The sequence below is a fragment of the Cheilinus undulatus genome, linkage group 14 (genome assembly GCF_018320785.1).
Source record: "Cheilinus undulatus linkage group 14, ASM1832078v1, whole genome shotgun sequence".
In the NCBI taxonomy this organism is placed as follows: Eukaryota; Metazoa; Chordata; class Actinopteri; order Labriformes; family Labridae; genus Cheilinus; species Cheilinus undulatus.
This window is the reverse complement of record NC_054878.1, coordinates 37069410-37212847: the sequence shown is the minus strand read 5'-3', so window position 1 is coordinate 37212847 and position 143438 is coordinate 37069410. Positions and strand designations below refer to the sequence as shown.

General features: G+C 39.1%; 8 protein-coding genes across 14 annotated transcripts in view; 3 read left to right on the top strand and 5 right to left on the bottom strand.

The window, feature by feature from the left end:
• The window catches only part of knl1 (kinetochore scaffold 1), a 19823-nt gene extending 15751 nt beyond the window's left edge, over positions 1 to 4072 (bottom strand). For 2 of the 3 annotated variants that reach the window (XM_041804470.1, XM_041804471.1), the window contains exons 1-9: positions 3944 to 4072; positions 3411 to 3445; positions 2209 to 2242; positions 2046 to 2105; positions 1740 to 1822; positions 1603 to 1658; positions 1494 to 1515; positions 1331 to 1374; positions 1182 to 1234 (exon numbers count right to left, since the gene is read on the bottom strand). In XM_041804470.1, the coding sequence (XP_041660404.1) occupies positions 1182 to 1234; positions 1331 to 1374; positions 1494 to 1515; positions 1603 to 1658; positions 1740 to 1822; positions 2046 to 2105; positions 2209 to 2242; positions 3411 to 3439 (381 nt within the window). In that variant the 5' untranslated portion in view covers positions 3440 to 3445; positions 3944 to 4072. The remainder of the gene's footprint in view (positions 1 to 1181; positions 1235 to 1330; positions 1375 to 1493; positions 1516 to 1602; positions 1659 to 1739; positions 1823 to 2045; positions 2106 to 2208; positions 2243 to 3410; positions 3446 to 3943) is intronic. The other variant, XM_041804472.1, reaches the window with a different exon arrangement.
• A 1548-nt stretch (positions 4073 to 5620) lies between these two features.
• Positions 5621 to 10184, top strand: knstrn (kinetochore localized astrin (SPAG5) binding protein). The gene is made up of 9 exons (XM_041805805.1): positions 5621 to 5701; positions 6351 to 6414; positions 6498 to 6618; positions 8560 to 8589; positions 8673 to 8772; positions 8921 to 9035; positions 9133 to 9194; positions 9394 to 9468; positions 9585 to 10184. The coding sequence occupies exons 2-9, from the start codon at positions 6393 to 6395 to the stop codon at positions 9711 to 9713; spliced, it is 654 nt and encodes a 217-aa protein (XP_041661739.1). The 5' UTR covers positions 5621 to 5701; positions 6351 to 6392; the 3' UTR covers positions 9714 to 10184.
• Positions 10185 to 10637: 453 nt separating this feature from the next.
• On the bottom strand, positions 10638 to 50391 carry LOC121521032 (adhesion G-protein coupled receptor G5-like). The gene is made up of 18 exons (XM_041804739.1): positions 50332 to 50391; positions 50175 to 50223; positions 47558 to 47692; positions 35025 to 35069; positions 34805 to 34948; positions 27001 to 27033; positions 26839 to 26919; positions 24225 to 24399; positions 22023 to 22182; positions 21530 to 21664; positions 21324 to 21434; positions 21183 to 21219; positions 18483 to 18583; positions 18172 to 18293; positions 14710 to 14978; positions 14533 to 14626; positions 12887 to 13170; positions 10638 to 10869 (listed from the first exon to the last, which is right to left on the bottom strand). Exons 2-18 carry the CDS (start codon positions 50218 to 50220, stop codon positions 10679 to 10681), a joined length of 2163 nt encoding a protein of 720 aa, XP_041660673.1. The 5' UTR covers positions 50221 to 50223; positions 50332 to 50391; the 3' UTR covers positions 10638 to 10678.
• Positions 50392 to 55557: 5166 nt separating this feature from the next.
• mtif3 (mitochondrial translational initiation factor 3) lies at positions 55558 to 60476 on the top strand. Of its 2 annotated transcripts, none has more exons than XM_041805503.1 (4): positions 55558 to 55665; positions 57425 to 57888; positions 59187 to 59338; positions 60195 to 60476. In XM_041805503.1, exons 2-4 carry the CDS (start codon positions 57432 to 57434, stop codon positions 60441 to 60443), a joined length of 858 nt encoding a protein of 285 aa, XP_041661437.1. In that variant the 5' UTR covers positions 55558 to 55665; positions 57425 to 57431; the 3' UTR covers positions 60444 to 60476. The 2 variants fall into 2 exon arrangements, with proteins under 2 accessions (XP_041661437.1, XP_041661438.1); XM_041805504.1 differs by having other exon boundaries at positions 55591 to 55665; positions 57404 to 57888.
• Positions 60477 to 60584: 108 nt separating this feature from the next.
• heca (hdc homolog, cell cycle regulator) lies at positions 60585 to 75395 on the bottom strand. 3 transcript variants are annotated; one of them, XM_041805501.1, is made up of 5 exons: positions 75005 to 75395; positions 67888 to 68926; positions 64165 to 64331; positions 62448 to 62602; positions 60585 to 62032 (listed from the first exon to the last, which is right to left on the bottom strand). In XM_041805501.1, exons 1-5 carry the CDS (start codon positions 75141 to 75143, stop codon positions 61868 to 61870), a joined length of 1665 nt encoding a protein of 554 aa, XP_041661435.1. In that variant the 5' UTR covers positions 75144 to 75395; the 3' UTR covers positions 60585 to 61867. The 3 variants fall into 3 exon arrangements, 2 of the variants coding, with proteins under 2 accessions (XP_041661435.1, XP_041661436.1); XM_041805502.1 differs by lacking the exon at positions 75005 to 75395 and adding an exon at positions 72859 to 74998; XR_005992855.1 differs by lacking the exon at positions 60585 to 62032 and having other exon boundaries at positions 62481 to 62602; positions 63674 to 64331.
• A 1604-nt stretch (positions 75396 to 76999) lies between these two features.
• On the bottom strand, positions 77000 to 84635 carry abracl (ABRA C-terminal like). The gene is made up of 3 exons (XM_041805956.1): positions 84546 to 84635; positions 82406 to 82471; positions 77000 to 80199 (listed from the first exon to the last, which is right to left on the bottom strand). Exons 2-3 carry the CDS (start codon positions 82464 to 82466, stop codon positions 80009 to 80011), a joined length of 252 nt encoding a protein of 83 aa, XP_041661890.1. The 5' UTR covers positions 82467 to 82471; positions 84546 to 84635; the 3' UTR covers positions 77000 to 80008.
• A 2661-nt stretch (positions 84636 to 87296) lies between these two features.
• On the top strand, positions 87297 to 120661 carry reps1 (RALBP1 associated Eps domain containing 1). 2 transcript variants are annotated; one of them, XM_041805073.1, is made up of 19 exons: positions 87297 to 88055; positions 93508 to 93631; positions 97590 to 97819; positions 100589 to 100751; positions 102545 to 102675; positions 104128 to 104290; positions 104376 to 104439; positions 105342 to 105496; positions 107786 to 107907; positions 108336 to 108416; positions 111763 to 111850; positions 112234 to 112335; positions 113588 to 113648; positions 114231 to 114432; positions 114549 to 114734; positions 115002 to 115091; positions 116101 to 116255; positions 116519 to 116624; positions 116714 to 120661. In XM_041805073.1, the coding sequence occupies exons 1-19, from the start codon at positions 87903 to 87905 to the stop codon at positions 116780 to 116782; spliced, it is 2445 nt and encodes an 814-aa protein (XP_041661007.1). In that variant the 5' UTR covers positions 87297 to 87902; the 3' UTR covers positions 116783 to 120661. The 2 variants fall into 2 exon arrangements, with proteins under 2 accessions (XP_041661007.1, XP_041661008.1); XM_041805074.1 differs by lacking the exon at positions 108336 to 108416.
• Positions 120662 to 123436: 2775 nt separating this feature from the next.
• Positions 123437 to 137447, bottom strand: clu (clusterin). The gene is made up of 10 exons (XM_041805346.1): positions 137314 to 137447; positions 130205 to 130369; positions 128323 to 128471; positions 127259 to 127429; positions 126341 to 126511; positions 126033 to 126231; positions 125554 to 125694; positions 124730 to 124950; positions 124324 to 124514; positions 123437 to 123983 (listed from the first exon to the last, which is right to left on the bottom strand). The coding sequence occupies exons 2-10, from the start codon at positions 130317 to 130319 to the stop codon at positions 123971 to 123973; spliced, it is 1371 nt and encodes a 456-aa protein (XP_041661280.1). The 5' UTR covers positions 130320 to 130369; positions 137314 to 137447; the 3' UTR covers positions 123437 to 123970.
• Between the last annotated feature and the right edge of the window lie 5991 nt (positions 137448 to 143438).

The following is a 143438-nucleotide window of genomic DNA, read 5'->3' as shown; positions in this document are numbered from 1 at the left end:
AAAAGTGGGGAAAGAGAATGAGGGAGACATGCACCAAACAGCACAGGGACCAGGAATCAACCCTGTGACCAGAGCATCCAGGACTACAGCCTCTGTATATGGGTGCCTACTCTACCCATAGGCCGACTTGACAACTTCCAACTGACAAGGAATATTTGTTAGTATTCAACTGCTAGCTGTGTTTGCAATGCTGTTAATGTGCCTGGGAGAAAGATCGTGAGTGGTTTTGTCACTGTAGCTATATGAAGCGTGAAGACACAATATACGATTTAAACCCCCATGCGGGAGATTTTTTTAAAAGAACCTTCACTGACATCTGTTACAGTCTGTAATGATAGAGAACAGAAATCTCCAGCAACACTTGTAGTTTAGAGGACAACGTTATTAGATCGGCGTGTGTCGGCTTGTAGCCATCAGGGTCATCCTGATAAACTGACTTAAAGTGTAAGTGAGTGTACAGTTGAAAAAAAATGTTAAAGTGTTCACTACCTCTTTAAGTCATACTAAATTGAATTTTGCAAAGTCAGTAATGCAGTTCAGGATCAATTTACCTGGGTTTGACCAGGGAGTCAAACAGCATACAGTATAGCTATGCATAGCAGAGGTCACATTTCCATTTTCCTTCAGGTATCAACATAAGCTACATGAAAAAAGTCAGGAAGTTACGCTGATGACCACTCAACAATCACAGAGTTACTCTGATAACCACTCAACAGTCACAGAGTCACTCTGATAACCACTCAACAGTCACAGAGTTACTCTGATGACCACTATTGCATAAGCATACTTTTCCAAAAAAGCTGATTCTGAAAGTGTGCATTGTATCTGCACAAAATCTAAATAGAAGCTCACGTAGAACATTTACAGACTTGTAGAATCATCCATGTTTTTGCTGTTCAACTTATAATCGGGTAGCTGTTTGCTAGCAAGTTGACAAGGTCAACAGGAACTAGGTCCAACAGTTCCTCAAACAAAGGCTGCATGTCATTATCTAGCATAACAAAATTAGACGTACTTCTTTCAATATATCATTTTGACCCCAGTCCATGTATGCCAAGACAAGGGCAGTAGCCCACGTAAATATCCCAATCAAGCTATAACTGTAGCTCGAATTAACTGTGCTTGTAAACGTACTGACTGATAAAACAGCATAGCAAAAGAGCAAAGTGCCTCCAGCTTACCTTATCATTTTGTTGAGAGGCATGTAGAGGAGCATTTAACAAGGTGTCCATTCCTTAAAATGAAAGACAAGTTTATTAGACTCGTAACAGCTAAAAGCAGAATAAGTTAATGACACATTTTCAAAAGTAGACTCATGTTCTGCCCCTACCTGTAATTTGTTGAATCCCATCTTCTGTGATCGCAAACTGCACCCTTTTAAAAGAAATATAAAACAGATATGAAGACAAAGCCATGCTCGTTTAGAGATACCGTATACCCAATAATAGCATCTGATATAAATCTGAATGAGTCGAGCTTGAAAGTCACCTTACCTGTTTTGTGGGTCTGCTGCTGCTGAATAACCAGGGAAAAAAAAAAAAGATGCGTGAAATATATGTTAAACAGCACATAGTGGTGCCTATAAAATTATTAAATACTTACTTGCTGCCATTAATGCTTGTAAGGGACTCTGAGCAGGAGAGACATTTTTTACATCCCTAAAGGAGAAAGTAAAGGTTAGGTTAAAATACCAGCATCACTGTGGGAAAAATGCACTCAACTTTATAGTAGTTTCTCACTTTGAAAACAGAAGAACATCATTGGCAGGGGCAAAACTGACTCTTCTGGAATTTCTCTTTTCCACTGGTTTGGCACACTCCACCTGTGACAAAAATAATACATAAAGGCAAATATAAAATCAATAACAAAGCAGTTATTGTTCAAACTTCAACTAAATACATTACTTTGCTGAGAAATGATACTTAATAAACAAAATGCCATATGACTAGAATGTTACCAAGTTACAACCACAATCTTTTTTTAAGCATTTTATTTTTGTAAAACCCCATGTCAATAGAAAACATTAAACCAAGTGATCTAAATACCTTATTTTCCTGTTGCTCTTGGTCTGGTACTCTGATTGATTTCCTTGGTGCTTTCAAAATCTGTAAATTATAAATAGAAGAAAATATGGTAAACCCAATCATTTGTTTTAGATAAATGGATTTTTTAATAGACTTTTTTTATGAAATTAAATGTTTTACTGACTGAGGAAAGGCGCCGCCTGTATCCACTGCCTCCCCTGTAAAAAAGGGACAATTTATAAAGTTGCTGTTATTTAGTTTATGGATCTTAAATACAATATGTACATGCAGGGCCTTCAGAAAGTATTCAGACCCCTTTAACTTTTTTGTTTTTCCTATGTTGCAGCCTAATGCTTCCATTGAAAAAATATGTTCACCCTCATTAATCTGCACTCAGTATCCCATCATGACGAAGTGAAAACAGGATTTTAAAAAATCTTGCAAATGCACTACAAATGAAAAACTGAAATATCATATTTACATCTGTATTTAGACTCTTTACAAAAACACTTTAAATTTTGCTAAGGTGCCTCCCATTTCTCCAAATCGTTGCTGAGATGCTTCTAGACCATGATTAGAGTCCACCTGTGGTAAATTCACTCGTTCAGACACGATTTGGAAAGGCAAACACCTTTCTGTAGAATGTCTGACAGCAGACAATGCATATCAGAGCAAAAACCAAGCTATGAGGTCAAGGACTGTTTCTGTACACATAGACAGGATTGTTGCAAGGCACAGATCTGGAGAAGGTTACAAAAATTTTTTGTTGCACTTAAAGTTTCCAAGGGCACAGCAGTCTCCATAATTCTCTAATGGAAGAAGTTTGGCAAAGCCAGGACTCTTCCAAGAGCTGGTTGCCTCGCCAAACTGAGCCAGCTACAGCAGCCTGCAGTAGCAGAAGGTTGATTACAATATAAAAGAGCAATACAAACTGGGATTTCAAGCCCGTGTTTATAAAAAACGATAGGTAATTAGTCAAACCGACTCACAAATCTCATGCTGGCTAATTTGATAAACTAACTTAACAGGTTAACCGTGTGCATACCTAGTTTTGATATAATGGTAACCAAGATAAAAGTCCTAGGGACCCTATATCACTTAATTTCTTCTAAAACCAGGGCATGAAGGCAAACTGTTAAAACTGTTCAAATAAGTTGGCAGTGTTTTAGTACTGAAATACTGGCAATGTATTTGTGCAATTTAGACAGTGCTGTTTTGAGGCAGTTTTAATAAATTAGCAAAGATATGTACATTTAAAAAGCATCAGTACTTTTTAATACAATCAATTATCAAAATAACAAAGACCATAACCCTTAAAACTGATACTTAAAAGTATCAAAATGTTGGCAACTGTAATTTCAATTTAAATGGATGGAAATCACTTACTCATTTTTGGCAGGATCTGATGGCTCCATTTTCAGCTAAAAAGAATGACAGAAAAGAACATGATACAACAGATTTATAAATCCTGAATTACTGGCCTTTTCAGTGAGATAAATGTTAATCATCTGACATATTTAAACTACACAACATGAACGGTCATCTTCAGAAACATTACATCTGAACATGAAATCGTATTTCTCATAACATTATATGCTTGCTTGGTGATAATAATTAGCATGAAATAGCCTCTAATGCCTCGTACATAAATCAAGTGTTTTATTCTCATCACCACTGACGAAAAGAGCTGAAACCTTCAGTTAACATCATGTTATTAATTCTGTCTTGATATGAATTCCCCTATCGTCTTTGGGCTCATGATGTATTTCCTTCATATGTATAAACCTTAAATGCACAAGACAACTGATAAGCAACGATAGACATTTATTTAGTGCATTTTACGTTAACGTTCGGGCTCGCGTGCCATTCAATAGACGAAGAAAAATAATTCAATCCCAAAGAAAACGTTAATTACATACCTTTAAGTTTGGATGAACTTTATTGAGTTTACAACAAAAATAAACAGTTGACCATGGCCGGTATACGTAACAATATCTTCATGTGGTTTGTTATTTTGTCTGGGCCTTTACGCGAAATTCCAAACGGCAGCTGAGCTACCGTCAACAAGCCCCGATGCTAACGTCTCGAGTTTTGAATTTAACCGCCTCCGCGCATGCGTCTTAGTTATCATCATCTTCTTCTTGTGGTTTAATGGCGGTTGGCAAACAACTTTTAGGTTCATTACCGCCACCTTTTGAACTGAAGTGTGGACAGGATGGATCTAGAGTGAAACTGTATTCTTGGTTTAAGTTTTCCTCCTCAGAAATAGACTTATTTATTCCTGACATTCCTGTTGGGTGTTTGCTAATGATTTTTAAGGTACTATTGAGGAGAGTATGTCCAAAACCCTTTCTCGTAGTGATGTCTTCTTCCTTATCTCTTTTTACTATCACTGACTCCAGGTTATTTTGCTACCTCCTTTGAAAATGTGTCTGCCAATTCATTGCCTTCAATGTCAATGTGAGCTGGGATCCAGATGAGTTTTTAATTATTGTTCCTGCTTTGTTAATGCTGAAGACTGTTTGCGTGATTTCTAGAATAATGGCCTGTTTTGCATGTGACTGCATGGTTTTGATACATGATAGTAGGCTACTGATCCAGACTGAGGTACCATTTGAAGGCTCAGGAAACCTTTGGAGGTATTTTGAGTTAATGAGTTAAATTGAGTTAACTAGCTGATTAGAGTGTGATTCCACAAGTCTCCAACATTTAACTTTTTCACAATATTCTAATTTTCTGAAAAACTGAATTTTGGTTTTCATTCGTTGCAAGCAGTAATCATCAAAATTAAAAGAAATTAACACTTGAAATATATCAGTCTGTGTGTAAAAAACCTATAGAATATATCAGCTTCACTTTTTAAATTGAATTACTGAAATAAATAAACTTTTTGTCACTATTCTAATTTTGTGAGATGCACTTGTATTTGAAGGTAATCCCTGTATTGTCTTCCTGTGTGTTCTGTTACTTGATTTTCTTTAATATTTCTTTTCTGTCTTAACCATAAGAAGTTCAAATCTACACTGATCTTCTCCAGTAACCATGGTGGCATGTTTCAGCTGGAAGGTTGAGAAAAAAGCTTGTAAAATAGGGAACTTAACACTGAGCTCAGCGGTACCAATCTCAGACTCTTTTCGTTTTTCTTTCTCTTGGCAAGGATATAACACCCCCTGAGTGGGATGGTTGTGTATGTGGCCCTTTAAATTTGCTAAGTAAGTCGATGCTAGTTGTTGTCTTCTCATTTTCAAAGGCATTTCGTTCATCTCTACCTGTATAGCTGATGTTGGTGTTGTTTTTTTGCTCTTTTCAACAATTTTGTTGACGTCAGTTTTACAGTTAAGATTTTGGTCTAACCAAATGCTCAAATACTTCAAACAAGCTACGCCTCCACGCATGCGCCGCGCAGTCTAGCTGCTGGGTTGTGTCGCTCATTTTTTTTTTTTCGTTATTTGTCGGTAAACTTAACAGTGCCCGGCTAAAATAACTCATACACCCCTTAACAACATTAAATAGGGAAATACAAACATTGTGACTTTTAGATAAGCCAAAAAGCAGTTATTATACATACAGGAAATAACGTAAGGCGACCGGAAATAGTCTTAGAGGGCGGGACGTTTTTAAATTCGTCCACCCTGGATTTGACTGTTGACAAATCTCGCAGCAAACGTTTCTAAAAGGTAGGGGGGGGGGGGATTATCTTTCTAGAATATCTATCGCATAACGGTACCGTTTAATTATGCTTAACGCTTACCATAACGCTCACCTATGCTTAGCTAACCAGACGACTGTTGTGTTGTGTTTCGTCCTGACGCTGCTGTGTTTGTAAACGTACACCAAACTTAGTTAAAAGTTAGTTTAAAGATTTTCTATTCCTCCATAAGTTCAGAGAGCACTGAACGTACTCGTAGACCTAATATGCTATTTGGTTCAATCCTAACTATAAACGGTAACTGGTTCAGTTGAAATGTCCTGTTTCTAACTCCGGTGTTAGAGTTAAAGGAGTGACCATGCTAACTTGTGACTTTGACAAAATGCGTATTTCCTTGTCGTGATATGCCCATGGTCGTAATTACAACAGTTGTTAAAGACGTAATAATGCCCTTTCTTTTTGTTCTTTTTCATTCAATGAGCATATTTTAACAGTATCGAGAACAGTTAAACAAGGAGATATCTGTGAGGACAACTGACGTTTTCTCCAACTGTTATAGCCGACAGCCACATTTGAAAGTCACCAATTAAAACAGTCACCAGTTAAACCGATACCCTAACCCAAAACAAACATTATAAGAGTTTATGTTCTAACTGTATTTCGTTGAACCTACACAGGTGCCCTTTTATACAGGAATTCCATATACTGCAGATGTAACAATGTCTTCAAAAATACCAAGAGGTGAGTTATTTATTTCTCCACTGATGACTTCAAACAGTGTGCTTCCAGGCTGATGTATTTTTGACAATATGACTTGTTTTTAGGGATGCATTTACCCACGGAAACAAAGAAACCTGGTCATAAAGTTGAATCCAGAGACACAGGAACAAATGCCAACCAAAAATCAGATGGTGCCCTTAAACCTCAGAAAGAAAACGTGCCAAGGTAAGAGGCAGAATCAGGTTTACTGCCTGACATTTTGGGGGAAAACAATGAATGCCTAAGTGGAATATAGACGTAAAACACAAACAACATATGTAATTGCATTGCCAATTAACTGAAATGGAATAATATACAACTGTATACATATGAAAAACATCATACGATAGATAAAATATTGAAATAGAAAACCCAAAGGTTCAATGGTGGAGCTTTATGCAGTGTGCTATGAAGACAATAAATAGTAAAGTTCAGCGTGTGTTAATTCAATGGGTAAGTACAGATGAGGATGAAAATATTAGTCCTCCTATGAAATTTCCCTTTTTTGAGGGTATTTTGCAAGTGCTGTTAACAGAGCAAGGAATTTTCAACACAGCTTTTCCAAACATCCCTGTTTTATTTTGAATACTTACATTATTTGACTACGCACATAGAAACAAATTACTTCCCATAAATCAAAAAACTATCAGCGTTGATGCTGATGCTAATAGTCAGTCTCCTTTTTGCTGGATAACAGCCTGAAGTTATTTGTTGTAGTTTTCAACAAGTCCCCTGAGGAATCCCAGCCCAGTCTTCTCTGGCAAATCTCTCAAGCTCCTCCAGACTTGATGGTCTTCATGCACAGACTTGGTCTTCAGTTCACCACACAGACTTTTGGTGGGGTTCAAGTCAAGGCTTTGAACAGGCCAGTCAGTATTGTTCGCTTTGGTCTTATGGAGGTAGTTCTTCACCAGGAGCCATATATGTTTTGGGTCGCTGTCGTGTTGGAAGACAAAGCGACAACCAACTTACTGCTTGAGGTTTTCTTTCAAAATCTTCTCATATCCTTTTTTCTTCATGATTCCGTCCACCTTTATGAGATTCCCAGTTCCAGACACACCGAAGCATCCCCACAGCATAATACTCCCACCGCTGAGTTTCACTGTTGGGACGGTGTTCTTTTGGTGATACGCCTCTCCCTTCTTTCTTCAAACATAAGCAGAATCACTTCGGCCACAGAGTTCTAGTTTGGTCTTATCTGACTAAAGTACATGCTTTCAGTATGTGTAGTTTTTCTCCAGGTTGTCCTTAGTACACCTCAGTCTGGCTTGAAGGTGTCTCCTCTGTAAAAGTGGAGTTTTTCTTGATCTGCAACCTCACAGTCCATTTCTGCGCAGGACTCGTGTGATTGCTTTTTAAGGGCACATTTCCTGACTTGGCTAAGTCCTTCACTAGAGTCTTGTCAGTTGTTCTGGGGTCTTTAGACACATCTCTCACTAGTTGTCTTTCCAGAGTCTTTGAATCTTTCTCTTCCTACCTCAGCCAAGCTTGTTCTGTACTGTGTAGCTCTAACTGAATTTCTTGATGATATTTCTCACTCCAGTTCTTGACTCTCGGAAATGCTGTGATAGCTGTGTATATAGTTCTCCTGCTTTGTGTCAACAATTAGTTTTCTTAAGTACACTGATTTCTTTTGTTTTTGCCATTACTCTCTCTCCAGTAACAGCTCAAACCCTTACCTAAGTTTTTAGACTGTGTGTAAATGTGAAGATGACCTCAGTTTTAATTTGATTTTACAAGCTTTGAGCATTAAAAAGCTAAAGCACATCGCTACATAACAGTGGTTTGTGCTATGGCTCAACAAAAAGATAACTTCTAAAGTGGGGTAATAATTTAGACCCTGGTAGTTTTTGGTATTTGTGATTTTTTTTTTTATGTAAGCATCCAAAATGATATTAAGATTATGGAAAAACTGCTTTAAAAATTCTTTGCTCTGTTTAACATCACTTTGGAAATACTTATAAAAAAGTGAAATTTTCATTGGGGGGTTAATCATCCATCCTTATCTGTGCTCCAACATTTGAGGTAGCAATCACAAGGCCTTTACACCTTCCTTTATATTATACACCAAGATCTATTTATTTGCTTTACAGATACTGATTCAGTTGTTCTTACTTTGTCTTCCAGAAAAAATGTAGTTCCCAAAGTTCACAAAGGGTAAGTAATACATAATGCTGCATTATCAAGGGCGCATGATTCAGTTTTTTATCTCCTGATCTCTATATTTCCCCTGTCCATAGGGTTTCCACTCGTTATGGGCAACAAGCAGAGCTAAAGGAGCAAAATCAGCATTTGATTGCCACTAATGAGGAGCTGCAGAAAAACCTTGCAGACACACAGGTACAAAAGCATGGATTCTAACTTAGCAGCTCTTATGGTTAAACTTATTACATTAGAAAGGCTTCTAGCAGAATACTTGTTGGTTTTCAGCTTCCTTGGTCACATTTTTGTCATTGTTTCACTTTGCTAAAGTCCTTGTTTATTGCAGCAAAGAGTGGCTGAGTTAGAGCTACAGTTCAGTGACCTTGAGAAGGAAAATGCAGAGGTACAGAAAAACCTGAAAGACTGCCATGTGCTCCTTGTTGCTGCTAAAATAGATCCAGGTAACTTTGCATCCATCCCTTTCATAATGTGCCCAATTCAGCCTTTTTTTTTTTTTTTTTTGTTAATGGAAAGTAGTATACCCTCTTTGATGTATAGTTCTAGGAGAACGTGTAGGAGAAGCTGCACAGCAAAATGAAGAGCAAAGAAAAGAAGTTATGGTATGTATGTTTTGTTTGAGTACACTTTATTTAAGAGCATCTGAATATTAGTAACACAAATAACCACACACAGCACAAATGGATAAATATTATTCAATAAATCTACTCTAAATATTGAGTAATGAAATACAGGATTTCTTAAACTTTAAACTATGCTTGTACTTAACATGTTAAAACTTCTTAAATTGCCCATTTTCAGAGCGTCTCTTCTGACCTCCTGCATGAATTAAAAACATTTGGAGACATTGCATCCCAGCAACGAGCTCGATTAGAGGTGGGTTAAACTCACTGACATCTCTGTATAAGCTTTTTTTTTCAACTCTATTTCTTGTACTTTGTTTCATGTATGTAACCAGTGTAACTGAATGCTTGATGTGTTATTATTCATAGGAAATCCAAACAACAATGACGGAGCTCGCAAGAGCACGGGAACAGATGATGCAGGAAAGAGAGAACTTTTCCCTGGAGGCAGCTGAGATGGAACAAGTTCTCAAAGAAGCTGAAGCTCTCCTGATGTAAAAGTTTAAATAATTTCCCACCTTAAAATGTTTAAAGAAATGTGAATATTGTTGTATTTTTTGTTTTAGTAAGTGTGAATAAATTTAAATGAAGGGTTCATATTTCCTTATTGTTCTTAGCTATCTTAATTTACGAACATTACAACATACTGACCCCTTTATCCAAGTTCATAAATGTATAATAGAGTAACTTTCATGTCAGTATTTATGTATTTTCAGTTTTTCCATTTGAAATTTATCTGGAATTATAATATGCATACTGAAGCATTAAAACTGTAATTTAAAAGCAATTTCCCTCATGATTGAACAGTTTCCAAGCTTTAAACATTACCTGTTATATTACATATATTTACAGTTTCCATCTAAGACTTCATACTAATTTGCAGTATGAAAAAGCTTATAATTACACTCTTAATTACTCTTACATAAAATTGTAAATAAAAAAAATAAAACTGAGGCTTTTCAAAAACAACTAAGTCTGTGTCTGAGATTGTGTGATCAGAAAACTTGCTATGCTGCTAATCTTTTTCAATTGTATAGATATTGTAAGTAAAATGAAGAGATACTTCAGTATACACTATATGGACAAAATTTGGGGGTTGTATTTAAGTACATGTGTTTGTATACAAGGGTTACCCTACCCTAACCCTCATTACGGATGTGTAACCGTCAGGTGGCTGAATCCTCTGTCCATATTGTGTATCTTTTCACTCATTAGCTGTGGCTGTTTTACACCAGCAGATGGCACCACATGTTGTCAATGAGCTGTGCTTCATATCCCCTTTGGGATGTTTGCATCAGTCAAAAGTCTAGAAAGCCTCTTAGGTTACATTTCAAAATAAAAAAATCTCAGTTCTGCTTTATCTAAAGAAAGAAACAAACATTAAAAGCTAAAACAAAAGTACAAACTATTCAGTTATATTGACTTTTACCTATATCAGTGGCTTTTTCATGACTTTTTTTACATCATCTTTTTGTACATGTAACCTCTGAGGGGTTTTTTTTGACTGGTACATTTGAGTAAGGGTTCTCATTGCTGTCTGTGGTGTTCAGAGTGTTGATGCTGCTGGTGCTGGCTGAGTTGTTAAATCCTCTTGCACCACTGCTTATGTCCCCTAAGTGGCTGGTGTTGTAGTAATAGATGAACAGGAAAAAACCTGCAGAGACAAAACAGAATCTATTGTCATTAATGTATCTCTCCTTTAAGACCACTGCAATTGTAGTGAGTATGATAAGTTTGATCGATAGTAAGAGAAAGGGTTGGTCACAATGAAGGGAACATAAAAAATGTAAAAAAGGAAAGCAGAAAAACCTTTTCTTAGAAAATCATAAAATGAAAAGTGTGTTAATATTTGCTTCCCTCATCCATGTGAGGAACATCTTTCTGTATAGTGCGCTCACCTAAACCTATTTAGGAAATTAAAAAAAAAACTCTTCAATGTCAAAGTGAAAACAGATCTCTACAAAGAAATGTTAAATACGTGACTGTATAAACACTCCCTCCTTTAAGTCAGTATTTTGTGCATACACCTTTAGCTGCAATCACAGCAATCAGCATTGAGTCTGTGTGGACAGGTCTCAATCAGGCTTGCACATCTGGACACTGCAATTTTACTCCATTCTTCCTTACAAAACTGCTCATGCTTTGTCAGATTTCACAGAGTTCAGGCATGAACAGCCCTTTTCAAGTTCAGCCACAGATCCTCTATTAGATTGAGGTCTGAGCTTTGACTCATCCACTCCAGAACATTCACCTTGTTGTTTTTAAACCATTTCTGTGTTTTCACTGTATGCTTTGGGTCTTTGTCTTGCTGGGAAATAAATCTTCTCCCAAGACATAGTTCTCTTTCATACTGAATAAGTAGTCCTGAAGTCCTGAATTAGTCCTTCGAGATTTTCCTACATTTTGCCACATTCATTCACCTTTACAAGTCTTCCAGGGCTGGCTGCTGAGAAGCACCACCACAGCATGATGCTACCACCACCGTTCTTCACAGTGGTAATAGTGTGTTTGTGTAACCTGACACTCCAGATGGATTTGTTTCGCTCATCCATCTGGAAAACCTCTTATAGACAACGTTTGGGAAAGGGCAGAGCCTATGAAAAATCTAAGTCTCCCACATGCCTTTTGGCAAACTCTAGTCAAGATTTAGCATGACTTCGTCAGTGGTGGCTTTCTCTTTGTCTCTCTCTCATAAAGCTTTGGTGAAGAACCAGTGCCACAGTTGTTGTATGCAGAGTCTCTCCCATCTCAGCTGCTGAAGCTTGTAACTCTTTCAGAGTAGTCAAAAGTGTCTTGGCAGCCTCTCTCTATAGTTTCCTCCCTGCATGGTCACACAGTTTGTGAGAACAGAGAGGAACTGAACTCCAGGGGATGCTCAGTGCCTTGACACTTTTGTGTCCATTCCCTGACTTCTACTTTTCAACAACCTTTTCTGTGAGTTGCTTTGAGTGTTCTTTTGTCTTCATGGTATAATGGAAGCCAGGAATACTGATTCACTGGTGACTCGACCCTGCAGACATAGCTATCTATACTACAATCACTTGAGACAAATTCACAGCACTCAGGTGATCCCCATATCACCAGTTGTGAAACTCTTAGCACCAATTGGCTGGACCCCTGTTGAATTAGGTTAGTTACTTGAAAGGAGGTGAATATTTATACAGTCACTTATTTTACATTACATATTTTTGTGAAATGAAAATCTGTTTTCATTGGGACATTAAAGAAAGATTTTATTTGCCAAAAAAAGCCAAATTATATTGGTGATTTATGAAATTAAAGAAAAGGGTAAAACATCCAAAAGGGGTGAATACTTTTTGAGGCACTTTAAGGTAGAACTATCACCTTTCTGACCATGTCACCAAATTAAAAATGTCTAAGCATCCTTAACGTATTACTATAGTTGAGGGGTTTTATTTGATTGCATAGGCTCCATGTTATGGCTGATCAGTGTAGGTGGATTCTAATTCTCTTTAAATAAATAAATAAATGCAGTTTAACTGGTTGTCCTACAAGTATAAGTAGATTTTGTATTCAACATAATATGCATATTTTTCCACTTCATTTTGACTATATGTTTTTAAACTACAGCCCTGCATATTTTTTACTTTCCCATCAAATATTGGCTATGAAAAACTTGACTCTGACATCCTAGTTCATATTTAGGATACCTTGGAATGAATTAAGAACTGTGAAAACGTAGTACGAGGGGATCAGGAGGGGTCCGTAGGCGAAGAAGGCAAAACCCCAGGTGATACCCAGCATGCAACACAGTCCTAGGATGGTTAGGATGCTTCTGCCACTCTGTCCAGCTTGTGTGTTGATGTCTTTGGTTTTCTTGAGACCAAAAAGCCAGGAAAGTATGATGATGAAGGTGGTGAAGGTGAAGAGGAAGACCACAGCGTAGTAGCCGATGTTGACAATGTAGTGGACAACACTGTCAGTTATCCAGCACCTTGGAACAGAAATAAAGAAGCAATCAAGGAAAGGAGAAATGGCTTTGCTTTGTTGCATGGCCCTCCAGTCAGATATCTCTGTTTTGTCTCTTGGTCTGTGCTGTGTTTCAGAACATCAAACAAATTTTAATACCAGACAAAGTAAATACATAATGCAGTTTTTAAATGATCATTTCATTTATTAAGGGAATAGCCATTCAAACCTACCTGGTCACCATAGAGTACCTAAATAGAACCTGTCTGACAAAGTGACATAGGCTAAAAGATCTCAAATGCAACACATCATATCACAAGTAAAGAAATTCAAGAACAGATGAGAAACAAAGCCAATCTATCAGTCTGCAAAGGGTCACAAAGCCACGGTAAGAGTCATTATCCACAAATGGGGAAAACTTGGAACAGTGGTGAACCTTCCCAGAAGTGGTTGACCTAGCAAAATTACTCCAAGAGTGCAACGACGACTCATCCAGGAGGTCACAAAAGAACCCAGAACAACATCTAAAGACCTGCAGGCCTCGCTTGACTCACTGAAGGTCAGAGTTCATGATTCAACAATAAGAAAGAGACTGGGCAAGGCTCGTCTTACATTCGCCAAAAAATATCCTGATGATCCCCAAGACTTTTGGGAAAATACCCTGTGGACTGATGTGGCAAAAATTGAACTTTCTGAAAGGTTAAGTCCCATTATGTCTGGCATATAACTATCACAGCATTTCATAAAAAGAACATCACATCATACCAACAGTCAAACATGGTGGTGCTAGTGTGATGGTCTGGGGCTGCTTTGCTGCTTCAGGACATAGAGGACTTGCCGTAATTGATGGAACTATAAAGTCTGCTCTCTACCTGAAAACCCAGAGAATGTCCAGCCATCAGTTAGTGCCCTCAAGCTCAAGCGCACTTGGGTTATGCAGCAGGATAATGATCTGAAACACACCAGCAAGTCCACCTCTGAATGGCTTTAAAAAAAACAAAATGAAGGTTTTGGAGTGGCCTAATCAAAGAATGGAATTAATCTGACTGAGATGCTGTGGCATGACCTGGAACTGGCCATTCACATTCAAAAACCCAGTAATACAATTCTGCAAAGAAAAGCGGACCAAAATTCCTCCACAGTGATGTGAAAGCTTCATTGCAGTTATCACGAATAGTTGCTGGCTGTTCCCACCATGGGTGGCATGACCAGTTATTAGTGGGGGCAATTACTTTTTACCCAAGGCCAGGTAGCTTTGGATGGCTTTTCCCCCTTAATAAATGAAATCATTATTGAAAAACTGTATTTTGCATATACTCTGGGTCCTGTCTGTCTGAGGATTGAAATTTAGGATCCTTCTTGCTGTCTGCTGACTTTGCAAACTTACATGGCGACATTGTCCTCAGGGTTTGTAGTGTAGATGATTTGTTCACCATATTTTCTTGTGATGAGCAGAGCAACCCCAATTATACCTGGCAGGACTGGAAACAGATGAAGAAAACCACAGTGAATTGAAAATGTCATGTCCATGGTCAGGTCAAATAGCAGAAATTCAAGTCCTAACCCCAGCTGATGACGCAGACTTTGGTTATATAGTGCTGGATTCCAACTTTGCCCCCTGAGTACAGCTGCAGACAAAGGTGGAAGGCCTGCACTGCAAACCAGGTGAAAGTTGCCAACATGAAATAATGCATGACAGCTGCCATGATCATGCAACCAACAGAGCTCTTCAGTTTTGCAACATGGTGGTTGACCAGGAAAGAGAAGTTGAGGAAAAACATGGCCAACACAAGGTGGATGAGAATCTTTGTGGCTGTGCCAGCTTTTGATTTCCTGTGAGGAGACAGAGAAGATATGGAAGTTAGGGTGTAGTTTCTGTCTGGGTGTGTGTTTCCTGTGTGACTGCTGCCACGTGTGTCTGCTCTGCCTCACACCATCACCGCTTTCATGCCAGGTGTGCAGTGGCTGCATTTCCCTGCTGTCACAGCCCTGTCTTTTTGCCTAAGTTTTACCTCAATAAATCTAATTCATCATGCAGCTGAGCTGGAAAAAATCAAATTAAAAGCACTGTATAATTAAGTGGAGTTTCTCACCATAAATGTTTTACCAAAATTTTATTTTGAAAAGCACAAAGCAGAACTGCAACTATGTTTATCTTTCCTGTGGCATATTCTGCTTTTGTTCTGTTGCAACTGTAGTTTAACTGGTTTAGCCTCAAGACCCGAAACTAACTCTTTAATAGCAAATCCCAACCTAGATTTCTTCATTTGTATCAATTACTGTACATCTAAGTATTTTTATGAAAATGAGGTCATTTCGGTTGCCAGTTTGGTAGAGCAGGCGCTGTAGTCCTAAATGCAATGGTTGCTGTATTGATTCGTGGTCTTGGCGCTGTTTGGTGCATGTCTTCCCCTACTCTCTCTCCCTATATTTCCTGTCTATCTTCAGCTATCCTATCTGAATAAAGGCAAACCCCCCAAATATATGTGGCAAATTGGATGGAACACAGACATAGAGAAATGTTCTTTATCATAGACTTTTTGCCACGTATTTTTCATGGCACATCCATAATCCACTGAAAATGTGGATTGAGAACCAAGGGTGTAGAGAACAGCTTCATTAGACTCAAGTGTTGGGGCTTGTGGTCTTCATCTGGATCATCTAGAAACAGAGCAAATATTCTACCAATGTGGATCAAGGCTCTCTATTGATTAATTACTTGTCTATTTTGGCCAAGAGATGCGCAAAGCTTGCAGTAAAACTAAGTGAGCCTTCTGTTCTCAAGATTCTTGGCGCATGTAACATAGAGGCGGTCTGAAAGCCCTGACTTCTTTACATGTACACCAAAATAAAAATCGACCCATAGCACAGCCATTAAGCGGCCACCATTCACCCAGTCTGACATGGCCATAAGGAAGCCCTGAGCAGCTATTCACCACTATACTCCATTTTCCAGTGATGGCCACTATGTTATGATTGCTTTCTTGCAATCTTGCCATACTAATGTGTTATCTTGGAATTATTTATCCACTAAGGACTTCCATTAAGCCCAAAACTTTATGATTGCAAGCAATGTAAAAGAAGAGAGAAGCATTAGAACTACGTTAAAAGTGGGAAACAATGGAAGCCCTACATGGGCACACATCCATAATATCCAGTCATTTTTGCAAGATCTGGACTTATACGTCTTTTATCCCAGGGATCCCTCTATTCTTTCTCACTCTGGTGATTGGCTGATTATGGGTGTTCACTCTCTTAAAGACCCTGTAAAGTGAAATCCAAAGTTTTTGACTTAACACACTAGATATGTAGGAATATGGTTGCTTTAAACATGTGAAAACACTGAGATGTATACATGTGACTGAATTCTGGATTTGGACTGTTAGAAAGTTTTTCACCTCTTTCCTGGCTTTGTTTCATGTGGGCGGGGCATCTCATCACCTCATCAGTGTCCAAGTCCAGTTTCTCAAAAATCTACTCCCCATCTGATCCGCCACCTCACTGCCCCATCAAGTACATGAAGTCATCATAACGAAGTGTAATCGCCAAAGACGTCGCACATTTCCCTTCATCAAAATTGTTGCATATTCACAGATTTTCATGCAGCTGTGTATAGCTAGAAAGTTGAGTTTACATATAAACAAACAGTGTGTACCACTTTAAAGAAGACTGTCCCAAAAAACTCAGCTCAGCAGAGTTTTTTAGTTGCCTACTAAACTACATCAAACTCTTCAACAGTCTGTCTGTGCCAGCCTGGTGCCAGCCAAGCACTGCCAACTGTGGGTTGAGACTCAAGTAATGTTGGAGACAGACTTGCATCATACCAAAAGAAGGCATGCTTTTGTTGTCTTTGAAAATAAAATAAATTTAGCCATTTTTATGGGAAACAAACCTAAGGGAAAATAAACTGAGATCTTGAGAGCGCAACTAGAAATGACACATTATAATGTAAAAATGTAAACAGAATGTGTTGATGCACGACTGCTTGGGGCTGCCAACAACTCAGGCCACAAAGTCTATTCAAATCATGAGCAATGTAAGAGGTACATGTTAGATATTAGACACATTATACTCTTCTGTAAACATGGGGTTATTTCCCCTTAATAAAAAAACAAAGTCTATTCAAATCGTGAGTCATGTCAGAGGTACATGCTAGATATTAGACACATTATACACTTCTGTAAACATGGGGTTATCTCCCCTAAATAAAAAAACAAAGTCTATTCAAATCATGAGTCATGTCAGAGGTACATGCTAGATATTAGACACATTATACACTTCTGTAAACATGGGGTTATCTCCCCTAAATAAAAAAACAAAGTCTATCCAAATCGTGAGTCATGTCAGAGGTACATGCTAGATATTAGACACATTATACACTTCTGTAAACATGGGGTTATTTCCACTAAATAAAAAAACAAAGTCTATTCAAATCATGAGTCATGTCAAAGGTACATTAGATATTAGACACATTATACACCTGTAAACATGGGGTTATTTCCCCTAAATAAAAAGGAATATTTATCACTATTAGAGGAAGGAAATGGAAAGAAGTGATGACGCTGTTTTTAGTCAGAGTCCACAGAAATTTTATCGCACTCTCCAATGACGACACCTGTTCAGAACAGTCTCATTTTCCTACCGCAAACACACAACATTGTCTCTACCCTGGTGTTCTGCAGCAGTCTTATTTACATAAACTTCCACCATAGTATCACATATACCAGGGTTTGCTTGTCTAGTCAACATCATACACTATTGCACCATTTCTAGCTTCTTTTCCCACTTTATAAGAATAAAAAAATAACTTCTACCTTTGTTACAGCGATCTGGAATATTGTGCAATAACATCCTAGCCTTATAGTCAACTACCAAAAAGGGACATGGACCACTTTTACCAAACAATAAATTCTTAAAAATCATGCTTTTTTTAATGAGCTTTCTGTAATAGTGATAGCTTCTATAGTGACTCTTTGAAGAAACTACTTAAGTTTCTAACTTAGCAGAAAAATGTTGTCATCATTACCTGATAAGAAAGTGCATGAAGAGGATAGTGCCGAGGGACAACATTGACACGCTGCACCCCACTTGTGTGATGATGGTGAGGTTCTTCAGGTCTGAGCTGGAGATAGTTTCATTCAGAGGAGTCTGCAAAGAGCAAAAGTTGAACAATTTTCGGTTGTTGTCACAGGCACTGGCATTGGTAATAACACTGGTGCTTCATCACAGAATTATTATTCTCTGGGATATTTTAAGTCAGCATAGCTCTACATGATCAGACAGGTCAATCAGTGGTAATTTATAGCCTAAATATATTACAAAGGAATTAAGACACACCAGTAATATAGCAAAGAATGTTAAATGGGAACACTGGCATGTGATGTCGTCTCCATCCTTTACAGTCACACATCCGTCACCAGTCCAGACTGGTCGGCTTCCTAAACCAGAAGGAAAATATGCATACAGTGGTGACAGTTAGTGAAGGGTTCATGAGTGAGTTTGTGTGACAAAAAACCAAAAGATTCAAGCATTACTGGTAATGCTTTCTTAACCCTTTAGAGCAGGGTTGTCAAACTCAATCACAGCAGGGGCCAGATTCTGGATTCAGGACTAACCTGCAGGCCTAACAGGCTCACCTTTTAAACCATAAACTTCCAACCTTGCTTCACCAGTAATAAAATATGAAGAAATAAAGCTAAGCACTGATGATAAACGATTTTGACATTTAAAAATTTAAAAAGATAAGATAAGATAAGGCTCACAATCTGAGAAAAGTAAATTTATTAGTTCAAAAAGGTCAAAACATGAAATTGAAATCGAAAAATTATGTTTTTAATGGCAAATATATTAGAAAGAAGTCAAAATCATGAATTAAAAGGTCAACATATGAAATAAATTTTGTAATCATGACATTAAAAGTCAAAATATGAGTTAAAATTTTAAATTGTGAGCTGAGAGGATTATGAAGTCAAAGTTTGGAGTTGAATATATGAGATAAAAAACAAAATAATTGGTTAAAAAGGTCAAAATATCACTTAAAAATTAGAATCTTAAAGTTCAAAATATTATGAGAAGTCAAATTTATGGGTTGAAATGCTCAAAATATGAAATTAAAAGTCAAAATCTTAAGTTTGAGTTCTAATTGTGAGATGCTAAATTGATATTGTGAAATTAAAACACAAAGTACTTTCTTTTTCCACATTCCTGACTTCTTATCTAAATATTTTTGCTCCATACTTTTTCAGATTTCATGACTTAACAAGGATATCTGAAATCTTTAAGGATAAGTTCACATTTTATACTTGAGGAAATCTGCAGCCCTTACACTGATGGGCCAGTTATAACAGAGATATGAGATCATCTTTCGGGCCGGATTAAACTGTTCCACTGGCCGGATTTGGCCACCGGGCCTTGAGTTTAACACCTGTGCTTTAGAGGGACGGATGATGAATGGATGAACAAGTGAGAATAATTTAATATATTATTATTTATGTTATATTCATTCAGCTTTGTTTGTTATCCGGATGTTAATCTGTAAATCAATCAACACATTTCCTCGATCATCCATCAATCCTGAATGTTTGTATGTGATACAATAAGTGACAAAAACTAAAGACAGCTGTCAGCATCATAAAAGAAGGATAAATCTAAGATGAATCTATCAGCATTATAAGCCTGTAGTGATGTGTGTCAATATCTCACACAACATTTAACCTAATATCTAAGAACAATGAATTTACCTTCACCATCCTATGAATGACAAGATGGAATACCTTTATCTAAAAAAAAGAAAGAAAAACACCATCCATCCATTCACCCATCCGTAAATCAATCCATCCATCCATCCATCCACCCATCATCAATTAACCATCCATCCATCAGTAAATCAATCCATCCATCCATCCATCCACCCATCATCAATTAACCATCCATCCATCAGTAAATCAATCCATCCATCCATCCATCCATCCATCCACTATCATCAATTAACCATCCATCCATCCATCAGTAAATCAATCCATCCATCCATCCATCCATCCATCCATCCATCCATCCATCACTTTGTCAATTCATCCACCCATCCATTATTCATCCATCAGTTCATCCATCAATTGATCGATCCATCCAACCATCATCAATCAACCATCCATCCATCCATTCATCAGCAAATCAATCCATCATCCATCCATCCAAACTTGTAAAACCATTTCTCCAATCATTCATCAATCCTGAATGTTTGTATGTGACGCAATGAATGACAAAAACTAAAGACAGCTGTCAGCATCATAAAAGAAGGATAAATCTAAGATGAATCTATCAGCATTATAAGCCTGTAGTGATGTGTGTCAATATCTCACACAACATTTAACCTAATATCTAAGAACAATGAATTTACCTTCACCATCCTATGAATGACAAGATGGAATACCTTTATCTAAAAAAAAGAAAGAAAAACACCATCCATCCATTCACCCATCCGTAAATCAATCCATCCATCCATCCATCCACCCATCATCAATTAACCATCCATCCATCAGTAAATCAATCCATCCATCCATCCATCCACCCATCATCAATTAACCATCCATCCATCAGTAAATCAATCCATCCATCCATCCATCCATCCACTATCATCAATTAACCATCCATCCATCCATCAGTAAATCAATCCATCCATCCATCCATCCATCCATCCATCACTTTGTCAATTCATCCACCCATCCATTATTCATCCATCAGTTCATCCATCAATTGATCGATCCATCCAACCATCATCAATCAACCATCCATCCATCCATTCATCAGCAAATCAATCCATCATCCATCCATCCAAACTTGTAAAACCATTTCTCCAATCATTCATCAATCCTGAATGTTTGTATGTGACGCAATGAATGACAAAAACTAAAGACAGCTGTCAGCATCATAAAAGAAGGATGAATCTAAGATGAATCTATCAGCATGAATAACCTGCATTGGTGTGTGTCAATATCTCACACCAACATGTAACCTAATGACTTAGAACCATGAATTTACCTTCACCATCCCATGACTGACAAGATGGAATACCTTCCTGTAAAAAAAGAAAAACACCTCATTTTTAAAAAGTCTTGCAGAGGACAAACAACTCAAATTATGCACAAATTTTTATAATTTTGATCATTAAAAAAGCCTTACATGTTTCACATTCCGAAAACTGAGACTTATTTTTTCAGTGAGATTTGAGATTTTTGATCCCATTTCCACGGCTAAAACCTCATTTTCTAAAACGATGCTGTTTTTCTCATCCTGTAATAATGGGACAACACAATTAGGATTTCATATTTCAAGTGTACATCACTGAGGGTGAAACTGAGTATATCTGCCATTGTTGTTGTTTCTACCTTGGTCATATTGATAAATCTGAACAGAGCTACAAAAGGTACACTGATGTTTGCGTGAACAGCTTGATCAAACGCTTCTTTTGGCACCGTGACAGATCTGGGAAACTGGAGCAGAGTATTGTTGTCGTCTACAATCTGCAGGAGAGAGCATAAGAAGTGTGTGTTTGAATCATGTGCACAACAGTTTTAATGTAGTTTACAACATTTAAACATTCTACCAAGAGAAGACAACAATCCCAAAGGTGCTCAGTGGAGTTGCAGGGATAAAATTTCATGAACTGTCTTATTGCAAACATGGCATCCATCAGAGTACCTTACTTGAAGTCCCAGAGCTCCTCAGAAGGACCCACTTTGTATCACAAATGGAGACTGCACAGCTAGGTGCTTGATTCTATACTACTGTGGCAAGGGGTCTGATTTAAATATCAGAATTCAATAATGAGCAGGTGTGGCCAAATACTAAAATAGTAAAATTTCAAATGAGTGTACTCACACTCATGCCGTTTGTAGATCCAAACCCCATGGAGACTTCGTCCACATCTTCAGGGTCTGTTGCTCTCACCAATAGCCCCTTAACTCCTTCTCCCATATTTAGAGCAGCTGAGGATGTATTGATTTTGGTGGCAAAGTCTTCCATTTTCTTCATGACGTTACTGTTAGCAAAAGAATATTCATGCATTATTGTTTTGAGGATTTATAAAATACAGGACTGAGCACACATCACAGTTTGAGCCTTGATATTTTATCATATCTTTGCAAAAATTTCCCCAGTTTTGAAAACAGTTATTTTCAGAAAGGCCAGTAGTATTGTTTGAGCCAATAGTTAGTCTTCTGTGGTAGATAAGCCGTGTAAATTTCACTTTGTTATGAGATCTTGTGTTTTAACCTCCTGAGACCTAAGCTATTGTTTGGAATTTTTTTTTTTAAGTTTATCTTACTTATTTGGGATCAGTAGAGCTTGATTAGTTTAAAATCTCAGACCTGTCTTTTGAAAAGAAGTAGTTTTTACCAAAAATAATGCCCAAAAATATCTCGAAGATCAAGTTTCTGTGGAAAATAAAGCACTGGATCAGTTCTTGAGTGTGGTTTGGATGAGTGTTGGCTAGTTAGTCAGTTTTTGAGTCTTCAGTCAGTCAGAAATGGTGTTAGTCACTGAAAGATGGATGCTGAAGTCAACTGGTAATGGACTGTAAGGAATTGTAAAGTCAATCGAACTAAAGTTACAGTAAAGTTCTGAACCTATCCTCTAAAATAATCTAAAATTTCTGTGAAAATTATGAAACATGTTTTAAAGGTATTCCAAAAATTGAACCCCGTTTTTTTAAAAATAATCCCCAAAAGTCCCCCCAAAACTTTTCATTCAGCCTAAACATTCCAATAAAATGTACACAAAATTCCATGAAAATAACTGAATTTTCAAGCATATTCAAAATTACAACATAAACTTCCCTAAATCCCCAAATTTACAAATACATTCCATTAAAATAACAAAAAACTCCCCCAGAGCATCCAAAGAAATTCCCTGAAATTTCCTTAAAAAGTTCAAAAGGCACCAACCTTACCAAGGTTTACAATGAAACTCCCAAAAAAATTACAAAGAAATCCCCCCAAAGCCATCCAAACAAATTTCCTAAATTTCCATGAAAACAACTACAAAAAAATTCAGGGTAAATTTCCCTAAAACCTTTGAAAGAAATGCTACAAATTTTCCAAACATTTCCCCCAAATTGTCATGACTTGAAATCTCCAAGCAAACCTTCCAAAATATCCAAACAAATTCCCTGAAATTTTCAAAGACATTTCCATGAGAGTTTAAAGGAAACCTACCAACCTTGGATCCCCAGTTATATTCCCCCAAACATACAGATACGTTCACCAAATTCCCATGAAAATACCTGAAAAATTACAAACAAATCCCCCAAAACATCCAAACAAGTTTCCCAAATTCCCCTGAAAAACAACAAAAATTCAGGGTAAATTTCCCTAAAACCTTACAAAGAAATGCTGCAAATTTAACAGAACATTTCTCCCAACATTTTCATGACAAATCCCCTAAAAATGTCCAGGAAATTTCCAGGAGACTTTAAAGGGCACCTACCAACCTTGGATTCCCAATAAAATTCCACCAAAAATACAAATGAATTCACCAAATTTCAATGAAAATACCTAAAAATGACCAAAAAAATCTGCAAGTCATCCAAACAAATTTCCCAAATTCCCATCAAAAGGATGTAGTGATTTTGGTGGCAAGGTGTCCCATTTCCTTCATACCATTACTGCTGACAAAATAATATCCATGCCTTATTGTTTTGAGGATTTACAAAATACAGGACTGAATATCATCACAGTTATAGCCTTAATAGTTCATCATATTTCATCCCAACAAATTTCCCAAATTCCCATCAAAAAGACAACAAAACAAGGCAAATATCCCTTAAACCATCCCATTAAAATTTCTCAAACTTTCAAAGCATTTTTCCCAATTAAGGGGTCTCAGGGTCTCAGGAAGTTAAGCCAAACAGCAGATATGGTGTAAAAAGGTGGTGGATGTCTCTATAGTGGCTCACCAGATCTATGAAAAGACTGATACTTCTCGTGCTACGTGATACTACTGCGTTAAGGAAAGCTTGAAATTATCAGTATTGCATAAACTGAATTACTACCTCTCTAAATAAAGTAAAAGCATGTGTCTTACCTAGCTTGAACAGGATCCAGATCTTTTCCTTCTGAATAATCAACTGTTAAACCATAATCATTGAGCTCTTCAGGACCAAGTTCCTCCTCTGGACTTTCCACTGGATTATCACAGTTGATGCACTGCGTGTTTGTTTCTGTTACGTTGATGATGTACTTGTCTGTGACACTTGGAGCTGTAAGGATCAGACATCTTGTGTTATCTTTTGCAAGCATTTTTAAGTTTTTGAAATTTTTACTCTAAGAATGTACAGTAGTTTGTGCCAGTCCTTTTTTTTTTTTACTGACATAGTGCGGATGTTGGAAATTGCTTCTCCACTTCCAACCTCCATTTCCCCTTTTTATTAAGGGCTCGCATGATATCTTGCTTAAATTATTGCTGTACATAAGAAAGATAGCCAATAAGGGTAGTGGTAGACAAAGTGTATCACTCATTGGCCACATCCCAGATTCTGAATTAGGATTGCCTTTGTGGTTTGTCAGATGAAAGACTTAATGTCCCTGTAAAGTGAAATCCAAAACTTGTATCTTGACACACTAGTTACATTGGAATAAGGTTGCCCCTGAACATATGAAAACACTGAGAGCTACATGTGGCTGAATTTTTGATTTAGACTGTTGGAAAGTTGTTCACCTCTTTTCTGGCTTGGTTTTATTTGAGCAGGTTAAATATCTGAGCCCATGACATCACAGGTCTTGACTGAGAATTACCCCACCCCCCATAATGCTGCAATGGTATAAAATCAGAGTTCATTGTGAGGTAAATTTCCCAAATCCGCCACGGTTTCCCACGGGTCATTAAATGCATCATAACAGAGAGATTTGTGCCATAAAACAGTAAATTTAATCCCCAATTTATGTCTCCGCTCTGGCACAGACCCAGAAAGCTGTGCTCTGATCAGAAGCTTTTTTTAAATTTGAGAGGATCATATTGCTCCTGAGTGGGCGTGGCTTCAGCTCATTCAACCAACACGCCAAAACCATCGTAGAGCAGATGTTACTGCCACATTTTTCATGATTTTGAAGCTTGATTTTATAAACTTGTAGCTATTTTTCATGACTGAAATGTGTTCTTTCAAGTCATGTTGCAGGCTGCAAGTTCAACATTTAAATCAGCTACTGTTTGCACGAGCTGTGCGTAAGCTCAAAAGTAGCCTAGTTTGAAAGTATGTTCTTACTTATGACGGTATGGACGGATAAAATAAAAACGTCATACCTGCAATGATATTTTTGTCAGTTTGGACATAAATTTCTACTAGTTGAGATCAACCTTACATTTCTGTGGTGCATCTGTACAATGACACAACCTAAGTTATAACTGAACTAGTTTCACTGTAGGGTTTAGTGTGGACTTTACACCACAACTAAAGATGAAACTTATTCAAAGCTGATGCAACAGGCTGCAGGACTGTAACATGGGGTGGAACTAGGTCTGAACAATTTCAGGAAAATAATCTATTTTTTCCCCAATACTGCAACTGCGATCTGATATGCGATATAAAATAAACTAGGGCTGAACAATTTTGAAAAAAAATATTTAATTGTGATGAGGGAAGGACAATTTTCATGTCATCCTCATATTTAATCAGAAAATGCTAAAAAATGAAGAAAGAACAATTTTTTATAGACTGCTCTAAAAATGGGTCTTCATTGATTGCGTGATACGTAATGCATAAAATCTCTGCTGCAAAAAAGTTTTAAACCAGTATTTTGACTCAAATTTCAGGTTAAAGAAATACTGCAACTTCTGTGATCTAAAAATTGCAGCTGGCCATATCACGATTTAATCTAATTTTCAATTAATTGCCCAGCCCTAGGTTGAACAATAGCCAATCAGGAAGCAAGCTGACCAAAATGAGGAAGCACAACAAACACGGCCATGGGAACAATCGTGAACATGAAGCATAAAGTTTAGATGAACGCCTCAAAACCAACATCAACACCAACTGGAAACAAAGTGACTAGAAACGAAGAGTAGTCTTCAATCTTTAGGGTTTGTTGAAAAGTGTTCCATGAGCTTGGGGCCTTAAAGAAAAATGCAGTTTCACCAAGTTCAGTGAAGCTCGAGGAACTTTAAGAACTAATCAATCAGGAGAGTGGGTCATGTGAGTGCTTGAACTCCACTTCAACAAACGTAAGATGTAAGGTGGTGGTTTTGCAACGAGGGCCTTAAGAATGTATTAAAACCAATGTCTATCGGCCTATTTTCAAGGGATGGCCAACCGACCTTCTCATATGGACACAATGATGAGTGCTGTATCCATCACCAGTTATAAATCTAAGGGTGGGGTGATAGACCGTGTCTAAGGGCCTGAGCGTTGAAGTTGCCGATAAATGACACCTCCATAATCAAAAACTGACAAGAGCACAGCTTCAACTATTCTCTTCCTACAAGACAATGGAAAATTTGATTTATTTCTGTACAGGAAGCCAGCTCTACTGCTCATCCCACAAATGCATGTTCCTTACTAATGTGCCACCGTTTTAAAGGGAACAAACAGGCCCCAAAATGTTTCAGGTCCTGGTATTTGTGTTAATGAGCAGTTGAACAGGTGTGCCTAATAAAGTTGTCAGTGAGCATACATGCATTTTTTGCTCACCTGGAGGACACTTACTTTTTTCTCTGCAGAAGCTCTCGTTAAAAGATGCCTGATCACAAACTGTACCTGTCTGCAAACATGTAATCTGGCAGGATTCTGTTGATGGAAATCAGTGTTTGGTATAATTTCAGTTATAATACAAACTTTAACTGATGAAGAGGGCTAAAGAGGGCTTACCTGTGTGTATTGGGTTAGGAGGGGGGCATTCATCTGGATCATAAAGAAATTTATAGCCAGTAAATTCAAAACAATAATGTTCATGACATTTATTTTTATGTCTTAAGTAAAGCTTTATCTACACCCAAAACACATACAAAACAAGCAAACAGACATAGTTCACATTTTAATCACTTTTTTACTATGTTAGCACCATGTTAAACCAAGTTTTTGTGGTGTTTTTTGTCGTTTTATTATCTTATTTTGGTTAGCTTCCGGTTCCGGAGGCTGTTTCTGGCTGCTAACTTTCTTTGCTTTCCCTGAGGCATTCACCCCTCCCCCCCTGGTGCTGTGGAGAGCGCACACCTGCAGCGAATCACTCATCGAGGATCACTATTTAGGACCTGCTGCAGCTCTCTTCAGCGCCTGAGTCTTGCCAACCTTACTTTACGGTAAACGTCAGCTCCAGGCTCCTTCTCTCGAGATCTCCCAGAGAAGTTTCCAGTGCTCTTTTTGAAGAACCTTTTTGAGTAATTTCCAGTGCTTGTATTTTGCTTCTTGTTGTTAACGTGCCTCTCCCTCTTCTCTCCAGTGCCTCCTGCCCTGATCACCGCAGCCAGCTCCAGCACACTCTCACTTTCCCTTGGACTCCTGAGATCCCCCCTCCCTTTGTCACTTACCTGCACAATAAATCTGTTAAATCTGCTCCATCGTCTCCGCATCCTGAGTCCTACCATTACACCTACACAACAGAAGACTCAGGCCAGAAATGGACTCAGCGGACTCGGACACCCTCAAAACAGCAATCACTCACCAAGGACAACGTCTCGGCCAGCACGAATCCATTCTCAAAGGTATCATGCAATCTCTACAAACCCTCAACTCCCAGGTCTCCAATATCTCAGAACAGTTACTCTCAGCCACTCAGCCTCACCACCCTTCACCAGAGCCTCCACCTGTTAACAATCAGCCACCCTCAGTAGATCCTTCACCTTCACCTCCCCTCCCCCACTTTAGAGAGCCTCAAGTCCCTCACCCAGATTTCTTTTCAGGAGAGATTGGTAGCGCTAGAGGTTTTTTGTTACGTTGTTCCCTAGTGTTTGACCAGCAACCCTTGAGTTACCCCACTGACAGAGCTAAGATTGCTTTGTGATAAATTTGTTACGTGGTCAAGCCTCCCGCTGGGCCACGGCAGTATGGCATAGTGAATCCCCAGTGTTAGCCTCTTATTCTGACTTTTCTAGTGAATTATGTCGCATCTTTGACCATCCCCTTCAGGGCCAAGAATCAGCTCAACGCTTATTTTCCTCTTCCAGGGTTCTAAGTCTGTGGCAGATTTTCTATTGATTTTCGTATTGTTGCTTCAGAGAGCGGGTGGGGGGAGGTGGAACTTAAGGGTGTGTTTTTGAGAAGCCTTTCAGAAGAACTTAAAGACGAACTAGCCTCTCGGGATGAGCCTGACTCCCTCGAGGGTCTTATATCTTTAGCCATTCGCATTGACAATCGCTTGAGGGAAAGGCAGAGGAGAGGAGTCAGCACAGGTCATTCAGGCCCGTCCTGTAGCACCCCTTCTGGTCACGCCACTTCTCCCTCTCCTGTAAGACTGAGACCTCCCAGTGAGTTTTCCACTACCCTGAAGACGAGTCCATGCAGTTAGGAAGAGCCAGGTTAACCCCTAGTGAACGCCAAAGGCGTTTTAATCTTAGATTATGCATTTATTGTGGTCAAGCTGGCCATTTTCTTGCCAATTGTCCCCAGACTGTTAAAGAGAAGGCTCACTCTGTGACCGAGGGCACTCGTGTGAGCCAGACCTCCTCTTCCTCTAGCCCTCCCCTGCGCATAGCTGTTCCCTCGAGTGTCCTTTGGGGGCGCGATTCCGTCCCCATACAAGCACTAGTTGATTCAGGAGCAGATGATAATTTCATTCAGGACAGCCTAGTTCAACAGCTCCAACTCCCCCTAGAACCCCTGTCTGCTCCCAAGAACGTCACCGCCTTAGACGGCCGACTCATTGCCAGAGTTACTCACCGGACTGTTCCGATAACCCTCATTATTTCTGGTAATCACCGTGAGAGTATCCAACTTTTTGTTATCCCTTCTCCTCATGCTCCCATTGTGTTAGGTCTCCCCTGGCTTCAGTTACATAACCCTCAGATCAATTGGAAAACCGCTACCATTACCAACTGGAGCGTCCATTGTCACTCCCACTGCCTCCGGTCTGCTATCCCCTCAGTTAGTCGCTCCCCTGTCACTCCTGCTCCCCCCAATCTGTCCAATGTTCCCCCCGAGTACCATGACTTAGCACAGATCTTTAGCAAGGAGTTAGCCGTCTCTCTTCCCCCGCATCGTCCTTACGACTGTGCGATTGATTTACTCCCCGGTGCATCCCTGCCTAGCAGTCGCGTCTAGTACCTCTCCGGCGCTGAGTAATCGGCCATGTATACGTTCATTCATGATTCCCTGGCTTGAGGTCGCATTCGCCCCTCCTCTTCCCCACTAGGGCTGGATTCTTCTTTGTTAAAAGAAGGACTCCACTCTGCGCCCCTGTATCGACTTCAGAGGCCTTAATGACATCACCATTAAGAATAAAGTATCCTCTCTCCTTTGATCGATCCCTCTTTTGAGCCTCTGTGTTCAGCCAAGGTGTTTTCTAAGTTAGATTTGAGAAACGCTTACCACCTCATCAGGATTAGGGAGGGGGACGAATGGAAGACAGCCTTTAAGACACCTATCGGCCACTTTGAATACCTGGTCATGCCATTTGGCCTCACTAACGCCCCCACAGTCTTTCAGGCTCTCATTAATGATGTGCTCAGAGACATGTTAAATCGGTTCTTGTTTGTCTATCTGGACGATATACTGATCTTCTCTCGTTCACTCCAGGAGCATCAGCAACATGTCAGGCTTGTACTCCAGAGACTGCTAGAGAACAAGTTATATGTCAAGCCTGAGAAGTGTGAGTTTCACACCCCTTCAGTGAGTTTCCTAGGGTTTATCATCGCCCAAGGCCAGTTACAGCCTGACCCAGCCAAGATCAGGGCTGTGACAGAGTGGCCCATTCCTAGCAACCGTAAAGAACTCCAGCAATTCCTAGGGTTTGCTAACTTTTATAGGAGATTCATTAGGGACTATAGTAGAGTGGCTGCTCCTCTCACTAGGCTCACCTCCTCCAGCTCCCCCTATCGGTGGTCCCCTGAAGCTGCTGAGGCTTTCTCCCGCCTTAAGACTCTGTTCACCTCAGCCCCCATCCTTAAACACCCTGACTCATCCCTCCAGTTCGTGGTTGAGGTGGACGCCTCTGAGACCGGAGCTGGGGCGGTACTTTCTCAAAGAGACCCTAAGACCCAAAAGCTTCATCCGTGTGCCTTCTTCTCTCGCCAGTTGTCCCCTTCTGAGAGAAATTATGACGTTGGAAATAGAGAGTTGCTGCCTGTGGTGTGGGCATTACAGGAGTGGAGGCACTGGCGGGAGGGCACGCAACACCCTTTCATCATTTGGACGGACCATAAGAACCTCGCCTACCTGTGCACGGCGCGCAGGCTGAACCCTCGTCAGGCTCGGTGGGCCCTATTCCTCAGCCGCTTTCACTTCACCCTCTCCTACAGACCAGGATCTCGGAACACGAAACCTGACGCCCTTTCTCGTGTGGACTCTCCTCTCGTGAAGACCGCGAACCCGATCATCCTTCCCCGTCCTGCATCGTTGGAGCTGCCACCTGTTTGGACGCCATACAGACGCAGACCAGTGAAGGATGCCCAGAGACTCCAGCCGATCCCTGGTACACCTCCCCGGGCGCCTTACGCCCAGACTCGGTTCGCTCTCCAGTGCTCCAGTGGGCCCACGCTTCCAAACTCACATGTCATCCAGGTTTTCAGAGAACCCTCAGTTTCCTCCAGCAAAGCTTCTGGTGGCCTGGCATGACTAAAGACACCCGGGAGTTCGTGGCGGCTTGCTCCATCTGCGCCCGAGGAACATCCTCCCATCAACCCCCAGCTGGCTTGCTGCACCCCCTTTCCACTCCTGGTCATCCCTGGTCCCATATCGCCTTGGATTTGTTACTGGCTTACCGCCTACCGCCTCTGATGGGAACACTGTCATACTCACTGTAGTGGATCGGTTTTCCAAGGCGTACCCATTATATCCCCACTCCCCAAAGCTCCCTTCTGCCCTGGAGACCGCTCACCTTCTCGTTCTCCATGTCTTCAGACTTCATGGCCTCCCCAGTGACATTGTGTCGGACCGCGGACCACAGTTTGTTTCTCGTGTATGGAAGGAGTTCTGCAGTGAACTGGGTGCCACAGTCAGCCTGTCGTCCGGGTACCACCCACAGAGTAACGGCCAGACTGAGAGAGCCAATCAAAGCCTGGAAGCTGCTCTTCGTTGTGTTGCTGCTCATCACCCCACCTCTTGGAGCTCTCACCTACCCTGGGTTGAATATGCTCACAACTCCCTCACCTGCTCTGCTACTGGCATGTCTCCATTCATGTGTTGCCTTGGTTACCAGCCCCCCCCCGTTTCCTGAACAAGAGGTCTCCATGTCCCTACCCTGGGTGCAGCAACATCTTCAATGCGTCAGAGAGGTTTGGCGGACAGCCAAGGCTGTGCTCTCGTGCACGGCGGAGCGCAATCGTAGATTGGCTGACGCACACCGTACGCCCGCCCCCGAAAACCATCCGGGCCAGAAGGTTTGGCTCTCTTCCAAGGACCTACCTCTTCAAACCGAATCCAGAAAACTGACCCCGCGCTTCGTTGGTCCATTCGAGGTTACCAAGATCATAAATCCCTCTGCTGTACAGCTCAAACTCCCTGAGGCTATGAAGATCCACCCCACGTTCCACGTGTCTTTGTTAAAACCTGTATCCACCAGTGACCTGAGCCCTCCAACCGTCGCCCCTCCACCCCCCCAGATCATCGATGACCACCCTGCCTTTACTGTCTCCAAAATCCTGGATGTGTGACCACGAGGCCAGGGTTACCAATTCCTGGTCGACTGGGAGGGGTATGGTCCGGAGGAACATTCCTGGATCTCCAGGTGACTGATTTTGGACGACAGCCTGTTACAAGATTTCTACAGGGAGCACCCGGACAAGCCCGGTAGGACGCCAGGAGGCGTCCATTGAGAGGGGGGTACTGTGGTGTTTTTGTCGCTTTATTATCTTATTTTGGTTAAGCTTCCGGTTCCGGAGGCTGTTTCTGGCTGCTAACTTTCTTTGCTTTCCCTGAGGCATTCACCCCTCCCCCCCTGGTGCTGTGGAGAGCGCACACCTGCAGCGAATCACTCATCGAGGATCACTATTTAGGACCTGCTGCAGCTCTCTTCAGCGCCTGAGTCTTGCCAACCTTACTTTACGGTAAACGTCAGCTCCAGGCTCCTTCTCTCGAGATCTCCCAGAGAAGTTTCCAGTGCTCTTTTTGAAGAACCTTTTTGAGTAATTTCCAGTGCTTGTATTTTGCTTCTTGTTGTTAACGTGCCTCTCCCTCTTCTCTCCAGTGCCTCCTGCCCTGATCACCGCAGCCAGCTCCAGCACACTCTCACTTTCCCTTGGACTCCTGAGATCCCCCCTCCCTTTGTCACTTACCTGCACAATAAATCTGTTAAATCTGCTCCATCGTCTCCGCATCCTGAGTCCTACCATTACACCTACACAACAGTTTTTGCCACATCTCACCCGTTACGCTGCTTTTCATCATCGATTTTTGCCATTGTTTTGCCACTTTCTGCCACTTTCCCTAAACCTAACCCTTTTGCCGCCTTTGTGCCACTTTAAACACTTATTGCTGCTTTTCACCCATCTTTGCCAGTTTTGGCCCATGTTTGCCACTTCTTTTTGTCATCTGTCCCATTTTTTCCTGTTTCTTTTCGGCACATCCATCTCTCTTTTAATCCAATTTTGTCACTTTTTTGCCACTTTTGTGACACTTAAAACCATTTTTTGCTGCTTTTCACCCACTTTTGCCACTTCAGTCAATTTTTGAAATATTTTTGGAACTTTTAACCCATTTCTTCTACTTTAGGCAAGGGTTTGTCACTTCTTTTTGCCAGTTTTAACTCATATTTGCCTCTTCTTTTGTCACTTTTAGCCCATTTTGCCATGTTTTGCCTTTTTATGCCACTGTCAGTTTTTGCCATTTTGCTGACACTTAATGCCCATTTTGCAACTTGTTTTTGGACTTTCTATCCCATTTTTACCCATTTTTGTCAATTTTCTGCCATTTTTACCACTTCTGGGCCACTTTGAGCACCTTTCCACCCATTTTGACCCCGGTTTGTCACTATTTTTGCCAGTTTTAACTCAAATTTGTCACTTTTACCCCATTTTTTTGTTGTGCCCAGTTATGCCATTTTTCCTCCATTTTTGCTATTGTTTTGGCACTTCGTGCCTATTTATGTTGCTTCTTTTTAGAACTTCTATCCCAGTTTTGCTGCTTTTAGCCCATTTTTGTCACTTTTGTGCAACAATTACGCCTCTTTTGCTGGTTTCAGCCCACTTTTACCACTTTTGTGACATATTAAACCCTTTTTTTGCTGCTTTTCACTTATTTTTACCACTCTTGCCCCATGTTTGCCACTTCAGTCCATTGTTAAAATTTGTTTTGGTACTTTTACCCCATTTTTGCCACTTTTGGTCAGGGTTTGTCACTTTTTTGGCAGTTTTAACCCACTTTTACCACTTGTTTGCCTCTTTTTATAATTATGCAATTATGCAATTTTTCCATTATAGTTGTGTCCTTTTATTTTTTATTTTTTGCCTTGTTTTCTGGTGTCCTGGTGTTTGTGCATATCACAGCTTACCTAATAATTCTGACATTACTTTCCAAATCGTTTATTGCAGTGTTCCTATCCATATTGTTCACATTGATTAAAAAGTAATTCTGTTTTAAGAAAAGGGCTTTATATTTTTAAAAGGCTTTATTGTACTACATACATAAATAAAATCTATCGTTGTTGCTTTGAGTGTGGTTTTATTTAGGTTAAAAATAAAAAACAGTTATCATAGCTTAACTTTATAGTAGACCATGATTTTGCTGAACTCCACGGGGCCCAAATTCTGGGCCCCACAAAGCTCTCCACTTTATCCTCCCTTAAGGGCTGCCTTGCCCACAGTGAAGCCAAAACTACCAGAACCCGGTTTTCTGACCATGGTGTTACTGTGTTTGAATGGCCAGCCAACTGGTCCAACCTGAACCCCACATAGACTCTCTGGGGAAGATGAGAGGCACCAGACTCAACAATACAGACAAGCTGGGCTTCATGACACCCCAGCAGTGCCACGGACTGATTGCCTCCATGTCACATCACTTTGATGCAGTAATCCATATAAACGGAGACCACCCAAGTATTGAGTGCATAAATAAGCATAATTTCTAGAATGTCAACATTTCTGTAGCATAAATGCTTTTCTTAATTGGTTTAGTGACACTCTAATAATCTGAGTTAGTGGACTTTTGATTTTTGTGACCTCTTAGCCATAATCATCAAAATAGTCTTGAAATAATTCACTTTGTGTTTGACAAATCTAAAATATAAAGTTTCACTTTTTTAGTTAAATAACAGGAGAAAATAGCTAAACTTTTTCATCATATTCTAATTTTTTTGATGCACATGAAGATCATTATGTCTATTCTTTTTTTCACTTAAAGCAGAGTGAGTCCATGTTAGTAGCATGAATGTGCTGCAGTATATAAATAAACCTGATGTACTTGATAACATATGAGGAAAGGTGAATATATAAGCAGTACAGATAATGTATGGATGGAGAGAATAGAACAGAATTTCAATAACACTGAAAAATGTAAAAACTCAGTCAGGGTAATATAATCTCACCTTTCGTGTAGTTTTTGCACTTTCCTTTCAGGACGGTTAGAGTAAGTTCCTTGTCCACATGCCATTTTGTTATGTACAGTAGAAGAATGCCATTCTTTTCCTCTAGTTGAGGCCACTCCCTTGGCCAGCTCCTTGGTCCTTTGACTCATTGAAACAGTAAGACTCTTAAAAATAATGTTAAGATTCAGTGTCATGTGATCAGATATGTGCTGGTACTTACTGCGTCTTGTAGCATTTTTCTGCAAAAAAATGATGCAGCCTTTTCCTAAGAGATAAAGAAAGCAGTTGTCAGGCTCTTAAATCTTTTGCATAAATGCAGAAATACCAATATCACAGCATGAGTGTAAAAGAACAAACTTTTCTCCAATGACAGTTTGTATTCCAGCCAGGGTTGTCAAACTTTTATTTTTTAAAAGATGTTTTATTTAATCACAGCTAACCTGAAAGTTAAATAAATGTTTGAGATTGGTTTGTTAGTCACATATTATTTTGCATTTGAATCACTGTGCTTTCTTGTGCCTTAAACACACAGTATGTAAATTTTACCAAAATGGCACTCCATGAGGCTTTTTTACTTAACAGTAAACGAACGTTTTGGTTTCATGGATGAATTTCACTTAATGGGGGAGAAAAGCTGTAAATCATGACTTTCCTTTTTAATGCTACAAGCCACTTACAAAGCATTCTGGGATTATTTGTAGTGCAAACCAGGGTGGGCACATGCCAACTAAATTACAGTTAGGTAGATTGTCAGGAGACCATTACACTTGGGTTCCCTGCACCATTATTCCTAATTTTGCTGAACTTAGATGTCTTATCCTCATTCGTGGACACTTTCATCTTGTGGACACAGAAGCACATTACAACTATGAGCTTGGCAACTGACGTCACTCTACAGTGCATTATGAGATTTGTTTGGGTTGGAATTGGCATATTGGAAAACCATCAGTTGTACCAGGCTATCTAAATAACAGGCATTGCAAGCATTATTTTGGCATTTCTAATAATGTTAAAAAGTAGTTTCAAAGAATGTGGTACATATAGAGACAAACTCATACCTGATGCAAAGAGACACTAGATGAAAAGATCCATGTTACTTGAAATTTATACCCAAAAGAAGATTTGCTTCATGACCCAGACACCTTGCTTACTCTAACAGTTCCAGATATTTTTAGCTTCTTCATATGAGGTCAAAGTGCTGAGCAGTTCAGAAAGATTAGATCTCTGGAAGCCCACGTACAGTTTACCAATGTCTGGTTACATGACCTGGAAGTTTATAAAAGTCTGAGAAGTATTTGCAGGTGAGCCCTGTCGTGTATCTTGCCTCAGACATTAACATTCATTTTGATTTACACTTCTGAAAACGACTCGTTACCTGAGCCTTTGACTGTACCTGAACGTTTAAAGTCTTTACTGAGAAAAAGGGACTTATTTATCATGAACTAACAGTCCACTCTGATTCTAGACTACTGGGAAATCAAACACTATCAAGAGGTGATGATCAAAATAAGGAACACCATTTAAATCAGCCACTTTAAAATAGACCTGTAAGTCTGTCTTCACCAAACATAAAGAAAAATAAGCAAGTGAAATTTCACCCATAACACAGTCCTCTCTAACTGAGCTGAAATAGCTTCAGTAGTTAGGATTTGGATTGGAAGTCAACACAACTCAATTTTAATAACCGTATACAGTTCAGTCTTACAGGGTGAGCAGTAGGGCTGGGCGATATGGACCAAAATGTATATCTCGATATATTTTAGCTATGTCTCGATATATTTGTCCGTAAAGAAGGAATAAAAACAGATTCAGTTTTGAGTCAAATCCACATGAACTGAATACTGTCTTTGATTGAATCAGTTGCATAAGTTGACATGTACATTAATTACATGAAAAGAAACTACCTGTATATAAATTAATAAAGAATTAAATAAATTAGATCAAGAAATTAAGTAAATTATTAAAGTAATAAGTAAAGTTAGTACAGCAATAAGTAGTTGTATAAAGTTAATTTCTTCTCTGCCAAACACTACATATAGCTGTGCAAATAAGCAAAATGTAAAAAGAGATAATACAAAACACAAATAACATTTACTTCATTGGACAAAGTAGCTTTTTCTGAGCTTTGTAGTTCTTTCTATCAAAGGTGCTTTCTCTTGTGGACAGCCCCTGAGTCCTGAACATTCAAATATTTTGTTTTAATAAACAAAGTAAACTGACATGGGCAATGTAACAAATATGCCTCTCTGTGTTAAGCGCACAAAACAGGAAATATATGAGAACAAAAACTTAGGCAGGCCAGGCCCCGCTGCTCAACGCCTCACAGATTTTGTCAGGGGTGATTCTAGGATCAGAGGTTTAGGGGTGCTGAGCTGCCCGGCCAGGCAAGATAAATTTCACTGTTTTGTACATTTTAACGCAATTTCATTCCCACATTTGTGACAGAGAAGCATAGCACTTTTTGGGAAAGTCTGTGACTAAACAATGAAATCTGATAAAGTTTATTTAAATGCTGAGCCACAGCAAAAGAGGAATGGTGTCATGATCTCTGTTCTGTTTTCAAGTGTTTTTCCTGGGTTTATTCAGTATAGTTAAGTTTAGTTCTTGAGTCCTCGTGTTTTCCTTGTTCTGTGATTTCCATGTTTAGTAACTCCCTGTGTTCCATGTTTAGTTTATTCCCTGTGTTTTATGTTTAGTTACTCTTGTGTTTCATGTCTAGTTTTACTCCTCGTGTTACATGTTTAGTATTCTCTGTATTTCTTGTTTAGGTTTACATTCCCTGTGTTTCATGTTTAGTTACTTCCTGTGCTTCTTGTTTAGTTATTCCATGTTTTGATTTACTCCCTAGGTGCGTCTCACTTCTCTTATTATAAGGCTTGAGTCTTTTCCTTGAGTCTTAGTCCCGCACACCAAAGACTCATGGAGAGACTGAGGAAAAGTTTAAACATCATTGCAACTATTTTTTGATATAAAAAAACATGCGGACTCTTTCTACCTGCAAATGCTATATTACCAAATTATTAATTATCATAATTATTCAGTGTGAAGGTTGATCAAACCTGACGCTATCAGACTGATAGAAACTTTATCAATACCGCTATGATTTAAACGTGGTTCTTCTTAAAATCAGACAGACTGCTGCTGTCTGATTTTAATTCTCTTCATGATCTAATAAACAGAAATTTCTAAATAGACTATAACACTTAGAAAAAAAATGTTGGTAAAGACGTTAAACGTCTCCACTCTGTCTAAACAACGTCTAGATTTAATAGAAAAGTAAACGGTGAAATGCAGTAAATTTCAGGTCGTTGAAAAGATGTCTTTATAAAGACCACTCTAAAAGACGTCGCTGTAATATTGTAATTTTTTAACGACTATTATTGGGCTAAATTAGACGGACAAAACATGGCTCACTTTCCTACGACTATCTTTTGACTAAATTAAGGCTATGATGGACTGAATGTAGAATAAAATCCTCTAAATGATGTCGGTGTCTGGTGGGAAAAGGAAGATTTATATCTGAATCTTTAGATTTTATGAGCTTTTAACATGTTTTATGTTTGAAGGTGAATCAGAAAACTAATCAAATATTAAACTCCACTGATTCACTCTTTATTATTGATTTTATTATTTATTCTATATATTTCACTGTAAATGCTTATTTCAAACACTTATTTTAAATCCCAGCCCATCATTTATTGAGCCTTTAAAACTTCTTATGTTTACTGCAGGTTTCTCTTCATGCAGGGGTTTTCTGATCCCTGTAAATGTCCCCTGTTTATATTCTCTTGAGAGTCCGTTGAGTCCGTTTATCGTCTGTTATGAACTCCATTTCTCCTCCATTATTTATCTCTGCTGGTATTGTAAAGTTTCACTGACATCCACTGTGTAGCAGCGTCCAATCAGAGAGAGGTATCCAATAAGGGGCCGTGCCTCTGAGTAAAAAGAGTTCCGGGGAGCCTGCTCTGATGTGTCTTTGCTCATCGGTCTTCAAATCTCAGTCCTCAGTCTTATGGCTTGAGTCTTAAAACCCTGTAAGGGCTTTGGCACAGCCGTCAAGATGGCGGATCGGAAACTACTTCCGGTTCGAGCGAATCCGTAGGATCTGAGACCGATCTATAAGCGACTTGGGATCCAGCCCCTGTGTTTCATGTTCAGTCTTCCTCCCTGTGTTTGAGTTTCCCTTTTTGTGTTTGATTCTTTGTATCCTCCTGTTTCCTTTGTTCAGCTTCTAGTGTTTAGTTCTAGTCCTAGTCCTAGTGTGCTTCTTGTGTTGTGTTCCATGTTTCCTGTTTTATTTTGTAGTTTGCCTTCCCTTGTGTGTGATTCTAGTTTTGCTTCCTGCTTCAGTTTCCCTCCTTGTTGATTACCTTCACCAGTTTCACCTGTCTGATTGTCCACACCTGTCCTCCGTTGTTAATCACTCCCTGTGTATATAAGCTCTGTGTCTCTATGTGTCTGTGTCGGTTCGTCAGATGTCTTCTGTACCTGTACTCCTCATGTTAATCCTTGTGCTTTCCTCGTGCTCCTGTAGATTTTGTTTTGTTTCATGGACTTTTGGTTTTGTGGATTAGTTTAAGTAAGTTCTTTTGTTTGTTTTATTAAATCAGTTTCTTTGAGTTTATCTGCAATTTGGGTCCTCCTTTTGTTTTTGGATTTTGCCTGCCTGCCTTACCTGACAAATGGATTGGAATCATAAAATAAACATATCGTAACCCTAATTTCTGGGGGAAGACAACTTAATTTGATACAGCAGCTCCTAAACATACACATTAACAGTATGCATGTTCCTGGAACCAGCCCCCTATAGTGAGTACCAAAATTGGACCTTGGACTTATTTTTTTGACTTTTATTTGAAATGCAATGCGTAACATGTAAAACACATTAACAGAAATTGACTCTTTCAATGTTTGTCTATACGTAAAATTATATTGTGAAAGGAATGTTTTTCTTTGTCAGCTTAAAAGTTGCTGTTTTGCGTGCCACTATTCTCTGTTTGTTTTCTTACATGTTTCTTCCTGATCTTGCACTCTTGTCTCTTCTTCCGCTTTTTCACTTTTACATCTTTGGACTGACAATCATACACAAACAGATTATATTCAACTAGATGAAAAATTACAGCAAAACCCTGGACAGGCTTCAGTACGTCCAAAACTCTGCAGCTAGAGTTCTCACCCGCACTAGACCCTGGCAACACATCACTCCGACCCTCATCCACCTCCACTGGCTCCCTATCAAGTCCCGTATCAACTACAAAGTCCTCCTCCTCACATACAAATCTCTCCATGCTCTGGCTCCCCAGTACCTTTCTGATCTCCTCCATCCATACACACCATCCCGCAACCTTCGATCTTCAGACACCGGCCTACTTTCCATGCCCAAAACCAAACTCCGAACCTATGGAGACAGAGCCTTCAGTGCTGCAGCTCCCACCCTCTGGAACACTCTTCCTGCAGACATTCGTAGCGCTCCATCTCTGGACATTTTCAAAAAACGTCTCAAGCACCACCTGTTCACCACAGCCTACAGTCTTCACTAAACCACCCCTTACACTCATCCTACCCCTCACATAGTTTGTCCATGTATATGTGTTTGTGGTGTTTATTTTGTATTGAATATTTTACCTTGTGGTACTTCCGGTTTCCGGAGCTGGTTGCTGGCTGCTAACTTGACTCTGTTTCTCCTGAGGCGTTCACCCTGCCCCCCTGGTGCTGTGGAGAGGCACACCTGCAGCGAATCCTCTAATCTCACCTGCTATTTAAGACTGGCTGCAGCTCTCTACAGCGCCTGAGTCTTGTCTACATTACCTCACGGTAAACGTCGTCTCCAGGCTCCTTCTCGTGATCCTTCAGAGAAGTTCTTTGTGCTTTTTGGATGATTCCAGTGATCTCTAGTGCTTGCATATTGTCTATATTGTCGCTAACGTGCCTCTCCTCCTTTTTTCCAGTGCCTCCTGCTCAATTCACCACAGCCAGCTCCAGCACTCCCTCACTCCCTCCTGGACTCTTGGAATCCCCTTCCCTGGTGCACTTATCCTCACAAATAAACTGTTAAAACTGCTTCCGTCTCCGCACCTGAGTTCAACCCACACACAAACATCACAGAAGACTCAGGCCAGAAATGGACTCAGCGGAATCGGACACCCTCAAAACAGCCATCACCCACCAAGGACAACGCCTAGGACATCACGAGTCCATGTTAAAAGGTATCATGCAATCTCTTCAGACTCTCAACACCCAGGTCTCCACCATATCCGAGCAGTTACTCTCAGCCACTCAGCCTCACCACCCCACTCCTGAGCCTCCACCTGTCAGTGTTCAGCCACCCTCAGTAGATCCCTCACCTTCTCCTCCCCTCCCCCACTATAGAGAGCCTCATGTACCTCACCCTGATTTCTTCTCAGGAGAAATAGGTAGCGCTAGTGGGTTTTTGTTAAGATGTTCCCTTGTGTTTGACCAGCAGCCCCTGAGTTACCCCACGGACAGGGCCAAGATAGCTTTTGTAATTAATTTGTTACGTGGGAAAGCCTCCCGCTGGGCCACTTCTGTTTGGGAGAGAGAATCCCCAGTGTTAGCTTCTTACTCGTTATTTTCTAGTGAACTATGTCGGATTTTTGATCATCCCCTCCAGGGCCAAGAAGCAGCCAGCGTTTATTTTCCCTCTACCAAGGTAACCAATCAGTAACTGATTTCTCCATTGATTTTCGTATTGTAGCCTCTGAGAGCGGGTGGGGGGAGACCGAGCTCAAAGGGGTTTTTCTTAAGAGTCTTTCTAGTGAGCTTAAGGATGAACTCGCTTCCCGGGATGAACCTGACTCCCTTGAGGGTTTAATTTCACTAGCCATTCGCATTGACAACCGTTTGAGAGAAAGACGCAGAGAGGAGTCAGCAAAGGCCCTCCAGCTCCCGTCCCGTAGCTCCCCCCTCTGGTCAGTCTGCTCTTCAGTCTCCTGAACACACTAGGTCTTCCCGTGACTTTTCCCCCACTCCTGTTGATGAACCCATGCAGTTAGGCCGCACCCGACTAACCCCCAGTGAGCGCCAAAGACGCTTTAACCTTAGACTGTGTATCTACTGTGGTCAGACAGGTCACTTTCTCGCTACTTGTCCCCAGACGCCAAAAGACAGGGCTCACCCGTGAACGAGGGCACTCGGGTGAGCCAGACCTCTTCCTCCTCTAGCCCTCCCCTGCGCATAGCCGTTCCCTCTAGTGTCCTCTGGGGGCGCGATTCCGTGCCCATTAGTGCGCTTGTTGACTCCGGAGCTGACGACAACTTTATTCAGGACACGTTAGCTCAACAGCTCCAACTCCCCCTTGAACCCTTACCGACTCCTAAGAACGTCACTGCCTTAGACGGCAGGTTGCTTGCTAAGGTTACTCACCGGACAGCCCCCATAACCCTCATTATCTCGGGTAATCACAGTGAAAAAATTCAGCTGTTTGTTATTCCGTCCCCTCACGCTCCCGTTGTTTTAGGTCTCCCCTGGCTCCAATTACATAATCCTCAGATCAATTGGAAAACCACTACCATAACCAATTGGAGCGTACACTGCCACTCTCACTGCTTGCGTTCAGCCAATCCACCGGTCAGTCGTCCTTCCGTCACTCCCACTCCTCCTGATTTATCCAATGTCCCTCAGGAATACCATGATTTAGCCCCGGTCTTCAGCAAGGACCTAGCTGTCTCTCTCCCTCCTCACCGTCCCTATGACTGTGCGATCGATTTGCTCCCTGGCGCGTCCCTGCCCAGTAGTCGCCTGTACAACCTCTCCGCCCCGGAGAGGGCGGCCATGGAGACTTACATTCATGATTCTTTAGCCACAGGTCTCATCCGTCCCTCCTCGTCTCCTCTAGGAGCTGGTTTCTTTTTCGTCAAAAAGAAAGACTCCACACTCCGCCCCTGTATCGATTTCAGAGGACTTAATGACATCACTGTAAAAAACAAATACTCACTTCCCCTCATTGACCCCTCTTTCGAGCCTCTCTGTTCAGCCCAGGTCTTCTCCAAGCTAGATTTAAGAAATGCCTATCACCTCATCAGAGTTAAAGAGGGAGACGAATGGAAAACAGCCTTTAAGACCCCTATTGGCCACTTCGAATACCAGGTCATGCCTTTTGGTCTCACTAACGCCCCCGCAGTTTTTCAGGCCCTCATTAATGATGTGCTCAGGGACATGCTCAATCGCTTCGTGTTCGTATATCTTGACGATATACTTATCTCCAGGTCACTCCAGGAACACCAGCAACATGTTCGTTTAGTCCTCCAGAGGCTACTAGAGAACAGACTTTATGTCAAACCCGAGAAATGTGAGTTTCACACCCCATCAGTCAGTTTTCTAGGTTTTATCATTGCCCAGGGCCAATTACAACCCGATCCTGCTAAGATCAGAGCAGTCACTGATTGGCCCGTCCCAGGTAACCGTAAGGAACTCCAGCGATTTCTAGGCTTCGCAAACTTTTATAGAAGGTTCATTAGAGATTACAGTAGGGTGGCTGCTCCCCTCACTAGGCTCACCTCCCCTAGTTCCCCCTACCGGTGGTCACCTGAGGCTGCTGAGGCATTCACCAGGCTCAAGACTCTGTTCACGTCAGCTCCCGTCCTCAAGCACCCTGACTCCTCCCTCCAATTCGTGGTGGAGGTGGACGCCTCGGAGACCGGAGCCGGGGCTGTTCTGTCACAAAGAGACCTTGCACTAAGAAGCTTCACCCTTGTGCCTTCTTCTCTCGCTTGTCCCAGAGAGCAATTACGACTGGGAAACCGAGAGCTGCTGGCTTGGCTGTGGTGTGGGCACTACAAGAATGGAGGCACTGGCTGGAGGGCACGCGACAGCCTCTTCATCATTTGACTGACCACAAGAACTCGCCATTCGCGCACGGCGCGCAGACTCAACTCCCGCCAAGCCCGGTGGGCTCTTTTTCTCAGTCGCTTTCCACTTCACCCTCTCCTACAGGCCAGGCTCCAGAAACACTAAACCTGATGCCCTTTCTCGCTTTGGACTCCCCTTCTCGTGAGAGTGTTGAGCCGACCTGATTCTTCCCCTCCTGTATCGTCGGTGCTGCCACATGGGACATCATCCAGGCAGTCAAAGACGCCCAGAAAGCCCAACCGACCCGAACTGGACCCCAGACCGCCTCTTCGCCCCGGACTCAGCTCGCTCTCCAGTGCTCCAGTGGGCTCACGCATCAAAACTCACCTGCCACCCCGGTTTCCAGAGGACCCTCGGGTTCCTACAGCAGAGTTTCTGGTGGCCGGGCATGACCAGAGACACCCGTGAATTCGTGGCTGCTTGCTCCACCTGTGCCAGAGGAAAATCCTCTCATCAACCCCCTGCTGGCCTTCTGCGTCCCCTGTCCACTCCTGGTCGTCCCTGGTCGCACATAGCCTTGGACTTCGTCACCGGTCTCCCACCTTCTGAGGGAAACACAGTCATCCTGACTATAGTGGACCGGTTCTCCAAAGGCGTCCATTACGTCCCTCTCCCCAAGCTCCCCTCTGCCTTGGAGACGGCTCACCTGTTGGTCCTCCATGTCTTCCGTATCCATGGAATTCCTAGCGACCTCGTGTCGGACCGCGGACCCCAGTTTGTATCACGTGTATGGAAAGAGTTCTGCAAGGAGCTGGGGGCCACAGTCAGCCTATCCTCTGGGTACCACCCACAGAGCAACGGCCAGACTGAAAGGGCCAATCAGAGTCTGGAGGCGGCCTTACGTTGTGTTGCTGCCCATCATCCCTCTACCTGGAGCTCTCACCTCCCCTGGATTGAATATGCCCACAACTCTCTCACCTGCGCTGCTACCGGCATGTCTCCGCTCATGTGTTGCCTCGGTATCAACCCCTGTTTCCTGAACAGGAGATCTCGGTCTCCGTCCCTTCCGTGCAGCACCATCTCCAGCGCGAGAGGTGTGGCGGACAGCCAAGGCAGCACTCGCGCACGGCTGAGCGCAATAAAAGACTGGCTGACGCCACCGCACTCCTGCCCCGAATATCTCCCTGGCCAGAAGGTCTGGCTCTCCTCCAGAGACCTACCCTCGAGACAGAATCCAAAAATTGACCCCGCTACGTTGGACCTTTGAGATCACCAAAATCATCAACCCCTCGGCAGTACAGCTCAAACTTCCTGAATCCATGAAGATCCATCCCACCTTTCATGTGTCACTACTCAAGCCGGTCTCCTCCAGTGATCTGAGCCCTCCTACCGTCGCCCCTCCTCCCCGGATCATCGATGACCATCCCGCCTTCACCGCTTTCCAAGATCCTGGACGTTAGACCTCGAGGCCGGGGTTACCAGTTTCTGGTAGATTGGGAGGGGTACGGCCCGGAGGAGCGCTCCTGGATTTCCAGAAAACTAATTTTAGACGACAACCTTCTTCGGGATTTCTACAAGGCGCACCCGGACAAGCCTGGCAGGACGCCAGGAGGCGTCCGTTGAGAGGGGGGTACTGTGGTGTTTATTTTGTATTGAATATTTTACTTTGTGGTACTTCCGGTTTCCGGAGCTGGTTGCTGGCTGCTAACTTGACTCTGTTTCTCCTGAGGCGTTCACCCTGCCCCCCTGGTGCTGTGGAGAGGCACACCTGCAGCGAATCCTCTAATCACACCTGCTATTTAAGACTGGCTGCAGCTCTCTACAGCGCCTGAGTCTTGTCTACATTACCTCACGGTAAACGTCGTCTCCAGGCTCCTTCTCATGATCCTTCAGAGAAGTTCTTTGTGCTTTTTGGATGATTCCAGTGATCTCTAGTGCTTGCATATTGTCTATATTGTCGCTAACGTGCCTCTCCTCCTTTTTTCCAGTGCCTCCTGCTCAATTCACCACAGCCAGCTCCAGCACTCCCTCACTCCCTCCTGGACTCTTGGAATCCCCTTCCCTGGTGCACTTATCCTCACAAATAAACTGTTAAAACTGCTTCCGTCTCCGCACCTGAGTTCAACCCACACACAAACATCACAGAGTTCCTGTAAAGCGTCCTTGGGTTTCTTGAAAGGCGCTATATAAATTCAAGATATTATTATTATTATTGTTATAAATATTAAAAAAAACTAATAAAAATACTAATATATATAAACTCCTCTCTCTGCTCCTCTTTCTCTCTTTGTACTGTCAACCAAAAGGCAAATAAACAATGTGTTTTATATCTAAGAAGAGATATAAACTGAAACATTGATCCTAGATAATAGGAGTTATAATGTTAATGGGTATCCAGTCAGTTAGCTAGTCAGTAGCACCTTGGCTTCAATATTAACACATGCACGTGACACAACACAGCTAGCTTCTCTCATTCCAATTCAGAGGACAGTGGTACTGTCTGACCACCTGTAACGTTTCCTAGCTAGAAAAAAAACGTCAGCTAACTCCTAACTAACAACGTAAACAGTTACCTACGATTAAATGCAGCAAAAATGAGGACTGGTAATCATAATAATATGTTGGTATTGAGTGGTAGAAGTAAAGAAATGTGCCACATATCCTGGTTTAAGCCAGGTACTTAGTAAACTACTTCATAACACTGGAGGCAGCGCATTGCTCTGTGCAGATAGAGTGCTCAGATCGCGAGTCAGGGAGAGGTAGGAGGGATGGGTGGATCAGACCATTTCTGAGGCGTGGGTGGGGGAGGGAAGGGGTTGCTGCTGTATTTTGCTGTTAAAATATTATGTTTCAACCAAGTACTGTATGGTTTTTACACTTGTCTGGCTTGTTACAAAAGGAAATACAGTTTCATTTCATTTCATTTCATTTATTTATTTGTTCTAGTCATGGCAAATCCAGTTTAAAAATTTTTTTTTAATCTCTCAAATTTAGGGGTGCTGGGATTTAATTTAGGGGTGCTTCAGCAACCCCCAAAATGGGCTAGAAACGCTTATGGATTCTGTGGTCGGAATACCAGCCTGTCAACAGAATCAGCCTTCAAGGATGCAGGTTACAGTGTTCCCACTACAACTAAAAACTCTGGCACCATGTCTTTAGCAATATGATACGCCACAGCTCTCTACCTCTACTATCTCTCTACTTTTTACCTTTTCTTTCATGGGGCTCATTGCAACATTGCTGCACTGTCCTTTGGTTTGGCTTCCTCTTGGCTCAAACGGACCAAACCATCTTAACATCTATAAACACTGTCCGTTAGGGGTTCTGATGTCACAAACAAATGGCGACCAGAAAGAAAAGACGGCGTACAGACGAAACCAGAAATTCAGCTCCTTCTGCTGGTCTTTTTTCCACATAAACAACAAAAAAACACCAGTTTTGAAGACTCGCCTATTGAAAACCGTAAACCCCGTCATCATACCAAAGACATTTCTAAAGACAGGACAAAAATACTTGCATTTTAAAGTTTGGATGATCTGTGTAGGTGAAAGTATGGCGAAGCAGTAGAGGTGGTGAAAAACCCTATTCTGTCATTTCTTCGTCCCTCTCCCCATTCATTTCTTATGGGACTTTTTTCACATTTTTTTGCGAATATCTTTGCCAAAAATTCACGAATCTCTTAGAAAAGTCATAGCACACCGATCGGAAACAAACCACACGTTTTGATGTATAATTTGCAGGGGTTTTCTCAAAGCCCTAGGAGGAGAAGCGCGGTGAAATTTTGTCCGGAAGATTGCTCTTCCGCTTCTTCCACTGCCACACTCTCTTCCCATAGCTTTGATGTGGAGAAGAGAGTGGCTCCTGTCGTTGCCCCGAGCCCCTAATTAAGCCTCATGATGAATCAACATTTTTCGTGTTTAAAACATGTATTTTAATTTGCCTCACCGTTGTTCAAGTAGTGCTTCGTTGTGATGGCACTGTTGAAGTTGTCAGCCACCACTAAATGTTCCATTTTGTCCCCCAGAAAGTCTCGGGGTTTCCAGCATGCTTTATCCTTCTTGCAGGAATTTTCTCCTGGAGCTACACAGGAATCATAGAAAAATAAAAGTTTTAAAAAAGTCATTTTTGGAAAAATTGTGTTGGAATCACTTCTGAATCATGTTGTTGACTCGTCATTCTAAGTTGCAGTATAAGCTCTTGCACAAACAGTCGTGCATAACTTGTCGTTCTGAGGTACACTGTGTAATGCTTGATCACAAGACCTTCACGATGATGGGAAAACACTGCACTTTGTTTTTAACAAGTGATGCTGGCTTTCTTGGCCTTGTGCTCACATAATGAACATTTCTACAAATAACACAAACTCACATATGATTGGAGAAATGTTCTGTCAGTCATAAACACAATATTTCATATAATTCAACATAATTCAAGTTACAATGATCAGATTTTTAAAAATGCAGGAAAAGTCACAACTTAATACTGCAAAAGGTTGTTTTTTTGGGGCTTTTTCTTAAAAGATCTCATCATCATCATCATGTCAAATTGTGTCCACTGAATAGGGACACTTTGTCAACTTTGGTCCACTCTGAGGGTACCAGAGAGCTTTAAAAAATGGTCTACTTAAAGGCAACCATAAAGTGGACGTTGTCCAGTTTTGTAGGAGTGCACCATAGAGGGCACTTTGTCACCTTTGGTCTACTTAGAGGGTACCAGAGATGGTTTTTAAACATTTTTTGTCTACTTAGAGGATAAATTTTGTTGCTAGTCTTTGACCCATCCAAGACTCTCATCAACACCAAAGCCCCATCTTTCTACTATTAATTTCATGAAAAATAATTCACTTTTTGTGTTTTTTGCAGAAAAAATTGAAAAATTTAAAATAATCAAAGTGGCATATAAAGGGTCAAAATCTTGAAAATAATTGAATGTTTGGTAGTTTTAAGCAGGTCTGAAGTTGTTAAAGAGATTTATGAAAAAAAAGTGGAAAAAAATATTGATGTATGCTGATTTAATGGCAATTTTTCTGTACGTGTACATTTTTGCCTGTTTGTAGGTGTAAAGTGGGTAGTAAATTGGAGGAGGGCACAAGGGTTAAAATGCGCTCATTTGCATACATTTGCCAAGGCATTGCAGATGAAAAGGATAACAAATAAACTAAATCATATCACCATTGAACTCCCCCTGTTAATAACAAGACAGCATTTTACCCTGAAATCTTTAAATATGTAGAGGAGCTTGTTTGGGGAATTCAGGGGAAATCTACAGATACAGACAGAGCACAGTAAAATAAACACCATCTATGTGCATTTTTATAAGTTTTCTTTCTTTAAGAGTGAAAGAAGACATAGATGCAAAATAAACCAAAATCTCTAAATTGACCAGAACATGAAAACACAATGTTTTAACCTGTGGAGTCCTGTCTGAAACAGCTGCTGCGTCATTCTGACTGTAGGGTCCTCGTCTAAAAACTATTAATTCTTCTAGATATTTAATAGTGAATACCTGACAGACAGCTAGACCTCCTTTAAACGTGAAAGGTTCACTAAAACTAAGATCATGTTACCATCAATTAGTGTGATTGTTTGGAGAGGGAATAGTAATAACGATAGAAATAATGATAATAATAACGATAACAATAATGGATCATTAATATAAGGAAATTCTGTATTATGTTGTTTGGCTATAGAAGCTCAAATCATTTACATTTTAATGTCTGCAGCAAAATGCCATTTCCATTTTGTCAATATTTATATTTTTTTGCAGTGATTTTCAGTGTTTTTGCTGTTTTCTCCAGTAAAATTAACAAAGTAAGCAGTAGAGGAGTGCAGATGCACGAAGCCTTATTGTTGCAACTAATCATTGGTCTAATAGCAGTTTGGAGGGTTGGCTGGATTGCTTATTTATGTAGAGGATGGTCTATTTAGTTTAGCGTGAAGATAATGTTTATTTTGAAGTACTTTTTTAAAATTTCAGTTACACCAAAATAATTCAAAGAATTTATTTTCTTGTGCAAAAATAAACCAATTATTAGTGGTTTTTTTTTTGAAAACTCTTACTTCACCCTGCCCCTCTCCCTGATAGCTGCAGTCAGTTATTCTAAATATTTAGTAGAGACTAGATGCATAGAAAACATGCACATGGTGTCAGAGCTTATTGTGTTCTTGCTTACTCTTGTGATAAACCCAGTGAATACTAAAGAAGACACCTTGTGTGATCAGATTTGTTTTGTAGAAATCTGTTGAGCATTCATCAACTAAATGTGAGGTTATTAAAAAATATTGGTGATTGTTAAGTCAGAGGTGAACTAATGTATTTCACTTTTTTTTTTACATTTTTTTTATGAAGAGAAGTTCCCTTTTTCTCATTTGAGCCCCTGCCCCCCAAAATGTAAAACACTGAAGCTGATGAAGACCCAGCTCAGAAACAGAGAGGGTAGACCAGTTGGTCCAAAAAATGTCACTGTAATCTTTTATACAGTACGGGTCTCTTTGTATCTTGAGCTTGATATTCTGTCTAAAGAAGCCATGATAAAGTTTTACATGAAGATGGGTCTACTTACGGATCCACAGAAGCAACACATAGAAAACCAAAGCCACCCAGTGCATGATCTGTTGATGACATGAAGTCTCAGTCAGGATGCAGCAACAGTTTTTCTTTTAACACATTTTCTTAAAGGTATTATGAGCCAAAAATAACACAAAGATTTCCATCCTTACCTCTCCCTGGTTGAATTGTAGTCAAAGCTCTGAGCAGAGGCATGAAGCAGCTGCTCCTGGTCCTCCAGGTCTGATGTAAAATGTTGTCCAGTACAGTTTTGCATAGCTGCTCCCTGGACAAATTTTGTTTTGCAAATTCATGGTTCCTCAAAATTCCATAAAATAGAAATCTTCTGTTCGCTATGCAAAATAAGAAGTAAACTGACTGTAACCCAGGATTAACATGTCAGTGATCGTGAGACAGAGTTGATGCTGCCATACAGCAAAACAACACCATCTTTGTTTGGAGAGACCAGTATGTAAAAGAGAAAAGGATGAGGAGGATGGTTATTTTTCAGACTAGGATCATGATGAGCCACTATTTCTTTTTAAGATTTAGTCATTTAAAAAAATCAGTAAACTCTATGAAGATTTAAAAAGGATTAATATTTATATACTTCATTATGGACCACTTTATTAGGTACACCCATTCAGCTGCTCATTAACACAAATATCTTCTCATCCAATCATACTGCAGCAACCAGTGCATATAGATATGTAGACATTAGGGGTTGCAGGACTTAAGTATATAAAAAGTCGACTCCACTCCGACTAGTCATTGATGAAATCATGAATGATTCAAGGAGAAGGGTATGGTTTAAAGTAACCAACAATTCATATATTTTGAAAATCATAATCCATATTCCCCTAAGAACAGGCAGCTTACAAACATTTTTTGGTACGAGCGCAAACAACAAAAGGTTAATATGGTATATACAATACAAGAATAAAATAGGCCCTAAGACTGAATCTTGAGGCAAGCCTTTAGGATCTCCAGAAAAGAAGAGGTGGATCCAGCCATCTGAACTTATTGCCAATCAAACAGTTGGCCAACTATGATGCTGCTTGGTATGACATGCCAATGTGATGAAGCACATTTATTGGTAAACTGTGGTCTACAGTGTCAAAAACCTTAAATAAATCAATTAAAAGGCCTACACATTAGGCCTTTTAATTGCCTAATCTTGTGATGAGTGACGAGTCAACTTCAAGCAAAAACAGTCATCACTTAGCAGGAAAGTCAAGTGGGTGACTACACAACTTGTCTGTGCAGTCCCTAGTGGGCATGGACAAGATGATGTCCTCAAGTTCAGAGCGAGCATCAGAAGGAAAAGAAAGGGGATTTAAGTGACTTGTAAGTGCAGTGGTTGTTGGTGGTCTGGCAGAATTAGATATTAACAAGTGGACGCATTTAGGAACAACAGGAACCAAGCCACAAAGAGGAACAGCCAGCGCTCTCCTGATTCCATAGAGTTCTGCACCTTCACTGGCTCTAATGTAAGCACTAAAACTGTGCAGCATGAGCCTCATGGAGTGGGTCTCTATGGCAAAGCAGCAGCATTCAACCCTCACATCAACAACTCCAAGGCCAAATGTTGGAGGAGTAGAGTAAAGCACACTGACACTGGACTGTGGAGCAGTGGAAACATGTTCTGTGGAGTCAGGGGGTGAATATTTATGCAGTCACATATTTTACATACATATTTGGGGATGTAGGGATGTAGAAAGGTGTTTTTTAAAATCAGATTTGACCGGGCGACTTGCAGAGGTGGAAAAAGTACACGATCATAGTACTCAAGTAATATTAAATGTATTCTGGTTAAGTGTGACCCAAGTAAAAGTACTGGTCTATAAATCTACTCAGCATGTAAAAAGAATTCTATTAGAAGTTTACTTTAAGTACCGAGTAGCTATTGAGGACTTTCACAGTATAATATGAGCTTTCCTTATTGGCAAGAACAACAAGAGAATAGATGTCAAACCAGGTTGTTCAGGTAAAGTCACACCTTGAAGAGGGGTGAAGAGGTGAGAGATGGGTCAGACACAGCCAGCAGTGCTGAGTGAGGAGACAGACCTACGTCTGCTTAATGGCAGTTTTCTTTTTAAAAAGCTGGTGAATGTTAGTAAGGATAAAACCAAAATTGTGGGTACATAATGCAGTGATGAACTGTCTTTACACCGAAGCACAAGAGTCTTAAGTACCACCTTCAGGCAAAGCACAGTATGCTAATGTTAGCAAAGACGCTAACAACAACACGGGACCAAGCCACGGTCATACCACTCTCTTCAGCTTCAGGACAGTTTTCTTCTTCAACTGCTCAGATAAATGCTGAAAAGGGCTCCAAAACTTTGAGCAAGTCCTGTTTGTTAACAATATTAATCCAGTTTAGAAGTCCACAGTGGAATTGGCAAAATTGTAGTTAATTAGCGAACTTGACTAGCTGAAGACTAAATTTGATGCGTTCACGTAACCTCAGTAAATTAGACTACTGTATTCTATGTTATGATGTGTCTAAATGTCACATAAAAACGGTAAAAAGGAGTTTCTGATCAGAAAACTTCAATAAATACAGTTGTGAATGTGTATATATTTGAAGGATATACAATAGATGTGACAGACTGAATCATAACTTTTTAACTCAAGCACTACTCAGCAAGGCCACTTGTAGTTTTTTTAATATTTACCCTTATTTTGTCTTTCCACCAAACTATAGAAAGTATTGATAAAGGTATCAATAAGGACTCAGATCAGCACTTTCAATGTGTTGTACATAGAATTAAAAGAATAAAAAACAAAACACTTAACAATAACAACCTTTAAATATATAAAAACATACACTGATAAGTTTAAATCACATTGCGATACAGATTGTGGACAAATAACCAAAATGGGTTAAAATAAAAAAAGTATGCATGGCCTCCTAAGGGGTTTTTAAAACAAAACATGTTTTAAACTGCTCTGTTTTGCCTTGTCTCTTTCTTCTGTTATATTTTCCCCCAATGAGGTTCAACATTTTTAATCACAATGTTTTAGGAGTTGAAAATGTTGGAGAATTTGGCTCAGAATTTCTTATTAACATGATTGCAGTGGGTCCTGAGGTTAGATCATTTCAGAACCACTGACTCTAAGGACTCCTGAGCCACCATGTGGTTATCAAAGGTTACAACACCTATCGAAACATTTTTCTTAATCTCTAAAGTCTGGAAAACCTCTTCCTTACATGCTGAGTGTAGCAATTATAAAAGAGTCAACTATTAAAGTCAGAATTGTCTTGCAATAGTTCTGATAATGCTCAATGACCACACTGTTTAATTAGCAAAGATGTAGAGGCTAATGACAGCATAAGGCTGTGTAAACCCTGGGGCCATATTGAGAAAAAAGCACTAAGTATAGTGACCAAAAGAACAAGTAAAAAGAATTTCAATCACTGACGGTTTTGGCATTACCAATGATCAGGAGCGATACTAGGCAAGGCTGAAGGTGGAGGATGATCTGCTGTCATGCAATCCTGCAACAAATGCATGGAAGCAAACTCATAGTTCCCACTAAATTAGAGCAAATTAGACAAACTGCACTGAGAGAAACTACAGGATTAGAGCAAATATTTTATTTGCATAAGCATGTTTAATAAAGTTTTTTTTCACTTTATAAAGTGGGGTGAACCAGAGCACCTGGAGAAAACCCAAAAGACAGTAAAGGCCTGGAGGAAGTTGCTTGAACAGTTTTGACAAGTGACTTATTCTTCTCTGTTGGCAGCCTCATTTTTTGCGCTTTTTACTGCGCTTTATACTGCGCTTTTTATGGCCACCATTCTTTTGGGTGGTCTTATTGGGACTGGATTTTTCTGTGGCTGCAGAGTTACCAGCAGCAGTGTCTTCTTTGGCCTCCAGCTGACCAATAGCAGATTCTGCTTTGGCCTTCAGTTGACCCACAGCAGGTTCTGCTTTGGCCTTCGGTTGGCCAATGGTAAGTTCTGCTTTGGCCTTTGGCTGACTAATAGCAGGTTCTGCTTTGGCCTCCAGCTGACCAGTAGCAGATTCTGCTTTGGCCTTCGGCTGACCAATAGCAGGTTCTTCTCAGAGCCAGTGATTTAAATGTATCAGTATTGTTCAGTAATCCCCCCAGCCCCCCCCCCCCCCCCCCATTGATTTAAATATAAATGTTACAGACCATTCTATCGATCTTATTGCTAACCATCATCCGGTTCATACAGAGTCATAATGGTGATTGTTTGAAAAATAGAACCCAATAAACCCCTGTCTACCAGAAATGACTATTTAACTGTGATACGATTCTGGATAAAAGGAAGTCATTCTTTTCTTCACTGTTTCTTTGAAAATATGAACAATAATAATACAATACTGCAGTATTTCTCCTTTTATGTTGACATTACATAGAGCCTTTACAAAGGCTGAACTGCTGCCTCCTGTGTGATGCCTATGCGATGAGGAAGGCAGCCTTGCCTGTGAGCCTGCGCTGAGGGCAACAGACCCAGTCCATTCGATTACAGATCTGAGTACACATTTGCGGATCGTGCGCGGTACAAGTGTTACAAAAGTCACATGTGTATGACAGCCAGTTGAGTGGCAGATTTCAGTTGTAACTGATGGCTTGTGAGGATTTTGACAACTTGAAGCAAAAAAGAGTTTTCTGAACCAAAATTAACTCAGTCCACAATTACAAATTGGGCTACATATTTGCAGATTAGTGGACGCATTTGTGGATCTTTGTACGAATTTGCAAATCTTTGCACACATTTGCAGATCTGAACACATATTTGCAGATATGTGCACGTATTCGTGGATTTGTGCAAGCATTTGTGGATTTGTAAATGTATTTTCAAATCTGCAGATTTGTGCACAGATCTTCGTACGCATTTGTAAATACTTTTGCAACAATAATAGCTCCATATTGATGGAGCTTTAATCAACTGACTCTTTTCAGAGTTGAATCAACACTGGTGGATCAATGCTGTCCAATAGCTCCAGCACTGAAGACCATTTTACTCAGAATGGAGTTAAAATTACATTTTGGGAGTAAAAATTAACTCTGAAATGTTTAACAGGGATATCAACACCAGTTTTTGCTGTGTAAAACAGCTGTTTTGGGATGTGATGTGGAATTATTCTCTTGCTGTGTGCTACTGTGTAGTCAACAGAGGTGGAAAAAGTCTAGAGTATTGTACTCAAGTAAAAGTACATTTACTCTGGTTTAAACTTACTTAAGTAAAAGTAATATTATTGATTTTAAAATGTACTCAAAAAGTACAAGTACCTCAAAAAAACTACTACTACTAAGTTTCAAGGATGTGCCTTGACAAAATAGGTTGAGAGTGCTGCTTTAAGCAGTATCGTCTTGCTTTACCTCTTATGTCCATATGGGGGCAGCACCATGGCTATGTTCCATCCATTCTCATTCAATATAAATAATGAAGAAGAAGAACACGGAAGAAGCCACAGAAGTCACCCTGCAGCAAAGACAGACCATGCATGAATAAACGACACTGAATAACAGTGAGTAAAGAGCGCTAAACCATTATACACATTTGATGTATTTGCCAACAGTATATTAAAGCGTTCATTTATAATTTTACCGTTTATTCCGCCATTATCGTCCGTGACGGAGCAGCTCACTGTGTTAAGAAATTGATAACAAGTTTTTAGGTTTAGGACAATTTGTCCCCACATTGACTGTTCCTGGACAGTTTATTCATGGAAGATACATTTTCCCATAAATTTGGGCCTTCAACAAGCTTAGCAGGAGAACCACATAGCTCCCTCAGATAGTTGCTGTCTGATTGATCTAAATTAAATATTGACACGTAGGTTACACCAACTGAAATATGGTTTTAGTTAAATAATTAGGGCATTAGGGCGTATTTAGCATCTGTTTGACTTCATGTGCGCAGTAAAAAAAAATTAAAGGACAAAGTTACATTCACATTTATTCTTTTGCTGCCTGGCAAGATTTCTCTCTTTATTTTTATTTATTTATTTTTTTACAAAAGTATGCCGTTTTATTTGAATATTGAATCATTTGTGACACAAAGCCTTTCTTAGGCTGAAACAAATTAAGATTTTACATACAGCCCACACTTGCCTCTTTAACAGAGTCTGGAGAAGACGAAAGACAAACAAGCCAACAGACTTTTCTGTATATATTCATAGAAAATGTAGAAGTAAAAGTAAAAAAATTCTCTATGGTGCTCTATTTAAACAATTAAAATAATTACAATTTAATGACATGGCCCTCTTGACTTTAAAAGCACAATTTGACACATCTTGGCATCAGGCCTTCATCAGGAAATGAACGGTTGCCAAGAAAACAGAGCCTCCTATTTAAGTAGTACTCCACCAGTAGGAATTTTCAACATGGGTGTAGACTTGTGGCCTGTATACTTCATGTATTTATTGAATGCATTACACGAATCATTACACTTACAAGGTTAAAGAATTGAGCACTCAATGCTTAAATACATAGGTTTGCATTCATCATCAAATTAACCAGAAACTTCAGGTGAAAATTCAGTGGTAAGATTTCTCCAGATTCTCTAATCTTTTGATGATATTATATACTGTAGATTGTAGGATATTTAAAGTCTTTTATATTTTATATTGAGTAACATTTTTCTGAAGTTGTTCCACAATTTTTATATGTAGTTTTTTGCAGATTGGGGAACCTTTGCCCATTTTTACTCCTGAGAGACTCTACCTCTCTAAAATTCCCCTTTTATACCCAGTTGCCAATCAATCAACCTTATTAGTTGTAAAATGCTCATCCTGCTGTTTTTCATTAGTACCACTTACTTTTTCAACCTTTTGTTGCCATGTCTCTGATTTTTTTAAGATGTGTGCATCCAATTCATAATTAGCTAATATTTTTCATAAAAAGGTGAAATGTCTGTTTATATTCTATGTTTTACACAGGGCTCCAACTTTTTGGGGAATTGGGTTATATTTAAGAAGATCCAACACTGATCCACCTTGAGTTCAGCACCAAGCAACATTTGGATTTTAATTTGGAGTTATATTAAAGCCAAGTCAACATGTTATCACTGATTTTCCAACCTGTGATTTTATTGTTGTAATTTTAGTCTTGCTTAATGTGACTTTCAGTCAACGTCTGATCTTGTTTTCCCTGTTTAAAGTAACTGTACTTGAGTAAAGCTCTTTTGGCAGTTAGTTTGAATGAAAAAATGCCATACAAATGATTTTATTAATGTTGCTTGCAGTTGAAGTGAAGTCTTTGAAGCTTTGTCTCCTGCTCTTGTAGGACAGCCATGTCTGCAGGTTGTATGAGGTGGGTGCTCAGCCGTACGGTGCGAGCTGTGTGTGCTCAAAGCCCTGTCTACAGGATACCAGCATATAGACTGACCATATGCAGTGAAAAATATAACATCCCTGCCTCCTCTTGGAGATGTTCTCCATTCTCCACTGATGTAGACAACACAGAACAGACTCCTGCGCCGAAGAAAAAAAAGCAAAACCCGAGCGCAAATGCCACAATCTCCTCTGTTGGACGCAAGATCCCTCATCGAGAGATACAGGTGATAAGTGACACAGGGGAAAATATGGGCACCATGCACCGGGCAGATGTGATCAGGATAATGGACCAGCAGGGGCTCAAACTAGTGCTGTTCAATGAAAACAAAGAGCCTCCCATCTACAGGCTGATGAGCGGGAAACAGATCCACGAAGAGCAGCTGAAACTGCGAGACAAACAGAAAGGAAAAGCAGGTGTGTGGTGAAACTTCAGGAACTTTATTTTTTATGTTTTTATTGGTTTGGTGTTTTCAAACATGGGTAAAGGGATTGCAAGACAATTGACATGTATTGTGGACCAAAAACTAAAGCCTTTTCACACATGACTTGTGAACACAAGATTTGCTTTACATGACACAAAGAGGACTCTGCAGAAGTCCATAATGTTGACACATATCTAATATGGTAGGCGAAGCAATGGAGTCCAATGTTATGATGACATTTTTCACCTTTATATCAGTGTAACTGGTACACAGTGTAAACCAAAGAGAGAAAAAACATGTCATGCAGAAATGAGTATGAAGCATTTTTATTAGGTGTATGAAGATTGCACCAGTCATGTGGCGGTTGCATTATAAAGATGTCAGGACCTCCATCTGCTCATTCTTGATGAATTATCCAGAATGTTTCTTCCTATGTGCCCACTCACCCCAACTTGACAAGGAATTTTTTCTGTGGAGCTGTCAGGAAAATTTCAATCCAAATGAAACACTTTGCTGTTTATGTTCACACATGCAGCTTTCCAGGATAGATTTCTTATTTTTGCTTTTTTATTGACTTTAATGGCAGCACACAGGTATAAAAACACACTCTGAATTAAACATAGACCTGACCAAAGAGGCAGAGTGTAGCAGAGTTTGGGTAGAACAATCCAAAAGCATCATAATGAATGATATGTACTATTGCATGCATGTGTTTACACAGTCCATTAACATCTCGATGAGATCAGGTTCCTTATTCTGAAGCACAATGGCTGAAACGTTCCTATTGCTCTGTAGAAAAGTCATTTTTCCAGTTCAGTTTTTCAAGCATCTTCTCACATGCAACAATTGCCATCAATTCTTATTTCCACATTTTCAATGTCAGAGTTTTTGTCTCTTTCCAGAAATTATTGCAGATATAGCAGAATCAATCATGCACATGTTATTAAACCAGCTATCAAAACTCTTAAGTATATTTTTACTTAGATTAAAAATACGTATCACTTCTGTTTCAAATTTCCAGCACAAACTTTACTGTTTGGCCTTGTAGGAGTGTAAAGATATCTGTTAAAATCTTGTATTGAATAGACTACACAGTATTTGTCTATACTGTACTCTTGTACTGGTGTATGTGAAAATGTCTGTGAGCAAGTGTAAAGGTAAAGTCAGTGTTTCACTGGAATGCTCATAATTTGGATTATTATCAATAGCCAGGAAAGATTAAGGAAAGCTTATTTTTTACTATGGTTAACATGAATTTAAAGTGTGGTTCATTGTATTTTCCCTTCACAGCTCCTGTACAAGTAAAAGAGCTCACCTTTTCTTCTGGCATGGCCACCCATGACCTTAGCACAAAGCTGAGACAAGTGGAGAGTTTTCTGAAGAAGAAGCACCACGTTAGAATCACGCTGCGGTCGGGACGAGGGCATCCTGCAGGCGACATGGTGAGGATGACCTTAAACATGTTCAGTGCTGTGAAAAAGTATTTGCCCCCTTACTGATGTTTTTGCTTATTTTTCACACTTAAATTTTTCACATCATATTGAAAAAGTAATATTAGACACAAATAATCAGAGTAAATACAAAATGCAGTTTTAAACTATGGTTTCATTTATTAAGGGAAAAAAACCCATCCAAACCTACCTGGCCCTGTGGGAAAAAAAGTCATTGTCCCCTTTCAAGTGTGAGATCAGTCTTTGCATTCTTTTTGGTCAGCAGTGGTTTTGGCCTTGGAACTCTCCAATGGATGCCATTTTTGTCCAGTCTCTTTCTTATTGTTGAATCACGAACGCTGACCTCAACTGAGTCAAGTGAGGCATGCAGGTCTTTAGATGTTGCTCCAGGATGAGTCGCCAATGCACTCTTGGAGTAATTCTGGTAGGCTGGCTACTCCTGGGAAGGTTCACCACTGCTCCAAGTTTTCTCCATTTGTGGATAATGGCTCTCACCATGATTCTCTGGAGTCCCAAAGTCTCGAAATGTCTTTGTAACCCTTTCCAGACTGCCAGATGTCAATGACTTTGTTTCTCATCTGTTCTTGAATTTCTTGAGATGATGTGTTGATTTTTGAGATCTTTTAGCATACTTCACTTGATCCTTTCAAAAATGAAGTCATCATTTGAAAACTGCATTTTGCATTTACTTGGGTTATTTTTGTCTTTGATTAAAATTTGTTTGATGATCTAACACATTTAACTGTGGCAAATATGCCAAAGAAAATTAAAAATCTTACATAAATCCTAAATAATATGTAAGATATACGTATTATACGCCTTTAAAATATTCTTTTTCCTCTGCCAGGAGACGTCTCTAGAACAGATTATCCAACAAATAGAGATGATGGTCGGATTTGTCTCAAAGCCAAAAGCCATACGAGACGGTCAAGCGGCCATGTGCATCCTGCGACCGCCGTCAGCAAAGGAACTGGCTCAACATGAGAAAAACAAAGCTGCAGCATCGCAGTCTAACAATGCAAGTTTAAAAGCTTCTCAGAACAAAATCTCGCCTGTTAATAACACTGACACAACAGATGGATCTATGCAACAGTGAGATGATGGAAATAAAAGATTTTCATAAAAACTGGCTGAAATGTGTACATAAGGCTACATTAATGATACATCCAGCAGCAGGGAAGTCCTGAATTAAAATGGGACCATCTTCCAGAAAATATCACTGTTTATCATCAGCTTAATGACAGGGAAGCTAATTGCTATATAATTTTAGTCAAACAACGACTTAAACTTACCTAAAACTAGTTTTTTTCAAGTGAATTTCATGAACACAATATAAGCAAAATCTTAGCAGATCTCATCAGGCAGGGGACTTGAACTATACAAGCACAGAAATGTTGGCAAATTACTTGAGAAGCTTCTTTGTTCATTCTATTTTATCTGCTTAACACTCATACATGGTTCACTAAAGCAGTAACAACAAGATGTGGAAAAATTTAACAAATACTGTGTAGATTAAGACTGAACAGCCAATAGAGGCATTCTCCTTTGATGTAAAAGTCCTTATTCACCTTCTTCTGTAGGGCTATGTGATTCCTGGTTTGAATCCCTGTTGGACAGGCCCTTTTCTGGTGAAGTTTGATTTACAGTGCCTATAAAAGTGTTTTACCCTTTTATTGATTTTATAAATCAGTCATATTCTATATGATTTGTTTTGCCTTGGAAATGATTTTGTTTCCATCCCCTGACTTAAACTTTTTAATAACATTTTCTCTGAGTTGCTTGGGGTGTTCTTCTATCTTCATGGTGTAATGGTAACCAGGAATACTGATTAACCAGTGAATGGACCTAGGTTTCTTAATGCTACAGCCACCTGAGACACATTCACTGTGTTCAGGTGATACCTATTTGACTAATTGTGAGACTACTAGCACCAGTTGGCTGGACCTCTGCTGAATTAGGTCAGTCACTTTAAAGGGGGTGAATATTTATGCAATCACTTATTTTACTTAACACGTTTTTAGGGCCATGACCACGACTGATTTATAAAATCAATGAAGGGTAAAACATCCAAGAGGATGAATACTTTTTTAGGCACTATATAAAGAGCTTAAGATGGAGCAGTGATTTACTTTAGACTGAATGAAAACAAACTCAAATGTTTATCTTTCTCTGCTTTATTCAAGATTCCTCTTTATGTTTTGGTAAAAAACAAAAATAAAAGCAAATTTGGCGTACAGATACATTCACTTGTCACAGATAAACGTGTTTGTTTGACATTACGTGTCACTTCCACACTTTATCAACACCTTTCTCTAACAGCAGAGATACTGCCATGGAGCTTTTGTACTACGGTACAGTCATACTTTTCCTATACATTAAAAAAAAAAAAAAAATCAAATGAGTGAGAACTTAAAAACCAAAAAGCACCTTAAGGCCCCCAAAAATAAAATCTCTCCTAGATTGTGTTAGAAAACAAAATTAAACAAAAGCAGCTTAACTAACATGCATGAGAAGCATTTGTCAATAAGCCTCAAGGACTTTGTAGGAGGAGAAAGGTTTAACAAAGTGATAGTCCAGGTTGCCACAGTGAGGGCACTGCTGGACGTTACTGTACTCGGAGAAATACTGCATCCCGACTCGGACGTCCACCACCGGCTTTCCGCAGTGTTTACAGTTGAGACGAGCCTAAGGATACACAGAGAGGAGACGGGAACAAGGTCAGTTAACAGGATGCTGAACTTAAGATTTTATGCTAAGAAACAGATAAACAGCCCTGAAATAATAAATCCATGACAGGGGTGGTAACTTAACAGTTAGGAGAACCTGTCTGTGGGAAAGATAAGTAACATCTTAAAGGTATAATATGTGATTTTTGCTCAAGTAGATGTCACACTTCAACACCAGTCTCTCAGATCAAAACAATACAACCCTCCCTCATTGTTCTGGCCGAGGGATCACAAGGAAGAAATATTTATGAAGCTTGAGCCTCTGAACGACACCAACAAGCAGAAGAAATCATCATCCAGTAGAGCTGAAAACAACAAACCCCAGCAAACTTTCTCCTTACTCATATGCTTATCAGTGACCCTGGCATTTTTACCTGGCAGCATGGTGAAGCAGCCAGTATATCATAGGTGTACATGGTGCCCAGCTGATGCCAGCTCCCGTCCCAGCGTGACTTGCATTTGATGCAGACGATCTTGTGGACGCCCTCTAAACAGTCCACACAGATGGCGTACAGGTGCATTAACCTGCCTGTTGGACACACAGAAATTCTGTTCAAGTTTATATTAATTACATGAAAAATAAGTGAGTTTGTCTCCCTCGATCAGACAGAAAAATCTGTAACATTCAACAGCATCAGTGGTAGAAATCAAAGTAACAGTAATATCAGACCAAAGCAGCTTGCTTGAGAGAGCTACATGACAGAGCAAACTTTTTTATTAGCAAAACTATAACTGATGTGATTTGATTTCCTGAAGGAGAACTTGTGAAAATACAAAAACAGAAGCTCTGTGCAACTATGTGGAAGCTCACAGGCCTCCACAAAAATAAAACAGCCATTTATAACAGCTGATTAGAGAACTATCATGAAAGAACTCTCAGTATTCCTGCAACATTATCAAAAGTAAAACTTTGACTTAAAAAAATGCCTTAAATGTTTATTTTAAATGTTTGACTTTATATGACACTGCTCCTACAACCCTTAAACAATGAATTTTGATCGCTAAAGCTGACAATCAACATACTTGTTCCTCCAGAAAAAAGATGGTATAAAATGCTCTGTCTGAGGCATAATGTTGTTTTCTGTCCCAGTTTAAAAAAAAATTAAAAATGGAATGATGCAGTATAAATGTGCCAAAAAAAACATGCTTATAGAATAGCTGCAAGTCATAATATTAACTATTAGGGCTTGGATATTAATCAAAAATTAGATTAAATCACAATATGTCCTGCAGAAGGGGCAATATTCCTTTAACCTGAAATGTGAGTCAAAATACCAGTTTAAAACTAGTTTTTTTGCAGCAGAGATAAAAAGCATCACATTTCATGCATTCATTCAAGTGACATTTTTAGAATAGTTTACAAAACAATCCTTGTCCCATATAGTGTATCTAAACAGGTAGCATTATCTTTTGTTTTTTACTTACATCATACAAAAGATTTAAATTTGGAACATGACTACCCTACCCTTAAACTGCATCTTCTTAAGGATTAAATAGTCCTAAATGTAAGCCTAAAACACTGACTAAATCTCCTTGAAGATCCATTTATATTCTGCCCATCACAAAAGCATGAAAACCCAAATAACTTATCCTTTCATACTGATGCATATCGAGGAGCATCCATATCAAAGCTTTGGGGCCACAACATCAAAGGAGCTTCATGCAGCCGCCGTGCTAATTCACATTCATGTTGGACGGAGTTAAATCCAGCAGAAAGCCTTTTATGTCTCCACACACAGTACAGATCAGGCTTATTGGGGGATTAAGTTGTAACTTGTCCTTACAGAAAGAAAAAGACAACATAGTTTCTAGATCACAGACTAAAAGTTGATGTTAAATTCAGAAAAAAAAACATTTTAATGAATTCATAAAACCACTTTGGTGTCATTTTTCCCCTGGCAGCTGATGTCTTCATCCAGAAGTTACTAACAGGATCTGGATGTGCAGATTTCAACCTGCTTCTTGAAAACAAATTAATGTTTAACCTAGGGTTTTTTCTCTTTCTGTATCAGTGTTAAAAATATTTGCACTGTCCTGACCTATTTAGCTCCATGCTTTAGTATGAAATTATCCCAGGAAACCATCTCTGACCTTGAAGGTGGCAGGGGACATCGTACTCAATCTCGTCATGGCGTGAAGGGCTTAGAAACAGAGTCCCGTCCACCAGAGGGAACTGCTCGAACACGGGTAGTGCTCTGTGACACAGCGCACAGTTCACCACGTTTCTCTGACTTGCACTGAGCGCCGACAGGATGAACCTACAGAAAAACAAGAGCATATTTGAAACATGTCAACAATTCATATATTTTCAAGGCATACTTTATCAACTTTTATCAATAGACAGTGTAAAACATTGGCTTGGTCTATGTGTGATCAAGAAACACTGGTTTCTGAGGTGTAATTATTAACTCTAACCATGGCTGTTGCCATATTGGAAATATGAAAATATACACAACCCCATCTTTCTTCACAAGTTTGACCTCTATATATCTCCCTACAAGACACCTGATTCATTCTATAGCCTAACTGAGATGGAATAATTTAGAGTAGAGGTATTCAGTCCAAACCAAACCAGACTTTTGCTTTCAAAAGCACAAGTGGGAAGTTTAATTAAAATGTGTTTATTTTCCCTGTAATATATTCTATCGATGTGGACACAGGAAGTTACAGAAACAGCTGAAGTTAAGAGAACAACTTGCAACACAAAGCAAGGTAAAGAAGGTACTCCGTTTATTTTTTTCCAGTCTATTTTGGCTGAGAGCATGTGTTAATTTTGGCAGCCCATTCAAAGCCATTCAGCCCATCAAAGTTTTAGTCGACGAAAATTCCTTACACTTTAGTCTTTACTTGTAGTCACATCATATTTTCTCTTTTAAAAGATTAGCCAAACTGTAAAAAATGAAACACTAATTTTATACAATCAATAGCCTACATGTAATAATCTGAAATAAACTAATGAAAATAGTAGCATATATTTGGATAACAGATTTTTGTGATGAGAATTATTGATGTTTATTCATAATGGTACTTACTAATGTGCCTTAATTATCAAACTCTTTATTGATATTAGTAATATTAATAGCAATATTCGTGCATTTAATGTGGAAAAATGAGACAATATGTTTTTAACTGAACTCATGCTTTGTATTTACTTTATATTACTAATTAAACAAACATTTCTCATTTAAAGGACCACATTTATTCAGATTTTCTTGCTAAAAACTAAAATTCCAATTTCTCCATGTGACTTTGAACACATCACAGTGAGTTCCTTTTATTCTTCTTGAATTGCCAAAAGTCTGAGTCTTTTTGAACATATCATAATGTAACTTACATTGCTTTCTTTGACTCGCTAATTAGCATTTGTCTCGTAAATTTCAACTTTGGATTAATATTTTTAACTAACGGGACCTTAGACAAAGTTTTGGAGTTTTTTATCACTACAACTCTGACCAAGACTGAAGAGGATTACTGTACAGCAGCAACAGAAGCTAGTATTAGGAGTCTATGCTACAGCTGGTGGAGATTTTCAACGATTCTAAGGTAGGCTGGCTGCATTTTAGTTTAATTTCTTGTAAACACTACCTCTAGAATACAGAGAAGAGCTTCCTGTTTAATCTACCTATCAGTTCCTCTCTCTGTCACGCTGCTTCACACATCCAGACACACTACTCCTCCTGCTCTCTCCTCTGGGTGTACAGACAGCAGGTTAGACACACAGAGGAGAAATATCAAAGAATGTAAATGTCCATCAGTCCGGCACGTACATTTTGGTCTCGTCTCATCTTTGTAAAGAAAGAAATCTACTTTTCTTGAGTTTTTATCATCAGTAATCTGCTATTAGCCCATCCTTGTCCTGCCTCCCTTATTAACAAACATTTTTTGTTTTTAGTTTTTGTTAGCGAAATGCCATGATGTGTAGCTCTTGGAAAAAAATAGGCCAGCCCTCTATTCTCAAGATTCTCAGGGGTTGAGATGTGACGCTCACCTAGGCAGTCTGAAAGCCCTCTCTTTTTAACATGCAGGCCAAAATGAAATTAAAGCCTTGATGCTGCTGAGGTGCAGTTGCCACACCCAGTCTGAAACAACTGTTAGAGCTCCCCTAGTGACTGGCTGCTACCGCCATGTTAAAAGATGGCACATGAGTCAAGCTATAAAACTAAAGTCCATGCGAAACACTTTCTTTTCAAACCTGATTTTGTCATTATAGTTATCTTATGGTGCCCAGGAATTCTTACACTAATGCATATTCAAAATGCTTTGCATGAACAGGTACATATTCAAATGCTTAACACACAGGTGCAGCACAAATGCTTTGAAATGCTTTTAATTCATAAAAAATAAAATCACAAACGGTGTCACTATGGAAGTAGTCCAATGGACACTTTTCCCAGATGGAAATGCTGTATGAATCCTGTGAAAATTTTCCCAGCAGGCAACTGTTGTGGACAGACTTCAAGAAAAAGTTGAGAGAATAAGTGAAGTGGAATAAGTGTCCATGTTTTCTGTTCAGCAAAGTGTTTCAAAATGCATTTATGCTCCACCTGTTTGTGTGCTGCATGCTAACCTGACATGCCAGATACACTGTTTCATATATGAATTGCATGGATATATTTCACAGTCATTTGAAAGAAAGTCTTTTGGACGGTAAGGGTTTTTCAAAAAAAATTCTCAGGTTATTGAATGAACGTCAGTAAGATTTGTATATTTACATATATACAGAAATTTTTGTTTGTTTATGTGTTATTCTATTTGTTTAAATTTTACATACCCAAATGCTGAAAAGATCAATGTGATGGGTACAAATGCTTATACAGCTGTAAAAGAAGGAAATGTCTATGTTGTACTGTTGTTAATGGGAAGAATTGCAAGAACAACGTGGACGGCCCGGGTTAGAATTCGGCCTGAGGCCCTTCACTGCATGTCTCTCCCCCACTCTCGTCCCTGTTTCCGACTCTATCCCCTATCCTCCACTATCAAATAAAGGCACAAAAATGCCCAAAATAAACCTTAAAAAAAGAAAAGCCTGAAAAAGTGATTTTTGCATGATGTCCCCTTTAATGAAGAAATGTGGCCCAGTTCTGGTAAAACTGATGCTATAATAAAGCTACATCCAAGCTAATTGCCACTGGCAGCGGTTCCTTTGTCCTTTTTTAAATTTGCATTTGAAAAGCCAAACAAGTAGCAAATGATGAGCCCTCTGTGAGCCAAACAACCAGGTCTACTAAGCAGTGCCAAATGATATGGATCTCTTATATGAGACAGATTTCCTGTCAGAACAAGAGAGGCTGGAGTTCGGTGAGACTGACCTCAGCTGAGGAACCACAGGTAGGATGAACTTAATGTGCTAATGTGACGGAACTGTACTGAGCCAAACCAGACTGCTTTGAGGAAATGGCCCAGTGTTGATTTTTTTCCATGATTTTTTATCTCTTGAATGTTTTACTACTTTCGGGACACAAAAGTAGAAGTAATCAAGAATTAAGATCTATTTTCAAGTGCTTAAAACTGTGTGCACATTTTACTGTTTTTGTCTTTGTGTTTATCACAAACTTGTTGCTAAACCAAAGGCAAAGTATCCCATGCCAACCTATATTCCCAATTTTAAGTGTACTTGCACAGTTCTTCTAAGTACCAGTTTTGTTAACCAAGTGCTAAAAGAATAAACAGCGTACAGAATTTCATTTCATAAAGTAATTTTTAGGTGCAACAAAAACCGAGTCTTATTCAATCTTCTCTTTGTTTTTTTTTTTTAGTTTATTAGGAATTTGTTGCCACTGATGGATATGAAAAGACCAAGATTTTACAGTGTACCTGCGCAGCTCCTCCCCCTGGCCTGCCTGGGCGTCGTCCTCCATGCGGACATGGTAGGTGTTGAGTTTGTGTCTGGGGATGTGGGTGAGGAGCTCCGAGAGGTCCAGCCTCCTCAGGAACTGCACCGGGTGGGAGTGGGTCCCGTCGGCCACACTGCCAGACGTGAGACGATGGTGGAGTGGGAGTGCAAAGGAGAGCGGCAAGGGGAGAACAGACCCGGGGTCTAGGTGAGATCCACCACCTGAGGTTCCCATCGAGCAGCCACCTCCACGACTGAGAGCTCCCCCGACCAGCAGGTGCTTCCTCTGCGGGTCCATGTGGACGGCTGATTTGAGGAACTCTCCCAGCGGACGGGAACCTCGCATCCCTGCTCCCCCTCCTGATCCAGGGGGAGCAGTTGGGGAGAGAGGGAAGCCAGCTGGAGGAGACTGTCCAGGAGAGTCACAGGGAGACTTCAGAGGAGGCCCCAGACAAAAGGGTCCCACTGCCGCAGCTCCTCCTGCTGCTCCTCTCTCTGTGGAGTTCTGACGATCCACTGATTGTCTGCGAGGTAATTCCTGACTCGAGGCTCGGTGTGGGAGTTTACCTCCTACTGCTCCTCCTGGTGCTTTGCTTTTCTTGGGCTCCTCAAACATCCCATCCCCTGGCCCTGTAGCCCCTCCGCTGGACCCGTTCCTCCCTGTGCTCCTCTCTGATGGCTTTTTCTTGCGCTCATCCTGCATGCGCTTCACCTGGTACCAGTCAGTGTCTTTCTTTAGGTGTCCCTGACCACAGCGGCACGAGCAGAACCTGAAGGCCAGGTCATAGCCCTTTTTGGTCCACATGTTCTGCCGGCACTGCTTCTCATTCCAGGAGCGAGCGCGGCCGATGCAGTTGAACTGGACGAGGATGGAGCTCTCCCATTCGTAGAAACACTGCAGGTGCATCCAGTTCCCATAAGGGCACAGCTCATTGTTGCAGAGCACCCGCTGGTAGTCATCCTTCTCCAGGTCAATGGGGCGGCCCAGGCTGCAGCTGAGAGGCGTCGCACACTGGACCTCTGGGTGAGCAAAAACAGGAGAGGGAAAAGTTGAGTCCATCATGATCTCCTACAAAAGCCAACTTTTATCAAATAGAATTTACTGCTAAATCAGAAAATAGTGTGGTCTGTAAAATTTTAGAAAACAGTGAAAACAAATTGTGCAAAAAAAAAAATCAAATAGCTCATTTTCAAGTAACTGTCCATTACCAACAGTTATTATTAGAAGAGTACAGATGGAGATGGATAATTTTCACAATGTGCACATGCAAAGTCATATCTCAGGACTTGCAATGCTAGTTACATGACCTGAAGCACATTCTGCAGCCACCTCTTTGTTGACATAAAAAAGACAACACTCTCCTGCATCTAAGAACATTCACTATATAGACAAAAGTATTCGGCCACACATGTTAACTATTGAATTCAGGTGTTTCAATCAGACCCGCTGCCACAGGTGTATAAAATCAAGCACCTAACCATGTAGTCTCCATTTGCAAACATTCATGATACAAAATGCATCGTTCTGAAGAGCTCAGTGACTTCAGTCATGGTGATGAATGCCACCATTGCAACAATTTCATCCCTGCTGGATAATCCACAGTCACCTTTAAGTGACATTATTAGAAAGTGGAAGAGTTTAGGAACAACAGAAATTCAGTCAAAAAGCACAAGACCACTTAAAATTACAGAGCGGGTCAATGACTGCTAAGGCATGGCTGCGTTGACTGTGGACTTCAGAAAACACAGTGGACCAACACCAGCAGATGCCATGGCAGCCCAAATCATCACTGACTGTGGAAACTTCACACTGGACTTCAAGCAACGTGGATTCTGTGCCCCTCCACTCTTCCTCCAGACTCTGAACCTTGATTTCCAAATGACATGCAAAATTTCCTTTCATCTGAAAACAGAACTTTGGACCACTGAGCAACAGTCCAGTTCTTTTTCTCTACAGCCCAGGTAAGACGCCTCTGACGTTGTCTCTGGTTTAGGAGTGGCTTGACACGAGGAATTTGTAGCCCATGTCTAGGATTCGTCTGTGCCTAGTGGCTCTTGATGCACTGATTCAATCCTCAGTCCACACCTTGTGAAGCTCCCCCAAATTCTTGAATGGATTTTGCTTGACAATCCTCTCAAGGTTGCGGTTATCCCTTATGCTGGTGCACCTTTTCTGTCCACACTTTTTCCTTCCACTCAACTTTCTATGAATATGCTTGGATACAGCACTCTGTGAACAACCAGCTTCTTTAGCAATGACCTTTTGTGGCTTACTCTCTTTGTGGAGGGTGTCAATGATTGTCTTCTGGACACCTGTCAAGTCTGCGGTCTTCCCCATGATTGTGTAGCCTACTGACTCAGACTGAGAGACCATTTAAAGGCTCAGGAAACCTTTGCAGGTGTTTGGAGTTAATTAGCTGATTAGGATGTGACACAATGACTTTCCAATATTGAACTTTTTCACAAAATTTCTAATTTTCTGAGACACTGAATTTTGGGTTTTCATTATCTATAAGCCATAATCATCAACATTTCAAGAAATAAAGGCTTGAAAAATGTTACTCTATGTGTAATGAGTCTATATAGTATACGGGTTTCACTTTCTGAAATCAGTGATAAAAAATATTGAACTTTTCATGATATTCTAATTTTTTGAGATGTACCTGTATATGCTGAAATACACGGGCAAAATATCGGATGTAATTATCGGCTGAAATTTTGATTTCTGCAGATACCAGACCAATAATATCATGCATCCCTACTATAAAGACATGGTCTGATGAGCTCGGTGTGGAAGAACTGACTGGCCCACACAGAGCCCTGACCTCAACCCCATTAAGCACCTTTGGGATGAACTGGAATGGCGAATGTGAGCCAGGCCTTCTCGTCCAACATCAGCACCTGACCTCATAAATGCAAGAATGCACAGAAATAATCAAAATCTGTACAGGAGGCTGTACAGCTGCAAAAGAGGTCCAACTCCATGTTAAAGTACATACATTTGAATACAACGTCATTACAGTCCCTTTTTTTATGTGACCTTTAAATACTTTTGTTCTAGGTATCACAATACTCCCCGTGACCTCCAACGGGATAAGCAATAAAGAAAATGGATGGATTGATGTATCACAATACTGGGTTCACGTTACGATTTTGTCAAGATTTTTGGGGGATTTCTAATTTTTACATAGATATGATATTAAAGATATAATTTCTAATATGGTTATTTTAATGAAATCCTCAGAAAATAGACAATACTATCATTTTTCTCTGTAAATATAAAGAGTACTTCTACCCTTTAAGCTAGTGGCTACCAACCTTTTTCCTGGAGCCCCCCACTTATGGCTAAGAAAAGCCGAGCCCCCTCAAAACCCACATAAATTAAAAAGTGATCGATTACTGTCAAAAGTCAACATCAGCTTTAATTTATTTTTTTAGACAAACTGCAAAGAAAATTGGTTTATATGTTCATAATACCAAAAGAGTTAGTATAAACTATTTAAGTAAAGTTCTAGTTAATATATGCCAATCTAATCTTGACAACCTCAAAGGCTGAGATCTCTGGCGCCCCCCTAAGGGGTCCCGGACCCCAGGTTGGGAACCATTGCTTTAAGCTGCTTTAGTCACTCATAAAGCAGTGCATTTTTCTCTGAAAAATAGTGATTTTGATGAGTATTCTCATAAAGTGATATTAATCAAAAGAATCCAAAAACAGATACTCTATAAGGTTAAAATGGTATTTAAATATATATTTTTGTCAAACCATTTTAAATCATCCACATTTCTATGGACTTTTAACTGTAAAGGTATAATTACATCCCTTACTCAATAATCTACCACATATTTCCTGAATCCATCAGTCATTTGGTCTGTTAACCATTAGATGATAGATGGTTAAACTAAACAAGCAGTGGATTTATCTCTTATTTTATTTTTGCAGGGTATTGTTACATTCCTTCTTTAAAAAATGTGTGAAAAAAGTCTTAATTTACTGACAAAAAAGGCAGAGAGATGCAGAAAACCTCCTGCTTAAACACTGCCATTAACACATTTTTTGACACTTTAGCTCAAACATTACCAAAACAACCAGTTAATCATCAAATAAACTGCAGATACATTTCTTTCAATCCATAGTTAGATCAATAAACAAATAACCAAAGCTCCAGCATGAGCTAATTCAGAGATGTTTTTCAGACACTGGATCTCTAAAAGCACCGTTTTAAGAGGCCTTTTAGAAAAGCTCATCATCATTTATCACCAGTTTGAGGTGAAAATGTTTGGAGAGACATTTCAGTGTCCTTGCTGCCATTGATTTCTGAAATTGAAGCAGGCCATTGAAGCCTAAGAGCGTCTCTATTCAAACCCTGCCAACTGTCAAGTCTGGATGTGAATCAAGCGAATGTGGGCCCACAGTCTGTACCAGAAGAAGCTCATGATAAAACTCTGTGGGTGTGTGGGGGGATTGTTTCCTCTTTCCTTTTCCGGGACAGTGTCAGCGCTTTTTTTAACTCCTATTACTCTCTGTAGTCACCACACAGTAGTTAAAAAACACACTTTTCTATATATATTTTTTAGCTCTAGCCTGCTTTTTACTTCTACTTTTAACCAGAGTAACGTTGCTTTTACTTGACTGCAACAGTCTTGTACTTTTACCACCTCTGCTTGTTTTAAGGAAACATACTTTATTCGTGATCTTGGCCAAAAGGACGACAGCACCCACAGTCTGAGCAACCCTAAGGGGGGTGGCAAAGATCTCAAGGGATGCATGGGATCCTGTCTGCTCTGACATATTAAAAATCAAAGTTGCTAAAATTTCTTGCAAGCTATGATCAAAAACAAAATGCACAACAGTGTGCTAGGGCCACCCTAAAAGATTAATAAATAAAGAGGCTCTGGGGCTTAATGGTTGGGTCGCGCCCCGTGTGTGTTGGCATACCGGGTTCAGGTCTTACCTGTGGCTTTTTCACTGCATGTCATTCCCCACTCTCTTGTTCCTATTTCCAGCTTCATCCACTGCTCTGTACTGCTCTGGCCCCCTGATAGCCATCATCCAGGACTGCACCAAATCCATGTCCCACCTTTCCAGGTATCCTCCCCTTCACGCCCCCTGGTGCCTGGACCAGCCCACCAGGTCCTGGGCACCCAGTGTGCAGGGAGCTGTATCAAGCCAGGGGAAGCGCAGCAGGTGCCTGTTCAAATGCAGGCAGCTGACCCTTTCCACCCTCGCTCTCCTGAGCACATCAGCATTAGACCCACAGTTTTGCCAACGATACCCAATGATGTGCCAAAGACAAGTTGCCACATAGGAGTCAAGTCAGCACTTCTGGCCATCAGTCAACATCCAGGCCTCACAAGAGTATAGTAAGACCAGGAGGACGAAGGTGTTTCATCCACATGCTCAGATTCCAAGATCCAGGATTGATGAAGCTGCCAAGGTAGCTGAACTGCTCTACAAATTCCACGGACACATATTCAAGGGCAGCATCCAAGGTATTACCAAATGCCTGGATCTTTGTATTGATCCAGGAGACGAGCATTCTGTAGCTAACGTAGCTAAAGCTAAGCTCCCAAAGCAGCTATGTAAGCTCTGTAGGTAACATAGCTATATAGTTAATGTAGCTAAAGCCAAGCTCACAAAGCAGCTAACTTAGCTACGTTTCCTTATGTAATAATGTTAATTACATAGTTAGCATAGCTTTAACAAAAAAAATTTAAAAATGTTGTACCCAAATTATAGCACTCCTGTTCTGTAAAAGAAGGGGTCTCAGATGACGGGCTGCGGTCAGAAGGTCTTGTGGGAATGAACTGGGAAGAAGTCAGAGGTGTAACTACCACACTTGACAGCACTTTATCAATGAAAACAATTAAATTGATGTGTAAGTTGTTCAAGTGGATCCTGTTGGGCTTAGCTTTTCTTAGAAAGGGCAAAAGGCTGGAAACCACTGGAGTAGCTGATGCTCCAAACAGAGATGATTATAAATAATCTTTAAAACAGTTATTAGACTATAATAAAGGATAAATGGGTGCAAATTCCACATACCTTGTGTTTTCAGACATCAACAAAATCCTTAAAATTTTCTGGAAAAAAAGCCTAACCATTTTCCTTCATTTCTTCTTAGACCCTATTTTTCAAATACAAGTTTTGAGACCATTTTTTAAATCTTACTTTATAGTCTTTAAGGTATGCATCACTTCAGGGTGACTTTTTTCACACCAGTTGAAGTCTCTGTGAATTAAAGTGAATGAAGCTGAACTTGAGTGCGCAGACAAGCGGTGAGGTGTCAGTACTACCCTTTGAGGAAGGCCACAACCAAAAACTGTGAGGAGTTGAAGGTGCGCGTCAGGAACAGACAGCTGAGGCCTGCATAACAACATCCACACTGTATAGAACCCCACCGACCACTAACTTAGATTTAATAACATGCAAACAAGTGCTGCATCGTGTCATGAAGACCCCCTGAGGCGACATTTGACAACAAGGAATACTGTTTTCATAGTTCATAATCCTTTTTCACAAGAGGAGCTCCACGCGCCAAACTCCATTCATATATCTGTCAATTTAAGGATCTGTTGCTTAAAGGGTCCTTGTTAAACGTGTAAAAACAAAACGAATGGCCATTTTCTGTTACTCACCCATCAATCTTATGTTCTGCTAACATTCAACACACCAATAAACACATGTTTCGATAATATTCCAACTTTTCTCCCTGCTGCGCCTACAATCTTGTTGCACCAAAACAAACCAAACTGCCTCATGAAAATCAGTGCAAAAATAAAAACAAGCCATGTTTTCAGTGCAGTTTAACACTTGCTGGATCACGCATACATCATCGACTAAAAATCACGCTCAGTTCATGCAAGGCCTCAAGTCGTGATCACACAATGTAGCGTGTATTTTCAGATATTCATGGACGCGATTAATCGATGCATTTTTAAATAGAAGTTTTGCTCTGCGTGGAAAGAAGTGAAAGTAAGGGCTAGAGACATTTGCAACGTCGCAGTGCATGTATGTCACAGTCGCACAGACAAGACAGAGCTTCCTCAGACAGGAAGACAGCATCACCAAACTTCTACATCTGTGTCCGTTTCCTCTCTTACCACTTGAGCGCTCGTTTCTGGGTGCAGCCGCCGCGGCCGCGCCTCCTGTCGGGGCCGCACAGGCTCCATTTTCCTGCTCATCTCCGCTACTGTTGGTGCGTTTGCTTTTCTTTCCCTTGTTGTTCTTCTGGTTGGGCATTTTACACGATTCGGCTGTCAAGTGTTATTTTCGACCTCTATCAAAGGCTGCTGTCACTGCCGTCTGACATTTCTGTCGCCTCCATGGCTGCAGTGTTTTCTCTTTGTGTTGTTGTTTTTTGGGGCTCCTCGTGGACGGTAGGCGGGTTTTTAGTGCAGCTCTGACAGCAGCAGCTATGAGGAATAAGCTGCTATAACCTTTAAGAATGAAGGCGTGTCCGTCTCTTGTTTTGATTCCTGCTCCGCTGTTTTCTGCCACCCCCTGACGTCACAGGGACCCGCCCCCCGCGCTGGCCGTCAACGGTTTGTGCTGCGTTCCGGTGCTGTGGGAAAGCTCGGACTTTTAAGTATCAAACACTTTAATATCCCACAAACAAGCCAAATACTCAACATAGAAGGACTACAGACTGTACAGGGGGGTATAGGGGCCAAATACGAATGAGAAAGCAATGACAGGAGAAGCTTTATTTGTCATTGTGCACTTAAAGACAAAAGTTAAGAGTCAAGAAAAGGAGTCAAATGTTGAGGGAAAAAAAAAATTAAAAACAGAAGTGCAAGAACAAAATGTTGATATACTGATCAAAAAGTTAAAGATCAAGAAAAAAGATTTTTGAAAATATATTTAAACTATTGGAAGAAAACTCGGGATATAGAGGAAAACAATTTGAAATGTGGGGGGGTATATAAAAAATGTTGAAATGAAGGAGGGAAAACGTCAATATGATGATCATTAAAACAAGAGATAACAGAAAAATCTTAATTTTATTAAAAGGTTGATATGTTAAAGTTGAAATGGTGAATTACTGAAAAGAAAAAGTTGAAATGTCGAGAGAAAAGTTGAAGTGTTGAGAAAAATAATTGAAATCCAAGAAAGAAAATGAATTACTGGAAAAAAAAATGTCAAAATAAGAGTAAATGGTCAAAATGTTGGTTTAAAAAATTAAAATGTCAAAGAAATCGTCGAAATGATTATTAAAAATCTCAAAATGGCAAGAGAATTGTCAAAGTGTTAGTTTAAAGATTTAAATATCAACAAAATGGTCAAAATGTTGTTCTGAGAATTTCAAAATGTCAAGTAAAATGTTAAAATGTTGATTAAGATCTTCAAAATGTTGACATTAATAATCAAAATATCAAGAAAATAGTCTGAATATCAAGAAAAAACAAAATTGTGAGAAAATAGGTTTAAATGTCAAGTAAAACATGGAATATAAAAAATAAAGTAGAAAAAAAATCACAATTAAAGTCAACCTAGCAATAGTATTTCAATATTACTCGCAATGTTTTATATTTTCTCAGCATTTAGACTGTTTTTCATTTAAATGCATAATGAAATAAAATTCTCTTCTGCAGATTTTTACTTGTTTTTACTCTACTGGTAGTGGGGAACCTCAATAATAAAATACTATTTAAAAACACAGGACCAACACTTCAGCAAATGTAACAAAGAATAAACTTAGTTTTGTTATTGCCACCTGAAAATGTGGTCACAGTTTTATGAAATCACCACCTACAAAATCGACTTTGTAGAGGTAGATCAATTTTTCATTGGAATGGTGTTTTTTTCCAACAACAAAACCCCTTTAAGCAAAATCAACATTGGCTTATGGCAGATAAAAAGGCTGCTATAAACTTATTGTAAGGCTGATTACTATGACTGAGTTATCAATTTCGAAAATTAGATCCTTTTTAAAATAAGTTTAAGGTTCAGGATGTTTTCTTCTGGGCCAGGTTAAATGGGTTTTGATGATGCTCTGGGAGGCCTCAACAGATCAAGCACCTTCACCTGTAATCTATTGATCCCTTTCTGAAGCAACCAAAAGTCTATAAATAACAAAGTGCTTTTAAGGTAAAACACAGAAAAGCAGATTCAAGGCATCATGTAATTTTTATTCCTCTGTGTACATCAGAAACATCTGGTTTGTATTATTGCCAATACAAAAGACAGTAATGACGCACTTGAACACATCATGCAGGCATTCCACTAGGTCACAGAAATGGCTTGAGGTATTGGCACTGCTCTGATCAAACTTTCTCCTCATGATAAATCTCAATTTGTACTGAACTGTTTGCATTCACAGTCAAGGAGGCCATCTGAGACTCACCCCAGAGATAAAACAGCAGGATAATACAAAATGACAGTGATGAAAGCAGCATGTTTGGTTCTCAATCATTGTTTTCCTCTTGGATACCCATTACTTTTAAACCTCTCCTCGGACCATTATTTGTGTTTTCTAGGCTGCATTTCAGTTAGATTCATGATTCTGTTTCCTTGATTTGTCTTAAACTATCTTTGCAAGCGGATGTGTTTGGAGCACAATCACATAGTAGTAAATGCTCCTCTTTGATTTAAAAAAACAAAGTGAACTATTCAAGTCAAGCTGAAATAAAACCTGAACCTGTGATTCAGAGGAGTAGACTAAACAGCAGAGTCTGTAATTAGACTTATAAAACTTGCAGTTAAGGCGTGGTGACAAAAGGTTGATACCAGTTCTGTTTTTGCAACAGTAGTAAGGTTTTATGTGGGCGATCATAGGGCAAATATTTACTGAAACTTGGCAGAAATTATATTATGATGATAAGCACAACAGTTATGTTACATATAGGCAGAACACTAGGAGACTGTTGCTTTCCTGTCACACTCATTTTTCTGCAGCCTCTTACCAAATGTACAGAATTAAACCAACAAAAAAAAATCATGAGATAACTTAAGTGATTAACAACAAACAGAATATGAAATGAGATGTGTAAACAATGCATATTAAAAATTTACCTCACTGCCATGCTGATTTTGTGTCTTTTCACATGAACAGTTAAGGTTATTTCAGGTATTAACTTTTTTTTTTAATCAAAGTTTTTTTTTTTTGTAAGAATGTTTATATGTATATGTTTTAAGCATTTCCCCCCAAAAAAATCTATCAGTCACTTGGAATTTTTTTACAGTTTGAAATGGAATCAGACTTTAAAAAGGGGTATTTAGCAAAAAATATTGTTGGGATTGAGTTAGAAAAAAATGCTATGCTATTCTGACAAAAAATTGCAAAAAAACCCTATATATTCAGGAGAAAAACATGACATTTTTATGTTATACAATATTCTTACTGTTGCTATATACCATCACAAAAAGGGCCTTTTCTGACTGTTTCACCATATCTAGATGATGTTATTCATTATCTCTTTCTCTCAAGCTAGTATTGATAAATTTTAGCCTATTTGTGCCCTCTTAAATCCCTAGTACAAGCATTATATGGAGAGCCAAATTGGCTGAATCTAAATGCCATGTTTCTAAAGCTATAGAAACTCAGATAAGGATCTTTTCTGACTGTTTTAACACATTTAGATGATTTTATTCATTTCTTTCTCTCATACTAGGTTTGCTAAATTTTGGCCTATGTGTGCCCCCATACAACACTGATATGGACATTTTATGGTGTGTCAAATGGGTCAAATTTAAATGCAATGTTTCTATAGCTATAGAAACTCAGATAAAGGATCTCTTCTGATGATTTTATTCATTGTTTATTTCTCTAATGCTAGTATTGCTAATTTTGGCCTCTTTTTGCCCCCATACAACTAGACATACAGGCATTATATGGAGAGCCAAATGAGTCAGCTAAAGCTATAGAGACTCACAAAAATAATCTTTTCTCTTACAAATATGATAAATTGCCCATGTATTTTCAGCTTTGATGTTAGAGAATCAAGTTAAATCACCACACCTGATCTGCAAGTATCATTTAACCCACAGTACAAAAAAAGACTGGAAAGTTTAAACAAAAACTAATAAAACTATAAATGCACACTGTCACACCTTATTTAAGTCACAGGACAATTATTAAACATATTTTGGTAGACTTGGTCCTGAGAAACATCACAAATTCATCCTCTGCAATTGGCACCAATCACCCTGTAATTCAACACTAGTATAAATTGCACTAGAAATACTTTCGCCATTTGCCAACTCCTGACCTGTTTCTAATGAAAGGCAAATATGTTTGGAGATTTTTTTAGCAGAGAAATATTCATTTTCAACTACTTATAAAAAAGATGGAATAAAAACTACTCTAGCAGTTTGCAGAAAGTACAAAAAGGTGCAAAAATCTTTCCTGAAATGCACTTTGTCTTTGTAGTTACTACAACAGAATTGTTCTTACATTTGCCATAGCACAGGTCTGATGATGTCTTTTACAAAGTCCACAGGAGGTAGTATTTTTGGCTCATGTAAACAACAAATGGGACCAACACTGTTAATAGACACACGCTCTGTTGTTATAAAGCTGCACTGATAGTTACAGCTTAAAAAACATGTGTCCGTTACTAACAAATTCATCAAATTTCTCCAATTTGAATAAGTAGAAGTTGCTAAAATTAGCCAGTCATGGAATGGATGTGTCTTTTCTTGGACACGGTACAATCAAGAGAGGCATTTGGCTCCTTGAAATTAACAAAATACCACGAAAAAGGCATTTGACAAGTAATCACAATCCTGATTTGTGCGTTTATAGACTTAAAAGTGTATCAAAATGGCACGTCAGACGTGTGGTTGATAAAACAGCAGCACCTGAGAATGAGAGAACCTTTTCTTATCATCTGAAACTATGAATGCAGCTCTAATTTAACCCAGATAAACTAAAAACATTCTCACATACATTTGTGTGCTTCTGTTTGGCACTGAAAAATCAAACTCAGAAAAGCCTGCTTGGTCCTTAAGTGTGCTGTTTGAGCAAATCGGTTTGGTTATCATGTTTGAATCTAAATACTGAGCCTTGTACATGAAGAAACAGAAGATAAGCTGGTACACTGCAAGCAGCTCAGTATTTGTAAAGAATAACTGACAGCAGTAAGAAGCCAACGTGGTCTGAACATTTAAGCCTCATTCTTCAGCAGGATGATGTCAACATTATCGTGGACGCCCTGTAGAAGCAACTCGCCCTGGAAGTCGATCACCTTCTTCTTCTTGGCTGCCTTCAGGGTGCCCACCAATGCCTCAAAGATGTTGGCACACCGGTCATCATTAAACAAGACTCCAAACTTCACGATGGTTTGACCATCGGCATCTGTAACAAGAGAGCAAAGTTACACTTAAATGCTAAAAGTAAATTTGATTTTTTTTTTCAGCAGTTTTAGTTTTAGTTCCCTTTTGCCTCTGGCTCTTTCTGCTCTGAGACTGTTAAAATTATATTTTCTCATCTAAAATACTATCAACACAGTTACTAGATCATTTATTCAAAGGTCTGTAGATAAAACTGTATACAAAATGCATATTTCCTCACTGAAAAACATCGGGCTACTTAGTTGGGGGAACTGATAATTCAGGCAATAATTAAAACTATTAAAATCAATGCTAATTTATGACAGAAATGTACCACTTCTTTGGTGTTGGTCCTGGGGTCTCTGCTTTTTGTTATGATAAAAGTACAGGATTCTTCAAGGAGAAAGGCTGGGACCCACTGCAGTAGCTGTTTGAAAATTCCCATCAATGAGAGCAGTCAAGTAACATTTTCTGCTCTCCAGACTGAAAGGCAGTAGATTTGAAAACAGTGGTAGCAACGAGATGTCAGGCTTTTGCTTCAGACAACTTAAAAAACCTAACTTACAGTTTTTCATCCTCTAATGAAGGACTGCAAAAGAAGAGCTCAGTAACTTTGGGCAGAGTCTGCCTGCCTATTAATAGATTCCCCAAACATTCACTGCTACATTATAAAAAGTTCAGGTTCAACTCATTTAGTTAAAAAAATACACACAGACACAAGGTCTGAACAGACATTCACATGTGCATGCAATTTCATTTCTTTAATGTTATGATGCCAGCCCTTTCTCAGATAATTTATTTTAGTTTTCACTCATAAGCCATTGGATATAGGCTTCTAATATCTGTTAAACTACAGTTTTTGAATTTTAAAGGGATATTCCTATATTTTTCAGTCCAATTGTATAAGGTAATGGGCAGTAGTCGAGGTATTACCCTCCAGAGATTTCTGTGTGCGTTGCCCCTTCAAGAGAGGAGAAAAGCCTCTGTGTTTGGGCCTATTTTGCAATGCAACTTCTGGTCTTCTGTGTTCTTCCACCTCAGCACATCATCATGAGCTGTCTGGGCATGTGGGCTTAGCTAGAGTAAGCTAAAACCAAACTAACATGAGCAATTTTACCTCAAGTGAGGAAGACATTACTGTGGATACTTTTATGAGCCAAAGTACACAGAGGAACATCTATAGATTTTACTTCTACTCAACTGGAAGAAAAAGAGAGAGGAGAGAAACTTGAGTGGAGACTGATTAGCACGAGAGATCCCAAGTAGGTGTACAAACTGTGATCCCTGTCCTAGAGAGCAACTGTTGTCAGGAGTGGGACTTCTTCAAGACATTTCTGATCGAGGATAGTGGCTCACAGACACCTGCAGTCTGCATCGCTCCCCATCCAGAGATCCCTGCCATACTGAACACCAGAGTTTTACTCCTTCAACTCCCTGAAGATAAGTTGGACTAACTGACTCAGACCAGAAGAGCTGAATGAAAATTTGACATCCAGGTAAGTTTACGGATGTAGCTTTATCCTTCTAATAATTAGAAAAGCTATGGTCGGTACAATATGTTTACTTTATGAAAAACAAATAAGATGAAAAAGGTAATTTTAGCTTAGTTTCTTGTTGTTTCCTCTGATGAAGCCCACAAACCCAAACAGCTAATCAGATATGCTGAGGTGGAAGAACACGTAGCTGGTAGCCGGAGCTCACATTGCAAAATAGTGCTAAACACAGGGGCTTTCTGGGTAAAAAAAATTCAGTTTAGCATACAATTGAACCAATATAGTTTCTTGGTTCATTTTTCCCTAAAACCCGCTACCTTTTACAGAAGAAGGTGCACCCATCTGCTACACTATCAGGGCTGGCTTCTCCAGACCTATTTGAAGGAGCAAAGCTCACCGAACTCACCAGAGGCTAATGCCACTACTATATCCAAGTATCTTATACAACCCAACTTCAAAAATACCAAAATATCCATTTAAGCTTCTAAGATGCTGAGAGACCTACATCCCCATTCATTTTGGTGGAATGTTTTCAACCAGGCAGGGATGGGGTCGGCATCCTTTGGGCAAAGTACCCAGAAGGATTGCTCTTATTGACAGGAATCAATTGCAGCCTCAGCATGGAGCATGGAGAAAATTTTCAATCGTCATTTTGATTCTTATGGCTATCAATATCACACTGAACAATCTTCTTGGGTGTACAGAAAGAACAAATCTCTTTTGCATGAATATACTCACTTTTAGAGCCAAGCCGCTGAATCTCCTCCACCAGCAGACTGACTTCGTGTGAGATATTCATTGTTGCTTTAAGGGTGAAAAAATTAGGGTTAAAATGTATTAATGCAACATTGAGAGTAAATAAGCTTTTCTGTCTTAAGTCATCACAAAAAGATGAAATAAATTAAAATATGTAACATTCTTTACTTACGAGCGTATCAATCAAAGTCTATGGTATACATTCAGACTGCCGAGAAGAGCTTGATTTAATGACATTTACTACTGCATGCTAAAATCATGGAAAAATAAGACCTTCTCTAAGATATTAAGATCTTTGCATTTATAGGGAACCATGTTAACTGGTGATTATCATGAACTCACTCAGGTAATCAATAAACGATCATCTTAAAATATATGCTTAAAGCATTGAGCTTATTTTTAACATTTCACAATGATGAATGTTTTTTTGTCTGTAGAATACATGCTGAAGGTTGATCTATGACTTCTGATAAGGGGTAAGATCGATTAAATCAAAGGTGCGCTACTTTGGCTTCACTGCAGGGTGAGTCTGTTTTTTCCCTCTCTTCAGTCTCACCCACAACACTATCTGACTGGCTTGATGTCACACAACTACCAGCTGATCATCACTGAGGTCTGGGTGGCTGTGACACATCGACTGTATGGCATCACCTCCAGCTTTCCTGCTGCTACTGTGTTTCTCATGTTGATAGAGCTAGTGTTAAATTGTTGTTTTTATTCCTTAAATTTATAACATGCATTTTAATTTCAATCTTTGCTACATTAAGTATGTAGATTTTGTTTGTCATAAAAAATGCATAGCTGCTTCACTTATTGGTTATCGGTCACATGCACTGCTAATGATTGGTATCAATATTGGCCCAGAAAAAACAATATCAGTTGTCAGTTACTTCTGGTTAGGCAGTGAAGCAATACAGAGCAGGTGCATCGCAACAGTTATTGTTTATCTACTGGGGTGGAATAAAGGGCAGGGAAAATTAATGCTTGCATATGGGATCAATTTTACATGCATGGCAGTTCTAGGCACAAATGTACAACAATTTTTAAATAAAAGTCAAAAACAGTCTTTGAAATTTTGATACGAAGTTAGACACTTTTCTTAAAAAAAAAAAAAAAAACCCAACAACAAACAAACAAAAAAAAAACAGTCATGGGTAATTTTAACTGATTGAAGTTCTATTAACCAAAGTATTTAATTCAAACGAGATGCTTTGTTATGCAATGCTTGCTGAGTTTTAAACAAAATAAACATTATTGAGAACTAACATAGTTTTAATTCCCAAAAGTGATTACAGGGGATTTACAGAGCAGGTGTTCCGGTTAAAAGGGTGACCGTGTTAACTGAAGACTTTAAGCCTCGCGGTTGTCGTGGACAATATTTATAAAGACGTAACGTCTCCTATAATGAATCCTTCTTTAAACCGTTTTTATACAATGCCCAGAAAATCTCATTAGATGAGTCTGTCGAAAACAGTAAACAACTGGCAAATTGTTTTAGGACTTTTACGTCTTCGGCGAAGGCAGTAACTACGACAACCACAAACGCAAACGGCTCAAAGTCGTCAATTAATACGGTCGCTCTTTAAACCATAACACGGGGTCTGAATTTGTCAGATAACTGATTGGAGTCCTTGGCTAAGATTGTTTCCTTTGCGTTTATCAATGTTATACCAGTTTAAATTGATGAAATACATAAATACACTCATAACAATTCATTCGGTGCAGTTCAGTAATAGAAGAGCATTCAGATAACAAGCTTCAACATGAACAGGGCGGACTATCATCAATGCGGAAATGGGGCATTAGCACGCCCAGCTAGCCATCATTCGGCACAAAGGGCAATTGTAATGCGTTCAGTTTAGTGGTACGCATTCATTCATTAATACGGATAAATGTTCGCTATCATAACGAGTTTTTTCTAACTTCAGGTACGATAAAGATATTCAGTTAGACGGCAGACACGAGCTTGCCGGTAATGTTAGCTTCTACTGTTGAACAAGTGATCATATGAGGGGAGGAGGGGGAGTTACATATTCCTAAACGGATTAAATATGCGACGGAAACCTGTTTTTAAAAGTCAACACAATCCAAGTTTAAAAATATCATAAAATATTCTAATTACCTTCTAAATCTTCTTGAGTCTTATCAGATGATGGACTACTTTCTGATGAATCAGCACCGGTGTATTATCTTGCTGCGTTCACTGTCTGCTCGGAAACTTCGGTTATGAAATATATTGCGTGAACTACATGCAAAGAATACTAGTATTATTATATATGTTGGGATACTTGTCAGTTTTTCACTATGAAAAGAAAAGGGGAAAATAATCAGGGACACGAAACTTCAGCCATCCAGTGAAATTCATACCATGCACAGACATTAAACACAGCCATTTATTAGACATTCTTTCTTATATGTTTTGCTTGTTTTCTTTGCTTTGTCAGTAAACGAAATGCTTCTGTATGCTTTGAGAAGTGCATGGCGTTTGATATGACTTTATTTGGCTATTGAAAAAAAAAACTTTTTTAAAAAGACCAATGTCTGGTAATTTCGTGCATAAATAAAGAACCTCTTTCATGATTAACAGTTACAATACAGAAAACTCCAACCCATCGTAAAGAAAGAAATACTTCCAAGTTTTCACAATCCTTCCACTATAGAAGGTCAATTTCCTGCGAGATTCGGAGATTTTTTCAGTAAATATCTTGTAGGAGTTGTATTTTCAAGTCAGCCGGTTTTCCCATGATACATGAAGGCACCATTAAAGCTCATCTGACTTCATCGTGACACAATGCGAGACTGACGGCCGCTGCTGCCCCATATAAGGCATGGAAGGAGAACAGCACTGACTGTATGTAAACTGTGTTTGGGGGATGCGTTTATAATTTGCCTCCAACGACCAGAAGTTAGATTTTATAGTCCCCCTTAAATTAATGTTGCTGAATAAAACGTTAGTTTTTTTTTGGTCAGGTAAACAGTGTCCATGATAACAAAACATGATTTCAAAATGTACCTTTTTCTATTAGTTTTTAAATTTCCACGTACCTATAGCAAATAGTCCCAATTTAAATTCTATTTGTATTATTATTGTTGTTGTTGTTGTTTTATCAAACAAAAAGACAAAAAGGGAAAGAAATTCCCTCATGAGACAGAACAAGTATTCAAGTTTCTAGAATTCGTATTTCTAAAGTGAACAGCAAGGGCGTCTTAAAATTCTGGGCTGTAATACTCCAATCTTGCAGCTCCTTTATGTATGTATTTAAATGTTGCTTTGTCAGAATAAATTTATGATTCCCCTTTCAATAAGCCCTGTTGGATTCAGTAGCCTAGTACTCAAAACAATTCAGTTTAATTAAATTCAAGCCAATTCTATACAAGTGTTGGAAAAAAAGAGGCTTTGGCTGTTAATGTATGTGAAAAGTGAGACGTGTTTTGTTTTTCTTTTTAATAACATTCAGAACAAAAAGGACATCGAGATACGACCTCGTCACGCCATATCATCCTGCCAACACATTTAATAGACATCATGGACAGCTCTCATCCTCAAACCGTCAATTATCCCGTCCCAATCATAAGTCTCAGTTTTATTTTGAAGCCTTTCATCCGGGTCTCTGCAGGCCAAGCCAGCTCGCGCTGACTCGGACCGTAGCCCAGTGACGTCTCGAGACGTCAAGCTAGATAAAAGAAACCAGAGTAGACCGGACAGTTTTCAAACCTACCATCAGAACAAAAGCATCATTTAGCTTCCTATTTTCGGAAAGCATAGTATTTACCGTATAAACACCATAATATTCTCCTTTTAGAATACTGTTCTAAGTTAGTACATTTAGTCTGCATGAGTATTAAATTTAAAAAAGGGTTAGGTGATTTGATTGGATTTTTTTTAATGCTTTGTGTTGTTACTGTTGTTGTTTTGTCTGTTTTCGGTCATAAGAATTTTAATACTGCCCCTTGGAAAAAGACTTGATAGCATGTAAATCTTGTAATCTCAGTAGACTGTGAGAAATACTATGGTATGATACGTGAATGCTGCATTATCCTGCAAGGTTGCCTTTGATTAGAAATACTACAAATTAAGGAAATAACTGGATCGCAACTCGTAACTTTGAGATATTAAGAAATTCTTTTTGCTATACATAAGTCGTTATAACGGGACAAAATGTCAAAATCACAGGATAAAAGTCATAATTGTGAAATGACAAGTCATAATAATGAGAAATTGGATTGTATAAAGCAAAGTTATTCTACTTCTGGTTTCATAACTTTGACTTTCATTATCTGATAGTTTGCACCGAAACTCATAATTTTACATTTCTGTCCCATAATTTTGACGTTTATATTTTAAAGGTACAGAGTGTAGAATTGGGAATATTAGCAACGTCAGTCAGGTTCTAGATACTTCTGGCAAATGGCAAAAATCCAAGATGGCGGAGTCAGAGAGAGGAGGGGACCCTCCCTATGTATAAATTAATGGCCTCTTCAAGGTGGATAAAATGGATAAAAAGGGGGATATATTCAGGTTATTTATTCTTAATCAGGATAAGCCAACTCACCAAGTTTGTTCCATAATGCTATAAGGTTTTACAAACTTACCTTGAGAGGATCTTAGGTGAAATATTATGAATTGTTTTCTTATAGTTCTCCCTTGTAATTACGTACTTATGTCAGGATATCTCATAATTATTTTCTTTTTTATATCTATTTCTAATTTAATTTTAGTTTTGACTTGTATTTTTATTGCATAATCATGATTTTCTATTTCACACAAATGACTTTATACCAGTGGGAATTGGCTTCCACAAAGAAGCCTGGATGATTTTATTTTGAAAAATCATACCGGAAGTCCTGCTCTTACACTGACTGCCTTGTCGCTGGCGGTAGGAATGGCGGCTAAGATTACTGGAGGAAGGAGCCCAAAGACCATGAAACTTTACTTCTAACGGCCCAGCAGAGGAATTCGTTTCCAGTGATACGCAGGGTCGCCATCCTGTAACGGATTAAAGGGAGAAGAAGTGTTTTCCCGTCAGATTATCGCGGTATTTGTGCCGGTCGAGGAGTGGGACGCACTTTGCGACTTGCTAGTTAGCTTAACGTTAGTGCTGCTGACTTTGATTCAAGGTAGCTGTTAGCTCGGTGCTCCTCTAGCCAGCTGTTGGCTACTTGGCTTGACTGGCCCAACAAGTTAACTAAGTGATTAACTGTATGAAAGCGTCCCTCATTTGAATTTTTGAATGGTGATAAACTCTCTTCGTCAACAGATAGCGTCAGGGGTTTTTACTCAGAGTGGGATAAGACGACAACAAGTCGACACAGCGCGTTGAGAACATTATTACAGCTAACTACATCGTTAGCTAGTGCAGTAACGCTAGCTAAGTTGGGATCCTGAAGTCTCGCCCATTTTTTGGATCCTGCCCCAGCCATTGGCTAAGGGCTAATCTACAGCCAACTAGTCTGGTTTTCAGGGTCGACTGGTGCTACGATGGAAAGTCTAACGCTGAGTGATATCGAGCAGAAATATTACTCGGATTTGTTCGTCTACTGCGACACGGACAACACAAAAAAAGTGGCTTCAAATGGGAGAGTTCTTGACCTTTTCCGGGCGGCCCAGCTACCCAGCGAAGTTGTCCTGCAGGTAAGCTAACACTAGCCTGTGCCAGTTATTAAAGTGTTTACACCAGATTGTGAGTCCGGCCATGAAACCTGGAGCTCTTATGGAGTATTTTCTCAAAGTTGCCTGGCTGTCAGAGCTGACCTGTCATCCAGGAAAAGCTATGGTTAGCCTTGGTGGTTAGCAATGCTGCGCAGCAAGAGACACACCTTCTTCTGGCTAATGTTAGCCCTAGCCAAAGAGAATAGGCAGCCAAGTCATATCAACTGAAGATTCGCTCTCATGTCAACATCCCCAATGACTAACAGAAGCTACTTTGTCTGCTCTTTAACTATCTGTTAGTGGAAACGACATCCAGAGTCCATAATAGCAAATAATGTCCTGGTCAGCCCTTTGCCTCTTACTGCTGCCCACTCTTTCCTGTCCTCTCCCTCCATGCTGGAGCCATGTCACTATGTTTTATCTGACAAGTGTGATTAATAAAACCCAGTCTTTACAAAGACCTTATACATTACCATATAGGTATACTTACAAAAAGTCATTGTAGTGGTTTTCTTAGGGCTACTTGTCCTGCAGGATATGAGGGAAGCTGGTGATAAACAGTGATGAATATTGATTCATGTTTCATTGTCACAGCAACAAAAATAGAAGTCTGAATCACCAAATATTGACTTAATTCTTATTACTAATCATCAAAAATTACAAGCAAACTCATGCACCCGGTCTAAATTGCACAAATGCATAGGCAGTGTTCCCTTAGACAAAGAGAATGGCCAGCCAAGTCACATAAATTTACTCTCATGTCGACATCTCCGAAGAATGGCAGAAGCTAATTTGTCTGCCCATTCAGAGTCTCTTTTATGGGTATTGCACTCAATGTCCATAATAGCAAATAATTTCCTGGGCAGCCCTTTGCCTCGTATTGCTGCCCACTCTTTCCTGTCCTCTCCCTCCATCAAAACCCGTCACAATGAGCTGGCATGGCAGAAAAGCAGGGCCAATGTCACAGAGTCGAGTCTGTTACTGTGATTTGTAGAAATTTTAATCTAGAGCGTTTCACATGATAATACAATCCAGTATTTACACAGACCTTGAAACATTCGGTAACATACTGACATAGCTGATAAATGTCAGATTACAATGGTTTTATTTAAACAGCTAACCCTCTATGGTATGAGAAAAGGTCAGTGATTTGCTATAACATTCTTATGATAATAGATACAGCCTGCCTTTAAAAAACATAGTGTGATAGAATTGGGGCTTTCACAATACCAGAGTTTAAACTACATGAAGACACTAGTAAAAAGATGACAATATCACTCTGTTTTGATTCCATAAAAATGAAAACAGAAGTCCAAGGCGCCCAGTATAGGAGGATTTCTTGATTTCTCATCTTAAATTTCAGTACCACCACTGCTAGTTTTTTTGTGCAGTTTGTGAGAGTTTGCCTGCAATCTTTTGATGGGTTCATTCCTCTACATCATATGTCCTCAAACACGGGTCATGGACCGGTAGCAATTTGGTACTGAGTGGCACAAAATAAATGAATGAAATATTTTTTTTCCATTTTATTCGACTTTCACACTCTGAAAGATTTTTTTTTTTCTTAAAAAATGATGGGATTCTATTCCGATATGTCATCCTTCTGTACCTTCTGACCTCTATGTAAAGACTCTTGTCTCAGTCACATGATACCATAGAATTAAGCCCACAATCTTGCTAAAATGAGTTAAAAAAACAAGTTTTTGGAGAGCTTCTTTTCCAAATAGGAAAAGTGAGGAGACAGAAGTAGAGCCCAAGACTGACAAGAAAAATAACTTGCATTTTTAGACAATACCAGCAACCTACTTAAGATATGGGTTCTTTTTAAATTTGCATATTTATCCCCACACATTGATGACTGGTCTATGAAAATGCTGTCTTTCATGAAACTGGTCCGTGACAAAAAAAGGTTGGGGACTGCTGCTCTACTGGGCATCTGCCCTACGACAAAGATGGAGTTTATGGCGCCGGGTTAGCTCATGTGGTAGAGCAGGCACCCATGGACTGAGGCTGTGGTCCTCAAGTTACTGGTCACGGGATCAATTCCTCGGCACATGCTTGGTGCATGTCTTCCCCCACTTTCTTTGCATGTTTCCTGTCTATCACCAGCTGTCCTGTCAATGGAAGGCAAAAAGCCCCAAAATAATATTTGATAAAGGAAATTAATGTAATTTTAAAAAGTTTCAGTATTTTTTTCTCTAAACTAGAGATGCCATGATTGTGAAAATGAGATAACAATTTAGCTGTTGCATGTTTTTTCTTTTTTATTACGTCTTATTTGATTTAACAGCTAGATATACCAGATGCCAGCATATATTGACAGGACATATCAGAAAAACACTGGAAACTTCTATGTGTTTATACCACATTATTTGGTCAATGTTTGGGACGATATTGGCCAATACTTATTTTCAACCAATGCATCTGTGCCTCCCTACTGTGGATCATAAAAATAACAGATTGTTATGCTGAAAACTTGGTATTGAAAAAGTGTTTCAGTATTGAACATTTTTTTAATTTAATAGAACATTACCAAAAACATCCAGTTCTGATGTCTCTGTGCTGTCCTGCACATACACATAGTATCTGTGTTTGTGACGTCTTTACAGAATCTAAATTATCCAAAGCAGTCCTTTTCAGTCACATTCTTCCTTTACTTTTCATCTTCCTTAGCCGTAATGATGGCAAATCTTGCCTTGACAATGAAAATGAAACCGATTAATCAGAGAGAAGCTGACGGCAAGCTCTGACCAACAAAGCTCTCCTAAATATTGTAATGTAGGCAGTCTTTTGTGGTGTTTATTGCACATACACCAAAATGACAATGAAATTGCAATTTGTTATGCACCCCCTAATGCCACCCAGCCATGACCGTGCCCTCTCTGTCTGCTATCATGAGTTGTGAGGATCCAGTCAAACTGCAGCACTCCATTTTTAAGAGACTCCAGGCCCCTCAGCAGGCTAATATTTGCAGTTTTTGAGTCAGAACCCCTCTCAAGGTCAACAAGGGGGATCAGTGTGGTGGGAGGATCAGGCGGAGTTGCCATCCTCTGCTCTCTAAAACGTACACTGTGGAGATAGTGGCCTGTGAGACGCACACAGCAGCAACAGTGTTGTGTTGTAACAGGCTGAGAAAAGTGACTGGTGCTTTCTTTGTGTCCACACACACTCAGAAGAAGTCCTTTGTCAGCAGGAGAGGGATCAGTCAGCTGTGGCGGGCTGTTGGTCCTGAAGGACCCACACATGAGGAGTCATGCTAATGTTATGAAGTTTGACTACAGCAGCATTAAACTCCTATTGAAAAATACAGAATCATCTGTGTGACTGTGCACATTTGAAACCCTGATGTTGGTTCTCAATCTTCCATTTTGTACAAATCCTGCTCAGTGTGACGTCAAGAACCAACAAATAATAGGTGTATAATCAGGCTTATTACTAGTCAGACATGTTGAACGTCTGCCAATGAGCAGAGGTATTAAAACTTTGGCTTTAAATGATGAAGAAAAATAATGTTGCAATGTTAACCTGTATTAATTTGTAAAAAATACATCTATGTCTGATTAAAAGTTGACATCAAAATGTTCTGTTATTTTGCTGATATGTAAGAGTTAAAAGCCCTTTACTCAGAGTGGACTAAAAGTAGTGCCAAAATGTCAGATAATAGAGGAGCAGTGATAGATACAGATTTAGATCATTGTTTTGATTGTATTTAAATAGTGAACAATTTTCACCAGGTGTGGGAATCTTCAACTTATTCGCTTTATGATATGTTACAGGATATGCAGTTAACTAAAGAATATAAAATGGCCACAAAATGGCTGAATTTAAGAATCATGTATTTATTCACTGTGATTTGATGTCAGTTTTACTCACCATGCTTCATTCTTTAACTTCTTTTATCACTGTCTGACATTATCACGCTGTCTTTTTCATTTCTCCTGCTCTCTTCTTCTTTGGCCATTTAACTTCTGTTCACTGAACACTCATTCATGTCAAAAGCATCATCATAAGAAGTCAGCAGTGGTGACACATGAGGCAAATTGGCTGGTAAATTAGTTAAGAAAGCTGTATTTTTTCATTGAAAAAAAGGATACATGGCCATAGCATAAATGAAGTCAATCTTATATTTCTGCAGCATCAGTGATTTGTCTCACCCGTACTTTCTCTGTTTCTATACAAGGGCAGTTTCCAAAAATAAGATTGGACATTCACACTATTTCACTTGGCTTACAGATCTGCACAATATAACAATGTATTAAACAGTAACACAAGTATTGTTAAAATCATTGGTTCCCTGATTCTTTCTAGTACAGCTAAGGTTGCTTTTATTCAAATCAGGTAACCTGCACCAAATAAAGGATGCGTTCACATTAGACAATCCGTACCATGCCCAAGCAAACTTGAGCCCCAAAGTTTAGTTTGTTTGACCAGTGATCCTCACCACACTGAAGCATGGTATACTTCCTTGACCCTGCATGTGCACAAGCATGGGTGTGCAACATGCACATGATGTAATAATGATAATGTAATAATTATAATAGTATGACTGTCATATTAAGTCAGCATCTTTTCATATCTGTTGTTGAACACCATGTGTAACTTTTGCCCTGTGTTTCTTAAGACCACTGATGGGAAAACAGTTCTACCTCTTCTTACAGCAAAACCCCTTTTCATCTCCTAGAGGTTGAATTTTCTAAAGCTGGTTACATATGCACTGTTGAAAATTTCAGACAGCATGCCCCTGAAATCTTTCTGGGTTCATTAATCACTCATATCCCTCACAGCGTGAAATGTTCCCAGACAGTACTTTGTCTTGATGTCAGTGCTACGTGCAACTGGGTGTATATTAGTCTCAATGAATATGTAGAAAAGAACAAACTGTTGAGCAGAACAGTGCTCAAGCAGCTTCATGATGTGTAAGATCTCACTGGTCGAGTGAGGTGTAAACATCTCCCTGTCCTCTTGTTTCCTGGGGATTTTTCTGAATATTTCGTGCTGTGCTCTTACGTCCTTTCGACCCGTGGATATTTTGCATGGTAGCTGGCAAAATCCGAGCAAAGTCGGGGTGAAAAAAATCAGCTGTTTGTTTTCAGACATGCAGCCCACAGTAAACATTTTAAGACGTTTTGAGGAGTTTTGTGCATGAGTGAAGTCTTTGTATATTTTTTTAACATTCTATATGAATAGTTTATGGTGCGTCTTATGACCAATGATAGAAAAACACTTTTAGTTTTTGTTAACGCAAACCCCTTAATGCTAACTACGTAATGTATATTCTGTTTTTTTACTCTTACAAGTTGAGTTTTCTCAGTTATGAATTATCAGATACTGGCCTCCTTTCTTCTCCTTAATGGATAATATCAGACGTTTATATTCTTTTTATGTGAGTACACTGTTGTAAACTGTTCCTCCGTGTCCTCTTTTGTGGGTTTAGATCACAGAGTTGTGTGGAGCCACTCGGCTGGGCCACTTTGGGCGGAGCCAGTTCTACATCGCTCTGAAGCTTATTGCCATCGCCCAGTCAGGTCTGCCCCTGAGGGTGGAGAGCCTCAACTCGGGTGAGTTTAATCGGACTTTAAGACCACCTCTCACACAAGAAAATACTGACTCCTACTCAGTGCCCTCATTTAAAACATTCCCAGACAATGGACTTTTCTATTGAACTCAAAGCTTTTCATGCCTCCAGGGTGCTCAACATCTTTCTTTATCTTTTTGTTTTGAAATTACAGCTTAATGAATTTAAGGAGGTCATGAGACAGGAAGCACAGGAGTACAAAAGATGTAAATCCTCATGAATGCAGTCTGTGTCCTCTAACAAATGATTGATTTAAGATTAGGAGGAATGTCAAAAATGCTTAAGAAATGCTTCAAATGGTTTTATCCCCTGAAATGTGCTTAGAAAATTCAGTCAGTGGATGTGGAGGTAAATCAGTCACAGTTCATCTCAGTCAGTTTTATGAGGTTAAACCATTGATCTTAGTGTGGGCGGTTTGATCCTGGCCTACTTCAGTCAACATGTCACAGTGTCCCTTTCAAAGGGCTTAAAATGTGTCTTTATATGAAAAATGTAGATGTATGTGAGCAGAAATGTTGCATAATTTTCCAGTACTTTTTGTATCATGTTATTTGTTGTTACCAGGTTCTTTACAATAATAGCAGAAGCTGCTACTGGGTTTCTTTTTCTCTACTGAACAGCATTTGCTTTTTTAGCGCTTGGGGGTTTAACTGCAAAATTGCATTTTTCTGTTTGTCTTTGGTGTGACTCTTCTTGAAAAACACCAGCAAGGTTTCAGTATCCAACTGCATGAAGTTACTTGCTAGGCCTGAAATATTGCAACATAAAGTAGCTGAAATGATTTCATAATTTGATGAAATTTAAGGAAGCTTTGAGGCCACTTCCTCCTGTTGACACGAGTGCCCCACAGCATTATACTGATTTTTTGGATTTGGGAAACTTTCAAATCTTTCTCTCACAAAGATAAAGCTGACAAGAAAAAGAATGCTTTTTTTCTAAACTATTTCAGGAGCTTTACATTTAAGGGGTGCACAGTGAAAAAAATAGTAAAGCATTTGCATAATAAAAGAGAATAGTGTTGGTTGTCTTGTAGAGTGCTTTAGAGCTCAGCTCATTTAGATCTGTTTGGCTCACAGGTTTAAAGTAGCTGGTTGTAGCTTGTGTCCATCTCGAATAAAACACAGTTTTGACTTGTGATTTTATGTTTTTAGTTGGTTAAAGGGCTGCAACTAAGGATGGTAATATGGTATCCCAGGGTCCAAAATCCCTTTAAAACTGCCATGAAAAAAATTTGCTGTGTAATGTGCGCATGTTTATAGGAAATGCTTTATGAGTGTGTTTCTGCTCCCAGTAGCAGCTCCACTGCCTGTGTGTGAAGATCTTGTAAAAGTAAAGACAGAACTCCTGTAAATGATGTGGTTTAATTTGTCAAATAAGAAAACTAGTCAAAAAAAAGAGCTCACTTTTTAAATCCCCTAATGCTCACCCATCACATGATGGTACCATGCTACAGCACTGACCCATGGTCTTCTCTAAAGTCAAACTATGACATTAACAGCTTGTAGTAATGCACAGTTCATGGCCAGTAAGCACATGGTAACTGTTGTGATCCAGCAGCAAAAAGATGATTACAGTCTACCTTACCTGATATAAAACACATGAAATAATTACTTTAAGTTATAAGATCCTGTGTGATCGTGATTTTTTTTAATGATTTATTTTGGGGTATTTTAAGCCTTAAACCACGAGGCCACCTGCGCCCTGTGCTAGGGATTTTTGAATATTATTTTTCAAGTAACAAATCAGCAAGTAAGAGGAAAAGCATGCACCAATGCACACAGAGGGAGATGCAAAAGGAACACAACTTAATTTGATCCTCTCTCCTGATGTAACTCTGTGGTGTGTGAAAAACTATAAATCACTTTTAGTGTCTCTGTCATAGGATTTGGCGGTATTCATTTTTTTGATACCGTCATACCAAAAATTGTGTAGACGTATCATTTATCAAAATGCTTTGAGTGAAACAAAACAAAAATAAACTTTTATTTTTGCAATGTTTAAAGGCGCACTGGAAGTTATTTATAGTTGAAGCATTGTTTTTAATTAACAAGTAAACTGAGCTACCTTAGACATGAAGATCAGATGAAGTATTTCTCATTTTTCCTCTCCATCTATGACACAAATGTACTCTCACCTGTCTTCTCTCCCCTCCTCTTGGAGGTAATATGAGAAGTAATAATCAACTATTATCATGTAGTTTCTGGAACTGTGACACAGGCCTTAAATATTATTTTTTCAGCATTTTTCAGTGAGCTTCGTACAGCTGCAAGTTGGCTTTACAAGCTTATAAAAGATTTCAGCCTACTTCAGCACCTAACATAACCAACAAGCATAAATAAATATTACCTACCTACTTCAAAACCTTTGATGGTTTTAATTTTACCTGGCTTTGTGGCTGCAGCACAGAGGATTATTAATACACTTAATCATCATTTATCTACTCTCAAAAAGAAGAATTACAGCCACTTGTGCATGTTTAACGGTTTGACTTTTAAAGAAGACCCCCGGTGCGAGGCCATGGCCCACAACTATTTATGCCCCGGTATATATGCACATGTTTGTTTAACAAATCGGCTTAGTGTCTATGACAGGAGTTCTCTCATCACGTTTAAGGTATCTTCACAAACAAGCAGTGGTGCTGCTGAGGGAAATGGACACATAATCTCAAGGCATTGATTATAAGTGTGTGCTTATTGCTCAGCACCACCTTCGTGGTGATAATTAAAGCAATACCATGGCTATTTTTTAGTACCCTGGGATACAGTATTACTACCTATTCCTACTCTGTCATAAACACTACTTCCCCTTTTTATTATTATTTTTTGGACTTAGCAGAAGAAGCATTTTGTTAAAGGATTGATTGAAACTGCACGCTGACACTGGCAATGCCTTGTCCGACCTGCCTCTTGAACAGTGGAATCTTTTTTCAGATGGTGATACCGTATACTATGTGAGAATTTGGGAAACGTTTAAAAATAGTTAAAATTAGATAGCTGCAACTTGAGATCAGTTTCTGTATTGAGTATTTTGTTTTTATTCTTAAGTAGACCAGGCTGTGAAACATTCAAAACTTCACATACAACACAACATCCTTCAAGATTTCCTAAAGCTTAAAGTGATGCCTTTTTTGTTAGCTTGCTTTGTCTAACAAACATTTGAAAATCATTCTGTAAATCAACAATATGTTATTTGTTTATTAATGTTTCTAGACTGAAGCAGGACTGGAGATGTAGATTGATATCCAATCTGATTTAAACACGTTTGAGTGAACGGAGAGGCTGTTTTTTCTTGGCAGCCTTACTGCCAGTTGTTCTTATGCAGCCCATGAATAATTAAATTCCAATAACTTTTAACATCCAAATGCGAATCAACAATGATTTGTGAAGCTTGTAAAAGATGGAATAAAATATAATAAATCCAGAACAATCATGAAAGCATACATCATTTAAGTAAAACATGAACAAAACAGTTTAACAGCATGAGAGTAAAGAATCTAATTCTTACTCTTTCACTCTGGTATTCACAATCAGTCACTCAGTGAAGAGAAGACAAACAGACCTTCACTTTGTAGTAACAGTAACCTCTAAAGCATTCAGTGCATGTTTTATTATGAGGAAGCACCACAACTCATTAATCAGATGTCCCACTCTTCACATTCACATGTAAAGCACTAGTTCATATTTACCACTAAGCATTCTGGGAATTGTAGATAGTGAATAAATGAAACAGATGAAGCAGAAAAATGGAAAGTGGCTTCAGCAGAAAAATTAAACTCATCAGCAGAAAGTATCTCCACCGAACATGACAGACTGATGATAGCTGACGGTTTTAGTGCACTGAGGAGTGATTTCAGTGTTCAAGCTAACTGCATTAAAGCGCCTGAAAATCAATGTAGAACAAATCTGTCCGTTAATCCTGCAATTGGATTCCTGTCTCTCCAGTCAAAGACCTGCCGCTGCCCAGGTTCGTGGTGGGGAAGAACGAGGCCGAGGCGAGGCATGCAGCGCTGTATCAGGACACAGACAGTCAGGGGTTATACCCAGCCTCTGCTACAGCAGTAATACCCAGACCACCGGGCAGGGGGCACCAGAACAAGAAGGGCCCACCGTCAACCACAGCACATCCTGTTCATGAGGTCATCCAGCCTTTGGCACCCAGCATAGAACCACAGGTGAGCTATTTAACTGTCCCTATAGAGACACGAGGCTTTGATACTTTATTAGGTTATTTTTATTGACTCCTGTCTTCACATGTGAATGCTGGATCTGCACATTATTATCTCCCTTTGAAGTAAATGTGTTTGTTCACATTTAATTTAAGTTCATATTGCAGGGGTATTCTTATTCACTGTATTATTTTAGGATGGTTTACCATTTTATTTATATTATAAATTACTCATGGTCAAAATAATTTGACTTTTTAAACAAAAAATAAGTTAAAAAAAAACTTGAATATCAAAGTGAAAAAGATTTCTACAAAGTCATGTCAAATAAAATATGCAATGTAAAATAAGTAACTGCATGAATATTCACCCCCTTTAAAGTGACTGACCTAATCTAACAAAGGTCCAGCCAGTTGGTGCTAGTAGTCTCACAATTAGTGAAATGGGGATCACCTTAGTGCAGTGAATGTGTCTCAAGTGATTGTTGTGTAAAGACACCTGTGTCTGGAAGGTCCAGTCACTGTTTAATCAGTATGCCTGGCTACCATTACACCATAAAGTCAAAAGAACACTCCAAGCATTTCAGAGAAAACATTATTGAAAAGTATAAATCAGGGGATGGATACAGAAACATTTCCAAGTCACTGAACATCATCCAGAGTTCAGTTAAATCCATCATCAAGAAATAAATGGAATATTGCACATGCATAAATCTGCCCAGATCAGGCAGCCCTCACAAACTGAGTGACCGTGCAAGAAGGAGACTAGTGAGAGAGCCTACCAAGACACTTAAGACTACTCTGAAAAAATTTCAAGCTTCAGCTGCTGAAATGGAGATACGCTGCATACAACAACTGTTGTACTCCAGCTTTTGGAGTAGCGGAGTCAAAGCTCAGACCTCAATCCAATCGAAAATTTGTGGCTGGACTTGGAAAAGGGCGGTTTAAGCCTGATCCCCAAGTATCCTGACAGAGCTAAAGCAGTTTTGCAAAGAAGAATGGAGTCAAATTGCAGAGTCCAGATGTGCAAACCTGATTGCGACCTATCCACACAGAATCAGTGCTGTGAATGCAGCAAAAGGTGCAGCTACTAAATACTGACTTGAAGGGGGTGAATATTTATGCAGTCAATTATTCTACATTACATATTTTTTGTTAATTTGAAATTATTTTGATATGTCAGTTATGAGTCATTATGAAATTATTTTGTGGAAATATATTTTAACTTTGACATTAAGGAGTTTTTTGTGTAAAATTTTTCAGTAAAAAAATTAATTTCTTACTGGGTAATTTTCTGCATTTTATCATAATTTGTGTTTTTCATAATTTTCCAGCTTATCGGGGATGCATCAGTTGAACACTAATATCAGCTTTTATTAAAGATCAACCCATTAGCAAATAATTTGGCTGCACAAATGTCAGTAGTACCTGTCTGTTGTGTTGCATCAAGTTAATCTCGGATAACTAGTATAGCTAACAGATAATTCAGAAAATAATGTTTTATTGGGCAAAAGAAGCCACTTTGTGGACAAACTCTGGTTTATTAAATAACTGAAAGAAAGCAATTTTCATGTAGGAGGCTTGTATTTTCTCTGAGAAAGATCAACAATGTGCAGTTTGTCAGACAAGTTCCAGTGGCATTACAAGAAGAGAGACAACTAACAACACTTTAGAGACAACAAATCTCATAGATGATTTGAAAAGCAGACACAAGCAAGTACAAAGCAAGTGATTAAAAAGAACATATGTCAGAAAATCTGCTAAATTATTATTTTAAACACTTCAGTCAGCCTTGATTTTCTAAACGGTTGCGTTTAGCTGTCAATCTTTGCTCTTACCCCATCATGCAGTAGATAAAAGTCTGACTATATTTCAGCCTGTTGATGGTGTTGGGCTATTATGGCCTTGTCAAGGATATATCACTATTGGTTTTCTTGTTACAGGTATGGGACGATAAGGAGACACTGTTGAAAGAGCGTATTATCCCAACCTAATTATTTTGAATAACACTGCTGTTACATATAGACACACAGTGCTAGTAAAATAGGAAATTGCTCTCTGAAATTAGCACCTGTATGAGTCTGAAAATGTAAATCAGTCAGACTCTAGTTCAGATGTGCATAGACTGCAAATGTTGTTGTTTTATTAGGGGTATGTTTGATGTTTTAAGACAAAAACTCTTTTTTCCTACACTGTCTTCTGCAGAACTTGTCTTAAATGTGACCACTACTGTCATCTTTTTGGGAACATTTTACTCACAGTAATTTCCTTCTGCAGCAGTCAATAGAGATATGTCAGTGTTTATTTCCTGAGTACTTCTCCTTCAAATTACTCTCAGACATTTCTGCTGCTGTTTTTCCTTTGCTCAAACCAGCTGCCTGTCTGACATGCAGACATCCTCCTCGACTTTTATCTGTTTTAATCTATTGCAAAATGTTCACTCATCGGCTGCTTGAACATGCAGCATCAGTGATGAAAGCAGATAAAGAGAAGCTTTGAAGAAGTTTTTATTGGCTGGGCTTTTTGCGTGGTTGTAGCATGTGAAAGATGGAAATCTTCAGATACTTGAGATTGCATCTGAAATCCACAGCATATGAGACCAGTAATGGGTTTACTTCTGTATGCTGAATTTCAGTTTCTTGATTGTCTAATTTACAATTAGCAAAACTGCAATTCTGGAGGCGTTCATTCACATGAATGCTGCTGTTGTTTACACATGTAATTGATAAAAACTGCATGTTTATTTGATGCATTTCATTGTATTTATGTGTGTCGCCAGCCTGAGCCAACGTCCCCGGTGGTCTCCCCTCACCAGTCTCCCCCCACCTCCCCACACACGTGGAGGAAACACAAGCGGCAGCACAGCGGAGGAAACACAGAGAGACAGCCTGTGGTGGCTGCAACTGGAGCAGTGTGGACGCAGTTCAGAGACCCACAAGCAGGTAAAATACACTCACCCACTGCTGCTCAATAGTTTAAATACAATAGTGTAACACAACTGAAGCATGAATTAGAATTTATTTCCTTTAAATTTTGATTCAAAGATCAAAAAAAAAGTTGAGATAAGAACAATTTTCCTCCACACTCTGTGCAATGTATTTGATTTATTTTTTAAACAAGAATATATTCCTCACAAGGCACTTTTCTCCCTTCTCAAACTACTTGCATTTACATGGATTCAGACAAACAGTTGACTGCAAACACAAGCTTGTTGATATTCTTCTTGTTGATATTCAAATCCTCCATATTTTCTCTTTGTGTGTGGAGGCTATGCAAACTCTAAACCACAGCACTGCCTACCATTATTGTTACAGATAATCTCTCCCAGCCTGTCACCATCCTGCTCCCTAACTACTGATTGATGATTGAATGTTTTCATTCTGTTTTTGCAGGAAAAAAGTCTGAATTCTTGACTCTGTTCTTAAAATGTGTCTGTATTTTGTTTTTTATGTACATTTCTTTAACAGAGTTAGAAGTTATCTCTTTATATATATACATTTTTTACCTTTTATGGCTTTATTTGAATGAAAGACAGTGGATGGGGTTGGAAATCAGCTTGAAGTAGTGGGGACTGAGGTATGGGAAAGGAACATGAAACTTGGGCTGCTTTGTTCAAGGTCTACTGCTAGGCCATTTAAAGCTTAAGCATCACTTTCTGTTGGTAAAGTGTCCTGGCGTATACTGTAGCGCCTTGGCTCCCAACCAGGGGTCCAGAACCCCCTTAGGGGGGTGCCAGAGATCCAGGGGGGGGGGGGGGGCAAGGCTCAGTCTGCCCTGAGGTTGTTAAAAATAGATCTGCACATATTACAAGAAATTTTGGTATAACACATGTAAATAATTCATATAGTGGTTTTTGGGTTAAACAATTTTGTTTAGAGCTACTTTGTTTGGATTTACACAAAAAGAAGAATTTTCATCTTTAAATCAATTAAATTTAGCTTTATCTGACCACATCCCAACTGTTTAAAGGCATAGACATTGTGTAAAGGCTTCCATACATACTTGTCAAGTGAGAAAGCAAGGCTTGCTTAAATATATTAATGTTGAATCAGGTAAGAGGTAGATGATTTTCACTTTGACTGTCTAGTTGTTTTGGTGTGTAGTGCTCTTAAGAGCCTACTAGTAAACTGAACACCTTGGGGTTGAAAGCAAAATAAGACAATTGTGAAACTATGATCAACATTTTCCTGATGTTTTGTAGTAATGAGAAGATCGTGAACATAATATAAGCACAAACCAACCAACACTTAAAGGGATTTTTGGATTCAGCTCTAAATTAAAGTCAGTTTAAAGAGGCGGGACATGTAAGGTTTTATGGGTTGATACCAATCTCTGTGAAGTAAGTATGCAGTCATTGTGGATATGTGACAATTTGGACTGTCAGACGGAGTCAGCACAGTACAGATGAGCTTGTGTTTGTGTTACTTCCTGATGTTTGCAGCTTGTACGTACATAATGTTTGCTGAGACTGTCAGTTACAGCAGTTAGTCTTTAGGGGAACAAAAGGGACATCATGTGACCTCTGCAATGCTTTCATCAGCACATATAATTATTTTCTAAATTTAGAAAAAAGCTGACGTTTGAGATTGTTATTTATTAGAGTTTGATTCTTTTTTGTGTTATTTAATTATCTTTAACTATTTTTAATGTTTTTATAAAGAGGCAATATTAACACTTACATTTGTCTGTGTAAGTTGGAAGTCATGCTTTATGCTTTCTGCTTCTCCTCCTCCAGCTCCAGTGACCGGTGATGGCATGTGGTCGTCTCACTCGCCCCCTCCTCCCAGTCAGGAAAGCTGGGTCAGTTTCACAGCAGACACCCCGCCATCCAGCGCAATCCCCGCCATGCACCCCTCGTCAGTCCAGGTAGAGCAGCGCTCCAGCCACTGTCTCTTATTTACAACTCACCTGTAGCTGCAGCAGTCTAGCTTCAGTTAAGTCTATATATTGTTGAAGCGTTCATGTAGAGCTGCAGGAAGCTGCAGGAGATGGTGTTGAGTTAACAGTGCAAAACCAGAAAGTTATGACCATGATTACCTTACTTAAAACAGTGTATCAGAGTTTTATCCTTCAGCTGTGCAGAGCTAAAAAAAAAAGCAAGTGAAGTGTCATTTCTTTAGCCAAAACAAATTGCACTTTTGGGTTCTTAAGCTTTTATGCTTCATCAAATATCATTTGGACCAAACAACATTTTAAATGCAGACACAGGGATCTACCAGTTCTGCATTTAATATAAGAATATATATGCTTATATCAGTGGTTCCTAAACTTTTTTCTCAGGCCCCCCTTTGATAGATGAAAACATTTTTGGCCCCCCTACCCCTCACCGTACATATACACATGTAAAGACATATAAGACTCCAGTATTTACGACTTTTGCATACAAATTCCTTTTTTTTTTTTTTTTTTTTTTTAGAATTTACAACAACATAAGACCTAAAAATTTGAGTTTTAAATTACAGACTCTCTAAAGAGGAACAGTTTTCTGAAAATACAAACTTAACTAACATCTTTAAGATTTATAAGTCAAGCAGTTATTTCATTGACTACTGTGGGCGCTACAGATCTCTTGAGTCTTGGATGCAGCTGTGAGACTTCGATTTGTTTTTGTTTGTTTTTTTTTCTTGATTGCAGCAACAGCAAAAAATAAAAATAAAAAAAAAATCTCACGCAGGTAGGATGTTGCAAATGGAAAGAGTGTGGCCAAGGCTTTCAATGACATTATTGGGTCTGAGGTGACATCAATGAACTGCTCCAAATTCTGCAGTGCTGAAGTCATCAGCTTGTGTTGCCTAGCCTTGCCTTGCCACCCCCCCCCCATGATGACCTTGTGCCCCCCTGGGGGCAGATCACTTTACTAGAGATACTTGCTGCAACATTCAAACATCAGGGTTACAATTTTTTAAGACATCCTGACCACTGTTTCTGCCTATATGTTTTATTGATGGTGCATGTTGGAAAACATAGCCACTGGCATAATTTCTCCTTTATAAGAACCCATATAAAGGGCCCTTATAAGCTGGTAAATCCTGCGTCTTACAAGAATGCAAGAACAGAACTTAAATGAAGACTTGAGTCACCTCAGCATCCATGCGTCTCTGTAGTACCTCTATTGTCTTTAAGGTAAATGAGTTGTGACATTTTATTGCCACAGGGGAGAAAGGAAATCCTGTGGCATCTTATGGTGGGTGCAACATGGTGGAAATTCACTGCTTAAGATGCTCCTTTGTGTGAACAGCACATCACAGATTTACCTAGTCATATATTCTATAAACCAGTGCTGTTCCTTTTAACAGTTTCTTTAATTGTTTTTAACAGGAAAGCACAACGATACGAACAGTGGCCTCAGCAGCAACGACCAATGAGATCCAGCGACAGTCCAGCGGCTACGATGATCCATGGAAGATAACAGATGAGCAGCGACAGTATTATATTAACCAGTTTAAAACCATCCAGCCAGACCTCACAGGCTTCATACCTGGTAATAATGCAGAAATACACAAACATGCCTAAACTGAACTGTCTCAGTGTTTTTTACTAGTCTCCTTTGTTTCTTTGTGTCTCAGGTTCAGCTGCAAAAGAGTTCTTCACCAAATCAAAACTACCCATTTTAGAGCTGTCACATATTTGGTGAGTTGTCAAACCATCACACGGGAAAAACTGAACTTTTTCATGATATTCTAATTTTTTGAGAGGTACCTGTATATGTACATGTATGTTTTAGTTGTTTACACATCCATGTGCACATCGGTTGTTATTAAAACATTGCTGCAAGAATCTGGCCTTCTTTTAAAACCGAAAGTGAAAAATGATTCTGCTTTCAGTGAATCATCCTCGTGTAAACATTGTTTTAACCATCAAAATATTCCTGTTAGTCCAGGATGACTGAAAGTTTAAATCCATGCTGTTATTAAGATCTTTGAGAGTTTTATCACATCTATTTTCATTCCATTTGATGTGGAAAGCCATTAAATGCCATTACAAAGTAGGCGTAATGAATCTCAGCCATTTTAATCATTTTGTTTACACTGGGTTACGCGGTGCTTCTGATCTGGTACTCTGTGTTCCTTCTTCTGTAGTTACACAACCATCTATACTCCATAGTATAAGGAGAACATCTGCAGTTTAAATGCAACAGCAAAGGAGTGCATTTTGCTATTTACTTAATGATTTACTTTAGAATTAAACAAAATTAATCTTAACAGCATCTGATCTATAGGGTTAATAAAACATTCCTGTATTCTGTATTCTTACTGAATAACTGCATACCACACATCAGCTGTCAGTGTTTTTTAGGAGTAGTACAGACTGATGTGTGGAGAAACAAACCTTATTTTTGGTTTTCTCAGCTTGTTTCTCGCTGCATTAGAATGACTCCTAAACTGAGAGGGATCAGGTCTATGTTTGTGCTGCAGACTGAAACCAAAAAGAGCATCTGGTGCAGCATCTGAACAAACACAAGTGGACTCAAGTTTGTAAAGATGTACCACAGGATGACTTCAAACTCACAGCAGCCTTATGTGTTATTGAAGGGAGCTGTCAGACTTTGATAAAGACGGAGCCCTGACCCTGGACGAGTTCTGCGCCGCCTTTCACCTTGTCGTGGCCAGAAAGAATGGCTATGACCTCCCTGAGAAGCTGCCCGAAAGCCTGATGCCAAAGCTGATTGACCTGGATGACTCAGCAGGTATGCTGCCTCTCTCCCTCCCTCTCATATTCTCTCTTTCTTTCTGTTGCTCCTTCTACTTGGTTTCCATTCCAGCCTCAGGCCTCATAAAACCCGAAAGGTAACAGCACTGCAGTGTGCTAAACCTGAGTGCAGTAGTTGTAGTTCATTTTTTATGGCTTTACTTGAGATGAACTTTCCATGATGGAGCCACTGTTTTTTCCGGCAGCTTTCTTAAAACAGCAACTTTTTAAGCCACATAAACTCTAAGAAATAGTTATTGGCAGTGGAGACAATTTTCTTTGTTTTTTATAAAGCAAGTATGTTTGCTACTTCTGGGTTTCAACGCCAATGTAAATCTCTTTTGCCCTTGCTCAGCAAACATAATACCTTCTGAATGTTTGGCACCATTGTGAAGTTGTCTTCATGCCAAAAAGTGGTATTTAAAAATCTGTTTGGGTTCATTCTGACACTTAAATCCTTGAAAAAAATATTGTACTTTGCACCAAACTGAATTAGAAATCTGGGTGCAGACAATGGGAAAAAATCATGCAAGAGTAAATAGAGCTGACCTTTTATTTTTGTTTGCCAAAGCTGTACCTAGTGTTTAAAAGTGAGGAAACACTGAATACATTTGAGCAGAAAAGCAAAAGTAAAATTATGTGTAGGAGTGCTTTCACTATTTTAAGGATTTCTACAAAGAGGAAAAAGTGTGAAAATGCTTTTTAATGTTATGATTTTCCAGGCTAGAGAAAACATTGATTCGAATACAATTGAATGTGTAAGTGCTTCAGTTTTAACACTTTTAGTCAGTGTTTCTTGTACATAATTCCTAATTCATGTAATGTAAAAATCATTTAACACATGAAATGACATTATTTGGTCACCTTATTAGTTGTCTTTTTATGTGAAATAAATATACTTTTTGCCTTTGTATAAGCAAATTATATGTGATGAAAAATCCAGAAAGTTTTTCTTTAACAGCAAACAGATAGAGAATGCAAAAGGATCACCAAGCTTAAAAACAGCAGACTGCGTTAACAGAAATAGCATCTTTCTGGTTTCCTCCTTCAGCCTCCTGAAGCAACAAGCCCAGGTCACATCAGACTAATTTAAGCTTGCTGGATTATGATCAATATTAGTGGAGTAACAGGGAGTGGGGAGAGCTGCATGTGTGAATACAAACAGCTGAATTTATCACACCAACTTTACCAGGACTTCTTCTTGTCAGCACCTTGTAAATTTCTGAGAGCTGATGCTCAGCTTCCTGTAAATATTAGCTGTCAGCAAAACAGCCAACTAGCATTTAATGAATGCATTCAGCTGGTATTTTGACACATTAAAAGTTAAAGAAATTTTGCAACTTCTGCGATTTGTAAATCGCAGCTGCCTGTATTGCGATTTAATCTAATTTGTTATTAATTGCCAAGCCCTTCTTTTCACTGAATATCTGCTGAAATGAATGTGTGCATTTTTGTGTTGAGGAGAGGCTGTTCCAAATGGTTTGCCTTTTATAGAAAGATGCCCTGGTTGTGTAAATTAGGGCTGATGTCTATACTGATGTTTATAATGGCAATTTAGCTGATACCAGTGGGGTTTTTTTCTAAATACTTCTTTTGGTGTAGCACTCCTAGTATATCAACATTTCTCTTACATTGACTATGAAAGCAGATCAAAGTTTGTCTAACAGGTTGATTTTTCTGCCCTGCCAAAAAAAAAAAAAAAAAAAAAACACTCATTGAATTCAGCAGCTAGATTTACAAGATGCCAGTGTAAAACTGATTTGACACAACAGATAAATACTGAAAACTGATATCTGCTCATGTCCCATAAATTAGCTAGTGGCGGATGTTAGTCAACAGGGCTGATATCAGCTGATGCTGATGTTAAACTGATGCCTCTGTTCATCTTCAGCCAGGCAAGCCCCAAGGGGAGAGGAAGTTCAAGATAAAATCTAGATTTTTATTTTCACAAATTTATTGGCTAGGCCCACGTTTCCTCCCGTATAACAAGAGAAAAACCTCACACTTTTAGGGGAAGTGGGATTAACAACTTTGAGGCTGTCCTCATATTTTCAAGAATTTGTGAAGAGTGCATGTTTGAAAACAGCTTTGGTATCACTTAAAAACAGACATCTGCTGTTATCGCCATAATTAAAACCCAAACTTCTCGCTTTGCATCTCTCAAAAGAAGAGTAAAGATTTTTTCTGAATATTTTCTGCCTTTTGTTAACCCTGTAAATCCCTACTATTGTGTGTTTTGGTTCTCATTTAAGAGACTGGCTAACTTTGTCTGATGTTTTGTGTGCAGAAGTGCCAGAGCCGACCGCTGATGTTGGATACTCAGGCTCCCCGGTGGAGGTCACACCCAACAAATCTCCCTCCATGCCTTCCCTCAACCAGGCCTGGCCCGAGATGAACCAGAGCAACGAGGTTCCAACATGCACACAAAAATGACTATCACTTTCTGTATTTTTGACGCGTATTGTAAGCTTCTTTTTGTTTGCTTTTGCTGCATTTGTTTCATCATGATTAATTGCTCAGGGTAAATTTGGTGAAGTTGCCTTTCCTTCATCCATCCATCATGATTCGATTTCATCCTCAAACATAATTTCTGATAATCCAGCACTTCTTCTCTCACTCCTCGGACTGTGGTGGTAGCCTGCTGTTCTGTATGAAAGTCAGCCATGTTTGTTTTGTTTCCATGTTCGCTGATGATGTTGCATCGCCCACCTCGTCGTCTGAGCGATGACGGCGATGTCGCATCACGGTTGGAGGCTCAGGCTGATGATGTAATTGTGTGATGTCACTGCACTGGCTGACTGACGTGTTTTTTCTCACTGTCTGTCTGTCTCCTGCAGCAGTGGGAGACGTTTAGCGAGCGCTCCTCCAGCTCACAAACTCTGACCCAATTTGACTCTAACATTGCACCAGCTGACCCTGTAAGTCAATCACTTAGTATGCATGGTTTCACCATTAATGGACAGACATTAACCCTCTCTCTGATATCTCTCTATCTCTCTCTCTCTGCCTCTCTCTCTATATGCATGAAGTTCTTTCAGAGTGCCGTCTGCTGCGTCAGCAGTGGTCAGTGTGTGTTGTGATTTGGCTGGCTTAGCTTCTATTTATCATCATCTTTTTTCTACAGTGACATTCACCAATCACTAGTGCTTTTGCAGGTTGTTAGAAAAATACTTTAATCTAAATATGTTAAATGTATGTAGTCAGTAATCACAACTGATTATTCAGTGTTTACTGTATAAAAGTTTTTTGTCCCTAAAGAAAATGTAATCTCCTTCCCATCAGGCCTCACTCAACGACTGTTCTGAAGAAGAAATTTGTTCTCAAGACCCACTTATGCCGTTTTAAAGAAGATTCTGACTTTCACTGAAGTTTTCCTGTCAATTTTTTTTAAAGACAAAATCAAAGAGTACAAGAGAGCACGCTTACGCACTTTTAATTGCTGATATTACAGGAAAGAAGTGACTCATTTTGTACTTAAAGGCTCTCAAATATGCTGAATTAAGAAAGGTACATGATTAGTCTAAATGTTCATTTCTATCACTTAAACATTTTATATGATTAAACAACATGCACTCAAAGTTTGATCCTCACAGCAAAATTTTATATTATGAATAAAAGCGTAGCACTTTGTAGGATTTTTTCTTTAAAATCTTCTTTAAACGATAAAAGCCAAACTTTACACAAGTAATTGAATGAGTTTAGATGATGTACCGTGATTTTTCAGTGTCCGTTTTTAGAATAGATGTAGGTTTCTGTAAAATCATTCATTTTGGGGGAAAAAGCCCCTCTCCCAATTGAACAAACAACCCGTTTTGGTTTCATTAGAAGCAGAACTCCATCTACTTTAGAACCATCTAAGCATTTCTTAAACTTGAGGTCCAGTGCGGGACTGTTTTTACAGCTTACAGCTCAATTTCTCTTCATAGTCCTGTATGCCTTCTGTTTTTGCACACTCTCCTGCAGTTTCATGCCCTTAACAAGGCATAAAAGGAGCATTTCTCTGTGCTTATTAGAAAAAAAAAGGCACAGACTTTTACCTTAAGGACATAGCATTCATCACTTGAAAGCGTGGGTGTGAAAAATCCATCAGTTTAAGACCAGTTCATGAATCATGTAGGGCTCCCTTAGAAACTCTCTGATAAGTAATATCAGAAAATGGCCCTTTGATATGTCAAAGCAAAGAAGTTCATGCAGTGGTGGTGGAAGAAGTTTAACCCCGAGTTTCCATATACAGCGTGCGCACAGCAGAACGCCGGCGAATCGTACTGTGGAGCACTGTGCTCCCTCTCTAGTCTATCAGAGCATTTCCATAGCCGGCGCTCCAGACCGGCAGCAGTACGTGCCTGGAGCGGCACTTCGTTTCAGATACGCTGCAGGTCTATTTCAGCGCCGGCCGCTGCCAAACCTCGTAAATTCACTATCGTTCAGACAGCACCAACCATGGAAGTCACAAGCGTGGAACATCCGGTTCTTTCAAAATAAAACACAATGCTTGGACTGTTGATCGTAAATCATCACTATATCAACATTACGTCTCATCCTGCAGAGAGCAAAGGGCCACCGAGAGGTCAGTGGGTCACAGAGCTACGATGGCGCCGTTGATGGGAAAAAGTTAACTTTTGGGGATATTTAGCCAAAGAATTTTGCATAAAACCACAGATCCTTTAAGCAAACATTAACCTTTTAACTTCCTAATGTACTCACTCAATGGAGGAAGCAATAATATCACAGACTTATACTGGAAAGGATGATAAATTAACCCCAAAGGTAAAATAGTCCGCTGTTGAGATGCTATTCCTGCGTGAACTTGCAGTTCTCCCATGATCTCTTTCTGCTGATAAGGGCTTGCACGCCGCAGCACTGCGCTCTAGACTCGCTTCCAGTGGGCGAGGTCGCTCGGAGCAAACCTGCGGCACTTTAGTGCACGGCGCGCACGCTCTATATGGAAATTCGGGTAAGACCCGTTACTCAAATTAGAGGAGCTTTATTAAACAACTCGTAGCTTTAAAGTTTGCATTAAAGATATCTGGTGGTGGCGCAGATAGCCTAGTGGTTCCATGTGCGCAAGCATCCCAGGTTCATGTCTGGCCTGTGCCTCTTTCATTCCCCACTCTCTCATCCCTGTTTCTAACTCTATCCGCCGTCGTATCTCTTCATTAAACCCCAAAATAAATCTTTGAAAAACTGTCAAATAATATTTGGGGATGTTGTATGTGAACTATTTCCAAATTAGCTTAAAGATGGAGCCTTTTGTGCCTTCATATTTAGATTAAAAATAGCCCTTAAGTACTTGCAGAACTCTTTCATGTCAAGTTGTCTTTATTATAAGTTCAATTTGTACACGTAAATGATGAAATTTCATGTTCATTAGGATCGTGTGGTGCTATATGAGTTAGGAAAAGAATTTAAATATTTAAATAGTAGAAACATATGGCTGAACGTAGTGCAAGTGAAACTGTTCAATTAAATCCAGTTGAAAAAACTTTATTCATCCCAAGGGGGCAATTCAAGGCACTCAGAGCAGCAGCATTACAAAAAGCAAAGAGCAAGAGTGAAATAAAAGTCAGTAGATAGCACAATGTAGGCAAAAGTCTGTCAAAAATCACTTTTAAGAATATAAAAAAACATAAATGTAAGAACAGAGACGTTTTAAAATATATAAACAGTTATTAGTTGAAGGTGAACAGTTGATTATTATTATTATGATTATTATTGGGGGGGGCATTGAACCTGTGGCTGATGTGTTCAGGACTTTAGCCTTTGTATACGGGCGCCTGCTCCACCAAGTAAACCAAACCAGCTCCCCTTAAATTTCGTTTTTTTTTTAATCTTCCGCATTGGAACGACCAATCACTCAGCTACAAATGGAGGAAGTGTCTAACCCTGTTCCTACAGTAAAAGTGGCAATGATGTAAAGAAAACATACTAAATTCTCTGCAAAATATACTTTAAGTTTTCATAAAGCATGAAACAATCTTGTTAAAGTATACATCCATGTGCATAATGTTGATGTTAGTTAAAATTTCAGAAAACAGCCTGCAGCTTTTATTGAATTCTAAACACTGTTTCCAAAATCTCTTGAATCAGCTAGTGATTGAATTAACCACAAAGCCCAGAGCTGGGGTCACTGAGAAGTAGACAAGTTATTCTGACAGGAATTCAACACTGATAACTGGACTACAAACATGTCTTCTTCTGTAAAAATCCTCTCCCTCAAATTATAGTTCCTTGTTTGTCTGACCTCCTCCTTCATCCGCCCTGCAGGACACAGCCATCGTTCACCCGGTCCCCATCCGGATGACGCCCAGTAAGATCCACATGCAGGAGATGGAGCTGAAAAGGACGGGCAGTGGTGAGTCAAACTTAACAGCTCACTTTATCATTTATTATTGCATCAATGGCAGTGATACCAGTGTGAATGAGTTGAGCTTGTTGTAAGGAGGTTTTCCATTCCTTATTTATTTTTCAGAGTTTATATTATGATGGGATTTATCTGATGAGTTCACTGAAACTTACATCACCAAACATAATGAGCTTGTTTTTTATTATTGAATTGTATGTGCATAGAAATCTGTGGTTGAGCTCATTTGCATTTCCCAGAAGTTCTAATGAAGATATTCTTGATGAATTTAGGATAAGTACTGCTTGCTGTCCATGCTAGACTACTGCCTTTCCTCTGTATACTTGACTTAAGTGAGCTCAGCTCTTCACTGTCTGTCATTTCTTTAACCACAGATCACAACCACCCCACCAGTCCACTGCTCGCAAAACCTCCTGAAATGCCTGAAGAAACCAAATTACCTGCCTCTATGAAGTTTGTAGCCGCCAACACAGTAGGTGAGTAAGAGGAGCTGTTTACCATGAGAAGGAGAAATTATATCCAGTGTTTTTAACTGTGCAACCAGAACTCTGGTGGACCAGAATTTAAAGTTCAGAAACACTTAACGGTGGACAAAGACATCATACAAACAATTAAAGTCACAGCAAACAATTACCATTATGGCTGTGAAAAAAGCTCAGTGGTGTGGTCTGTACTTTGATCCTTTAAAAGCAGCTTGATTGCTCAGTAGTTTACATTGATGACTACAGAAGATTCGGGGTTCAAATCCTGTTTTGGGCGCATACAATACCTAGTGTGGGCCCTTCAGGAAGGTCCTTAACGCAATGAACACCTGTCTATCGCTTAAGTGTACATCGCTTTTTGTCAGCTAAATGACATTGTAACACAAAAAGAATTACTTTAGAAAAATGTTTAATCCTGGTTTTAAAGAAATAGAAGTATCAATTTTTAACTAAAATATATTTCAAAATGTGGCCACAATGCTGTAACCCAACATGCCAAATAAATGGTTTCATATGTCTCATGCCTGAATATATTTCACATTCCTCTGGGAAACCTCCCAAACAAAGTATGTAGGAATGGCAAGTATTTTTTATAAAAAAATCTTCGAAGGTGATTGAAAAAACATTCTGGCTTTCACATTCATGATGGGCCAATCAGAGCGACAAGACATGCCTGCAAAGCTCCAGTGCTAACGTGAGCTCTACAGGGTTACACTGTATTGGTGATTGAATGGCAGGGCTTGTCTGTGGCTAAAATTCATGCTGAAACCGATAAGGAGACGTGCAACAACATCTCTGCTGAGAGAAGCTTTCAGTGTGGCTTTTTGCTCTTGTTTTAATGAAGAAATGTGGCTGAGGACTGATTAAATGGCTGCTCTTCTACAGCTACATCTAGGTCAATCGCTACAGTGGTAGCAGCCATTGTTTACACTCACCTACAGTACAACTCCACCTGTAACGGTTGCAAACTCATGCCAAAGCAGGTCGAGAGAAGAGTGCATGCATCTCCTCTGTCATGAAAAGCTTTTAAACCCCTTCCACTGCTACTGCCTTGTACTCCTGAAATGATGCTGATTGGTCTGAACTTGTTTTCGGGTCTGGCATCAGCTTTGCCGACTGAAGCTTTGCAAGATGGATCTGCTTGGTGGCAGACATCGAATCTGGCAAATCCATCTGCTTTGTAAGGTTAACAATGCAGCATTTATTCAGTAGTCAAGGATTCATGTTGTATTTTTCTGCCATTTAGGTGATGGTTATAGCAGTTCAGACTCCTTCACCTCAGACCAGGAGCCAATCACAAGACAAAGGTCAGTGACTGCAATGTGATCTGCTGTTTTTTTATTGTTGGACTTTTTATAATTTGACTTTTGTTCTATACGCTCTTGCTGCTTGTTTTGAGTTTTACATTTGCCGTATTTTATTTATTTTCTCCCTGTAATTCTACATTTTTCTTCTTTAATGTCAGTGAATCTCAGTGCATCTTGTGAGGTTAGGTGATTCTAGTTAAAGGTGCACTTGTTTACCTTTTTCTGGAATTGTTTCTCCTCTTCTGTTTTTAAAGATTGCAACAGCTCATGTTCCAAGGTTTCAGACAAACAAACAGCAATTATACACAACAAACATAGTACAAAATACAATTTAAGACACAAAATAACAGGTTTCAGCTGGAAATGTTTACCTTTTTGGAAGTTAATCAACACATCCGTAGGGAGATGTCTGTCTTCCAGTCATTTAGCTCTCTCTTAAAAGTATCCAAAGAGAGCAGACCATTAAGTTTCAAGACTTTTTGCAGGTAATTCCAGGCAAAGGGAGCAGCAAACTTTAACACTTTTATCTAATCAACAGTGTTGGTTATTCAAAATTCTCTAAATCCTAATTTTTTTGTCCAGGTCTCAGTCGGGTACGTCTCCAGAAGCTCTGAAGGTAGTCGCTGCTCCTCCTCCACCTCCACCCCGCCCTCACCCCTCTCACTCCCGCTCCTCATCCCTCGACATGAACCGCACCTTCGCTGCCACGACGGCACCAGGACAACCACAATCCTCTACGATAGCGTACCCACCTGCTGTGCCTCCTCGACCTCTGCCCACACAGGTAACACACAGAATAAATCCCCCCCATGGACATTCAGGTTCAGATCTTAAAATCTTACTACAACATGTCTTCATGAATCACTGCACCATCATCACTGGAGTCCGCTCTGTCTGCAGACATCGTTGCCTCATAGCGGACTCACTGAGGCTGCACCAGGAGGAGCGCCGGTGCTAACAGCCACCTCCCCACAGCAGATCCCTCAGCAGCCCAATTTTGCAGACTTCAGTCAGTTTCAGGCGTTTGCTGCGTCTGAACAGCCTTCGAGCCTGCCGGAGGTCGATATCCACAGTGAGGCGGGACAGGTAGGTTCCTTACCTTGAGATTGTGTAAATGATTTTCCTACTGAATGATTGTCCCACTTTATTCCACCCTGAATGCGGCCACATGCAGTTCTTCATTAATGATGCTAACATTTAAGTTGGACTTAATCACCCACTCCTCTTGTTAGACCCTTTGTCAGGGTTAAACTGTTGATACTTGCAGGATTACTTGGATCAGGTTTCTGTTGGTGTACTGTGCAGAGTTAAGTTTTCCTACCCTCTGACATCATTGTCTTTGTTTGACATAAGGCGGAGAAGCCATCAGAGGGAGCCGGCCCTTTAAGAACAGTAAAGAGCGACAGCCAAGCAGACGAGAGAACGTCAGCCACTGTCAACTCGGTAAGTCTGAACATGGCTTATACAGGAATATAAGATTTTACTCATTGTTCAGAATGAGCTTGAAAAATTAAATGGTTGACAAGTTTGCAGGGGGGTTTCCTGTAAAACTGCTTGAAATTGAAGATTGAGTACAATTCCTACACTTTACAAAAAAGTCCCCCCCCCCCCCAGTTTAACCGTTTTACCTGGCCCTGAGGCTGCCTCCGTTCCTCTGACTAGACAAAGCTCTAGTCAGAGGAAGGGAAACAAGAGTCTTTATACTGAGCTAAGAGGCTAGCTCAGCACCTTTAGCATATAAGAAATCCTTTGTTTTGTCACAAACATGCTTTTAATTGAAACAGTGATGTACTATCAACTGAATGAACCTTGTGGGTGAAAGGAACTTAATGATGATGTGCCTGTCACAAACTAGCCTGTTATACAAAACAGATCTTTAATGTGAGCCAAGGTAGCAAGCTTTTTGTTAGAAAAGCCTGAAAAAGTAATTTTGCACAATATGTCAGTCCCCTTTAAAGCCCAGGTTGTCCTGAAAAAAGGAAGTTTAGGGTTTGACCACATAGTTGATGTTTCACAAGCTTTATAGGACAAAAAGCCCAGACGAGACATAGCGGTTAGAAAAATAGCTCAAAGGGTTAATCCAGGGAAGGAAGATTTGACAAAGAACATTCATAGTTTTCTACACCTAGATGTTAAGTCTTCAAATTGCTCCTTTCATGTGATAGGCATTTCATTTAAACTATTAAAGACAGAAAAAAGATTCTCGACCTTCATGAGTTGTTCAGTGTTTTTCTAGTTTTATAAAGGGACTCATAATGATCTCTAAACTGACCAGTTATAAAAACAGAGGGGCGCAGCTTTTACATTGAATTAACTGTAAATACAATTCATGATAATCTAATTTACCTTTGGTTTAAACTTCTTACTCAACAGCAGGAGGGCACACAGCAGAGCAGGAAATTGATGGAATCAAAGTTTTTGTTAATTGTTTGTTGGTTTTACTTTTCATCAGACCAAGGGTTCCTCTGGTCCGATAGCCCCTCCTCCTAAACCTGTACGCCGAAGGTTGAAATCTGAAGATGAGCTTCGACCAGAGGATGAGCAACACGGCCCGCAGAAATCCAACGTCATAGCTGCTGTTCTGGCCACTCAGCCCTCCATCCCAAGGTGCAAAATTTAGCTGGTCCCTTCAAAATGCTCTGTAATGTCTTGTGAAACAGATCCTGATATTTTACATGCATTATAAACTCCTGAACTCACTCATTTTCATGATTATGATTTTTATTATTCTTTTAAAATTACTGTTTTTTTGCTTTTTGCTTGTGTGTCTCAAAATTTGATCATTTTTAATATTGTTAGCACTTTTCTGTGATAACTTTGAGAAGCCCTGAATGCCTAAATGTATAAAATGTGTTTTTCTGTGTTTCCAGGTCAGTAGGAAAGGACAAAAAGGCAATACAAGCTTCAATTAGAAGAAACAAGGAGACGAACACAGTGTTGGCACGACTTAACAGTGAACTGCAGCAGCAGCTGAAGGTAGAAGTGATGTGAAAGTGCACCTTTTTGTCTCTATCTCGGCTGCAAAAACAAAAACAAAAACATCACCTTTAACGTGTCATTTTCAGGACCTGCTTGAAGAAAGGATATCCCTGGAAGTGCAGCTGGAGCAGCTCAGACCTTTCTCCCACCTTTAACCAACGTGAAGAGGAAAACTCTGCTGTAGTTTTCATTTGAAGCGACGCTGTGTGAATCCCTCTCTCCTTCATCCTCCGCACATCTTAGCTTCCCCCGGAGACGTCTGCCCGCCGCAGGACGCTCTGATAAAACTCGCTCAATCACACATCCTATTAATCATAAACCAGAAGAACCTGAGAGCGCATTCTCACCAAGACTAATGTGAGGAGGGGGATTTACAAACTGGCACTTTTTAATTTCCTCTGAGGAGAGTGAGGAGAAAGCAAATAGATGAACGGTTTGGAGTGGCGGACAAGAAGCTACGAGACAAACTGCTAGTGTCTGATTATTTTACTCTCTGAATGACTGAAGAAGAAAGACAGTGTGTTTGTCGTGTGTGTGAGACTGTTTCTGCTCCTGTTGAGTCACGTACATGAAGTCAGCACCCGTTTGTTTTATCTCACAAGAGGTACAGACTCTGCCATTCCAAACTCCCTTTAAAAGTCTGATGACTTTAAAACATGTCAGTATTTCTGAGGTAGCTTTTACCCTCTAATGTATCACTTTAAATGCAGATTCAGAAATGGGCCACAACTGTAAGAGAAAAGGACTGAAACATTGTCAAAGATGCATCTTTCTACAGAATATTTTACCTTTTGAGTTCTGAAAAGCACTGTGAAAGGTCAGATAAGCATGTCTCAACACATGCTAAAGCCTTTTCGAACATGAAGGAGTCCACTTGGAATCTGCGTCTAATACACAGTGAAAACTCAGATCTAAGCTGGTTTATTTGTCTTATTTCTGGTCAAAAATATCAAATTATATTTGTTGTACGCCACATCTACCTACAAACCCAGATAAATCTTATTTAAAGATATAAAAAGCAAAAATAATACTAGTAATAAGGCCTGAATTGCTTGTAATGAGCAAAACTAGACACTTTAAGGTATAAAGATAGAGTCTAGAGTACAGTGGTGGGTCAGTAAGGAGGGCTAGGCTGGTTTTGTGGAGGTGTGTCTGGTTGAAATCTAGTTTCTTTAATGGTGTAGGGACATAGTTTGTTTGGATCTAGAGCTAGTTAATTGTATTGGGTAATGGCACCTGGCTGCAGACATCAGACATCTATAAACACATGCACGCTTGGACATCCATAATCTACAGTCTCGAACTGATCTCGATAAGATGAGGGTACTAAACAGTCAACAAACGCTTTATTACTGTACATAAATTTCATATACAGAGTTCGAAAAGTGCAGACATATTCCAGTTTGTGCTCCCGGCGGACGGGAGTTAGACACAAAGCATTTTGGGAACCCAGTGCAGCGCGAGGTCAGAATACACAGGGGTTTATGATCCATGTCCACAAAGTGGTGTGGCTTGGTTCAGTAGTTTTGCCATGGTTTAGCACATTTGACTCTGATCTTGCCCGTGCTTCCTCAGCTGATGTTTGTCTCAACAGCCTCCAGCCTTGCTCGTCTCTTTTAAGAGATCCAGATCATTTGTCTCAGCTCAGTAGAGCTGCTTGTTTGGCTCCCAAAGGGGTCATAATGTGGTAACAGTCTGGCTTTTTAAATGTGGATTAAATAACAACAAAGGATGGAGGAAAGGAAACTGGCTACAGTGGCTAACATGAGAGTCGTTTTGTAGCACAGACTTGTTCACCCAGTCACTCACGCAACAAGGTTTATTTAGGCGACAGGACATCACAGTTTAAATTAAAAGCATGTTCATGACAGAACAGATTTTTTTAAATGTCAAAAGGACTCAAAGGACTCTTATCTACCTTCACCTGCTAGATGGCGCTATGGGGTCAGCAGGACTGAGTAGTTGGTGATATTGATTGCCTCCATGCCAGGTAAATCAGTTAAACAGGAAAATAATCACTTTTATGTAAAGTGTAAGGATCGTATTTAACGGATGTAGAGTTTTCTAACAATTACAGTTGTGTCGAGGTCTATTTGGAGCTGCTAAGTACTAACTCTCTTCTGTTCCCATTCATTCCTAACGGCTATTCCCCACTTGCTCATCCCCAACGGACATTCAGGATCACATCAAACAACCTATAAATAGATACACAAAAGGTGACCCTAAGAGATGGATATATTTTGATAAATATCTGAGTTTTGCAAGCAATTCAACACATATTTTCTTCAGTTTTGTATCTTCAAATACGATGCTTGTCAGCTGAATTCGGCTCATATTTGGCGTAATGATATATTTTTGATTAAACTAGATAAACTTGCTAAGATTTGAGTTTTTTCAGTGTAGTTTGCAACGTAAAACTGACAGATTAGACAGGAGTTTGTTTTGGTGGGTCTCTTCATAAAACATACCGGGCTGCTTCTTCGTCCTGACTGGAGTCGGTGTGCGTCTGTGTGAGGCCTTGTGGCTGAAGGTGAAGGCTTGTTTGACACGTGACAGCCTCCCTTGTCTCACTGCCCCTGAAGTCTACAGAAGTGTATGAGTGAGTGAATGAACACGCTCTGTCTTCTTCTTTCCTTATGTTACAGTGTTTTGGGTGATCGATGTGACTGAATGAGTTAACTTTATGCCAAATGACTGAACTGGCGCTCTGGGCTGTTTCACTCATACATTTCAGCTTCCTGTTTGACCTCCCGTCTTTTCCTTCACCTTGATAAGAAAATGTTTCACTTTGAAGGGTTTGAAGATGATCTACATGGCATTCATGAAGAAGTGTTCCTGTGATTTCTCCCGGCACAGATCCAAACCGAGGGCGCGGAAATGAGTCGATTAAAAGCTGTTTTCCAATCAAGCAGTCGGCACTATGCAAGTACGGGGCGATACATCTCCACACAACTATACTTAGCTGTTTGTACTATGATAGTAGCAACTGTGTGAGCAGTATACTCTGACTTTTTGTATCTTAGATCTTCCAAAAACACCATTTACTGTACATTTGTGATTCATTTTGCCTTTTTTTTTCTTTCAGCACTGTTTTAAAGTCCACTTCCTCCCTCTTGAAGCTCCATGTAGCTCCAGAGGGGGGAATAAACTCCAGACCAGTGCTTTTTTTTTAATTTTCAATCAGGGCACTTTCACCCTAAATCTGCAAGATACGACCCTCGCTGGTTGTAGATGAAGCTTAACACATGGAGAGCAGTCAGCAGAGTGGGAGACCTGAATGACCCAACTGCACTTTGAACTAAACCCCGGCTTTTCCCCCCTTTTTTGTCTTCTTTTACATGCAACGTCTCTTCTTTTACCTAGCACGGTTTCTCGTCTTTCATGCATATTTAAGAAGAAAGCAAAATAATGAACCACTTGAGTTATGAGTAAGATTTTCCCGTCTTTATTTTTGTTTTGAATCTAAATGTTTGGTCCCTGGAGCTTCCTGTGTGTCGAAGAATCCGTCTTCTAAAAAGCCTTACTCCCCCCCCGACTGGCGTTCAGGTTTCACGGCAGCTGACTGACCTCTCTCCTCCTTGTCGTATCAAGGCTCGCCTTCTTTTCTCTGCTGTTGAGGACGATGATGTATTGGTGTGTGCGTGTGAGTGTGTATGTCGTTACCAGACCTGGATCTAATACCATTTAAAACCCTATTAAAAACCTCCACGTGGGATTGATTCATGTTTGCTAGCACAGCAGCTCCTGAACCCAAACAAAGGCAATCCAGGCAGGCAGAAGCAATCAATCATCAACTCAAGTCTTTGATGGGATTTTAAAGGCTATTCGCTCCCAGATCTGTGGTGTATATTGTATATGAAAACACACTTTTGGACTCATATGTAAATTTGCATTAATTGCTGACTAACAGCGAAAGAATATTCTATTTAATTCCTTCTCTCTTGGCTGTGGGATCCTAGATGTTTAACTGCATGGATGTACTGTATCTCTGCAGAGTCAACTAGCAGCTGTGTGATTTTTACACAAAAATAAAAACGGCACAATATTTTAAACAATGGCTTCTTTATTGACTCCTTTATAAACTTCTGGCTTTGGCTAGTTCCTTAGTTTAATTATTGGCACATCTTTGTAGCTGAACGAGCGTTACTGTCTTTGTCTTGTTTACTTGTCCATGTCTGTTGCAGGTTGCCTCTTAGTTATTTTCTAATGTGTTTGTAGTCATGTTGTTTATATTGTTGTTTGAATCTTTTTTGTAGTTTTCCCCATCTTTTTAACAGAGGAATACATAATTTTGTGGATGTTCTCATTTTATTATTTTGCAGTTTATTTATCTCATATACTCCATCTTTTTATGGCAATATTTAAATTTTACTCCCATCTTTTGGTAGTTTTTTTTTTGGCATCCTTTTTAGATGTTTTCATCTCTTTTTATTATTATTGTTGCAGAGGTTTTGTAGCTGTTCTTCCCATTTACATATTGGCAGTCTTTCTCCCTTTTTTGTCTTTTCTGAGTTTACTTCGTTTTGCAGCAGTGGTTTGGTTTCGTCATCTTAAGTTGCCTAAGAAATGCTATCTTATTCTTTCTATTCTTCTATTCTTTCTAACTATTTTTTTAGTTTTGCATCTTTTTTATTGCAATTTTGCTCTTTTTGGGAGGGGTTATTTATTTATTTATTTTTTTGATATCTAATCTCTAAAAAATTTAGTGAATTCTTCATGTCCTTTCACAAGTCTTTGGAGTAATTTTGTTTCTTGTGCTTTTTCTAATTTTTTTTGTCACATTTTTGATTTAAAAAAAATTCTCATCTTTTATAACAGGTATAAATTATTGTTTAGCTGTTCTTACTTTTTTGTTTTTGCACTTTGCAGTTAATTTGTCTCATATACTGCGTCATTTTGTTGTTTTTTCGATCTGCAGTTATTTTCAGTGGGGCTTTTTTAAAGTTTTTTGCATCCTTTTTAAAGTTTTTCCTATTTTGTTGCTGTTGTTTCTAAGTTATTTCAAGTCTCTCGGATTGAATTGATGTCTTTTTATTGTATCGTTTTCTTTTTTTGCATAATTTTGCATCTGTTCCTCCTATTTACATGTTTTAGTCATTTACACTTTTACTTTGTCTTTTTGTAGTTTTTTTACAGTTGTTGTATCCTTAGCAGATTTTTGCTGCACCTTTTTTATATTTTGCATCATTTTGAAGCCCTGTTTCTCAGTTATCTCAAGTAAAGAAATTAGTTTGTTTTCTTTTTGTTTCTTAATCCTTTAAGTTGATATTTTTGTTGTTTTTTTTCTATCCTGAATCCTTAATTTTATAGCGGTTTATTCTTTATGTACTTCAACAACTCTTTGCAGACATTTCCTCTCTTATGTTCATCTTTTTGCATTTTTTACATTTTATTTATTTTTGTCTGTATTTTCCCCCCCCTCGATTTCAGGAACAGAAGTACTCATATTTTTGGTGTTCTTAATTTTTAGTCTTTGCAGTTATTTTCTCGCACATACTGCGTATTATGTAGCTTTTTATTAGTTATTTAAGGGTTCATTCTTCCTGCTTTTGTTTAGGTTTTTGCGTAACTTTTTAGAGGTTTTCATTCATTTTTTTGTAGCTGTTGTTTCTCAAGTCATTCAAGGCCTCTGAGATTATTGTCTTTTTATGCCCCCCACCCCTTTTTTAATTGGTTTTCATTATTTTCTTACATTTTAACTGTGGTTTTTTATTTGTACTTTTTTGCACCTTTTGTTTTTGCACCCTTTTTAGAGTCAAGTCATCTTAGGTTGGCAAAGAAATTTTGTCTCTTTATTTGCCATTTTTTACTGTGGTTTTTTATTTGTACTTTTTTGCACCTTTTGTTTTTGCATCCTTTTTAGAGTCAAGTCATCTTAGGTTGGCAAAGAAATTTTGTCTTTTTATTTGCCTTTCTTACCTTTTTATTCCTTTTTTTCTTTTAGTTTTCTAAAATTTTCCAGCAATTATTTTTTTGGTGACCTTTAACAAACCTTGCAGTCATTTTGTGTTTAGGTATGCATCCTGTTTATTTGCTCTGTCTATTGGATATTTTGCTTCTAGATTTCATCATTTTGTGGGTCTAGATGCTTTGCATTTCTTTGTAGTGGGTTTCTGTTTGTTAATTTTTTTTGTGGTTGTTCCTGGCCAATTCGCAGCAGATTATCTCATGTCTCATGTGTTTTTTTTTTTTAAGTTCCTGATAGTTTTGTAGTCAGTTGGCATCTCTTTTTTTGTGTCCATCTTTTCTTATGTTTTGAAGCTTAAAAGTAAACTGTGTAATATTTGTGTTTAGAAGATTACCAGGAAAATCTTGTTGCGTTTAGAAAAGAGTGTCCTGGCACATCTAACATAGTTTGAGACATTAAAACAGAGCACTTAAAAACAACCAATCAAATCTTGGTCACAGAGCAGGAAGTCATCATTCAGAACATTTACAACCTGATGCTTCCTCCCCAATGCCTTCCATCTACTTTTAAAGAGAGACCAGTTTCAGACATACTGTAAATGTTTAGTGATGCAGCAGTGGAACTGAAACTCTTTTATCCGGGACAGGTAGCAACTAAATCTTGTGACTGGGTCAGTGAGTGGAGACAGTAGCTTCCAGTGCTTTTTACATAAATAAAAAGTATGACAGAAGTAGATGAAGTATTGCCTTATCAATAATAAAGCCAATGATTTAGCCGATAAGTGGTCAATTTAGATGACATGTACAAGAAAAGCTTTATTTCATAAAGGTTTAATTATTGTTGGCAAAGTAAGCCCGGATTTATTTAAAAAAGTTTGACTAGAAATAACAAAGACACAGAGTAGGTTTGAGCAGGTTTTATTAGATCTCTATGTATTGCTTCATTTTTTTGCTTTACAGTGCATTTTAAAGCAATCCTGACAAACATAATCTAGTCCTATTCCCCGATGCCAATCTCTACAATCAGTGAGTTTAACTCCAGCAAATAAGCCGCTTCAACCAACTCAGATACTCAGAGATCTGTGGAAGGGTAGTTCAGGTTGTTAAAGTCACTGAAGCAGGGCTTGAGGAAATCAGTTTGATCTTAAAGTGTTAAAACAGCTGTTAACATCAGCCACAGAAGTCTTAGCTCTCAATGGTAACTCAAGCGTGAATCACTGAAGTGCTATGCAGCTTGTTTTTAGAGGTGACTACAGTCTAAACAGAAGGAGGCTTTTTCTGTACATTTAGTGAAAATCTCTTACAGCAGGATGAAGAGCTCCAATGGGACTGAGTCGTTTACTAAAGCAGACTTAGAGGAGGTTTTCCAGGTGTGATTTCTAGGTGATGAATCCAGAACATTCTCCTGTCAGCAGGTGAGGGGTGAGAATCCAACTTTATTTGAGCACACTGTAGAAACAAGAAAGGTACATCAGTAATTCTCATACAATTTATCTGTGTCTGCAGTCACTTATTTTACATTGCATATTTTAATGTAATTAAAATTACTTTTGTAGAAATCTGTTTTCACTTTGAGATTAAAGAGGCTTTTTGTCTTTTTCTTTTCATAAAATCAATAAGAAGAACATCCAAGAGGGTTAATACATTTATAGGTACTGTGTAACTACACATGGTATATTTGATTGTTATTAAATCTTGAGGATTAAAGGCAAAAAGTTTCTCAAATTTTAGAACTAATATCTAGAGATTTAAAGAACTTCAAACTTTTCAAACATGTCTGCTCACTCACACAGTGGATTCCTTGTAGCGGTCCAGAGCCTCCTGAGCCACCACCTCAGAGAACTTAGGGTCGGTCCAGGGGATGTCGCCTGGGACGGTGAAGTTCATTGGTGGAGAGTCAAAGAGCTGCACTGACACTTTAGTGTCTTCTGGCTGCGTCTCCGTCACACCTGTCTTCTCCTCAGAGTCCCTGCAGATCACCTACCGTGCACAGGTAATATAAGTACATTATTTTAAAGTGTCACTACATAGTCTCCTACTTTACCAGTTTAACAGTATCAGTTATAGAAGTGGATGTAGTTTTAAATACTGTATCTTCTCATAGTGACTTAAACTGTAGTGAAGATTGAAGAACCATGCAGAGCAGCTGTGAATGAGTTAAACAGCACAGCAGGGCATCGAGCAGATCTACACACCCCCTGAATCTTGAAGATGTCGTCTTTGGTGTTGTTAGCCAGAGATGACACCCAGCCGAACTGTCTGTTGAGCAGATCCACGATGGAGGAGGTGTTGAACATCTGCTCTTCAAACCTCCGCAGGAGGCTGTTGTACTGCTGTGTGAAACGCTCAGCCATGGCCAACGCCGCTTCCAGCTCCTGCTTCAGTGGTCCCTCCAGAGGTTTATTACCAGAGCAGTCTGAGAATGAATGAGACCAGGAACATCATCACAGAGCTCGAGTAAGGTTAGAAAATCCATTCAATGATTGTTTTACTGTAGCTAGAGATCAAAATAGTTTACCTACAACAGTGGAGACTAAGTTTCCCCATAAATATATCAGACTTTAGACAACACTAATGCAGCTCATAGACTGCTGGATTTTTAAACTCATTATTTACATCCAAGAATATACTAGGGATGCACGATACTGGATTTTTGCTGATATCCGATATTTACAGATTTGTTTTAGCAGATACCGATATCGATACAGATATTTAAATATGCTTTTTGGACAAGAAATTTCAGTACTTTTGGACACACTTTGAAGTTTGAGGATGAACAAGGAAACAAACTTTAGTCCTTAAAAACACTTCAAAGTTTACAAATTGAGGATAAATAAAGAAAAAGACCTCAACTGACATAGGTCTGCTGGTTCAGCCTAAAACTCCACTTATTTATTAGTATATATTGACAAACTTTACAGTCGATATATGCTGAAATACACAGGCAAAAATACCAGACTGATAATATATTGCATCCCTAGAAAATACCACTGTTTTAAAAAAATAATAACACACTTACCAATGTGCTGGATCTCTTTGCATTTCTCACACTCGTCTTTGAACCTGATGCAGCCGGCAGAGTTACGGCGGATCTCTCTGCAAGTCATCTGTCCATTACCGAAAGGTTTGGTGATGACCACGTCCTCGTTCACGTCGCCATCTGTGAGCCAGACACAAATACAGCTCAAAACAACAGTTTTAAGCGACTGAGCATATTGATCAGCTGATGGACGCAGAACTTTACTGTTTGGAGGTGCAATAAGAGAGGGGTGGAGAGGGAGATTCAGAGAGAGAAAAGGAGTTGTGAGGGGGAATGCAACTGGAGCCTGTATGTTCTATTTACTGGTACTAAAAATCAGCCTAAAATCAGCCCCGCCCACCGGGTATTCTCCCTGGTTCTCCAGATTAGCTGCTCCATCTCTGGGCTTTTCTAGTACTATTCAAGACAGTTAAGAGGGGTTCAGCTGTGATGGAAGAGGATTCATTTTTCTTATGTACCCTCATTTGGAGTCATGTCTGTGTCAAAATCCATCATGGAGCCCATGGAGCTGAAGAAGTTCTTGCCCATGCCCATCATGGGGGAGAACAGACCCTGGAAACCGTGGAAAGGATCACGGAACAGAGAGCGAGCGTGTCTGCTGCGAATGAACGGACCCAGGAAGAAGACTGGAGGGCTGTAGTGTATGTGATCAGCAACCTGAAAACAACACAAACACAGGAACTGAATGTAAAAATGTTCTTATACTCTGAGATATAATAAGTAACAAGTGAATATTTTAGCCCCAGCATTCAGAGGTCAACGGTACCTTCATACTGTCTGAGAAAATGCTGTCCACACCATCGGCCATCTCTGTGTATTTTTCCTCCAGGTTCTTGAATTCTTTGCTCTGTCGCTGTCCCTCTCTCTCCAGGACGTCCAGCTTCTCTCCATTGATCCAGATGGAGAAGGGAGACGTTCTGTTCAGCACATCCTCCAGCTGCAGATAGGAGGAGAGGAAATGAACATTTATACCTCATAGCTGACTGAATCATCACTAGAGTGAGGAAGAGGGAGGAAGAGGGAGCAGGAAGTAAAGAGTACAAATTCAAGTGTCTTTGTTAGTATTTTAATTTCTTATAAAACCTTCTCACAGATGTACTCAGTTGCAACACTGTAAAGCCTACATCCCATGCCTGCACTTGTTCTGGTTTCTCAATCACAGGTTCTAAGATGAGCAACATCTCAGCAGAAGACAAAGAAAATTTGTCCACTGAATCCAAAGATCATGGTTAAAAACAGAGCAGAAAAGGAGCTCCATTTCACAGAAAAACTTCAGAACAAGTAAATATCTTGCACTGTAAATTTAAAGGAAAAAGACCTTAGAGCAACATCAGAAAAGCTTACAAGAAGTATTGAAAGTTGAGTCTTTTCTGCATAATTTTAATAAAGAAAAAAATGGCCCTCCATCTGGTAAACTAAAATAGATATCAGATGATTGCTGATCATGTTAAAAAGCTGTATGCTGAAGGTACAGCACATCAAAAAAGGAAGTACAGAAAGGAAAAGCAATTTAGTTCAAGAGAGAAAGGAGCGGGTATGGATTGATTTGGAAAGATTATCAATTAAAAGCATCTAAATTAAAAGATGGCCCCTAATTTGATCATAAACACCCAACATACATTATCTATTATATATAAATGCATATGTACTATATATTTGTACGTGTTTAAGTGTGATGTCTGACCTGGCGTCCCACCAGTCCAGATCCACTGCTGCATGTTCTGGAGTAATATTTAACACAGGTGTTCTTCAGGCAGGGCTTACACTCCTCCCAAAGAGCCCTCATTGTCTCGTTGCACACTTCCTCCTCCTGCTCCAGCTTGGCCTCCATCTCCTGAGCCGTACGCATCGCATCCTGCAGGGAGGAGAATAATTGTCTGATACTAAACAGATTTCTCTATTGTCAGTTTAAAGACTGCTTTAGTTTGAGTAAAAGAACTCTCTTTCTTCAGCTGTTTAATTTTATTTATTACTGATATCATCTTGTTGGTCTTTTTATGTAAGTTTCTATGATGTAAATTGTGATAGTATCTTTATAACACCTTTTAGCAGCACTGAGTAAAAATTTACTGAGCAGCCAGTATAAGAAGGTAGGCCTTTTTTTTTTTTTTTTTTTTTAGTGAATCACAACTTAAACCTTCTGTATTTATGAATGTGACAATTTGAATCCATTTAACTACATATCCGGGACCTGCTGCCTGTGTGTTAGTTCTGTCTTGAGTTATGGTGTTAGTCTACAAACTCAACCATCCATTTCCTGAGAGGGGCGGAGTCAGACAGCTCATTAACATTTAAAGTCACAGACACAGCTCGTTCTGAGCAGGGCTGAAAGAGAGGGTTATTTTTTAGAAATGCAAAAATCCTATACTGGAGTGTTTTTTCAGCAGCAAACTTCACAGACATGTTTTGGGGACATCTGAGACCAGTATAAACTTGTCTTAAAAGGGTAAAATATGTCCCTTTTTTCCTGTCCCTTTGTGAATTTCTATATTTTGTTCCATCTAAGGTCCAAACTACAACAATTGGCATTGAATAAATGTATGAAATTTTTAGTCATGAGCTCTTATAAGGGAGTCGGTTGTGGGTCCTGAGTACAGGCCAGCTGAGAATCACTGCCTCCAATGCTAGTACAGCGTAAATGTCACCTTAAGTGAGAACTTACAACCAAATTAGGCTATGTTTGAACTTGTGCAAAGCTGGTGCAGCAGACAACATTCTGACATAAAACGTTGTGAGGCATTTTCAGACCTCCTTCTGCTCCTTTGTCTTCTTCAGAGCATCCAAAAACTTCTTGTGATCCTCAGAAGATTTCTGCATCACACTCTTCATCTCCTTCACTCCATTAACAGCATTTTCAATCTGTTTATCCAGGTACTGCTCACCCAGGAGGGATATTTCTGCAAAGACAAACATATCACAGATCTGCATTAGGCTTGACCTGTAAAACGTTCCTAATCTCTGTTGTTAATTGCTATACCAATACGTTTCACTATTATGTAACATTTTAATCAATCTTGGACATTTTATTCAAGGTTCCTACACACTTTTAAAAATCAAATTTAGGACTTTTTCAGACCTGGACTAAGAAAAAATTAAAATCACTTTTTGCACGACAAATGTACAATTAAAGACATATTAATACATTTGACAGCTATTGTCAAATGTATTAATAACATATTGAAAACAGAGCTCGCTCAGTGTCCAGCATTATGTGCTCTATGTGTCTTTTTGGCAGATATCAAACTGTGTCCAAAAACACGTTCCTGGGTGAAACTGACTAACAGTAGGGAGCAGGATTGTTTTGAGGCATTGGAAATCAACAGATAAAACCAGTTTTGGGGAATGGGGGGACGAGTTGGCAAGGGTTGCTTTATTTGAACAGCTTATTTACAGAATTAATAACAATGTAAAGGAATTCATATCTATTTATTTGAGGTTCCTATCTGGAAGCACTTTGCAGAGAGTGAGAGTTATTGCAGAGTGATATTACAAAGAGATGTTTGACGCTCATTGCTTCTGCCCCCTTTTCTAGATAGAGGAATGAAATGTGCTCATCATATGACTATGATATGTACAAAAGGATTATGTCTGGACATGAAATTTAATTTTGTAATATGAAGACAATGTGTTATGAACTTCCAAGATGAGTGTGAATGCCATGTTTTCTTGTGTCTTTTTTGCTGTGTGTTTTCTTATTTTGTTTTGCTTGATTTGCTATATTTGTTTGTGGTTGTTTTTGCTTGTTTGCCTTTTGCAAGAATGTAAACATTGTTATGGATTTGTTTGCCCATTGCATTAATGTTAGAAATCTATTTATAATTGTGAATATGGGGTATATGGTACACTTTTAAAAAAAATAAAAGCCTAAAAAAACAATTAAAGATGTGCCATATCTTAGTGCATGAGCTTAATTTTCTGATTCAATGCACTGTTTATGAAATGTCAAATGGTATAGAATTAAGATTTTTTTCACTGTTTTATTTCATTTAATAAAGATGTGTATTGTCTGTGTGGTTGAATGTATTTCTTGTTCTTTTCTTAAACTATTTAGCTAGTATCTGTCCAACACTTAATTCTTCCCTCTGAACATCACAGGCAGCACAGCTGTAAATGCCATTAATTGTGACATGGACAAAAAAGGAAGATTGAAATCAAATAAACTTCTCTAGAAAAAAACTTGGATAAAGACACATCTTAGTCAAGGTCCTTTAAAAAATTTAAGATTTTTAACGAATGAAAATAAGACTTTTAAAGACCTTTATGGCCTTAAATTTCAAAAATCCGATTTGAGATCTGTTAAGACTTTTTAAGGGACCGCAGGAACCCTGTTTCTTCTATAAGGAAATGCCCTTTTCTCTGTTGTGGGTCCTATTTTACTGAAACATTTAAGGCTTTTTTTAAAATTAAAATGTGAGTGAACTTTTGTCTATTTTTGTCACACTTGAGTAGAACAAATACAGTACTTTCTAGAAAAGATGCAATGTACTGGCTACATTGGATAATTCCTGGGATTTCTCCATGTGCAGCTGTCCTATAAACCAATTACACATGAAAATTAACAACACAGATTTCTTTTTCTTCAGTGAAATGACCCTTTAACATATTCTGATGTTAATGCGGTGAAACTCACGTGCAAGATCATCCTTAGTTGGAGGAAGGACACAGTTAGCCGAGGCCAGAATCAGAGCAAACAACGCCAGAGACTTGATCCCCTTTTTCTTCATCATCATCATCATCATTAGCATCCTCTCGGACACTCACAGGGCCAGCAGGCAATGATGAGAACTAAAAAAGTCTGGGGGGAAATAAAACACATCAGTAATGAATGGATGGGTTCAGCTGAAATGCCTCTTCTTCTCTGTGATGTTGTGTTATTGTAATGCCCCTTTTTGTCCATTGGAGGGCGATGCAAGCTGGTTGAATCAGGATGGAGAGCTACGCAGTTAGAAATGACTAAGCTTGCTCAGCTGTTTTCCACCCTTACACAGCAGTATGTAAAAATAACAGGATGGATCAATAGTGATAAATAATTCAAACTAATGTATGCTGAAGGACTTTCCTAAAACTGAGCTCAGATCATTTATCATCCTGTGACTTTCACTAACTGTGCCTCTCTAAATAAAGAGCAGCCTTTCTACTGTGTTTACCCTTCTTTTCTCTGATATGTGCTCGCTCAGCTGTCTGAATCTTGAACAATGGCAGTGTTAGCTTCAGCCGACAGTAACTGCAGCTCCTGGCTGTCTTTCTTTACACTGACGCACAGGATAAAGACACAAAGAGAATGTCAGCAGACAGATGGACTGTCCTGCAGATTTTCCCAGGCTGTGTAAATCTCCCACACTGTTGATTACTTCTGCAGCCACACATAATCCTCCCTAGACACACATAACAGCAACTTAAGTACAACAATCTGCCGGATCCACCGCTGTAAAACAAAGTCATGACATTATTTTAGCAAAAAAATTGATGCTTAGCATCTATGAGACAGGAAAAGGATGGAAAAAATGAAGTTTCAGTTACAGCTTTTATTTCATTTACAGTGCTGCACTAATAGAGTAGATTGCATTGGATTTAAAACAATGCCTATAGTATGTAGATGAGCACTGATAACATCCATTTAGTATTCAACCATGCATGTTAATCTGCTGCCATTAAAGCCTCCTCTTTTCTGGTTCAGGCTTTGCACCAGAAGTTGGAACCTGGCTGCAGCGACGTCAGCACTAATGAAGACCAACACTGCAGCCTAACAGAGCTGTAAGGCCCTGCTTGTAGACGAACACGCTGGAAATGAAAGTAGCCTGGTGGGAACCAGACAAATCTGCAAGCTCATGTTATATTTGCACTGGCAGATAGGTCTGTTCCCTCTCCATTTACACTGATTTTCATCCAGGCCAGCTGAGGTTGGCCATTCATTTTGGCTTAACTAATAGAGGGAAGATTAAAGATACAGTATGTAGAATTTTAGTACTAAATTATTGATTCAAAACCTTGCCATTCATATGTTATATACTGCACATAATTTTTAATTGAGGTCTAATAGTATCTCCCTAAAGTTTAATAAGACAGGGAAATTCTTAATTTTTGGTACAGGTTTGGTTCAACAGTAATAAAGAAACATAAAGTCCAGAATTTGTAGGCCTATTTCTAGGTTTCCCTCATTTATTTATTCAAAGCTGACAGTAGTGTGGCTTACAGTTTCATCCTTCTGGTGTGAGGATCCCCTGTGAGAGGTGCAACAGTCTGTGTTTTACTAACCATGAAAAAAGAGGGAAAACAGATTTTTTTTAAACAGATGCTAAATAAAAAGCAACAAATGAATAGCCTATTATCTCCGGAGAATGATACAATTAATAAGACGTATATCCACATAAGGCCTTAAAAATCTGTTAGCATTCCCAAAGTCTCTGCTTTTACATGCAGAGGCTTTTTAAAAACAGTGTGGAGAAGTGAAGTAGACGAAGAAGCAATGGATTCTCACTGCTCCTCCGCTACTGCACCCATAGCTAACATTTCTTTCTTCTTTTTTGTTTTGCCGGTTTCTTAATCTTCTTTGTTGGTTGTTTAAAAGTGGGTATAGGTGGCAGTTAAGAGCATTACTGCCACCTATACTTACAGGTAATAATGTCATCTGTGATTGCTGTTTTTCTTCATTTAGACTATACACCCCTACTATAAAAGGAAACCAATGTTTTGTTTTCATTTATAAATTTCTCATAAGGGAGGAATGCCCTTAAAAGTACTTCCATGTTCACACCTCAAGCAACATCAGAGCACATGCACATTTTGGGACTGCTTCCAGCGTGAACATGGAAGTGCACTTCTCAGTGCATTTCTTCTGCACTATGAGAAATTTATAAATGAAAACAAAGGTCAGTTTTCTGTTTTGCAAATTTGTCTCATGAGGTGTCATTTTTGTTGAACAAAGTCCTCAATCCATAGCTAAGCAGGGCTGGTCTGCTATTAGGGATGTAACGATTCATCGATCTGGATCGATATATCGATTGTTTGAGCAATGATTCAGTCAAATCGATTTAAAGTATAATCGATTTCCATCACCATTTTTACCTTGCGCTTTAATTCTGAAAGTCCCACCGCGTGATTGGTTATGACAATTTCTGCCCAGCCCCAAGTCACAATGCTGAATAAATATTGTGCATTTAAAACTGAAAACTTCAGCACTTTAAAGTGAAACAAAAGCATTTGTTCACTTTGTGAAGAAAGTTTTCATGTAAATGCCTTAAACATTTGGCAATACAATTCTCAAAACGTATCAATAATTTGTTTATTTCCTCTTTGTGAAAAGTAACAGATTATGGTAAATGGGTTCACAATATCTGATATCGATCGCAGGCCTCTAAATCGAATTTAATCGAAATCAAATCGTGGCAGACTTTGTGATATCGGCAAATATCGAATCGTTGTTCTGAGAATCGATATCGTATCGCGATGAAACTGGTGATTTACACTCCTACTTGTTATATTGTGTTACTGTTTGATTGAGAGCCCCCTAGTGGCTGAATTTTACAAACTAGGTGCTTAAAAACCTAGAGGCACTTTCCAGTGTAGTGTCTTACATAATATGTTTTGAATTTATTATCACTTCAACATTGAACAGCCTGGATAAATAGTTTAACTTTAAAAGATAATGGGCTGATTTGAAAAAAGAACATACACCGGGCCTAATCAATCGTAAAAATACTGTTTACAGTAAGAGCCACAACTTTCACATACTTACTAAATGCTTATTAAATGTACAATGTGTGATATTTTGTCAAAGTTGACAAAATTATAATCCAAATATATTTCAAAGTATATGTGAATTAGTGTTTAATCCCCTGAGTATAAAAATTACTGTAGTTTTATTAGCTTTAAATGAGCCTCTTATTTATACATAAGAAAGATCTCCCTCATCAAATAGTTACAACAGTTACAAGTTTTTATAAATTCCACTGGTTGCCAGGGTTACAACAGGTGAGGGCATTGCAATGTAGAATCTGGCTCTTAGATGTCCATATTTCCAATTTTACACCCTGAACCTTTACACAATTGAAGGTTAAGGAAGGTTTTAACCGATAAATCCTGAATTAGCCACTTTGTTTACAATGTGTTCACCAAAATAATGTTTCATGAAAACCAAAACAATCTTATGTAACTTGTTTTCATATTTGAGTCAGTAGTAGATCTCTTGAACGCCCACAACCTCCTGTTCCTACTGAAACAAGCAAAGACAAGAATGTACATGCTGTTTTTGTGTAATTTTTTGTTATGAAGCTCTTAAAAACACCATAGAAAGACTTTAAACTTTTAAATTAATTGTTTTTTAATCTTTAATCACTTCTTTCTTCCTTTATCAGAGTGTAAACACATTCAGAATATTCAGTAAACTTCACTGGAGCGTCTTATGGATACTATTCCTAATATTAACTGTGATGTGTTTCATAATTTTTGCACTCCTACTAGAATTTAAAGTTGTGTGCTTTTTATTTCTCTTTTAATGCAAGCCTAGTTCCTCTCTGAACAAAATGTCACCATCTCCCTGAAACCCAGCAGGACTGGACGCCCACCTGGGAGCTGGAAAATGTCCCATTTTCTCCTCTCTATATGAGCCCACAGTTTAACACCTACACTGCAGCAAATTGCAGCTGCTTACATAAGAAGGTCATTAACTTTTTTATGATAAAGCTCCTACATAATTACACTGTGTATGTTACTGGAAGGTTTATAAACAGGAACCAGAACGCCTATTTAATGGGGGGAAATAGCAGTATGAGCAAACTTTGACGTATATGTGGAGGAAAGAACGAGCAACGAATGAGAGGAGAGAAAACACAAGAGTTTAAGAGAGAAAGGAAAACAAACAAGGAAAAGAGGAAGAGAGAGAGGAGGAATAATTTACAGTGTTATTCAGTGAATAGCAGCAGCAGGGATCCTGGTTACACAACTGAAAGAATGAAAACTCACTGCCCACTCTCCCATCCAGATGTTGCCTCTGAGGGCCAGCAGAGTTTAATCTTTATGAAGTGGAATACAGGAAAAACATCTCTTCTGAGCATCATCTTTTGTGGAAATCAATTAATTCTGAGTTAGAGGTCTATGTCATAAACGTATTATTTTCAATTGAACAATATCAGATGCATCACTATATAAGCTTTCTCCATTGCTATTGTAGAAATATGATTGTATTTTTACATTAAGGAATAAGCCTGTGGTTCTAAACTGGTCTAGCCTCAGACCCACTACCTTCTTAAAGACATATTGCAATCAGAAAATTTCAGCTACTCAAATTTGTTAAATGAAAATTATTGCAGTTTGGACCTTAAAAAATGACTTGACAATAAGACAATGCAATAATTAAGTCAAGATCTCAAGAAAACAACCAAAATTTCAAATATCATGACAACAGAGAGTCAAAGTAAGGTTGTATGTCTCCTTAGGGCTTCCATACATCATAGACTTTTGCTGCAATGTTTCCCCCCGCAACCCACTGGAAACAGCTCAGTGACTCATTTTTGAGTCCCAATCCACCAGTTTAGAACCACTGGCATAAGCTTTATCACGCTACCAACCATACCATCATTGCAGACTGGAGTCAGATTCCTTGTTGCATAAGCATTCTTGCCCAGTGAAGCTGATTCTGATTATTTTTTGCCATATATTTTTCATATCTTTATTCATAAATAAGGACAGTGGATAGAGCTGGGAACAGAGAGAAGAGAGTAGGGAAAAAACATGCGGGAAAAGAGCCACAGGCCGGACTTGAACCCAGGCCGCCCCTTGTACATGAGGCCCGCCTTAACCATAAGGCCATCTGTGTACCCCTTTTCATGTTATTTTCTTCTAATTCTTCCAGAATATTGCATCCCAGTGTTGTATCACCCTCCATATTAGGGATGCCCTGTTGACAAATATCTGCCATGTGCTAATAATATGGCACGAACAGATAGCAGTAGCCAATTTTTATCGCATATTACCCAACGTAGCACAAAAAGCACATCTAAAATTAGGGCTGGACAATTTGGGAAAATAATCAAATTGTGTAATTTTTTCCAGGATTATGATTTAATATGTGATTATCCTTTAAGTTCCTCATCTTTATTTAAAAAAAAACAAACAAACAAAAGCAAAATAAAAACAATGAATCATTCTGTTATAACCAACACAATATGAGATTAATGAAACTACGACTGAACAATTTGGAAAATGTATCTAATGGCAATTATTTTGACTGAAAATGCAAATTTGATATGAGTTGTTACATTGAAGATGTTCTGATTAAAAGACGTGCAAATAAAGGAAATTAGGGTTTTTGTAAACTATTCTAAAGAAATTAACTCTTGAATGTTAGCATGATTGTCTTGAGCATCAGAATCAGAATCAATGTTATTGCCAGGTATATTGCCAGACATATTTTAAGTTTTGGTCCAGATCTGAAATGGGAATACTATACTTGTTAATTTTTTTTAAAATGGTAATACACTAAACTATGTCTGAGACGCATTGCCAAATAAAATGTCAAGACTTCTACCACCACTAATACCTGACATTTTGTCAACCAAACACTAATCCACCATGACAATAAAAATTAGATTCATAAACACTTAAAAAGTTTCACAGCTTGTTTTCCTAGGTCAAATTATTGCACAATTTAGTGCACTATAGTTGCGAAGGGATCTGTTAAGTCTTATCCTGGCTTATCTTTAGCGGCTGCCATGTCTTAAATATCCTCACATCAACTGATAAATGCGAGTTACTGATCCATCTGATGTTGTTTCTTTCTAAGTTAAATTCAATGCATTTCAGCTCAGTTAAGATGACTTCACTGAACCCTTTACAGGCAGTTGGCTTTCGCAGCGTGGGCATAGAAACACTGATAAAACACAATGACACAGACAGCAATAACACGTTTAAGCTAAAATTACAGTATATGCAGGCAGAATTGAAAACAATACATGATTGGTCTAATGGAGATAGAAATGGATCTGAGAAGGTGAAAAATAGACAGTTGTGAAATATAAATTCTAAGGAGCATTTCTTATCCTTGGGCCTGCAAAAATGACTTTCTCAGAGCCAGAAAAAGAAAGAACAATTAATCTACATTTGAAATAAATGGGACACTGGCAGATGTGGCCTCATTTTAAGTGTTTGGGGATTTTTGCACTCCAAGGATTCACTTGTCAAATGGTTAAGGAGATATTAGGGTCAGATCTAGCTTTTCTGCAGTGTAAATCTGCAGGATTATGAAATTTTATACATAAATGCTGTTTCATTTCTTGTTATCCTTCCTGCATGCATTCTCCCTCTTATTCCTATCTCTAGAAACAAGTGTGCACAATTAGCAAAATGATGGTGATATTTTGAAGCTTCTGGGTGTGTTTACAGAGTATTAAAGTGAACTAACCACAGTCTGATGTCATCTATCCTAATCCAGTTGTTTTCATCCAAAGATGGAGGTCACACCCATGAGTAGGCAACAAAACAGATTTTATCACAGTCAGCTTTTATATGTGGAAAACAAATTAAGGGACAATAATAAAAATAAAATAAAATAAAATGTTAAGAATTTGACAATGTATCCTGGAAGTCCGGATTCAGCTTTGTGCTTTATCATAACAACGCAGTTATCAGGTTGTAGCTATATGGAGACAGTTTTATCTAAGCATCACTGAGCTGCAAACTTAGTAGGCTATGTTAACATAATAAGAGCAAAATAACAAACAAGATAACGATCCCCTGACTCACCTGTGTTTGTTTCCTGAGACTCCAGACCGTCTGAAGCTGCTCCAACCTCTCTGCTGGTCGTATTTATACCAGAGGATAACGGGGACGGTGCAGACATGTGATTCACCGAGCGGGCATACTGCCCTCCGCCGCTACTGTCAAAACACCGACAACATAGGTTAGCTTCCTGTTGTAGGCTTCAAAAGAGAGGCTGAGTACAAATATCTTTAAAGTTTTACACAAAACAACAGCCATACAGGGGGAAGTAAACAAAAACGTCAAATTGAATCAAAGTGTGTGAAGTCAGAAAGGAACGTTTGGCAACAACCGTTTGGCAGCTATGCTAACTAGCTTAGCTTGCATTGGAATTAAAGGATAACTATAAAAGATAAGGCAAAGAAAAATTATCCAGTGTTAAAAACATCTGATTTACTTTAATCCAAATGTGTCATCAGGGAAGGTATTAACAAGTCTTAGTGAACCTGTCTTTCTGTGTCATACATGAAAATGTTACAGAACGATGTAAACATCTCATTTATTTTCAGTGTGTAACCCTAGTGCTATTGCTCTGATAAAATATTCCGTAATAGCTTGCCTTTTTAAAATCACCTCTGCCATTTATTTTCATTCATTTATTCAGTATAACATCAGAAATTTACCTGCTAATACATTTTTTCTTTGTTGTACTCCGTTTCATCAGTCCTTCACTTTTAAGTACCCTGGTGCTTTTATTTTGTAATTCAAGTGCATTTCCTGTCATCTTGGCCTTTGACTTCAGCCAGCTTGTCACTTCTGAGCCTGAGGACTTTTCCAGAAGTTTTGTAATTTATTGGCAGCAGAGCTCAGAGCTGCTGAGCAGAAAGACAAACATTTGATTCATCCTAGGCGTGACTCAACGTTTTCAACCTCTCTTTAACCAGTTATTATCTAAAAACGTCCATAATATCAGATTCAAACATGCTTTTACAAAACAAAACACAAAAACAAGCCATGAATAGGATTATTTTTACAAATAATCCCGGCATGATTCATTTAAAACGCAGCCATCAACCTTTACAATAGTATTTGTTGATACTTTTGTCCACTGTTACATGCTAGTGTGCCTAATTCTGCATTAACTAACGTTATATGTCCAGGTGTTGAGTAAGACACTATTATAATAGTTATTTTGTAATACTTGTACTTTATTGTCAAATTTATTCTTGGAGTCTTGTTTAAATATTTGCATTTTGTAATGCTTGAAAAGTCTATATAACAAGATTAGCTTTGACAGGTTATATTTTGAGGTTTCAAAGCAGTAATCACATAAGGACAACTTTTACAAAGGCTCTACTATTTTTCAGCATTCATGTAAGCTGTTGTCACCATGCACAACAACAAATAAATATAGTGTTATTAGCTAATCACACCCAGACATCTGCAGCTTTTTATAAGTCAATATTTCAAGTACAACAACGCCTTAGTTTTTTTTTTACTTATAAGGAGTAACAGTAAAAATATAGCGCTTTTTTAGTCATTCGGCGAGTGAAAGGGCTTTATACCCAGTAGCTCACACCCATTCACCCACTGATGGGGGCTGCTGCTGTATTTAGTGGCCCTCAGTATTAACTCATCTCATTCACAAACATTCACTCACTACTGGTGCAGCAGACATGGACATCAGACAAAGACACATCGGCATCAGGAGTTGTGATCAAACCTGATCTTCTGATCGAGAGATTAAAGACCATCACAGTTCCAAAGCTGCCCCATAAATTAATAAAATATCTAATTATAATTATACAGTGCTATATTACAGTAAAGAATCTGCATTTCATCAGACTATCAATGAGTAAGTACAGGTTTATGGTGAAGTACTGGACACAGTCCAACCAGGTCAGAGGACTCTGATGAATCAGAGCTCAAGATTGTTTTGACCAAAATCAATCTGCCTCAACATGTCCTGTAACTTTCCATCATTGCAAAGAGGCTTTTTGGGAATCAAAACCTAAATAAAAAGGAGCACAGAGGGTTAAAATACTATATCAGAGGCCTGTCCATTCAAGTGGAGAATTTGTCATTTTAGGGGATGGATATTCCAGTAAATCACACACAAACACACACGTTTATACACTCACACAGATTCCTCTGCTCTGTGTCAGCAGCAGTCATCTCTCTGCAGAGTTATGATCTGCTATCAGATGATCTGCAGATGTCTGCACCATATTCATACACTTTTGTATTTTCCACTTCAGAGGTGAGCTGTTGAGCCTAACAGTCCATCTATCGTCATAGCCACTATAACGTGAAACTTCATAAAAATCTCAGGTTCAAGCACTTTAGTCTTCCAAAAGTAACACAATTTTATTCATTCAGAAAGTGCAAAAGAATATGGTACATAATAAAATGATTTTAGCTTGTATAGCACTGTTTTAGTCATCGGACAACTAAAATGCTTTTTGTCCCACTTGTGGTCACACCCAGTCACACACTGATGGTAGAGACTGCTGCCTAAAGCGTCATTCAGTTTTAGGTAATCTGACAACAGTCAGAGCATTTTGGGGTTCAGTATCTTGCCCAGGTACACTTCAGCATGGGATAGCAGGAACTGGGGTTCAAATCCCTAAATCTAATCCCAACTCTACCACTGATCCACAGCTGCCACCGAACACCGGTTACATTATGACAGATACCATCATTGTTTGAAATTATTTTATCTTTGAAATTTCAGTCATGCACATCAAAACTGTACATCTCCACACAATACTATATCACAGTAAATATAAAACTATTTTGACACATCACATTGTTCTAGATTAATTTTGATTCTTCTTGTAATTAGCACTTTAACACCATACAGTGAAAAGAATTGAAAAAAAGATAATCTTTTATTCTTTTCTGCATAAATTTATATAAAAAATAGTTTATCACACAGACTTTTATCTCTACTAAAAAATATATATTTTGTATTTTTCAGTGCCAGTTTATGGGAAATCTTGCTCTACTGAATCCTCATGCAATAGCAAAATGTGACACTAGGTGGTGGCATCTGCCTTCTCACACAGCAAAATCTACCTCATAGTTTCCTGTGTATTTTTAAACGCATGCACATGTATGTGTGTTTATATATGAGATATTTCTACTACCAATGACTGAACCCGAAGAAAAGACACTTTGAAAGTTCAACCTAAAAAGCAAAATGAAACTGGAAGAAATCTCTGGGTTCTTATAAAATTAAAGCTATGACCAAATGTCTGGCTGTCCAAAAGCTATCTATGCTGCAATCTCCATGACTGTACAAATACAGGCCTCATTATAAGTACAGGAGTAACACTATTTTATTTTGTATAATTTCTGACTGAATACTTACCCACATATCTCAATATCTGCATCAGTTTTCAAAGCCTGAGAAATTCTTTATTTTAATGGTTGTCTTAACCTACAATATTTATCATTGCTATGGAAACACCTGCTAACAGGTCAAAGATTGTTTTAAGGCCTGAAATACAACAGGAAGCAGCTGGTCTGTTGCTTTATCTCAGTCATGTTTCATGGGTTTTACTTTAATTAACGTTTATTCTGTTTCAACTGCATTGCATTCATCTACAACATAAAAAACCTCATACCCCTCCACCTTTCAGGGCCGGCCTATATTTCCTGCTTCTTGTCAGAGGGGTAGAGCTTCACCGTCAGCACATACAGGGTGATCCAGTCAGAGATGTGGGCTCCTTTTAACAGGCTGAGGAAAGCAAAGATGGCTGACTCAATGTTGGCAAAGGACAGGAAGATACCACTGATGCAAAAGATCACACAGGAGCCAGCTGGAGAGACAAAGATGGGAAGAGGAAACAACAAACAGTGATGTCTGGCTGAAAGACAAAGCAGAATAAAGACTGGCATTAGCAGAGGTCTGAAATTACAACAGTTAGGAGAATAATAGACACTCAAGGAGATGATAAATCCAGTTATCAAAGCTGCATAAGACACGTTTACACATTTACAACCCCATGTGGTGCAAAGAAATACCTTATGATATCTATAAAATATGTTAGAATAGCTTTAAAAATAAAGAAAAATCGGTAAAAATGACATGTGAAGATTCCTTACTTTAAAGTTTTTCTATTTATGCAACAAGAACATGAAATCTCTTCTTCTGTGAAAACATAAACAAAGCACTTTCATTTCTTTTGAATCTGTTTTTCTTACTCTGCCAAGAATTCAGACTAGGGCTGAACAATTTGTAAAAATGATCTGATTACGATTTTTTCCACCTGATATTGCGATTGCAATTTAAAAAGCAATTATCATTAGGATCCTCTTTTTTTTTCATTAAATTCAAGCAATAAATCATTCTATATTGTAACCCACATCCAGTCAGGAACACATCATACATTTAACCACTTTATTGCTAAACAGATTCGCAGTTTTACTCAGCAGAGAAGGCTCTGCTCTAAAGATTCTCCAACTGGGTAAGTCAACCAGCATTCTTTGACTTTCCAGGGAATGCATAGCTAGAAACCCCATATGGAGAGATACATTTTTGGCAATGTGTATTGAAAACTGAAATTATTTCAGAGGCAATGCATACATAGTAGCATGAATCTGATTGTGAGGGTGCAACAAGCTTTGTGCTATAAAGCGGGAGGCTGGGGTGAAGGTCAGGCTTTGCCAGCAGCAGTGTGGTGCGTCAGCATTGATGCAAGCAGGGATTAGTGAGAAGTATGTCATATTTAAATGGATACCCGTGTTGACACTTACATTTTTGCATCATTTGCATAAAATCTCTATTGCTGGTTATTCCCTACTACAGGCCTGAGCCAGTCCTTAAACACTGGGTCTTCCACCCAGCTGTCAGAAAACTTGCATTTGCCCATGACGACGATGGTTGTCTGGACGTTGAAGATAAGCCAGCCAGTTGGCTACCCAGCTGAGCGTGCAACGTGTTTATGACCACTGAATATGACGTTATCAAACATATCCTACAAAGTTGAGACTTTAGGATTGAGACAAGGATCTTCAATTATGCGGCCAGACATGCTAAAGCCCACATTTAAACGAACTAACGTGAACTCTAGCAGATAAAATTTCAATCAGGACACCTCATAGCCTGAAAAAATAATACCTATTTTTCAAAAGATAATACCTCTAAAACCACATTTAACACTTTTAATGGCCTTAAATTTGGCAATTTTGATTTATCACCTTTTAATACTTTTTAAGACCCCGCGGACACCCTGATTCTGTCGCCCTAGTCCAGCTCCCATGAACATGCCATCCCCCCACCGTCAACCGTCAACAGTATAGCCCTTTTAGACGTTTTTAAATCAAGCATGACAGTCTGGCAGCGGACTGCAGATCTCAGACGCCCCCCCTTGCAGATCACCATGCTAAAATGCAGCCTCTGTCAGAACAAAGATACATGCTCAAACTTTTAAAATAAAATCTGATCAAACTTAACTCGGTTAAACCCGGTTAAAGCTGACGTAGCTACATTAGCGTACAAAGTAACATTACTATGTAGCTAGTGAAGCAAAGTTAGCTTTAGCTAAAGTTAACAAAGATAAAGCCACCATTATGAAAGACAGTGATTTTATTAGAAAAAAAAAAAAAGTATAAAACATACTGGCAAATTACATCATCCTTATGACCGAGGCGACCTCTCACAGTGGTGGTCTGGGAGAGGAACCTTTTGAGATCTGCAGTCTGCAACCAGACTCCTCTGAAGTCAAGGGGTTTACTCTGGTTTACTTTTTGTATTGATTTTAAGCAGTCTTTAATAAACTGGACCTATTAAGATGGATTTTAAAGTTTTATGTTGAAATCTTAAATTCATAATCACTTTCCTCTTCACCAGAAACAGAAGCCATTGTTCCAACAAAAATGATAACCTATCATCTTTTTTGCCACATTAGCATATTCCTACAGTACTGTATTCATAAACATGTTTTGGGGAGAAAACGCAATGCAGATAATGACCTTCAAGTAGCTGAACCAAGCATATTTAAATGTTGTTGACTCACTGAATGACTCAGCATTTTGTATAAGGTTGGCCTTGAGAACAGGGAGGTTTTTGGTAACACAGGAGGAAAGGTGGAACTTTTGAAAAAATCAACTTAGTCTACAATTGAATTTCCAGATTCAAAGTAAACAGATCCATGGAATAACAA

Bases quoted from the DNA above. Each gene is read 5' to 3' on its own strand.
- knstrn (XM_041805805.1), top strand. From the start codon at position 6,393: ATGTCTTCAAAAATACCAAGAG. The intron at 8,773-8,920 runs GTACAAAAGCAT...TGTTTATTGCAG, and splicing joins AAAACCTTGCAGACACACAG to CAAAGAGTGGCTGAGTTAGA. The intron at 9,469-9,584 runs GTGGGTTAAACT...TATTATTCATAG, and splicing joins AGCAACGAGCTCGATTAGAG to GAAATCCAAACAACAATGAC.
- LOC121521032 (XM_041804739.1), bottom strand. From the start codon at position 50,220: ATGCACTGGGTGGCTTTGGTTTTCTATGTGTTGCTTCTGTGGATCC. The intron at 22,183-24,224 runs GTAAGACACATG...TTTTGCTAACAG, and splicing joins CTGGATCCTGTTCAAGCTAG to TAACGTCATGAAGAAAATGG. The intron at 10,870-12,886 runs GTATCCTAAATA...TTGTCTCTGCAG, and splicing joins AGTTCTTAATTCATTCCAAG to GTTTTTTCCTGTTCATCTAT.
- mtif3 (XM_041805503.1), top strand. From the start codon at position 57,432: ATGTCTGCAGGTTGTATGAGGTGGGTGCTCAGCCGTACGGTGCGAGCT. The intron at 57,889-59,186 runs GTGTGTGGTGAA...TTCCCTTCACAG, and splicing joins CAAACAGAAAGGAAAAGCAG to CTCCTGTACAAGTAAAAGAG. The intron at 59,339-60,194 runs GTGAGGATGACC...TTCCTCTGCCAG, and splicing joins GGCATCCTGCAGGCGACATG to GAGACGTCTCTAGAACAGAT.
- heca (XM_041805501.1), bottom strand. From the start codon at position 75,143: ATGCCCAACCAGAAGAACAACAAGGGAAAGAAAAGCAAACGCACCAAC. The intron at 68,927-75,004 runs GTAAGAGAGGAA...TTGCTCACCCAG, and splicing joins CAGAAACGAGCGCTCAAGTG to AGGTCCAGTGTGCGACGCCT. The intron at 64,332-67,887 runs GTACACTGTAAA...GTTTTTCTGTAG, and splicing joins CAGGGGGAGGAGCTGCGCAG to GTTCATCCTGTCGGCGCTCA.
- abracl (XM_041805956.1), bottom strand. From the start codon at position 82,466: ATGAATATCTCACACGAAGTCAGTCTGCTGGTGGAGGAGATTCAGCGG. The intron at 80,200-82,405 runs GTGAGTATATTC...CTCTTGTTACAG, and splicing joins TCAGCGGCTTGGCTCTAAAA to ATGCCGATGGTCAAACCATC.
- reps1 (XM_041805073.1), top strand. From the start codon at position 87,903: ATGGAAAGTCTAACGCTGAGTGATATCGAGCAGAAATATTACTCGGAT. The intron at 114,433-114,548 runs GTAACACACAGA...CTCTGTCTGCAG, and splicing joins CTCGACCTCTGCCCACACAG to ACATCGTTGCCTCATAGCGG. The intron at 116,256-116,518 runs GTGCAAAATTTA...CTGTGTTTCCAG, and splicing joins ACTCAGCCCTCCATCCCAAG to GTCAGTAGGAAAGGACAAAA.
- clu (XM_041805346.1), bottom strand. From the start codon at position 130,319: ATGCTAATGATGATGATGATGATGAAGAAAAAGGGGATCAAGTCTCTG. The intron at 126,232-126,340 runs GTACCGTTGACC...TGTTGTTTTCAG, and splicing joins TTTTCTCAGACAGTATGAAG to GTTGCTGATCACATACACTA. The intron at 124,951-125,553 runs GTAAGTGTGTTA...ATTCATTCTCAG, and splicing joins CAAAGAGATCCAGCACATTG to ACTGCTCTGGTAATAAACCT.